The sequence below is a fragment of the Panthera uncia genome, assembly GCF_023721935.1.
Source record: "Panthera uncia isolate 11264 chromosome B2 unlocalized genomic scaffold, Puncia_PCG_1.0 HiC_scaffold_24, whole genome shotgun sequence".
Lineage (NCBI taxonomy): Eukaryota > Metazoa > Chordata > Mammalia > Carnivora > Felidae > Panthera > Panthera uncia.
Window position 1 is genome coordinate 23,211,855 of NW_026057580.1, and position 144,179 is coordinate 23,356,033.

A 144,179-nucleotide genomic window follows, 5' to 3' on the forward strand; every position below is an offset into this window, starting at 1 on the left:
CACACTACCGCAGTAGAACTGAGTAGTTCCAACAGAAACTTAAAACCTAAATTATTTATTATCACATCTTTTACAGAAAAATTGTATCGATCCTGATTTAAAATACACACTATTTCGTGTTCTGAGGTTAATGAGTTTAATCGTCATTAAATAAAATGCAAAACCATTTCCAACCATCCATCTTCCATTATATATTCCATAGTTGCACTGTATTTTACTCTACTTAACCCGAGTTAATGTTATTTAATTCTCTTCATTTTTAAAACCATGATTATTAGGCATTATTATTTATTTTAGCCTACCCCCATCTTCTTGCTCATCATTATTGTATATATTTTGGGGTTAACTGTTTTTCTCCCTAAGGTAAAATCTTTAGCAGTGGTTTTGCTATTGATGATAAATTGTCTCTCCATTTTACTTGCCTAAGAATTATTTTGCCCTAATGTTTGATATAGTTTTGCTGGGTATAGAATTCCGAATGATGGTTATTTTTCCTTAGCAATCTGAGGATAGTAATTACCTGTTGACCGACTTCCAAGTTGAGAAGGCGCTCTGATAAAGAGGTCGGCTGTTGACCCAAAAATTGTCTCCAATTTTCTGGAATACTGATTAAATAGATGTTAGAACTCCCTTTGATCTTCATATACTTTAAGTTCTTTTAAATTTCTTGTTGCATGTATTTTTCCTTTCCCGAAGTTCATTTAAAAATTTTGTACTCCCGTTTTTATTCTCTCTTCTTTAAGGCATGTAAAATTATTGGGGCTCCTGGGTGGCTCAGTTGGTTAAGCCTCCAACTCTTGGTTTCAGCTCAGGTCATGACCTCAGGGTTTGTAAGTTCAAGCCCCACTTTGGACTCTGTGCTGACAGCTGCAGAGACTGCTTAGGATTCTCTGTCTCCCTCTCTCTTTGCCCCTCCCTCCACTCATTATCTCTCTCTCTCTCTCTCTCAAAATAAATAAATAAACATTTAAAATAAATGAATAAAATATATAAAAATATGCCTATTCATATGTGTGCGTGTATGTGTGGGTATATGTGAATTATTGAAGAAAGTATAAAGATGCATAATCTAAGATACCTCATTGGCCTTGTGGCTCAAGGTAGAGAATTATTTTCCTAGTTTGGGCTTTTTCTAGAAGCATCCGTGGGAAAATAAACACAGTCCAGCTTTTTAAGTATGTCCTGTTATATTTCACCGTCTAGTAGTAGCCACAATGAACTGGGGAACAAATACTGCTCACCTCAATAAGCTATCAACTTAGGTTCTGGTTCCAAACTGGCTGGGTCTGGGGGCTCTTTACACAGTCTTTTGTCTCTCATCCTTCTACATATAAGTTCTAGTTTGAAGCTGTAGTGCTTCTACCCATTCTCTCCATTGTGTACCTATATTGACATCTCAGGAATGATTGGAGGTTAGCTGCCTCTGCAAAGTTGAAACTGAGACGCAAAGGTTTTAAGGTGCATGCTTTAAAACTTCTGAAATGTCAGGGCACCTGGATGGTTCAGTCGGTTAAGCGTCTGACTTCAGCTCAGGTCACGATCTTGCAGTACGTGAGTTCGAGCACCGCGTCGGGCTCTGGGCTGATGGCTCAGAGCCTGGAGCCTGCTTCCGATTCTGTGTCTCCCTCTCTCTCTGCCCCTCCCCTGTTTATGCTCTGTCTCTCTCTGTCTCAAAAATAAATGTTAAAAAAAATTAAAAAAAAAAACTTCTGAAATGTATTTGTTATTTTTAAAGGCTACATCTGATCCAGGTTCTTCTTTGAAATCCCCATGTTTCAAACACGCTTTCACAAATGTTACGACAGATGTTGAGGCAGTTTTGCAGACCCTTTGCTCTTTTTAAATTGCTAACTTGGACAAAGTGTCACTTTTCTGCCTAAATAGGAATAAATACTGGCATTGATTGTTACTTTACCTACCTTCTTCTCAATTATGATCTTAACCAGTACACATAAAGTACAGATGCATGGATGTATAGTTATCAACATATATGTTTTATCAGCAAAGGCATTTTCACTTCTAACTTTAAACAAAGTTCCAGGCAAATAAAATAAAATAATAAAATAAAATAAAATATGCAAAAGAGAACCCATAGAAAAGCAGGTAATCCGAAATGGAAATTGGATGATAGATTGAGCATTTGACTGAGTAGTTATGAGATGGTGACTTGTGTTTGGGAATGATGATTTCTTCTGCCTTGCATGGAACTGCATCATAAACATTATTCATTGTAAATTTCTTGGGAGATGATATTTGCCAAACTGTATAGTAGCCAGTAGACTCTGGCTTAGATTCGATGATGGTGATATAGGGATTATAAAATGACAGTTCTTGAGAAAAAAAATAATTTTGGATATTCTTTACTGCATTTTTCTTATTTCTTTAGTTCGATGTAGACGATTTATTTTTGTCTTAATTTTAAAGAACTGGAATGTTTGTGATTTATGCCCTTCTCCTTTCAAAAAGAATTAGGGCCACTTTACAAAGCAAAATGCATATAAAGCAGGAAATTTAAAAAACAAACACAAAAAGCCAATACCTAAAGAACTAAAAAGACTTGAATTATTTGGATTCTATTAAAATAGGCCAAATTATTCTGGTTTCTGACAGCAGCTTAAGTATTACCAAAGTAATACTACAAATTTACTATAATAGTTCTTTGAGAATAATGTAACTGAACATATGTGCATATATGTACATATATTCATATATCTAATTTGAAAAAGTGGGAAAATACTGATGCTAATGATCTACTTTCTTAAATGAAAAAGAACCAGTGGGGTATTTTTCCATCCCTATCATTTTTTGCTATTTTCAAAATCTCTTTGTTATTGGAGCCGATTAAGAAGATATTTAATTCATGGATTGTTACTTTATCCATTTAACAGTGAATTATTTATTAAAAACACAAAAGTTAGTTTTGGCAATTAAAAACAGCATAAAGAGTCAAGTAACCCACGAACATTTTATATCTGATAGTCTTCTAGTCTCAATTCATAACACACTTACATTTTTGTATCCCTCTTAAATACAGCACAGCAGAAACTAGCGTCACACATTTAATAGATTTTAAAATATAGAAATATATTTAAACAGCACATTTAGAGAATAATATAATAGACTTCCGTTTCTTATTCTTACAATGGCACACTATTTATTTTAAAATATATTACTTAATGTACCCCCCCAATATAGTTATTATCAAATTTTCTTTAAGATAAACTGTATTTTAAAACAACATTGCAATATACCTGAATTACAAATGAACTTATAACATTTTGGAAGCTATTTCTGATATAAGTTTGATCTGAAAGGTCCAAAACATGATTAGAAAGTGGTGCTTTATGAATATTTTAGATGAACTGTAAATAAGCCTAACCATGGAGCCACCAGGAAGAGCAAGTAATCCATCTAAATGTCATCCTTCCCAAAGTAACTGTGTGTTAAAGAGAAGCCTTAGAAGGCAAAGAAAGAAAATAAATTAATTTCAGAGGGAAGAATACACATGCACATACACACAACAGAACCTTCCCGTTTGGAATTATTTGCTCTTGGAGGAAGGTTTACAAAATCCCCTTACAAAATAAGGTTTTCATTGAGCTCATTCTCAAAGATATGAAAAATGGATTTCAGCTGTTCTTTCGAAATGGCAATTCTGTCAAAGCCATTCTGGGGTTTTTGGTAATTTCCTTCAGTTTAGTTTCAGTGCTTTCACCTAAATAAAATCCCTTGCATCACATCAATCAGCAAACTCAGTTTGAAAGGAGAGCTAAAGAAACTGGCTCTGTCGGCATCTTTGCTCCGGTATGTTTTATGTATGCAGTGACTCTTGTCTGTGGGGAGGGAAGCGGAGCGCATGTAAACGTTTCTTTATTTTGGACTGTTTTTAAATCTGGGAAAAAAAAATCTGCAGAAGTCGTGTTCTAGATAATAGGCAGACGTGATTTATTTGAGGTAAGAAGGTTGTACTACGATTTTTTAGTGTTAACTTGGAAAGTTACGGACATAGGCTCAAGCCTGCCTCCACAGAGTTCCTGAAACTTTGAGTGCTTTGCAAAATCTCCAGTCCACAAGCCAGGAAGGAACATACTCCTCCAGTTACACCAATTCGGTTAAAGAAAACAGTTACAACAAATTGTGTGTCATCTTTCGTCTTCTGTGTTCTGCCTACTGCTTATTTATTCAAATCCAGTTCAAGATTTCACTTTATCTAATGAAGCAGAAACTCTAAAAGAAAACTTGTGTTTATCCAAGCATTTTTGTTTGGGTTGTTCATCTTTTTTTTTGGGTTTTAGTTTTATTTCTAAATAAATATCCTATCACAGTTTTCACTGGCACAACATAACTGAATGCGTTCAATTTCCCTCACTGATGACAAAGGAGTCCTGTCTGATTTCAGATAATCATATAAAGATTGTATTAGAAAAAGAGTGTTGAAATGGAATTGAATTGGACTTAGCATATCCCATTGAATGTCAAACTAGGCTATCTACATTTAATAGACCTATAAAATAGATTTTATTGATAAGGCATCCACAAAGGAGATATATACCATTAAATAAATAAAAGTGACTATATACATGATATCGTACATAGGAACAGAGATGAAAAGAGTCAGACTAATTTTATGAAATTCCCTTTTTGTCTGAAAGCATACTTTTTATTTTAGTCATAAACCTTAACACAGATCTTTTTCTTATTACCATTCTTATTTAATATTAATGACAGCCGCATGAGCGCACTACCATATTTCTGTATTTTTTCAAAATGACATTGGAGCTGTCATCAAAGTACAGCACAGAGATGGCATTTAATTTGGTTGGAGCACAACAAGGCTTTGGCACATGGTCAGGAAACATCAGATGAACCTGGGAAAGAAAAACATGTTTTGTTTTTTTTTAAGAAATAAGACATTTTGTCCACAGCTTTCAAATAATATTCCTATTTTGTCACTCACAGTCAGGTACACCCTTAACCTATCACTCTTCTCCTATTTATGCTCAATGGCTGGGGTGGGGGTTGGAAACTGGTAGTGAAGGATGTATTTTTAAGCATTAACACCTAGAACCAACTCACCAGTTCTAATTATGTGTTGGGGCCTTGAAAAATATTCTACCAAGTAAGGAAAACTCCTTCTATGGAATATTCAGTGGAAATTTTCCTGGGGGAAAGAACATGGCAACCTGCACTGAGTTGCTTTTGGTTAAAACGACAACTTCTATAGACTTCATGAGAAGTACAGAAGTTATAAATGCAAATCAGTGAAGTGACACCACGAGATTTGAATCTCAGAAAGATTTGAATCTAAGAATTATTTTTTAAAGGACAATTAAGCAATAAATCACTAAAGTTATGCCAACTCTTAATTTTCCACAGTTAAAGGAAGCATAAAAATCACAGCAAAATATATTCCAGGTACAATCCAAAACTTGTTTTAAAGCAATGATTTCAACTCTTCTCTATAGAATTTTTTCTTACTGGATTGGCTTTGACTTTCTTTCTCTCCTAGCCAAGCGCCAAAAAAGCAGGCCAAGCTAAATCAGAAGCAAAGAGCCTAGATATTTTACAAATTGAATATCCCTCTCCCCCAAAAGCCTAAAAGGTAGCTGTATACTGAAAGTGAAATGCTTAAGTAAAGGGTTTACTCTCATTTCCATCAGACTGGCAGTCTGCCGATGATTTGCAATAATTGAGCAAGGAGCCAGAACATGGTTTCCCCTTTCCCACCCACCTACCCTGGCCCTTTCCCCAAAGGGGTTTATGGGAAGTCCCACTGATGAGTCCTGAGGGATCCACAAAAAGCAAATACAGACTCTTAGAGTTTTGGCTGCACAGTGTCCTGGCTGAAATGATAGAGGAGCCCTGCATGTGGATAGAAACAGCAGGAAAAATGAGGTGATCTGACATGAACTTGAAATTTCCTAAGACCTCACAAAACTAAAAGTTGGATAGTTTCTACAAATTTCAGATGCAGCTTTTGTCCCTCATCAGCTTTATCTTCCATAACCCACACATACATGATTGATAACCCCTTGTTTCAATGGCCTTGGCAGCTTCACGAAGCAATCATTCTCAAAAAATGGATTGTTCTTGAATAGTTTCTCAAACATATTAGTCACAAATATGCTTGCCTTTAACAACAAACATGCCTGTCTTCTTGTTTCATGTCCTACACAGAACAAACGTAGAGTGCACAATGCCAGGAAAAAAAAAAATCAAACTTCCCATGTATGCTTCAAGTTTTGCAATGACTTATGTCCCATATCCCAGGACAGTGATACACAGCAGGGTCTTGTTCCAAGTCCATGTCAGATTTTGTTTAAATGTTTATTTTTTGACACTGCCTTCCAGACTACAGCCCTAAAAGCTGACAGTATGTGCTTGTATATTTATAAGAGAAAAAAATGAAAAGAAAAAATGAGAGAAAGGGAGAGTTTTTGACAGAGTTTTTCAATAATTAAGCAATTCTTAGCCTGAGGGAAACTTTGATATATTAGATGCATATCTCATGAAGCAGAAGTCTGCTGAGTCATTGAGATGACAGCATAAAGAAGCAAAGAATTTTCTGAAAAAGTGTCATTTCTCTATAAGCTAATAGTGACTGTTGCTCTGACCCTACAAAAAGCCAGTGATCATGGCTACTCTTCCAAGGCTTGAAACAGTAGCATTTCTCTCTAAGTAATTGGCTTTTGGGTTATGGTGAAGTCTCACAGGCAAGGATAGATGGCTAGAGTTCACATAGTCTTTTTACTGGAGGAGGTTTGAATACAACTTGAAGACCTGCCCATTCCCCAGAAATGATCTCCTGTATCAAGAAGTGCTTCTATTTATAAAAAGCAAAGATGAAAGCATAACAAATCTTAAAATTCTCACAGGAATTTACTCTATACTTTGCATATGGCACAGAAGTAGACAATCTCATTAGTCAAGCATAAAAAGAATATTTTAAATGACAGCCTTTCAAAATATACATTTGTTTTATCTCTGGCTTTTTGTTTTGTTTTGTTTGTTTGTTTTTACTCTAAATTATTTCCAAAGTTTTTGACAATATCCATGCTCTAGTTGCCACAGATGTGTGTCTTTGGTGTCTAACTATTCTCTAGTACCTATGATGTCAGTGAAGAGAATAGAAAATACCAAGTCATTCAAGGATTAATCTGTCAATTTAGATATACCCTTTCTTATTCAGAAGAAAACTGGGATAGTCTTCCCATTAGATTTAAATTTTAAATTAATTCTGAAACAATCTTCTGAAGAGTCAACTCACAAATTCTAACAGTTATGTTTCTTATTGGCCACAAACAAGACTCACCCACAAAGATTTTTTTTTTCTTATAGCTACTGCTCACCTACCGCCATCCACCAAATAACCACTCTGTCACTAAATCTTAAATCTCAAATACTTTGTTTTCTTCCTTCTATACTGATGACATACAGTTTAAAGGTTCGTATTAACCTAAACATTAATTTGTAATTATATCAGTCTATTGCACCTTCTAGAAGCCTTTCACTTAGTCTTCCAGACTGCCCCCTGCCAAATCAGTAAGTCATACACCATAAGGCAGGTATGTCAGAGTCTCAAGAGGTTTCTCGAGCTCATTAGATATAGTAGAATCATTTAGACAGCATGAAACCAACACTTAACTATTGTTTTCACAAAAATAAGCCCAGGTTATTGGAGATTAAATCACTGCTAAATTCCTGAGTGAGGAAGGGAAGAAAAGAAGATTAAATCCACCTTAAAGATTATTTAAAACAAACAAACAAAAAAAAAAAAAAACCTAGTATCAAGAAATAGAAACGAGTCTTCTACTTACATTCTATTCGAAGAACTTTCATAATATGAAAATATGTTGTGGAACATTCTTAAATAATTAGAGTAAAAGAGCTCAGATGAAATTCAGTAAGGCTATTATTCAATGTTTTTGCAATGATTACTAATGAATTGCTAGGTTAGAAATGGCCCTTGGGAACCTGTGTGGTTAGTCATATTGCATAGTGAAGAAATCAGTGCAGAGTGACTACTTCATGTGGTTACTTCAATTTTCCTAGCTGAATCCTTCCTCATTCTGGAATCAGGATTATTCTTTAAACAAGCCCAAATGTCCTGACTATATCCACAATTGTTAGTTTGGCTCTAAAAAATACCAAAGGAGTTTTAAAAGAAAAAATCATACATTTATAGCTATAAATGGATGCTTCCCTTTAAAATAACTTTTATATGATGCTTGCATCATAAACCACTTTCAATTCTACAAAAACAAAGCATACCAGAGTCTGAACGATGGCATGGTTGGTGGCATTCATGTGGGCATTGAGTGGAAAAGAACATTCTCCATCACAATAAAATGCAGCATATCCTTCTGGTGCTATAATCCAGTCCTAAAATACACACACACACACACACACATAAACAGAAGACAAAACAAAACAAAACAAAGGAGGAGGAGGAGGAGAAAAGAAATCACCAAAATAAAAATAAAGTAATTCTTGAAGAATACCCATATTTAGTTTAGATAGGTTTCTCTTCTTCATCCAACAATTATTCTAACATGACAGCCTCCCTCAAGCCATTAATTTATTTTTAGGTTCAAGTTTACAACACAAGTATAAATATTTTCACAAGAAATTGCCCTCTGTAATTTTTCCCAAGAGGTTGCTATGTAGGATATTCATAGTATGTATTAATTCATGTATTCATGAATAAAACCATAATCATTAAACAGCATTGTAAATATTGTTTAAACAGGAAATGATGAACTTTGGAAAGTTCAAGTGAACCAGAAAGGAAAAGAAGAATAAACTTAATTGAGATAATTCCCATTACTTCTTAATAATTCATTCCTGGTTTTAGAAGTCTGACAACCTCCTAAAGCTTTAATATTTGTTCCTTTTTCTGTTTTTCTTTCCATTCATGTGTTAACTTTATAGTCTCCTTAGAAGAAATAATTTGGAGCAAATTCTTGAGAAAGGCACATGAAATTTTTTAGGAAGCCAAAAAATTGGCATGTGGAATGGTTGTCCTGATTTTTTTTTTCCCCAAGAAGTAAAACTTGGTCCAAATATAAACTTACTGAATGAATCATGTTGAAGGTTTATCATAAAATTTTTAAATGCTTACATTTTATTATTACTTTTCAATGAGATAACTCAAATTCTGCAAATCCATTATAATCGGATAATATAATCTAAAAACTTCAATTTAAACTATCAATACATAAAGCCATTAAAAACTATTTTGGTTGGGGCACCTCGGTGTCTCAGTCAGTTAAGCATCCAACTTTGGCTTAGGTCAAAGCCATGGTTTGTGGGTTTGAGCCCCGTTGGGCTCTGTGCTGACAGCTCAGAGCCTGAAGCCTGCTTTGGATTCTGTGTCTCCCTCTCTCTCTCTGCCCCTTCCCCACTAGTACTCTGTCTTTCTCTCAAAAATAAATTTAAAAAAAAAATTATAAAAATTAAAAAAAAAAACTATTTTGGTTAAATTCTCTTCCTCACCCTCTTTGTGAAGCATTTGTAAAAGACAGCAATAAGATTTTTTAAGTTCAAGAAAAATGTTTTTTTTTCTGTAGATCTACTTATTAATAACATTATAGACAAGGATTCTGTTTCCTAGCTCTTGAGTTTGAGACCATAAGGGGGCAAATGCTGTTACTCAAGTAAATCTGAAAAATTGGTATAAAATTAAAACTTTGGGATATGTAAACAACAGCACCTGTTTTTCCACTTTCTTTTTTTTAATTTTTTTTAACGTTTATTTATTTTTTTTTGAGACAGAGAGAGACAGAGCATGAACAGGGGAGGGGCAGAGAGAGAGGGAGACACAGAATCTGAAACAGGCTCCAGGCTCTGAGCTGTCAGCACAGAGCCTGATACGGGGGCTCGAACTCACGGACCGTGAGATCATGACCTGAGCTGAAGTCGGACGCTTAACCGACCAAACCACCCAGGCGTCCCTGTTTTTCCACTTTCTAAGTATCATAGGATTATGTTTCTTCTTCAGCGTAGTTGTTTTTTTACTGTAAACCCTAATAATGATGTTTCAATGGCAAAAGGATAAGGGAGAAATAAAAATGTTGTGGGTAACTTATATACTGAATAGTCATATCAAATATAATTGGTTAATATATTGGAAATATTACTAACAAAGATTATGAATAACTCTGGATTTATAATAAAATGGGAAAGAAGCACCCTAGTTAACTGACCATTCTTACCTGCCATCCCAGATCCCGGAAACTCACATAGAGTTCATGCTTCTTACAGGCTTGTTTTTGTTCACTTGTATTATAATCTGAAGGTAAAAATCAGATTTTAAAGACAAGGCAGCTTATCAGGTATCATAATGTTTCTTTTGTGAGATCACTGATAAAATTAAAAAGAAGCTGTATTTAAAGTTGTAAACTAGGAGTTTGAATCGTAAACTAGGAGTTTGAAGCCAGAGCCACCTAATTAATTATGTGAACTTTAGGCAAATCGCTTGTCATGAGTTTCTTCTTCTGTAAAATGTAGAAGATACCATTTACCTTCTGAGGTTCTAACAAGAATTTAGTTAGACTCCCTGCTTTATGATGCACGGTCTGATGCCTGCTATTCATTGAGTACTAGCTGCTCAATGAATGCTCATTTATTATTTCACACTGTAGCGGTACTTCTTATATTTGTATACATTAAACACTCATACAATGTTTTTTTAACATCTTCCATGAGGTAGACACTGGGAAAGTACTAACTGGGATCTTACTGAGTTGATTTTAATTCACTAAATTCAGAATACTCAAAGTTGAGCTTTTGATGTTCTCCCAAAACCTGTCCAATCTGTAAACCCCTCCATTTTTGACTGATGGCAGCTTCCCCCCAAAAAAGAGAGAAAGTGTCAAAATATACTCTGCTTTTTCCTCTTGCTCTTACATCCGGCCTTCCAAGAAACCCTACACATGCTACCTTCGAAATGGTCCAAAATCCACCTACTCTTACCACCTCCATGACTAGTCCTGGTTCAAGCCACGTCAGCTTTCGCCTGAATTACTGCAATATTCCCATTCCTAATTCCCTTTGCTTCTGTTCTTGCTCTTCTACAACAAAGCAGTCAAGTAGACCTTCTAACAAGTAAATCAAATTCTATCACTCCCCAGCAAAAAGTCCCACTCTGGTCTCCCCATATCACTAAGTGAAATATCTTTACAGTGGTTTACAAAGTCCTGTATGATTTGACCCCATCATCTCTCTCACTCATTTCCTATTAAACTTCTCCTTTACTCCATTCTGGCCATTATACCTCCTTGCTGTTTTCTACCCAGGTCAGCTTCCACCCATCTTAGGGGCCTTTATACTCACTCTTCCCTCTCTCTGAAATGCCTACCCCTTGGATTTGGATATATCCAAAAGTTATATATATCCAAAAGTTGAGGAAGCTATAGGCATTCCTCAACTTTTCACTTAAGCATCATCTTGTCCGTGAAGCCTTCACTAACTACCCTATTTAAGATCACAACTCCCACCATGATATTCCTGATATCCCTCACTTTGCTCTTATTTTTTTTTCCATTTCACTTACCATCTTTTAATATGCTATACCTTTTATTCATTTATTATGTACATTGTTTCTTGTCGGTTTCCTCCCACTAGAGTATAAGTTCCAGAGGGCCAAAATCTTGTTTGGTTCTGTTTGGTTCACTGATACATCCCACATTTCAGAAATAGTTTCTGACATATAGTAGGTACTCAATAAATATTTGAGGAATATATAAATGAATTCCTCAACGTGTTCCACAAATAACTTGAAGAAAAGGAAATATATTATTTCCTTTATATATTTTAGAATATAATTCGCAAAACTCACAATCTTTTATAATTACTTAAAAGAATTAAGAACTTTTTAAAAAAGAATTAAGGTTAAATAGAGAGCCTCCATATTGTATCCAGACTAAAGCAAAACATCAAAGAAACACAGAACTTTATAGAAACTCTATGTTGCCTTCCTTAGAGCTTACTCACACTTTATACATATAACATTCAAAAAACCAACCCATTTTTTTATTATTTACAATATGACATATGAAAGAGGAAAAAATGTAGGGTAAGGGAGCCAGCAAAATAACTTATTTTCAAAGAAGACAGCTAATTCTTTCTTTTAGGAACAATTGCTACATTCACTCTGACAGTCTTCTCTGTTAAATCAGTGTAGTTGTTTACTACACAGAGTAGTCTGTCTTAAGATGTCACCCTCCAGTTTAATTATTCTCAACCTCTAATGAAAATGTAGACATTTCAAAGATCCATGGAGTCTATCTTAGCAGGTCTTGCCATCCACTTTTCACAGTTACTTCATGTAGTTATTTATTTAATTTCTGCCTAGAGGGGCGCCTGGGTGGCTCAGGCTGTTAAGCATCCTACTCTTGGTTTTGGCTCAGGTCATGATCTCACAGTTTGGTGAGTTTGAGCCCTGCATCTGGCTCTGCACTGGCAGCATGGTGGCTGCTTGGGATTCTCTCTCTCTCTCTCTCTCTCTCTCTCTCTCTCTCTCTGTCTATCTCTCTCTCTCTCTTTCTTTGTCCCTCCCCTGTTCGCACTTGTCTCTGTCTCTCTCAAAATAAATAAATATACTTTAAAAAATTAAAAAAGAATTTTTAAAAATCTCTGCCTAGAAAACAAAATAATGATTAAATATTGAACTCAGGCTTTTTTACTTCTAGATCAGAGTTATCCTTGCTGTGCAATTAGCTTTATTAAAACAAATTAAATATGTAGACAATGACAGAAAACGGAGAAAAGAGAATGTATTTGAAATACAGCACTCTTATTCTTTTGGCAAAGAATATTCTTTGGGCCATACTGAATACAGCACTCTTATTCTTTGGGCAAATTCTTCTTGGGGCAGAATAAGAATTGCACAGGGAATCAATTTTGCCCAGGACAAAATTGGACAAGCATGCTGTAACAGTAAATACAAGAACATGAAATGGAATAGTTGCCTGTGTAATTTTTAGGGGAAAGAAATAATTGATTCTGGTGTTATTTTGATTCTATAAATTTTTGAAATTCAGAAGAAAATAAAAGTCAGCAATGCAGTAGACCAGGGGTCAGAAAACCTTTTCTTTAAAAAGATAGTAAATATTTTAGTCTATGGGGTCTACCATTACAATGAGTGAACCTTGCCACTACAGCATGAAAGCAGCCATATACTAATGTAAATGGATAGATATGGCTATATTCCAATAAAACTTTACTTTTGGAGGCTAAAATTTGAACTTCATATGATTTCTACAGGAAACAAAATTTTATCCTTCTTTTGAGTCTTTTTCAAACATTTAAAAATGTAAAACCTATTCTTAGAAATTGGGTCATACAAAAAGAGGCCATGAGTCCTTACTTCGCCAACCCCTGCATTAGACAATAACAGGAATATTATTCATTCATCCTTGTCTTAATTAAAACCATCAAATATGAATAAAGACATTGTAGCCAATAACACATACAAGTATATATGAAAAGCCATAAACTACATATATGGTTACATGAATTCCATGTTTATAAAAAGAGAAAGTAAAATTTAAAAGTCAAATAGATCTGTTCCATCTATGCAACTTTTCATGAAGGCTAAGTGATGTATATAATGTAACATCACATAAAGGTAACGAGCAATGAAATTTATAACAGAATCTGGTTCCAAGAGTCTGATTTCATAAAGCATTAGGACCATATGTTTATTCTGTCAGAAATAAAAATTAATGGATGAGTGAGGTGAATGTGGTACCAAAACCAGCAAAGCCTACAATTAGGTTTACTATAAATGGTTGGCAGAATAAACTAAAGGAGGAAGGGCAAGGAAATTAAATTTATATCTTTAAAAATTATTGATTGACAGCTCTTTGAAAATTATAATGAAAGGGACATAATGCCACTGTAGAGTAACCTGCTGAAAAATGAAGAATTCTGCCAGAAATTATTAAAATGTTCTGTTGCCACAACCACACTAGAAAAGTATGCTAACATTCCTCAACCACAATGGAGGTGTTACAAATGCATCATTTCTTTGTTTTGTCTCATAACCGTAATAATATTGAGAAACCAGTGCCAATATTGCAAATATTGCTAAATACTTTATGCAAATTTCTTTATGATCAGTTTCTGCAAACAGTGCAAGTTTAATCTTTTCTTTTAAGGAGTTATTTTGTCTTAGAAAAAAATTGTGAAAAAAAATATGGAGGTTAAAAGTAGCAAAAATCAATAATCCTGAACTCTACATAGGACTTCAATGGTCTGTCTACTAGTCTCTGAAAAACAAACATTCAAGTAAATAGACATGGGTTAGTTTAGCTATGAAGTAGGCCAGAAAAATTAAATCCAGACAACTCCATATACCAATATGGGTTTTCTTTCTTTCTTTCTTTCTTTCTTTCTTTCTTTGAAATCTAGTATGAGCTTCTTCAGTGGGTGAAATATAGACATATCTATAAAAGAAAAGAAAAAAAATACCCAAAACACAATTTAACACTCAAGCATGTCAAAAGCTTAAATAAGTCAAATATGATGAGAAACTATGCTTCAAGGTAAAAGAGGTGTTAGCATTCTCATGCTCAGGGCCCAACAGAAAAAAGAAAATCAGCACCTAAGCAGCAGGGTTTTCACTAATTTATAGAAAATGGAAATGACAAGTGAATGAAGGTCTAAGAGGTAAAGAAGCAGGAATAATACTAAAATAGACTGATAATGTAAATCTTGATATGGCACTGGGGGGTACAGAAATTCATGATAAACTCCAAACACATAACAATCCCTTTCAAAGATAAGGGATTTTCAAAATGCTACCGCCATTCTATCTTAAATCACCATCTTCTATAGCCAATGAATCTCTCTCTTGAATTTATGCACAATCCGCTAGGAACTACTGTTATTGATTTGTGTAGCAGTAACTGTGTTCTTCTACGTACAAATGTCTGACACAGAACAGATTACAACAAAATAATAACTATCTGCTGTGTTTGTTGAATTCTGGTTAGCAAGGCATCTATGTGGGTGATCCAACTAATATCTTCAACTTTGAACTTACTGATGTAAAAACTGTCCACAAACCTGAGTTTCCATCTCCCCACCAGGCATCTCTAAATAAAAGCTTCCTAAATGCCTCCTACTCACTATTTTTACTTCTAACCTTACATTCTTAAGATGCTACCCTTCAGATCACTACTTTGGTTAACAAGATCACTGTCACCTAGTGGCCCAAGTGAGAACGTTTAGTAAGTTTCTTGATTTTCTTTCTTTCTTCTTCATGTCCTACACTACATTAGTCCACAAAGCCCATTGACTGACCCATTTCTAGTCTAGATAACCTTTTGGAAACCCCGTGCTCTCTTGGTTACCTCACACTTCCTCAACGTCCTCTTCCAGTAACTTTGACCTAGGATAACAGTTCATCCCTGCTTTCCTCCTCCATCTCTCACCATAGTCTTCTGTCTCTTTTACGGAATTGCTTTTTGTCCTTGCTCATATTTAAAGTACTGATGCTCCCACAGGAAGCTCTATTTTTTTTTCTTTTACTTTATTTTCTGTGTCACTGTCAAGTCCTAAGCTTCATCTAACAATCTGGGCTCATATCCATATCATTTTCCTATACCTTCCACTTATTCTTGACACTCTCATCTCCCAAACCCTGTCTCACCACCCGCTGCTGGCCCCATCCCACATGTTTTGGTTTCCACTTCCCCTTTCTCCAATCTATAATCTTTGCTACTTGGAGTGTTGGACTAGCCTCCTAGTCATTATCTGGGCTTTCGATTTCCTCCCTTGGCATCCCATCCTTCACTCTGATGCCAAGTTTAACTTTTTAAAATGCATATCTGATTATGGTACTCCTTTTTCCAATTTCCAGATGAAGACACCATAGTTCCTAACTATCACATACCCTACTCTTTATAATTTGGTTCCTGCATACTTTTCTAGTTTTTCTCACACCTCTCACACAAAGCAACTTGCATGCCCAGATATTTAACATGGATTCATGGCTCTGTAACTGCACATCCATCTGAAATGGCTTCACCTCCCTTTCCATTTCTGGAAAATGTCTATTATTTCTCATATAAATCCCTCATGAAGTCTTTTGAGCCATACTTGGTATTGCTTAGGTGCTCTCTCCTTCCTACTATTACACTACCTCACATCTACTCTAATAGAATTGACCTCCTAATAATTACTAACTCTCATGTCTTTCCTATTGTCTGTGGGAGTGGTTTTTAAGAAGCAAATTCCTTAGTTATCCATCTTTTATCAGCATATAGTTAATACTGTGCTTATTGCACAATGGGTGCTTATTTACTTAAAAAAAATTTAATGTTTATTTATTTTTGAGAGAGAGAGTGTGAGTAGAGGAGAGGCAGGGAGAGGGGGACAGAGGATGCAAGACAGGCTCTGTGCTGACAGCAGAGAACCCAAAGTGGGGCTCAAACTCACGAACTCACGGACCATGAGATCATGACCTGAGCCCAAGTCAGACTGAGCCACCCAGGTGCCCCAATGGGTACTTATTTAATATTGAATACATTTATTTTACAATAAATCATGCCCAAATGTATTCTATGGATTCTTTCTAGACAGAGAATTGGCAACAGACACAATCCATTAATGTCTATTGATGAGTTTATTTTATATAATTAATTGCTCAGATAGACTGGCCAAATTAGTGAAGGCCTCTAAAATCCTTCTTGTGGGGCGCCTAGGTGGCTTGGTCGGTTAAGCGTCCGACTTCGGCTCAGGTCATGATCTCACGGTCTGTGAGTTCGAGCCCCGCGTCGGGCTCTGTGCTGACAGCTCCGAGCCTGGAGCCTGTTTCAGATTCTGTGTCTCCCTCTCTCTCTGCCCCTCCCCTGTTCACGCTCTGTCTCTCTCTGTCTCAAAAACAAATAAACATTAAAAAAAAACCCATAAAATCCTTCTTGCTTCTGAAGTCTCAAAGGCCAAGAAACTCCAATAAGCAGGAATATTGGTACTTTTTAGGGAGAGAGCTTCTAGTTTTCTCTGATGTAAGAGTCTGAACTCTTTATGCACCAGTTCTGAAACACCAAACCGTATGACTCATTAAGAATTAACAGTGATAATGGCTTATACCAAATAAGCCATGTACCAATGTTCTCAGTTTTTTATTAATATTAATTCATTTAATTCATTTAATTAATTAGTTCATTGAATTAATTTAATTCTCATCTGAGGGGGCAAATACTATTAACATTCTCACTTTACAGATGAAGAAACAGAGATAGGGAGAGGTGACATCTTGTCCAAGATTTTGCAAATAGTAAATGGTGGACTCAGGATTAAATGACAAAATCCTAAATGGATAACAGATAAATAAATGTACAGATAGATAATATATGCACAAAAATAATTGTTTCTTTAGGAGGGATTTCCAAAATTTTGCATGATTCAGGGCACAAATAACAGTTTTTAGTGTTAATTATTAAATAAATCAAGTGAATTAGAAACATTCTCACAGGTGCAGCCTTGTAGGGTTTCCACTGCAACCGTGATCTTGAGAGCCCCAATTTGGAAACAACCAAAATGCTGTTTAAGAGTGGCATGACTAAATCAACCCTGATACACACACTGTTGACTATATTGCAACAGTTAAAAAGAATGAGGTCACTCTATTTGAAAGATGGCTGAGACATATTGTTTTTTAAAAAATCCATAAAACTAACTCTATGACATTCTGGAAAAGCCAAAACTTTGAGGACAAGAAGGAGACTGGTGGTTTCTAAGGGGAGAGAGAGATGAATAGCCAAAGGAAAGGGGATTTTGAGGACAACAAAGTACTCTGTATGATATCATAATGATGGATACATGTCGTTATATATTTGTCCAAACCCACAGAAGGTACAACACCAGGAGTTAACCCTGATATAAAGTATGAACTTTGAAAAATTATAGATTCTTCCTTGTGATTCATCCTTGGTAAGAAAGGCACCATTTAATGAGTAACGTTGATAATGGGGGAGGCTAAGCATGTCTGGAACAGCGGTATGTGGGAAATCTTTGTACCTTCCTCTCAATTTTGTTGTGAACCTAAAACTGCTCTAAAATAGTCCTGAAAACTACATAAGATATATCATTTATGTAATTTATGTAAAAATATATTCTCCACAAGAGATGTATATAATGAGGAAAAGATTTGCAAATACATGTACAAAGAAGTACAAATACCATGTTGATATGTGTATCAGAGTAACCTATTTCAAAAGTACTTAGGGGATCGAGAGAGAATTTTAGTTTTGCTTATTATTTGCTTATTTTTATGTAATGAAAATATGTGTTAATTACATGATATAAAACCTTTTGGGGAAATAATTGTAATTAATTGTTCTTTCTGGTTTTGATTAACATCAGTCTGTCCAAGAGGCATGACTTTATATTGTATGTATTAGGCAAAAGATAGTGACTATCAGAGTTGAAAATACATACAAAATGTTTCCATTCCAATGACTCTTTGAACTAGTTGGCCTAAGAAATCACCAAGATCTTAGGCAGAGCCACTAATGACTAGATTCACCTTCAACTACACTGAGTATCCAGCACACAATAAGCAGACTTTTCAAGATCTGCAGTGAACCAGGACTTGCCATTTGTCTTATAGTTCTTCCAAATTCTTAATACTCTATTCTTTTCAGCACTGATATAGTCCTTAGAACAGCATCTTGTTCTCAGCAGATTCTTTACAATCTTATCAACCTAGTACATACAGCATTTTTAACCTAACTAATAAAATAGCTATTACTTCCAGTTCCTTCCTCCACATGTAAAATTCAAATAAACATCCATTGTGCTGCCTCATGGGGAGGCAATATCTCCCGCAATGTGTCTGCTCAAACTCCTTGCCAAAAATCTGAACAGAAACAAAGAGGGACAGGTTCTACAGAAAATCTGGGCACTGTGGCACTGTGTATACTCCCCTGAAAGAGGAATTTAGTTTTTCCATACAATGGACACATTAATTTACTTAACAATTCCTATTTCGTGCTAGACAATGTTCTAGGCTCTTCCATAGAGTGAGCCTACAGAACAAAGGGTTACTAAGAAGTTGGAAGGCAAGAATCTTTGAAATAGAAAAGAAATTGGGTAGAGAAAGTGAGAATGACCTGGGTTTTAATTCTCCTGCATTAACTGAGACTTTTGACATTTGGCAATATGCTTTGGAGAAGAACAAAATGCAATCAGGTAAACATCTAATACAACTCTCTTCCCCCATTGGCTTCTTTCTTAGCCATGTAGTCTTCAAACAGTAATTTATTGTAAAGGCTTAGTGCTATTACAGCATTTATTATTTATATTCGAATAATTTTAAAATTTCACTGGCATTTCAGGTCTCCTAAGTATCAAATTTTGTGTTTATATTAGCATTCCCTTTCCTTAAACCCCTGTCTGTTAGGCCAAATCCTATGAGACTTCTTCCCGTCTGCTTGATTACTACCTATTGAAAGGTTACGTCTCCTAGACACAAACCAGCTACTTTCTTTCTTATTATCAAAATATGAACATGCTCCAAAACATCTACCACATATTTCACAGAAATGGCTGCCAATGACAAACTTTTTAAAAAGAAAATATTGGTCTGTATTAGAATAATTTTGTACTCTAAACAGTGTTAGGAAACTGGTGAAAAGTTACATGATTTCTGCTCCATGTGTTTTATTCATCTCTAGTTATAGAAGTACATTTGTTACTTGTGGTCAGAAAGAGAAGATAAATAGAGTTCACCAACAGGGAAAAGAACTTTGATGATTTCAGTCTCTGGAACGCCTCTGCCACAGTCGTTACAAGCTCCAATAATAAGTATGCAACTTGCACTTTTCCCTTTGTGACTTCCTGAAAAATTATTCACTATTCTATCCATGGTTAACAAAACTTTTTCTTAATGCAGTCTGCTACATCAAATTAAAAACATTTCAACCAATTTCAGAACCATTCTACATGAAAAGAAAAATATACAACTTTGACAGGCTAGTATTTACAGGGAAGAAAAGGTCTTAGAAAGTTATTTTTCTCCATCTTTCATATGAAGCAATTATAATTTTTGCCAAACTAAATATCTTGTGAAGATCTTTATAAAATAGCTTTGTAACAAGGCACAAATATCATGTTTTACTTTCAAGTGAAAAATATGGCTAAACTTATTTGTTGGAAAATTATTTTAAAACATTGCTCTATATGTAGTATGTAGTTTAGTAAAATGTAATTTCATAAAGAAATCTATCCCCATTTCTGTTGCTGGATACATCAAATAGACTTCTTAGGAAGCTTCCAGTGAACTCCAGCTTAGTATGTTTGTGGAGCGTCCCGGGTGTAAGAAACTTAATAAAACGTATTATTTTGGTTTTATTTATAATCATTTCTTAACACACATATACATGTGAGTAACAAAAAAATGCAGTATGATTTGTCAGTTTCAAGTGATTGAGGGAAAAAAATGAAGATTTCAGGAATAATGGCAAATATTGTCTGAATGTCTTTTTGGAAGAGTAAAGCATCTAATTTGTTTGAATACCATATGCAGGGATCTTGTCTGTTTTGTTCACCAGCTCATCCATTGTGCCTGGCAAGTACACTCCATATGGTGGCCATTAACATAGAACACATACTTTTCAAATGAACAAACATATTGTACTCAGTTGGGATGTTCTAGGGTAAATTTTCCCCTTCAAACAGATTTATTTTTTATAGATAAAGAAAATTTCTTGGAATAAAATAGCCATCATTTCCATCTAAGAAAGGCTTACGAAAATCTGTTTGCAGCCTGGACTAAACAAGGTACTTACTGGTGTAAATAATATGATTCAATAACTTCAGATTTTGGCAGTTAACCATTCATTCCAAGCTACTGTACTTTTATCTTCCTTTTCTATCAATTAATAGATTAACTTGCAAGTACATTGGGATAATTGTGCATCTGTAATATTTTGTTATTAAATGTTATACGTATGTGTGTACGTACATACACATACTTAAAGCAGATTATCTAGACAATAGCGTCCAAGTAATTAGTGGAAATGGAAATATTATCTTAATTTCCATTTAATCTGTCCTGCTTTTATTGTCAGAAAAAAAAAATGTAAACTGCATGATTCACATGTATCGCTTCAAGCACTAAAGAAGTATTTTTCTGTTGAATCTACCTGGTTACCCATCCATATTTGAGAGGTTCTGGGAGATGTCAACTCAGCAAGTTGTGCAGTTCAGTTTTGGCTAGACTCTGTTGACGTAGCCATTTCATAATTTTATTACTGCCAGCTTGATTTTAATTTGAACTGAATCTTTCAACATACAAAGGCGAGTCGTACTTACTTTGAAATGCACAACTGAGTGATTCAGTGATGAAACATTCTGAGGATGTTCGAAACATTGCTGCATGATTTAATAGACCAAACAAAGGTATATCCAAAGGGTAAATTTATAGTGGCTACTTGATTTGCAACATATGACCCCATAACTCTCTGCACACAACTGCTGCTCTGGTTTTATCTTACCTCCAACACTGGACATTCTGGAGGAGTCCTGATGAGAGTTGGATTTATTGCGGTTTTGATTTTTCCGTTTGTTCGCCGCTCTCACAGATCGAAGAAGTACCTCACTTGCCTTGAAGAAGGCCACCATGAACGGTTGTTTTGACTGAGGCCCATGTCTTCCCACGAGACCAGCGGATTTTACATTGATACTTCGTCCTAGAATGGAACGCACAAGCACTTGGTTTATGAAAAGAGCTAAAGTTTACCTGCCGTGAATGAATTCTGAGGGTACTTTGAAAAAGTAACATTACTTTTTCAAACATGATCAGAATGTTTTCTTTGCAGGCCACAGATTTTTATAAACATTGAGCGTTTGCTGTTACAGACAATTATCCATGCTTGGTTTTCCATTTTGCTTCATTCTTCACCACAGAACACCCTCAGGCTGCCTTCACTAGCTGATCCTTCTCAGACCTGGAAGTCAGCAATATTTTATATGGAAAGGCTTGACTACCATCAGCCTGGAAATGTCCACATTAAGTAACAATTTCAAAAATATTAGCTACGGGCTCTTCTGCATTAAATGCCCTATAATTTTCCTCTAAGTGATAAAAGCCAAATGGCTGGCTGGGTGTTTCTACTTTCTCCAGCTTTTGCACGCCTTTCAAGTGTTAATTAGTGCTGATAGCCTTCCCCCTTCACCTCTGGCCTGTGCCCAGCAAACTTGACAAAGCTATAGCTCCACTAAAAGCTCTTCACAGGTCATTCTGCAAGTCCCTGCTGGGGATGGAGGTTTGCTTTAAATTCCAGCTCTTTCTCAACCTCAGAAGTATTTTGAAGTAATCATGGAAATGTCAGAGTCCTTCCCTTTCTGAGTTTTGACACACCTGGATGTTTCCTGAAAGGATTTCACAAGTTGTTAACGGAGCCTGGAGATTCTCAGAAAGGAGACAAGACTCCAGGTGAGTTTGGAGACTCACCTTTGTCTCTAAACCAGCCTGCATCCCAGACCCTTCTGAGGCTGTCAGTGTGGTTGTGTATCAGAGAATGATTGCAACCAGAGCCTGTACAGGAATGCATTAGAAGTCAAGGTGTCTTAGAGACTAGAAGTAGATGTTGATAAAGAACCTCTCCCATTGGGTAGTAATACTAATACTTACAGTACTGCCAAATGTATTTGGAACATTGGCAATATATGTGCCAGGCATTTTTCTAAGTGTTTTCCATATGATAATTAATTTGATTCTACAGATACTCTAGGAGTTAGGTGTTAACTATTTTCCCCTTTTGACAATTCACTTTTGTTCTGCTCTTCTAATTTAAAAAAATCACTGAAATTATATATATTTATATAAATATATGTAATTTATATATGATTATAAAGAAATATATATATAATTTTCAGATACATACATATATGTGTGTGTGTGTGTATATATATGTGTATATATATATGTATATGTATATATATATATATAATCTTCCAGTTCTAGTCTGATATCTAGTTCTATGAAAATCACCCAAGGAGGAATAACTATTTAACCTTAGGTTGTAAATTTAGTTGAGAATTGCTAAAAACTCATGCAAAGTTTCTACTCTAGATACAGAAGTTACCAATCTTTTAAGAGTAATATATATAATGTGGCTTGAAATATGTGCATGATTGACTCTGCCTCGCCCCCTGAGAGATGAGCATGTTTTCTTAAAATATTTATTCAGTAAAGACTGTGGAGTAACCTCAGTCCATTATAAGACCTGACCCACCTTAGAAGAAAGGGAAGGAAAACAAGTCCTTGAAACGGCATCAATGGCATTTTAGCAAATAAACTCTTGCTCTTAACAAAATTTATTTTGGCAGCATAAACACTTTTGTGTATACTTGTATTGTGCAGAGACCTTCTACCGTCAGAAAATGAGACTGTGTCATGTGAGGCTGTGCAGCTGTTGAGAGGGACACAGAGGTCCTTTAAATGTGGAGGTATTGGTTAAAAGGAGGGAAAAAAGAAGAGTGCGTGCTAATCCAAGCTGCATCCGTATCCTCATCAATTGTTCTACAACGTCTCAGGAAAACTCAGTTCCCACAGTTATGAAAATGGCTATCTGCCTCACAAACGCCACTAGGCTCAGTCCTACCAAAGAATTTACAAATAATCAAAGCAGCAAACCTTAAACAAATAAGCATATAGGTTCCTCTTTTTAAATGCAAACTTACAGTGGCTCTATGCCAGAGTCTATATTTCTTAGAAAAACTCTATCACTGGCATAAATGAAAGAGGCAGTTTGATTTGTGGTCAGAGCAGTTTCCATTCGACTTCCACTGTAACAAATGTATTAATTCAGCTCAGACTTCCTCCTTCTGGCAGCCCTTTTGCTGTAAAAAGAGAAATTAGAAGTTCCAGCCAAATACCATACCTTGAACTGACCCACTTCAATACATAAACACTTTTACAACATGTTTATTCAGGTGTAGCACTTGAAATTGGTTTAAGATGTTTCCAGTGACAGAGAGCTCAGCAAAAAAAAAAAAAAAAAGAAAGAAAGAAAGAAAGAACTGAGAAACTTAGCTGTTATGGAATAGAATAACTGGCAATCTGTTCTTCAAAATTTTTTTCTATCTTGCAGTACAACATAAAATGTATTTGTTGAGCTTTTATTTTGATTTTTTTAATGAAGTGTTAATTTAACAGGAACCAAATTTTTACTTGTATACATTGGTGACTGCAGAAATCATTTTTAATATATGATCTCTCTAATACTAAAATAGGTTGCCACAAGATGTTCACAAATGGAATAGAGTAAAATCTGTTTTCCATTCATTACAACACACACTGCCCCTTTTATAGTTAAATAAGCACTTAACACAAAGTTCCAAGTTTCCTTTGGTTTGCTAGAGAGTATCTTTTATTATCATTCTAAAGATTTTCAAAGTTTTAATTTTTATCTGTGCAGAAATAATACTGCCCTGAAGATTTACGTTCTGAAAACTGTAAAGATGTGTGTTGGTTACAAATATGGGTTTCTTGGCTTGACAAAGGTGGATATTGTGTGTGAAGAAAAGTAGTCTTCAAACCAATGTGAACTCCCTTTAAAATAACTTTTGATATTATTAAGTTTCCTTTTGGTTTCCTTTTTACTTCAGCAACGAGGTGACTATTAAGATTCCATAAGTTAATGCTTGTTCAGTTGCTCTGGGTCTTGAGCTACACCAATAGAACATTAACTATGTGATCACCCCTTCAGACACAATATACCTGTATTGATCATGTTGACTAAACCTTCTGAATGGCCGAACAGTTGTTTTCGCTAAAAGTGCTAATGGGACCCAGACTATATTGCATGTATTAAAAATAGTGAATCTTTTATAAAATGTATTCGAAAATGTTGAATTTTCTTTTTAAAAGTACAGCTTGTCTTATTTTTTTAATATTTTTTAAGTTTTATTTATTTATTTTGAGAGACACCCAAGACAGTGTGAGTGGGGGAGGGGCAGAGAGAGAGGAAGAGAGAGAATCTCAAGCAGGCTCTGCACTGTCAGTGCAGAGCCCAACGCGGAGCCTGAACTCATGAAACCATGAGATCATGACCTGAGCTGAAATTGAGAGTCGGACACTTAACCGACTGAGCCACCCAGGCGCCCCAGCATGTTTTAGAGATTGCAAATATATAAAGAAGGAAGCCTCCCTGGGGCGCCTGGGTGGCTCAGTCGGTTGGGCGTCCGACTTCGGCTCAGGTCACGATCTTGCGCTCCGTGAGTTCAAGCCCCGCATTCGGCTCTGGGCTGATGGCTCAGAGCCTGAAGCCTGCTTCCGAGTCTGTGTCTCCCTCTCTCTCTGCCCCTCCCCCGTTCATGCTCTGTCTCTCTCTGTCTCAAAAATAAGTAAATGTTAAAAAAAAATTCAAAAAAAAAAAAAAAAAAGAAGGAAGCCTCCCTAAAACATTTGATGTAGAAAAATTTTATGTAGGTGTGTATCATAGTGTTTTTATTTTTCAAAGGTGATCCTTATTTTTGATTTCTAGCTAAAATCAATAGATATATAAGGGTTAAGGATTGGATGGATATACAGTGAAAATGGAAATGGGCTTGGGTAGTGAAAAGAATATTAAATAAAAGAATGATAAGGACACCAGCTTGAGCCCAGCCTTCATCTCCTTGGGATTTAGGCATGCTCAGCCATAACAAGAACGTTGGTAGGTTTAATGCACTAGGCATGGAGCATAGAGCAGCCTCATGAGAAAGAATTCATCCTAAGAAAAAGGTGAACCCAGAAAGTATAAATTCAGGACAATGTCCCAGTGAGTATAGAGAAATGAAACAATTTGAGCAGCAAATACATGGGCATATTATTTCTCAGTTTCATCAACTACACAGTGAGTAAAGACGGGCTTCAGGTGATACCTTCTAAAGAAATGATTATTATTCTCACACAAAAATCTGAGAGGGAAATATGTGAGGCTGGAACTCTAACCTACTAAATTTTGCCATAACTGAAGCTGGAGATTTGAGACTTTCAGACCCGCTACTCTGACCCTTATGACTTTGTATAAGCACTGGGGTCAGGGGATTGTATTCACATGTGCCTAAGGGTACAACCATCCATTTCAAATTTACAGTCACTGAGAAGGTAGACTGGCAAACAAAAGATCTATCCCAGAGTTACTAGTGTTATATCTCAGGCCATTCTTTTCGGAAAATGTGACTTTCAAAATGTTTATTTCTTTAAAAAGAAGGTTATTAAAGGAGGCTCTGACATAAAACAGCTCTTCAGAGGCATGTTGATATTATAAGGATAAGTGGTTCCAAATTTGAGCATTTAGTTTCCCTCCAGAATACACAGTTTGAAAAACATTCATTTGAGGGTTTATCAGTCTAATGTTGATATCGCTCTAAGATGTTTGCATAAATTCCAGTTTGCTTTTTTTTTTTTTTCTCCTATAAACCCACGGTAATTGACTGCTTAACCCAAAACACCTGTGATGGAACTAGTGCCCAAATTACCTTTCCTTCATTTTGAAAAAGACTCTTGCAACATCCTTTATGAACTATTTCATAGAAGACAAATCATTCTATGCCATTCTATGTGCATTGTTTCTCATCCACATATCCTCTTGATCTGCCTTTATTTTCAATCTGTGATTAAATTTGATTCTGGTGCTCTTAAATTATAGTTTTTGTGACTCTAAATTATACTGGATTCTACCCTTTTTTTAGAAACAGATGATTTAAAATGTGCAGAATTCGCTACCGAGTATACAGACTAAATCCTTTTTATATCAGATTTTAAGGAATGTGGGGAAGAGAGAATTGTGTCTACTTAAATTCCATATACATTCTAACTCAAATTGACTTAAATTAAGCATATTGTATTCTAGCTATAAATTTCAACTCCATTATAATTTGATCAAATTTGCTTAGTTTCTAGTTGTATAGTAAACTCCCTCTTGCCAGTTATAAGCACATGGATTTGAAGTATCACAAACATAATTTTACATTCGTGCTCAGAACTTTCTTGTGTTTAAGATGGTTTACATTGCCTTGTAATCTTAAACAAAAACAAGGAAAAGTTGGGACTTGAAACTATTTCATGTTGCTGGAAACTCACAGTTAAGTGGTATCTGGAAAAATTTTTGGAGCTTTAGAATACAAGGTAGTAGGATCTTTGATTTGTTCTTCAAAGTAATTCTGGGGTCCTATTCGACGAGCTGGGCACTTCATGTAATGCCTTTGCTAGATCTTTCCATTCCCTTCTTCATACTGACATTTAAAAGAGTAAATTAAAAATAATCACTTTATTTTATATGAAATATTATATATGTGCAATTATATATTCATTATTAAAAAGTGTTAAAAACAAAAGAAGGGACAAATTTGATAATATATATGTGAATATATATATGTGAATAGGATAGGATTCTGTGGCTGATAATAAAAGAGAAATGACACACTGGAGGTATGAAATCCATGGAGGGCAATTGGGAACCAGATCCTGACACAGAACTAGGAGTTGAGAATTATCTGCGGACAAGAACTGAGTTTACCATTCCTGGTAACATAACCGTAGGAAAAACATCTGTTTTCCTCTATCTAGTGTGTGAAGGGTAAAGAAGATTAAAGAAAGAAGATATTTTTTAAAGAGTTGAATTTTTTTTTTTTTAATTTTTGCTGAAGGGACTGTAATGCCTCACAGTTTGAGAAAGTGGTGGAGATTAGAAAAAAAAGTGTTCAGAAACATTGGCATGATGAGTCAAGACGCATGTGAGGGGTAAGGGTGGGGGACACAAACATTCAGAACTGAAACTCAAGCGACTGCAGGAAGGAGGGCCTGGGGGAAGAAAGGCCGAGAACTGTAAAGGAGCAGAGAGGTTTGTGCCTAGTTGTGGAAGCTGTCCAGAACACTCAAGTGTTTTATTGCACCAAGGGTGGGACTGAGGTGATGGAAAACGATCGGTCTCCTTCCATAGGACATCATTCTGAAATGAGGAGGCTTACTGTCTCAAGCCTGACAAGCCCAACAAATGTTTTTTACTCAGGCCTTATTTTCAGCTTGTGAAAATATGAATGTCAAACTAGGAACTGCAGTTTACCTTCACATAAGCACTTATTTTTTAAGAGCTCTTCTCTTTATATATAGCGCCTTTCCCCTGAGACCCTACAAGCTTTACAGACATCATCTGTCACATGCTCCCCAAAGATTGGTTTGCAGTTGGTCTTACAATCCTCATTTATTTTAAGAAAGCAGAAACATTCTTTTCACAAAACCATGAGAAGAGTGGATTATTTTTAGCCCTGTTTCCAGTCTGATGTGACTTTTTAAAATAAAAAAGTCCACACTTCTTTCCTTTCAAATCATAGATTTAAATAAAACTATAACATAGCAGTGTTTCCACAGAAATCGACAAAAAGCCTTGAAACACTATTTCTGTGGGTTAAGAAATCAGTGAACAGAAATTTTAGAAATCAAACGTGTTTAGTTTGTTTGATAGCAGTGAAATTAAGTTAATTGCAGTGAAATTAAATTATTTTCACCCTTCATTTTATCTCTAGTAGGTGAAAGTGGCCTTTGAAATGAATATAATGCAGTTACTTGGGAAACTGATAAGTGTCTAAAGGAATCATTCATTTTTACCAGTTTATATGATATATTATTCAAAAGAATTGTTATCATACAGAAAAACATGGTTCATTAAATGTTTGATCTTTCCTTTCCGTTTGATAAGTAAAGCCATGAAAACATCACAAGCTACTTGCAGAATCTTTAAACAAGTCCATACCACCAAAATGAAAGAAATTTATTTTGACACCTAATAGAGAACGAAGAGAGTAAAAGGTATTTTCCAAAATATGCAATGAAGACCTGATACTGAGATACCTAAAATGTACACCATGTTAAGTATCTGTTTTTGGGAAAAAAAAAAAAAAAAGTTAAGACTTTTAGGGGTTAATTCTTTCCTTCACATATGAAGTTTGGATCACAAAACATTTTTTTTAGTGAAAAAAAGCAGAACTTTTCTTCACCCGTTTCTCATGTCTCTGGCTATGGAAAGAACGTGAACTGGCCTGCCTCACATAAAGGAGCAGTCGCACGATGAGATCTCGCACCACCATGAGGCCACGCGTGGTGTTCCCCAGAGCAAGTGCATCCTGCTGAGCTGTCTGCATGCAAAATAATAGCTGGGTTCCAAGAGCATTACCTTTTGGTTATCCTGGGTCAGCAGCATCTTCTGATTTCATAGCCTAAGTAGATCTTTCATATTTCCATTAGCTCCATTACTTTAGAGAGAAATTACGTGAATACTTCCTCATATAAATATGAGTACCCATAATAAATAATAAGCATGCTCTTCAAAAGGATCAAGAAAAGTGGGAATTGAGAAGGTTGGCTAAGTCAGTACTTCTGATGATAAAACAGTTGCCATCTATTGAAGGGAGGTACCTCACTAGATGTATATGCACCATATTTACACCTTGCAATCACACACGGGTTACACTTGAAAACTGAATAAAATAACAATCAGAGAAGGATAGGATCTTTCACTCAGCCCTGTCAATCCTAAAGTAGCATGCTATTCCTTTAAGTGTTCCCTTTTGTTGAGGATTGGTTAGGCCTGATGCTTTGTCTTGGGTCTCTGCTTTCCACCTTGCAAAGACTCCAGGAAAACCATCCATCTCAGATCTGTCAGTGACACACACGTAGTGTCTGGAAGAAGTGTTACAGCTGCTTGTTTTGTTAAGTTCAAGGTTGGACTTTCCTTAGTAAGCAGGAAAATAAGGATTCAACACTTCCCACCAGCCATGAAAGGGCAACTGGTTTCCCTAGTGTCTATGCCACTCAAATTGCAATGTGTCACACTACAGAGAAATGAGCATTCATTTCTAAGCAGCTGAGATATGTCATCCCCTTATCAAAGTATTTTCCCTCTACTTTCAATTTTAAATTCTGATCACCTCTTGCAACACAGCTATTGGCTCTGTTTGTCAGACACTTTTGCTTCTCTTTTGGTTTTCTTCTCTCCCACTTGAGCTTACACCAGGTGTGCCAGAGGTGAATTCTCAGTTGCACAGAATACAGTGGCTGCTCATGCCTTATATTCACTAAAGCTTCTCTTTTCTTCCCACTGTGTTCTCTGCTCACGATGCAAAATAAGCACTGCTGTTATTTTCACAATGTGTCTTTAAGAAATATGGATCTGCAATAGGTGAAGTTCACAAAGAGAAGAGTGGGAAACACGGAGTTAACTCTAGTGTATGATGAGAATAAGGAGAATCTCATATTGTTCATGGCTCTAAATCAATATTACCATGAAAATATTTACCCTCAGATCATTAGTTAAACCAGAATTAGAGTCTAGAATAGGGAATATAACGAACAACAATAACTGGCATATGTTCCTGACATTGGCATTTGTTTGGCAAGATTGGTGATCCATGGTTACTGTTCTGAATTAGGGAAAATCAAAAACAGAAATACAGATGTAGCCAAACACTTCCATATCCTTTTTCATTAAGGGAAGTCTAAAAAATGGTAAAACACATCTTTCACCAGATAATGAAGTAAGACTAACTCCTGTTTGTCTCTGCTTACTTTAAATCACTGATTTCAAAACTCTTTTTCACGTATGTTTTTGAGTTGTGATGATAAAATCTGGATAAGAAAATTATGTTTACCATGTGTCTCTCATTGAAATATCAACATACTATAAATTAAAACAAAGAAAATTGCCTTTAAAACCTAGTTTTAAAACATTGTATATATAATGGACATGGTAAAAGTAAATTCAAGTTCTTCCATTTATTACCGAATATATTCCATAATCAACATCTACTTATAAAGGAAAATTATTTCTCTCTACGAACCATTATACAAGATTAAATTAGGCTATGAGAGGCCCATTTCAGCCTACTGATCAGATACAAAATATAATGCAGACATTTTAAAAGAAATAAGAATCATGATTCTTCCTTTCTAACAGAACTAAAGGATCTATAAATTACATTCTGATCATTTTGTTCAAAGCACCAGGTTTTTAGAAAAGCAGTCATGGTTCACCCAACTAAGCTCTGCTTATAGGGAAACAAAACGAAACAAAACAAAACACAATCACAAATTTTAAAAAACGTGTTTAATTGCCAGAGGATTTATTTTTCAATTTTGGGGGGAAAATCACCCTAATGTGTTGATTCCAAAACACAATTCAGCTAGTCCAAGATCTCTTCAGGGTTAAAACAATACCAACTCGCCGTCAGCTTTGATGCTGGAAGGTGGGAAGGTGAGATGGGGGAAAGGATTGACTTCACACTGACTTTCTGTACAATAATTTTAGAATTTGGAAACTGCATGCTTGACTAGCCTCAGGGTAAGTTTGCTGCACTCTGACTTAAACTACAAACTTGAGCACCAGTTGCCATTTAAAAAGGGCAGTGAGGGAGGTAGATATGAGGATTCCATGATGAGGAACATGGATTACGGGAGAGAAAATGACAGGAGAGCCTATCAAAATACATTAGTGAGATATATACTGTACCAAGGAAAGGCATGTTCATTATTAAATTCAAAATAAAGAAATTAAATTTGGCTAAATTTAATTACATGTTGACGTGAATCACTACCTTTTCTACTTTTTGATTTATGAGTGTATCAAATTAACTATAATTGTGTAGGGGCTGAAAGAAATACTGAAGTAGTTAGATTTAGAAAACAAAAAAATATGGTTAAATTGCTGTTACTTTTTGTGGTAACAAGAGGTAGATCAAAATTCAATACCAGACAGAAAATATAAAAACTCAAAGGTAATTCCCAAAAGGTCCAACATAAAATTCAATTTTGTCCCATAAGAATCATTATTAATAACATTGTTTTATATGGAAATTATAAAATTACCTTTATTTTTTCAGTTTGGAATTTGTACAAAATTCATATAATTTGTGGGAATCATAGTATATAAGAGCTGGCTCTGAAAATAAATCATCATTAGATTCATGGGCAAAATTATTAAACTTTCTAAGACTGAGTTTCCTCATGTACGAAATAGGATAATAGTGAAGATAAAGTAGATATTCCATTTAAAGAGCTAGTAAAATGTCAGGCACTTAATAAGCTCTCAGTAAATGTTAGATTCCATTAGTTATTAATATTATTGCAACTGACCATCACAGCAAATACACAGTTTGAATATTTATTTAAGATGAACTAAAGATGTACCTAGGAAGTAAAACTTAGGTTAATCATAAAGAACTAAAAAATATGAAATATTAGCCTGGAAGAATAATTGACGTTGGCAAAAAAATATTGCCAAAATCAGGGTATAAAAAAGCATATCTTTATGTAGACAGAAGATAAATTTTGATAGAGTGAGCTTGAAAATACATGAAGTATAGTTTATGAAAACCATATATGACTAATAAGAGAATTAATAAAGTCTAGGGTTGAACAAAGTACAAATTTACCAGTGCTCCAATATTTATGTATAGTTACTCTAGCTATGAAAGACATATTGATGATTTTGCTCATTTTTATGCAGTGGGAAAATTGCAAAAATCTAAAGCACACAGAAAAGATTTATGTTCTCTGATGTGCTTTAAGACATTACACGAGTTCGAAAACCCATAGGTCACAGCCTACATGATTTTGGAAAATTAACAATACTTATTTTAAACCACAAGGGAAATCTATGTCGTACTTATTTTCAATAGACATTTTTACCATAAAGATACAGGAATTCTTCTCAATGGAAACTTTTCTGAATCATTCACATAAAGTGACCAATATAGTTTGTTTCTTCTAGCCATCTTTTATTTATTTTCTTAATTTATTTTTTAAATCTTTATTTATTTTTGAGAGACAGACAGAGTGCAAGTAGGAAGGAATGAGAGAGGGAGACACAGAATCTGAAGTAGGCTCCAGGTTCCCAGCTGTCAGCAAAGAGCCCGACACGGGCCTTGAACTCATGAACTGCGAGATCATGACCTGAGCTGAAGTTGGATGCCTAAATGACTCAGCCACCCAGGCCACCCCTCTTCTAGCCATCTTCTAAATACCTCTCCATGGTTTGATTCATACAAAGAATGATTTTTTAGAAACTAATACATTTCCATAGATTAATTTATGCTTTAATGTTTTTGAAATTCTATAGAAATAGGATGGAAACTGAAGCCACTTTAAAGAAAATGTTCTGGAAAAATTTAGATTAAGTTTTATGTTTTGTGATGATACTGAAAAAGTTTGTGTGGCCCTTAAAGTAAAAGAAACTATAACCTGTCTAAATGCTGTAATAAGAACTCTCTAAAAACCTTAGTAATTATAGATTATCAACTGTGAACTTATATCTGATTCCTCCCATGATTACTTGAGAATGTGTTTATGACCAAATATTTTCCCTCTACACACATGTGTGTGTGCACGCATGCACACATTCACCTACATGCACCTATCCCAAAAGAAAGTTCATGAGATGTCTAACATTTCTTTCCTCTCTTTACCAGTTTCTCCATCTCTGGTTTTTATACAATATCTTTAGTTTTGGTTTGAATGTAACTATTTAATACCAGGTTCCTTTAAGAGGGTACATTTCCACTAACTGCACCCTCTCTGAATATAATATTTATATATGTATAATGCTTAAAGTATAAATTTAAGCTCATAAATTACAATTACCTGATAACTTATGCAATGTAACAATCCTCAGAAAAAAAGTTCAAATAAATGGTGAATTCTTCCAGTCACATGTAGCTCATTCTCTCACCATTAACGTCCACTTATTAGGCACTTCTTTTTTCTTGTGCCTAAATCTGCTTCCCCCCTCCCCCCCCACCTCACATTAATTTAATTTCTGGACTGTGGGGTAAAAGTTCAATTTTATTTATTTATTTATTTATTTGAAGTCTGTTCTTCAACTATCTTCCTAATTTATTCTTAAATATTCATCTAAAAGTCAAGCAAGTATGCTCTAAATATCCTTAACATGAAATAGTACATAAAGAATGACTTCCTTTATATTAATCATAGGAGTATATGCTCCCTATTATTTTCAGAACATTTAGCAAGATATGTGATTCTTGCAGTTTCTTGGATATGCAGATTCTCTCATTTATTTATTTGAAACCAATTGTCATCATCATAAATTCAGCAAAAGGGAGCCATATGGTTTTATGAACAAAAATGACTTAATTACTTTATAAGATAAAGTTCAGATAAGGGAAGAGAATATTATCAATCTCAAATGTTTAAAAGATCCTCTGATAAGTAGACATAATTCAACTTTTTGAACTTAGATAAATAATGAGAAACTATAGTCAAAACAGCAGGACAAAAAGAAAAATATCACCCTTGATCTCTGAATTTCTTCTGCTACTTATTAGCACTATGTCAGCTGATATTCAGATTAACTGGCCACATAGATCATCTGACCCTTGACACAGATAAATAGTCATTTGACAACACAGGCGCTTAATTTGGAGATTTTTCCCCTGTGGTAAAAACGACTCTCTTAGGAATCCTTAGGATAACACAACAAACTTATTTAACCAAATACTTCCATTTAAAAATAGTAGATTCTAGGACATTAAATGGAAACAGATACACATTAAGAACTCTTCATCTATCTCACATCAACATGCTCACATTCAATAAAGTTTAAACGAATATCAACTTAGTAACTTACACGTCTGTTTAACATATAATGACACGAGGACTGTAGACACCAGGATATATTTTTCTAATTAGGAATAAATATTCTGTAATTCAAAAGATGCCAGTGAATTTTTTAAAAATCTGACTTTTTAACATAGCATATTTAAAAGATATAGCACGATACTGCAATTTTGAGGAAAATTTTTATCAGTATGTTGAATTACTCTTCACTGAGTAGGGAAAATTAGCAATTAACACAGACCTCATGGCTGTAGAAAAAAAATGAGTAATTCCACTCCCTATCATTAATGTAGATGGAGTAGCTGCTAATTCCCAGGAGTGAACAGCAACAAAAACCCACGAGTAGGAACCCTGGGTAATAAAAGTTCAAAAATACTCACTTTCAAGATAATAGTACTGATAACTAAAGTTGACTTTTTTTTTTAATTGGCACAATGTTGGTGAAAATAATAGAAGATTAAATTGTGTCTTTAGAAAAGCTCTGATATGTGTGACTTATAAAAATACAACAGAGAAAACCCTTGTGCACTAACAAGCAGAAAAAATGCTCCAATTTTACTCCTTTACTATGTCTGAGAAATAGACAGCTGCTGACCAGCATGGGTCAGATTATAAACTGAGGAGGAGGAACATTTACAATGGTTTGTTTCCTTCACTTTCAGGAAGGTCTTCTCTGATGTTCTTCCAATGAATTCATATGGTATCTTCCATTTTCTGATTATTTTATAGAAAATGGCATTTATAGAGTGGGAATTTTATGCAATGTGCTATAAATATCAGCATGACATGTTCAGAAAAACCCTTTAGCAAAGACCATCAATATTTCTTTAGCCACGTGTTCTTTGAACATTAAAATACTGCTTCTAATTCTACCTTCTTTGTAAGAAGACATCTTGATGCTAATAGGTTTATGAAGTCAAATACTAGTAATTTATACTGAGGCATTTTTGGTTTGGAAATTGTTTCTAATGGTAATATAGGCTAGCCTTTAATCAATTATCCCTATATGGGTAAGCCTATTAAGTGACAAAAACTTTTTTCCATTATATTCTTTTTTTAAATTTTTTTTAACATTTATTTATTATTGAGAGACAGAGACAGATCGTGAGCATGGGAGGGGCAGAGAGAGGGGAAACACGGAATTTGAAGCAGGCTCCAGGCTCTGAGCTGTCAGCACGGAGCCCGACGCGGGGCTCAACTCACAAACCAACAGATCATGACCTGAGCGGAAATCGGACGCTTTACGACTGAACCACCCAGGTGCCCCATTCATTATTTTCAATGAAGTAATTAGTTATCCCCAAAATATCTATGTTATGTTTTCTAAGAGTAAGATGATTGGGACTCAAGAATGCTACTATATCAGTACTAATAATTTTATAATCTCTGGTACCTATGAATAACCAATATAAGGAATCAATTAATCATGATGTATATCTCTGAGTGTTCATTTCTATTGGCTTCATACTCCAGATTGGAATATATTTAAAAGTTTCCTATCAATAATCACTTTATCAACCCAAGTTATTAGACATGAGCATAATAATGTAGCTACTTATACATTTGGCTGCCAACTCAAAGTTTAAGAACATTTATCAATAATCTCACCTTTTTCCAGTGGACTATCATTTGTGAATTTATCTAAAACTTCCTTAAATCATCAGTACAACCTCTATATTTAAAAAAAAAAATTGATCCTAAGTTAAATGAGTGTCACCTGGAGTAAGTGAAAAGTCTGTGTGCATTCTCTAGTCCTATTCAGCATAAAGACCTTTCATTCCTGTCTTACCATATGCCAGGTCCTTTCAACTGATACAGCCTCACACAGTCATTGTAAGTAATTAGCACGAATACTCATTCTATTAATGCTACGACTAAAACATGAACTACTTTGTCAGAGCCAAGATTTAAAAAAATTTTATGTTTATTTCTGAGAGAGAGAGAGTGAGGGAGAGAGAGAGGGAGATAGTGTAAGCAGGGGAGGGGCAGAGATAGAGGGAGACACAGAATCTAAAGCAGGCTCCAGGCTCTGAGCTGTCAGCACAGAGCCTGACATAGGGCTCAAACCCACAAATCATGAGATCATGACCGGAGCTGAAGTCGGACGCTTAACCGACTGAGCCACCCAGGTGCCCCAAACAGAGCTAAGATATGAATCTAGTTTTCCTAATAATTTCTTCTTAGAATTTATATTTCTAGAATGGAGTTATTTATTCTATTTATTTACCCTTCTTACGTCAATTAAGTATGAAAAAATTAAGTATATAAACTTTAAATTCTATGTCATCTGTAGTAATAACTATGTTTCTCTATCTTATATTTAAGCATCAATCATAATGGAATTTTATTTCATAGTTAATACCTCTGAAATTTGTTTTCTTGAATTGGCTACAAAATTCAGTGAAACGTTGAAATCTGTCTTTAAATCTGAATTTTTACCTTGATATGCTTGGAAATTATGCCACAACTTCATTTGAAGAAAAATGGATATTAGAGTCTTATTAAAAAAAGAACTTTATAATGTTTCTTGGACATTAAACAGTACTCTGACAAAACAACATTTTGATGACTTGAATACAAATGAATCAGAAACATACGGATTGAATTTTCTTTGACGTATAAGTGGGTTTGAATAGAAAGAAAAAAAAGCCATTGGCAAAATTCATTCTGAGTATTGCCAAACCTAAAATGTCTGAAAACATAGGATTTTTTAAAGACATTCTAATGAACCCAAAAATACTCTCTTTGTTTTTCCATCTCTATAAACCCAAGTTTGAGAAAAGGATTAATGTACTTGGAAGGTTTAAACTATATAAAGCATCAAACAGTGGGAAATTGTAGTGTTTGGGGGGAAACACTTAGTCTTTAAAGCTCGGTTAAGTTGCTATCTGTGTAATAAGCCCTGTATGTATATATGTGTAAAGAATAATGGTACCATAGGTTTATTAAAAATTTTAATAAAGACCTAATAATTCAGATGATTAATGTGTTTTTATAACTTGGTGAGCTAAAAATCTTACAATAAATTATAAGACAGACCTAAGCCTACTCATTTGCTGTTAATAAAGAGAGACTATCTTATCACAGAAATCTATTAACCACCATGAGAGAATGCTTGAGAACTTTGAAAGTGATTTTACACAAGTGGATCCATGTCTGGAATCTCTAGATTAGACCATTAAGAAGCAGCAGTGTTTCTTTTTTGTTTGCCTGCTCATATGTTTGCTTAATTTTGATGAAACAAATGTGTGGAGTTCAGGGAATTATTCTGTATGAAAAAAAAATCAATGGAATATTCTTAAAGTCTCCTGCCAAATCGATGGCAGTTCATTTGTCAAATTTCTAAAAAGAATATTTCATAAACTGACATATTTTTCACAGTTCCTCTGAGGAATCATAATGCTAGTTTTGATTTCAGCAGTCTTTTGACTTCCAAAATATATTTGGGCCTCTTTACCTTTTTTTCTCTTTTTGCAGGAGAAAGATAATCAAAATTTAATAATATACATCACTGGTTTTCTCCTCACTTTATGACTAAAACTGCTTTAACTACTGTACTGTGAGTTGGGTACAAAACTCTGCTCCTGTGTTACACCAGACTGACTTGGTTAATAATCACCCAAAAGTTATAGTTTGGAATGTCTTCTTAAGAGTAACATGTTCAGGGGCAGATGGTATATAAAAGTCTTTTAAATTACAAACTCATTCAGTGATCATTCAAGATACATTTTTAATACCTACCCACAAGCCTCATTGTACCAAGCACAGAGGGTACAACTGTGAAGGTGAAATATACATCCTATGACCTCATGAAACCAACATTCATACGATGGTGTTGCTGTGATTGATTAAAGCAGCAAGTCTGGTTCTTTTATGACGTGTGATCAAGCAACAAGAATATACTATACATAAGTGAGATTTCATTTTCCTTCCATGATTTGTCTCCAAATCACTTTCCTAATAGCATTTGCAGTCATATTTCATACATGATTGTTGTTCTGGCCAACTCTGAGCTATTGACTTTTTCCAGACTATTCCATGCAATTTGCCATTCTATTCATTTACTCACCTTGTTTCCTCATCTAGGAATGAATTCTCCCTTCGACCATTCCACATACACCCACAGTTCCCTCTCTTCTCATCTCCATTTCTTGAAATCTTATTGAACTGACCTGGCTTAAAAGTCACCTGAACCACTGTCCTTCTGGCTCTGACTTGTTTGGAATTAACTCTCTATCTTCCATTTTCCTGTAGTGTCTTGATTGTGCTACTATTTTTAGCATTTAGAATGCTTTATCCTTTCTAAAATTAGCTACGTATATCTGTCTCCCAAATTATATTGCCCTTTAACATATTGTCTTTCATGTATAGATACTCAATAAGTTTATGCCAAACAAATGAATAAGTGGGTAATCAACAAATCATTTGAAATCATCTGAGTACCATCCAATCATGACTGCCAATTACTTTTGCTGAGAAGTAAATGTTTTCAGAACCCATTACTGTAAATTAAAGATGGTTTGCTCTGTTTGAAGCAATGTCACAATATCACATTGAGCACATCAGCAGTAGTAATGAATGAAGCAATAATAAGCTGAAGCATCTGGTTATTCATATTTATAGAGAAATGTCACAAGTATATTCTCCATAAGGTCACAGTTAATAAAACTAAGGGACCAGGAGGGCCATTTGCTTTCTGAAGGCCAAATATGCTCTAGCTCTGGTTAAAATCTGTTTTAAGTATTGCTTAAAGGCACAAAGCCAGTTTGCCTAGCACATTTAACCATTTTCATATTTTAATATTGGACAGTATTACAGAGATAAAGAAAAGCAACGAAGGCTGTATATAACCTAAGTCTTAAATAAAGGACTTGGAAACCTTTGAAAAAAAATGAAATATTAATTTATTTTAGGCTCAAAACAATCTTCCCATATTATTAAATAATACAACATTAATTTAAAGTAAAATTACCCTAACATATAGGAGAAATAAATCAAGGAGTGGGAGGAAACTACAAAATATAAAGTAGTTCTTGGCGAGAAAAACATAAGTTGAAAGCAAGACAGAAGCCAAATTACATATAGTAAAGCAGAGAGAACCAATACAGAAGAAAGAGTGAGAAAAAAAAAGGGAAATTTCAGAATTTTCAAGTGGGGTGCGAATGGGTAGGGAATGAAAAAGAAAGAGGCTGATCATATTTCATAGATCTCTTGAATTGTTTAGTTAGACATTTCAAGCATCTCCCTAAGGAAAAGACTAGGAGAAGCACATACCACTAATTTAATTTTTCTTGTTTGGGCCACATACCAGGGAAGAAATGACTGCTCACCCCCACAGTGCTGATTTCCCAGTCACATTTCTGACCATAAATGTACAGTAGTTTGACAGTGTAAGAATTCTTGGAAGATTATTTAAATGCATACTTTCTCAGTCTACATTCATAATGCTTGAACTCTGCAAATCCTCAATGCTAATCGCAAAGCCATAATTGAAAAATAACCTATACTTCAAAATATTTGAATTGTTTTAAAAAATTTAATTCGGCGCTGTCATTAAAATCTATGAAAAGCCTAGATTTGGTGGGAAAATGCCTGAAACACTTCAATAACACTAAGAACTTCAATAACTCTATTACTAGATCAAGATCTGAGGATGAACTCGGTAATATATTTGGTTTGTATCTGTCAGTCTTATTTCATATACACAATCCTTGGGGAACCAGCATTGGTTATAGTATTCTTCAGCTATGAATCTGGTTATATAAGTAACACAATGTCACTGTGAAGTCCTAATGCTTATAGCGACGAACCCCTTTAAAAGAGACCCAAATCAGACCCAACTTTTACTTAACTGTATGTTTTGAGCAAGGCTGCAGTGTAATACAGCAAAGAGGAATGAGTAGGGCAGCCTCTAGGGTGAATGTGTCTACTGACTGATCCTGCAGAAAACTAAAACAGTAAAACTTAAATAAGGTACACCCTCTAATTAATCATCCTTTTATAAATTACCCTCCCTGGGCCTGGCCCTAACATTCACAGGGTGTGAGGCACAATGTAGCCCACTTGGTATATTTCTAAATATACCATTTTACGTCTAGCATCTAGCCAAGCGCATGCCATACAGTTGGTCAATGAATACTGGTGAGCATAAAAAAACTTCTGGAGCTTCTTCAAAATAAACCTTTCCTACCGATCCCCTCCCACCCCCAACTCCACAGATGACCCTGGAGGTGTTGTCTTTGACCAAATATTGGAATATGTTAAGACCAAACGATGTTATTTTCTGCAGTATTTCGTGCCTCTTTTCTCCCCTGTATTATCGGTAGCTCCTTTGCCTGTTTCCCTAGCACTATTATGTATATGTGTATGTCTTTGTTATTTTTAGTCAAGTTTTGAGATATTTTTTACATACAGTAGTGTTCATTTCAATGTACAGTTGTATAAATTCTTATAAACTATATAGTTGTGTAACTACCGTCATAATCAAGACATAGATCCATAGCATTTTGTATATAGCTTTCTTTTGGTGTTGTTATGGTAGTGCTATTTGTTTGCATACAGTTCTTCAAGACTAGATTAAAAACTCTTTCAGAGCCAGGACCGATACATAATTCTTCTTTACCCCTTATCCCCACCACAGAGGCTGAAAATAAATGTGTGTTGAGTAAATATGTTTATAAATCAATTAACTAATTGATGTTTTGCACTATCCTATGGCGGGTGCTACCTTGCACAACGTAGGTATAAAACATATCTTGGTTAAAGTGTGTACAAAGTCGTAACTCTCAGTGTGTCAAAACTAGCCCCATGAAAAATATTGAAATTCATTGCTTACCATCTCCTGTTTCTGCACAGAGCTGTAAACCCAAATTATTCTGTGGATTAATTACCCAATGATTGCTGGTCACAGTGATATCAAAGACAAGCCAACCCACATCTAAAGCTTGGGTCTTTCTTGTGTCTAACAGGAACAGATCTGCATCCCTAGGGAGAAAAAGAACAACAACAAAAAAAAGTTAAAAGTGTGAACGAAAATCATCATTTCCTATACTTAAGTGAAAACATTCCAAAAGCACTCTTTAAAATAACAAAACTTAAAAGAAATAACAAAAGATAATTAAAGCACAAGGGGAACAAGTGACTCAAGTGACGGGTAAATAAGACACAGAACCTTTTATTGTTGGGCCCCCAACCCAAATCTGGTGCAGATTAGTAATATCTGAAAGTAATTTCCATTTTCCTGCTCTTCACTTGCCTTTACAAACAGGCTTTGTGGTCTAGATTTGGTCTCTGATAATCAGTGTTCCCTGAAACCACTATCTGTACATAGCCATCATTGGCAAGTTCACACTAGCAAGGATTAAATTGAAAGGAAATGGAGATGAAAGTAGCTAGTCTAATTTGGGTGATGAATGTGGCTTGTTAAAAGAATGGAGCACAGGCAGGTGATGCAAGCATCTGTTTTAGGGACGTTTTTCTTTTTTATTCATTTTTTAGTATATGTTTTCCCATTTTTATAATATATTTTTATTTTGTTTACTTCATTCCATTTTTATTATGTAATTATTTTATGGGTACCAAAGGCCAAGAGAGGGTCTCAGACCACACTATTTGATTAAAAGTGAATTCAATGGATTGAGCAGCAGGTGCACCCTGACTTGCTTTAACATCCTCTGCATGCATAAGACCCCTGCGGTGATAATTACAAACTTGTTGTTTTAGAATGATCTCCACAGTGATTGACATTTATCAAGATTAATTTTAGCATTCAATTTCCAAATGCATGAATATTTGTTGAATTATAGTGAATTGCTTTATTTATTATTTCCTTACTAATGGCAGCCTCGGAGCTAAATGTTACAAATTTCCAACATGTAATCTTGACAATAGCTCTTTCATATTGATGAAATTGAAGGTCAGGTAGGTGAAGGGTAAAGCATTAGAACTTCTTCAAAGCAGAATAGAAATAGACTATTATGCACTTTTATGACCTTTTATACTGTGCTGATTCTGCTTAAGGACATTATTTGTATGAGGAAAGTCAAAACTATGTCATAATCAGCTATGTTAAATACTGTTCTACTGTATTTGCCATCTATCTGCATCACACAAGACACTTAGAAAATGGCTTAGAAAATGTAAAAAGCAAATTTTGAGTAAAACCAAATCATGTATATATTATTTCTTAAAAAATATTATAATTGAAAATTTATTTTTAACAGAAGTGAAGATTCTCAATGTTTTGGAAGTTACATCTTCATTTCTTTATTTCAACTTGATTTATTCCATCCTTTCATTAACCTAAAAAAGTTAAAATAAATGCATTATGATTATTTAAATCATCCATCTATACTACTCCGACTATACAACTCTCATCCTCCTTCACAATTTTATTTTTTTAATTTTTTAAAAATGTTTTATGTTTTTATTTTATTTTTGAGAGAGAAAGATACAGGGTGAATGGGGGAGGGGCAGAGAAAGAGGGAGACAGAATCTGAAGCAGGCTCCAGGCTCTGAGCTGTCGGGGTAGAGCCTGACATGGGGCTCAAACTCATGGACTGTGAGAACATGAGCTGAGCTGAAGTCAGATGCTCAACGGATTGAGCCACCCAGGCACCCCTCTCCTTCACAATTTTAATCATAATGTTTACCAAAGGAGGGTTCCAGACACCTTTTCATTTCCAAAATCGGACTCAGTGAGATATCAAAGACATATGACAAGCATATACTACAATACAGTGAAAATATACAATTAGTTCCCACTTGAATTTTAAGGACCCATTATATTCTTAGTGGGAAGGGATCAATCAAATTGTCCCTCTTCTTCCTAACTTGGAAAACTCACCAAGTAAACAGAATCCAAGAAAATACAAATTATCGTTAAATTCTTGAGATATTTGATAAGTGTCTTTGAGACTGTAATATTAGAATTAATTTAATCACATTATTAGCTCTTAAACAGAAGGAGTCGCCCTGCAGCTTGGGAAATACTTAAGCGCCACCCTGCTGTCAAAACTGCTTTCATTTGAAATACAGTATACATGTTCTACTAAACTCCACAAAGCTTGTAATGTCATCCCTTGGTATGATATAAACAGACACTTGAAAAACAAAACAAAAAAAAAACAAAGAGGTAAAATTTGTTTTAGTGGCAATCACCACTAATTAACAAAGGTCTTTAGGTAGTTACTCAGGTAATATTTTCTTTTATTTTTAAATTATGCTATTTTTCCAGAAAAAAAAAATTCCCAAATATCCATGCCCAAGTCCCCAAATTTTCAAGCATGACTGTGAGGAAAATGGTTTCAGTTTTAATGCACATATTTAGAAAACACACAAGCCAGAGGATTCAATCAAGCCTTAAATATACGAATTTCAGAGATGCAACTTGCAATTCATTAGAGGGTAAATTTAGGCAGATAGTATGGCTTGAAAAATCCATCCATTTCTAGTCACCTCCCCCCGAAGTTATGACATTTCCATTGCTTTCATAAGCTCCATGATTTCCTATTCATATTCAAAGCTATTTTATTTTTGACTGATAAATTGTATGTTTTAATTTCTCCTCAGTCCTTTTATAGAAACTCTTCTGCATTACCTATGGGCAACAGAATATGCTTTGGAAAAATCAAGTCTATTACTAATCAATGCAATGGTAACAATTCTGTAATTTTCACTGATGTAGTACCTTTCATAACAGTCTCTTAAAAATAAATCCCCACTCGTTCTATAGAAAATTAGATGTGATTTCTTTTGAAGTATAAAATTACTCCTCTAAAAAATGGAACTTACATCATTGGAAATACTAGAAATAATAACCATGTCCTATGAATAATATAAAATAAACTTGGAAAAGTTGCCTCATCTTGCTATTTTCACCTGATGTTTTTATAGAAATTCTCAAAATGTCTAATAAAAGATATTTGAAAATATTAATTCATTTAAAAGGAATATGGTAGAGATAAAATATATGTGTAAGAAAATATATTTATTTGTAGAAGAAATAAGTCCATAATAGAATTTTTGTATATCTTTTACAATTATAATAATGAAACCAAAAATAAAATCTTCATTCTAGCAAAGTCAATAAAGTCCATTTACATAGATGTATATAAGCAATTATTTCAGAATGCTAGTGTTAGTTCCTAAGGTTGCCATAACAAAGTACCATAAGGGCACCTGGGTGACTCAGTTGGTTAGGTATCTGACTCTTGATTTCAGTTCAGGTCATGATCTCACAATTCATGAGTTTGAGCTCCATCATGGCATTCTCTCTCTCTCTGCCTCTTCCTCGCTCATGCTCTCTCTCTCTCTCGCTCTCTCTCTCTCTCTCTCTCTCGTAAATTAAAAAAAAAAAAAAAACTTAAAAAGAAAGTACCATAGACTGGGTGGCTTAACAGAAATTTATAGTCTCACAGTTCTGGGGGCTGCAAGTCTAAATCAAGATGTCAGATGTCAGTGGGGTTCTTTTGAGGGCTGTGAGGGAAGGATCTGTTCCAGGCCTGACTCCTTGTGTTGTAGATGGCCATCTTTTTGTGTCTTCCCATCATCTTACCTCTGTGTATGTGGCTGTGTCCAAATTTCCTCTCTTTATAAGGCAACCCTAATTGGCTCATTTTAATTTATTTATCTCTTCAAAGACCCTATCTCTAAATAAGGTCACATTCTGAGGTGCTAGTAACTTAGACTTTGATGTACGAATTAGCGGAGAAAAGGGGGCACAATTGAGCCCATAACACTATTTTAAAGTATTTTGTAAGGCATAAATTATTCTGGGACTGAATCTTCTGTTTATTTATGCTATAGCAATTATCAACACTGAAATATTTTCAAAAACAAATATATGAAAGTAAATGTATATTGATTAAAATAATTGAAAATTGCTAAAATTTGTATTTTTTTCAGATAGAATTTGATTATTTGTCTAGACTATGATATAAATAAGCATAATAATTTCTTATACAGCTAAATGAAGTCATCATGCAATTGTTAAATACAGGTATATTTAACAGAAAAAGGATTTGCAACATGCATGCAGACCTCTTTAATAACTTTAATAAAGTTATTAAAAATAGTTACTCAAAGGTGAAAAATCATATGCACATATGTAGATACATTTATAGCTCCGTACAAACACATTGGAGCAGATTTTACTTTAATCATGACCAGGGGTTTAAACATGTCTAGTCATGGGAAATCGGTGAGCTGTAGATGTGGATTTACAAGGGTGCTTTTTATTTTATGAGAAAGGAAAGAGTTTTGCAAATGTGCCTCGGGAGTCTCAAAATACCAGGAGGGTAGGTAGTTCACTATAGACTGAGCAGCAGGGGCCAAAATTCAGCAAACTTTGAATTGTCATCATTCTTACAACTCATCTGAAAATTTAGATGGATGGAATGAGAAAACTGAGGCTATGTATTTCATTATATGACAACAGATGAAACTAAAGCTTAATTTTATCATTATGATATAACTATTAGTGTAATGTAATGAAAAAAAGGATTTAGGGATCAGACAGAGCTTAAACAATTAAGGGGTTCCTCAGCCTCAATTTCCACAATGTTTAAAATATAGTATGGTGACCCCTGCCTTAAAAGATTCTATAAAGACAGAAATGTAATATGATCTGAATATCTAAATGAGAAGCAAACTATATGTGGGTTTTTACATGCAGTGTCATAACACAGATGGCTCTAAATTGCTTAATTTTGACCTTTGAAGTCTGGGAAAGTATTACTTGGGGAGGCACATTAGCATCAAGTAACCTGAATCAATGTTATTTGTGGATGCTTAGAGATGTTAGGGATAGAATTGGTTACCACTAAAGCAGAAAGGAGGAAGAAGATAAAGGCAGGAGTAGAATGGGGTGGGGTGGGGATAGGGAGGAGATAAGGAGGCAGAGAAGGAGAAGACCTAAAGAAATTTAGTAATTCTTCCTGGGTGTGTTGTCTTGAAAATCCAATTATTGGCTGTCTTTGTTAAGTCACTCTCTTAAAAATCACATATATAGAAGCATAGAGTCAGAAGCTGCATTGTGGATATATCATTTATCCATGTAGAAAAGTCTACAAACAGGCTCCTGGGTGGCTCAGTCGGTTAAGTGGCGGACTTGGGCTCAGGTCATGATCTCGCGGTCCGTGAGTTCGAGCCCCGCGTCAGGCTCTGTGCTGACAGCTCAGAGCCTGGAGCCTGTTTCAGATTCTGTGTCGCCCTCTCTCTGACCCTCCCCCGTTCATACTCTGTCTCTCTCTGTCTCAAAAATAAATAAACGTTAAAAAAATTTTTAAAAAAAGAAGTCTAAAAACAAACAATAACAAAAAACGTGTAATACCGGTGCTTTTGATAACATAGTATTTCCAATGACAGCATCAAACACAGATTCAAAAAATGTTGTTTTTCAAACAACAGAGATGGACCTGCAGATGATGTGGTTTGTAATACTGTGATATATGACTCGAAATATGGCTACGGTGATAGATATGATGTCAAACATGCATGTAAAAAGTTTGAAAGTTTTCACACATATATTTTGAGAGTGAAACAAGGACTATTGCTATACTAAAGAATATTTTCTACAATATGACTAAAATATATGTGCATAATTATTTATGGTATTACTTAACTGCATTGATTATATATCTGTGTTTATAAACAAATACATTATATAAATATTCAGTTTCTCCCTCTAATATTTTGGATCTTTTACTTGGGTAAGGCAGTTATCATTTTTATAGGATCATATCATGATTATGTGTTCTCTTTATAATCAGGCATATAAGTACGCCCATATAAGTATCCAAACATGTGCATAGTAGCACACTATGCATGTAGTTTTAAATGTGTGAAATGTTAACTTAACTTCCTCTACTGTCTAAATAGTTGAATAATGAGAGTATTCTCATTATAAAACTAAAATAAAAATTATGACCAAGAATGCCTGATGTGAAATCAGCTAGTCTGGGATTCTACCTCTGAAGGTAACCAAAACATATCAAAGAGTACTGGAACTAAGTGAGATATAAATTACTTAGCTGAATTGTTATTTTATTGATGAGAAAGTTTAAAAAGCAATCAAATTAGTCCTATGATTACTCAGGCAGTTGGAGGACCAGATCCCAGGTTCATCCATACTTTATTTTCAGAACAATTTCTCATATATCATGGCAGTTCCCTTTAGTCCCAAACTATATTTTGACTGCTGTCCTACAGGAAGATCACTGGTTTTGAATTGGAATACTAAAAGGTTGAGCTAAGCCACCACCCTGAAACAAGATGGTAGAATTGGGGCCAAGGAGTGACCTGAGACATTTTGCAAATCTATTTACCCAGCCATTCATTTATTCATTCTTTCAATTTAACATTCATTGACTCCTAGTGTAGGTTTTATACAACATCAGTTTAACTCAACTGCAGCTATGCTATAAGGTTCTGGACCTGGGTTGGCCACAAAAGAAATTTGGTTAATATTTGGAAAGTAAAAGTGAGGCAGTAACCATATTTATGCTTGGAAGACTTTTGTATGATCAAGTGTTATTACAGCTTAGGCATACTGTTGAGATTTGCTGGTTCACCTTATTGGTGTGGGGCAGCTGCAGATCCCATTGAAATCTCCTTATTCAGTTCCTCTGAATCCAGCATCAGGCATCTGGACACATCTATGAGGAAAGATTTGGTAGCTAGGAAATAATCTGCATCATTAAAATTGAACCTTGAAGATAGGTTCCAATTTGGTTGTCCTCATGGTTACGAGACCAACCTCACAGGTTCTACTTTGCCCTTCTTTTTCCCAACTCACACCCATCTTTTCTTCTAGTCTTCCCTGAGGACCTCGGGCTCAGCACCAAATGCGGAGCAACAGCCTTACTTAGACTGTTTAACTATCTTCCACAATTGCATAAGGTCAAATCCCTACTCTAAATCCTTATAGCATCATTGTCCAGAGGGATTAGACAGCTACCTTGTGTTTGGTCAATTAGATTGAAGCACTTATATCACAGGACGGCAGTACTTGTCCTCACTGGAATAGGCATTCTGAATATAAATTTTCCTTCTCTGCCCATAAGGTTTCTGCCAAAATCACTACCCATGCACTTATAGAATGCCTTATTAACTGTCGTGGAATTTTAATGCTGCTTCTGGTCAAAAAGTTGATTTAACAGCAAATGAAGAGCAGAGTGGCTCATGTCATGGAATTCTCTTGTCTCACCATGTGTCCCATCACCTTGCAGCAGATGGCCTGGCAAGATGATGGAATGGCCTGTGTGAAGACTCAGTTGTGCCACCAGTTGGTCGTCAGTATCTTGTGCAAATGGACTAATATCCTCAGGAAGCTTTGTATGCTCTAAACCAGCAATCGATGTAAGACTATTTCTCTCATAGCCCTCTCTCCTGGCTCTAGAAATCAAGGGGTAGAAACAGGAGTGGCTCTTCTCCTCACTCTTCCTGATTCAGCTAGTGAAAATTTTGCTGCTTGGCACCAAAATGTTGGGCTCTGTTGGTCCAGAGCTTTTAGTTCCCAAGAGTGGAATGGTACCACTGGTAGCCTTAGCAGTGGTCCATTAAATTAGACATCGAGACAGCCTGGGGTCACTTTGGACTCCTCAAGCCAGTGAATCAACAAGTTAAGAAAGGGCTGCTTTAGTCTGTGGGTTGATTGATCCTAAATGTCAAGAGGAAACCACGTTGATGCTACCACAGTATGGAAAAGGAGAATGTCCGAAATATATGACATTACCTCTTAGTATTCCCATGTCCAGTGATAAAGGTCAATGGAAAACTACAGCTCAATGCAGGCATTACCGCTAATAGCCCAGACACTTCAAGAATGAATATTTCATTTACTTCACTAGGCAAGGAACAATGACCAGCAGTAGTGCTTAGGGAAAACAAAAGGGTAAAGATTACATAACAGAAGAAAGAAGTTATAAATACCTGCCTCAACCGTGTGACCAGTTGTAGAAGTGAAGGTTGTAATCGGTATGAGTATTACCTTCTTATTTTGATATTAATGTATTTGTACACATATTAACCAATTCTTTTTTTTTCCCTTCCCCCTCTGCCTACCATATAGTTTAGGTAGTTTTGATAGTAGCTAACCTTATATTTCATATTGAAGTGACAGGATATCAAAGGGGCAATATGACCCAGCTAGAAAAGGAATGAACAACATCCAAAGATGGATAAAAAAGCGAGAATGATTTTACTCTTGTATTTTTTGGAAAGTGTGGATGGTTATAAAATGTATGTTTGTGCCAATTCAACAAAGATGGACCGCTAGGGCTTCATACTTTGTCAAATCAGCTCAACTGAAACCCAGACTCGCAGAACTCTCTTCCCTGTTTGGTTCTGTGTTACAGTGAGCCATATAAGAAGTTTGTGCAGGAGTAGAAGCAAAGCAGCAGCCAAGTTTAGGCTTGGAAGTTTGGTAGAGTGCCAGACTCTCCTCCTGCTCATATGCATTGTCGCTGATCAGCTGGCTCACCTTGTTGTGGGGAACAGCTGGGCCTACAGCTCTTCAAGCTTCCCCTGGATCTCAGCAACATCAGTTTCTCCAAATCCTGACCCACAATTCCTCCTGCCAGATCACCCCCTTCACCTTCTGCACATCCTGAGCAAGAGGTATGTGGAGCTCACGGTGAAGTTCACCAGCTACTCCTGAAGGTCACCCACATCACTGGAGTTGGCATTTCTGAGAATTAGAATGGTTCCCCAATGTCTTTGGAGTTTGAGCTTATCCTCCCAGGTTTCAAGTTCTCATTCTCTCCTACTCCACATCCATTTCCCTTACCAGTTGCCTATACTACAGACTTCAGACTCATCACCAGATGCAGAAGCAACGGCCTCACCTAAACTCTTCAGCCAGGTCCCACAATTGCAGAAAGACAAATCACTGTAATAAGTCCCTTATTCCTTATCATTCATGTAGTTCTATTTCTCTTATCTGAGACTAACTGACACACTCCCTGGTATGCATTGAATGCATACGGTATGTTGAAGTCCTAATCCCTGGTACCCATAAATGTGATCTTATTTGAAAATAGTGTCTTTACAGTGTAATCAAGTTGAGATGAGGTCCTTACGGTGGGGCTAGTCCAGTATGGCTGCTCTCCTTATAAAAAGAGAAGAGACATAGATAGACACACACAGAAGGAAGATGAAGATGAAAGCAGAGATGGGAATTATGCTGACAAAGCCAAGGAACTTTGGGGGCTACCAGAAGCTGGAAGAAGGAGGAAGGGATCCTCTCTTAGAGGTTTTAGAAGAAATATGGACCTACCAATACCTTGATTTTGGACTTCCAGCCTCCAGAACAGAGAACAAATTTCTGTTGCATTAAGCCATCCAATTTTTTTGGTTGTTTCATGTGTTAAATAGGAGATTGTAGGCAGCATCAAAGAATGAAAATGTGTCCATAAGATTTGGTAACAAGGAGGCTGTTGGTAGATGATCAAGAGAGTGGAATTATGGGAATCAAATTGCAGGAGTTGAGGGGTGAATAAATATAAGAAAGTGAAGAAATTTAAAGGGAAGTTTTATATCAGTGAGTTTGGATAAAATGAGGAAAAGAGAAATAGCATGGAATTTGGGACAAAAGGAGCAAACAGAGTCAAGTAGAGGAATTTTTAGTTAATGCAAGAGAAGTGAGGGTATTGATAGGACCCATTTAAATTCACATTTAGAAGACAAAACAACTCGTACTATTTTTAACACAAGAAGAAATATGCATATACAACACTGAAAATCTTCCAAAATAGGCATGTGCTTGGTTATTTCTTTGTAACACTATCCTTGGTTTCACATGTAAAACTTGTTTATAAAAGAAATCACTTCTTAGCAAAGGGAATTGGGTAAACTAACACATATTGGATGAGTCCTTATATGGGACTCCCAGTCATCTTTTGCTGAAATCTGTTTTATCAGGATACTGTATCACAGACTTATAGCAAATACTTTCTTATTACTTAAGCAGAAGGAGTAGGACTCGTGGATACTCTGATGAACCTCATTATTATAAGCCTTCCTTTATAAAGCAAAGAATCATAGTTGTAGGTGGAGTTGTTATCTGCTTAATTTCAACAATGACTTGCTATACATAGCTTTGTTTAGTACTAGAAAAATAATTATTCCCTTCAAGTTACCTTTCTGAGCTTGTTTTTTCTTCTTTAAATAAAGATTAAAATATATACCTCTATAAATATATTGTAGGTATGAAAGGATACACAAATAAAAAAATGCTACGCAAATGACTACCATTGCTATTTTCTTAGCAAAACACATTTATTGCATGTATGTATGTATATAATAAGTTGTGTGCATTATGCTTGATAGAATAATTGGGATAAGAAGTGATTTATGCAATTTTTACTGTGAAAGTTCTTTAATAACCTATACTTACAAATTTGGGGTTTAGGTATTAATTCATTTAAATTTAGTAAAATTTTTGATGCATATAATCCATACTGAACCTTTATATCTGAATCAATTAGAAGAAAAAAAAATTCAGTGGAACATTTATCAAAAGAAGTAAAATTATTTGTATAATCCATAACAAGAAATATTGAGGCAGAAACATTCCCCAGATTGTTATAGTTTCAATATCTATTTCACGTGTGTATATATGTGTGTGTGTATATATATATATATATATATATATATATATATGTATATATATATATAGTTACCCAAGAGTATAACCATTCTATAATCTAACCAAGAAGCACTCAACCTGGTCAAGGAAAGCTTTCAGAAATTGTCTGGAAGAAACACAGATACATTTGGAAGAAAAGTTTCAGTACTTTACTTCCATAAGTCATGAACCTTACAGTCCACAGGACATCTCCAGTTTTTCCAAAATTTCTACTATTATAAGTATTTCACCTCCTTCCATTACCCTTTGCCTTTGGATAGCTTACCAAGTCAAACAAAAATGTAATGATGGCCACCCAAGGAGAAAGCATCATACATCTTCCTCTGGGTGTTTGACATAGATACCATAACACCACTTAAGGAGCCCACTGTCCAGCTCTGGTATGGAATACATGAACAAGGGACAGCAAATTAATAAATTATATTCTCTGGAGTTTATAATGTCAGAAGTTTCTCTCACAAGCAGCTGTAACTTAAGAGAGTTAGAATTTGTTAGCCGATTGATATTTTCAAGTGTTTTTTTTTACCAAAACAAATGTGAAATAATAAAATGCTATGAATCTCACAGGGCACCAATTTTCAGAATATCTGATGCAATGCTGTATTTACATTTCAAAAGTACAGACACAAACTGGTAAAATAGCAATATTAGATGAAATTGGATGACACACATGGCAAAAATGGGAAAAAAAAGTTGAATTCCCACCATGAAAGTTCAGTTTTCTCTCTGCAGAATTTTTTTTAATTGCCAAGATATTGTTAATGTTTAACAGGTTTCCTGGCATGACATCATCCCATATTTTTCCCCTGCAGAGAAATCCAAACATGTGCTACTGGATATATATATACAGAGGCCCCATCATTCAACAAGATATAAGGAAGTAAGACAATCAGAAAGATAGTCCCACCACATTTAATGCCCCCTCATCAATGAGCCATGTGTCCAAAGCACCATGCACCCCAAACTCTAAGACCTCTAAAAACTCTTCCTTGCTATGATTCTCAGGACCCAAAATAGGAAATTAGTCAAAGAAAATTGACTTGACAGCACTTTATTCCTGTGTTTAAATTTATAACTTAAATCTATAAAAAGAGCAGGATTTCTTTGGGTGCCTGGGTGGCTCAGTCAGTTAAACATCCGGCTTTGGCTCAGGTCGTAATCTTGCATTCATGGGTTCAAGAACTGCATCAGGCTCTGTGCTGACAGCTCAGTCTGGAGCCTGCTTCAGATTCTGTGTCTCCCTCTTTCTCTTACTCTCCCCCGTTCACGCTCTGCTCTCACTCTCTCAAAAATAAAGAAACTTTAAAAATAAATACATAAATACATAAATACATAAATAAATAAATAGAAGGACTTCTCAACCTCAGCATTATGGACATTTTGGATCAGATCATTCTTTATTGTGTGGAGGTGCTGTCCTGTCCATTGTAGAAGGTTTACCCTAGCATTTCCACCCACTAGATGCCAGGAGCACCCCATCTTCCCACCCTCACCAACTGTGACAGTCAAAAATGTCTCCAGAAATTGCTAAGTGTTTCCTGGGGGACCAAATCACCCAAGCTGAGAACCACTGAACTAGAACGCAAATCCCTGCACAGTGAAGAAATTTAAGCTATACTTGTGTACCTACGATCCTGTATACTTAGTAAAAGGTCATGAACCACCAAGTGTCCTCCTCTGCTATCCTGCTCTCAAGAGCCCATGAAATCTTCCCGAGTAGAAATTGTCAATGTACGTTCTGAAGTACCTCCACAGAAGAATCACAAATCTTAGAGTGGCAGGATCGGGAGATGATGTAAATATGAAGCTGACTGTGAACTGGAACGATGACAGCTTAACTAAATATATCCAAGTAGTGAAGGTGGCTAATGACATCGAGCAGGCTAGCTTCAGATGTTTTTGCAATGGAGTACAAAAATGTATATTCATAGCAGAACATTAGCAAAAGGTTGAATTATACATTATATATATATATATATAAACACACACATATATAGGTATATAGATATTAATTTTTTCACATACATATAGGCATATGTGTGTGTGTGTGTGTATACATGCGAAAAAATTAATTCAAGTAAAGCATTTAGTACAGTGCCAGACACATGGTGAGTGCCCATTAAATGGGTAAGTGCTGGCTGCTATTCTTAGTAGCAGTAATACAGGCCCTGATAGTTTTATTTGTATTATTTAATTTATACATTTAAACATTTTAACGTTTAGGAATATTTCTTCTAGGACATGTCCCCCTCCCTGTTTCCCTGTCTCTCTGTCCCTCTCTCTCTCTCTCTCTCTCTCTCTCTCTTTGTCTCTCTCTCTCCCTCCTTCCCTCTCAATTGCTCTCTCTTTATAGAAAATTCCTACTCATCTCCAAAGGCCCAGCTCAAGGGTGCACCCCTCTCAGTGGATTCCCCTAAGGTCCCTCACCTTCCCACATGAAGAATTAATTTCCCCTTCATTTGTGTTTCCACAACACTTAGTGCATACTTACATCATAGTGCTTAGCACATTGTATCATAGTTATTAAAGTCTGTGTGCGGCAGGCCCACCACAGCCCCTGGCCCTCGGGCTGTGGGCTTTTGGGATTTTATTTACTCGGCCTCCTGTCCCTTGTGCTAGCTACATGGTAGGAGCTCAGCAAAAGCATGCCGACCTCAGCTGAATTATCTGGAAAATTCAATCATGTGGAAACCTCATTTCCCAATAATGCCAGATATATGAGGTGTGACTGAAGAGCAATGCCTTCTATATAGAATTTGGGGCTGTCAGCCTTATATGAAAAGATTAAATCAGTGAAATGATGCAAAGTGTGTTAACTTTTTAACCAAGAAAAATAAAAATCTGGATAAATATCAGAACACTCTGTTAAATCGCACACATTTAAATACAAGTAGGAATAAATGGGGGAGGTGGGAGATGGTAGAACTAGAATATATCATTTTAAGACTTTTAAGTCTTGCTAAGATAAATAGCTGTGAAAGAGATGACATAATGGGGCATTAAAAATTTTTTGATTCATTAATGCTGTCAAAAAATTCACAGACTAGATAGTTAATAGATCAGACAATGTCTTGAGTAGAAAACATATCTATAAAACATCAATCTGAATTACTTCAAGAATCCCACCACAACACTCCTTGATAATACGTTAGGGAAAGTAAGCCTTATATATTTAACACAGTGCATTCAACAATGCATATACATATATAAATATACATATACATATATAATACATATACATATACACATATATGCATTGTTGAATGCACTGCATTAAATAACACAATCTGTACCAGCTTTTTAATTGTTTTTGAGTTTAATTCAAAACACTAAGTAGGAGTGCCTGGATGGCTCAGTTGAAAGAGCACACAACTCTTGATCTTGGGGTCGTAAGTTTGAGTCCAACGTTGGATATAGAGACTACGTAAAGAAATACACTTTTTTTAATTAATTAATTTATTTTGAGACAAAGAGAGAGCAGGGGAGGAGCAGAGAAAGAGAGAGAAGCAGCTCAGAGATGTCAGCACAGAGCCCAACAGACATGGGGCTTGATCTCACAAAAACATGGTATCATGACCGGAGCCAAAATCAAGAGTCCCACGCTTAACCACCTGAGCCACCTAGGCACCTCCTAATAAATAAAACTGAAAAAAAAATCTAGGTAAAACCTGTAAGTCTGAAGATAGAAGTTTTAAGAGGTGACCCCAGCTTTTAAATTGGCCAGAGGTACTGGTTTCTTTTCCTGTGCCCCAGCTTTTAAATTGGCCAGAGGTACTGGTTTCTTTTCCTGTGCCCATTTTGGTTCTTGATCTAGGAAATATATAAAACCATAGATAATCAACACTAAACAAAATATAATAACATTTGAGTTTCAAAAGTACTTTTTAAAATTGAAATTCTTTCTGTTTTAACTGTGATCACATGATTTGTAAATTATTTTTAATCTATTCTTCCTCACCTTCACAGAGTTAAAGTCAAAGCTCTCTGTTGCAGAAAAACTTTCCTTAGTATAGAGGAAAAAATATATCTATTTCTTTATCTCTCTCCATATTCTGTATGGGAAAAATGCCTTCCATGGCTTAATTAAAAATAAGAGCTACTTATTGTTAGATGCTGGTGTTTTGTTTAGTTTCATTTTGATTTGGTTTTTGCCGGTCTCAACCTGGAGAAGTTTGGGAAGGCTATTTTGTAGAGAAATGCGTAGCATAAAGTTGTTTCATTATTTTCTCTCCCTCTCAACTGGAATCATGTTTGTTTCTAATTATAAAAATAATGTTTGTTATAAAAAATTTCAAAAGTACACAAAAAGGTAAGAATTAAAATTTCAAGCCCACAAGTCTGCAATAAACACTTGGTGCTTCCCTCTGATCTGTTTTCCACATGAGTTTATTTTAAATTAGTATAATCATATATCATACTTTTAGTCAACTAATGTTATAATCTGAGAACCTTCCAGTGTTATCCAATATTTTTAAAACCCAATTTCTACTTGCTATATAAAGTATAGTATCTCTGTTTTTCAGAAAACAAAGTGTAACTTCTTACCTCCTGTTTAACAATGAACTGAAATATTCTCAATTTATGCAATTGCCAACACTAATACTGTAATAAACACTTATATGTGAATCTGTGTCCAATTTGTCTACATCTCTGATATTCCTGTAAAATAAATTCATAAATAAGTAATCTCCCATCTCCACCACTCTTCAGCAGTATTTTAAATAAGAGCTTTATTTATTTACCATTTGCTTTCAGAGACAGCTTCACTGGTGTTGCTAGCAAGTTGGGTGGTATTCATTTCATTATTAAATTTAAAAGCATACTAATTCCTTTTATATGAATCAAAGATCAGGTGATTTTTTCATGAAGTAAAGGCACCTGGCATCATATGACTTACTTGATCTTTACGTAAAAATAGGTGTCAGTAAATGGTAGCTATTATTATCATAATAACCACGTACTTTTGGTTAACCTATGTATGCCATCCTCTAAACCTAGTAAACTAGGTGCTCCTACTGAACTATATGAGTATATATTGACCAATGTATTTATAAAATATCAGCTATGGTCTTTGTACTGTGATAAGCACTAGTTCTTCCCAAATCATCTCAAATACTTTCATTGTTCTGAAATACTTATTATTACTTTTATTCTTTTCATATTTGTAAATGGAGACCCTAAGATATACAGCAATTTCCCCATAGGGAAATTCCAAACTCCATGCTGTTATTGCTATACATGACTATTTTCTGTGCTGGCTGAAATCCTACACAGACACCTGAAATATTCGAAGAATTACATGTACTGTTTGTATATCATCCATCCCTTAAATCTATTTCTTTGGAACAAAAAGAAGAGTGCAAAACGTGACTCCTGGATGTATAGACAAGAACCTAGGACTGCATCTTCTTACACTGTAGATTAATGAACACCAAGTAATGGGTGAATGCCAATTTCAAGGAAAAAGAAAGCACTTTGCCAGAGATTCTCTCACCTGATCAATAGAATATAAAATTTAAATGTAGGGTATACGTGTGGGAATTTGTATATTTTGGATATTGAAAAAGATAATTGGCAAAAATAAAACCCACAGAAAATAATAAGTATAGCATAAACTTACAGGATGATTCAGCAACAATATGTGATAGTAGATTTCAAGTGTGTGAACTTGATAGAATGAATATGGAATTGAATTTACTGAATTAAATTTTAATAAATGCTATTCAGTAAGTTGGATGCCAATCTATTCAATCTATGCCATCCTAGAGTTCAGAATATCAAATACAAATATTTGAGAATATCAAATACAAATACAAATATTTGAGAATTGATCAATATATACATGTATTTTAGAAATCACTTTTCAAAGATGTAGGGAAAATATCAAGGACATTAGGAAATCCTGTGTCTTAGATTTAAATACATGTTAAAAGAAGTAAAGACTTAGCCAACTTATACCCAAGACTACTGAAAAAGCATACAAATGTAGCTATAGAAACATTGATAGTAATATTTTTTAAATCATGTATAATTAGATAACAAACTTTCAAGATAAACAAATGTCCCATATTTAAAGAAATAGAAATTCTCAAAATTGTGAAGTCTGATAAAGTAAGCATCAACACCCATAAATATTCCCAGATGTGTTATTCATAAAAATCAGCATGGGTTCATCAGAAATGAATCTATAAACTATTATCGATAGTCTTTTCTATTATTCCTTTATTTTCATCACGTGTATTATGTCTTAAATTATACAGTTCACATACTTAGAGGTGAAAGAAAGCTAAATGGATGGCTGGTTCAATGGATAACATTCAAAAATATCCTGAGCAGACAGAACAATAGACCTAATTAAAGATTAGGACATCAAATTGTGATCATTGTAAAAGTCTGTATTTAGATTCACATAATCAATAAGTATATTCTAGAGGTAGAGATCTGGCATACCAGTGGTTCCTGTAAAAACCACTTGGGTGGCTATGAAATAACCAACTAAAAATTCTGTGTGCATAACTATTGTGAATGACAAAAAATAGAGACAATTCAAGCATTTTGAGATATGTTAATGGAGTATTATCCCAATCATGGACAATAGTAATTTGAAAACTAATTCATATCAAGCAAATTAGTGCTGAGGATAAAAAAAAAAGAAACTACTTAAGACACTATCCTTTCTTGGGGCGCCTGGGTGGCTCAGTCGGTTAAGCGTCCGACTTCAGCTCAGGTCACGATCTTGTGGTCCGCGAGTTCGACCCCTGCGTCGGGCTCTGGGCTTGCTTCTGATTCTGTGTCTGGAGCTTGCTTCTGATTCTGTGTCTCCCTCTCTCTCTGCCCCTCCCCCGTTCATGCTGTGTCTCTCTCTGTCTCAAAAATAAATAAACGTTAAAAAAAAAATTAAAAAAAAAAAAGACACTATCCTTTCTTTAAGGAGCTCACAATCCAAATGTGGGAACAAACATAGAAAAACAGAATTATAAATAAAATATTTGTTAGTTACAGAAATATAATTAAATAATACATGGAGTATTATCTTAAATTCTAATCACTTAATTTTAAGGCGCCATCATTATTTAGTACTAAAAAAATAATGTAGTATGCCAGGCTCTGTCTCTAACAACAACAACAAAAAACTTAGTATACTCATTTTTTTTTTAATTTTTAAAAAATATTTTAATGTTTATTATTTATTTTTGAGAGAGACAGAGTGTAAGCAGGGGAGCGGCAGAGAGAGAGGAGACACAGAATCCGAAGCAGCTCCAGGCTCCAAGCTGTCAGCACAGAGCGCAAATCAGGGCTCAAACTCACGAACCACGAGATCATGACCTGAGCTGTAGTCAGACACTTAACCGACTGAGCCACCCAGGCGCCCCTTAGTATACTCATTTTATAAATGAAACCACTGGATTGAGATTTAAATAAACAACCGAAAACCTACCCACAGACAAATAGCTAGTAAGTGTTAGAGTTAAGAAAGGAACACAAATCTTTCTGCCATGGAATTACTGCTCTCAAAATAAGATCAGCACTTAATCAAAGTATGTCCTGCTGAACCAGTGTTTCATGGGCATTAAGTATTATGCACTCAAAGGAAAAGATTCCATAATGAGATAATTTTGAAGAAGACTAGGTTTCCTTACTTATAAAGCCTTTCTAAGACTTTAATATATCATGTGCATTGTGAATCTACTAGAGAAAGGTCTAGCAGGTAGGATTTTCAAATGCATTTAACCTCAGAAGCTTTTTATTCTTTTTTCTCCGTTGAGTATTGTGAGGGACCAATGTCCCACTGAACATCCATTGGGAACTCTGGCACTCTCCAAAACCAAGAAAAATCTAAATGTCAGGGACTAGAAATTTTCAAGGAGAGGGAGGAGCCTTGGAGGGGACAAGATAGCTGTCTTTAAATATCTCATCAAAGAAAGACATACTATTTCACCAGAGGGATGATCTAGATCTAATAAATGGAAACAGATTTCACCTTAACATTTCACTGTTGCACTATATGCTAACTAACTTGGATGTAAATTTTAAGAAATAAAAAAATAAAATAAATAAATAAATAAATAATCAATGAGAGTTGGAAAAACTACATATGAGAGCTGTCCAACAAAAGTGGCTAATCACCCATGAAGGTTTTACCCAAGAGATTTCTTCACTGGATGAAAGGTCAGACAACTCTGCTAAGCTTTCTTTTCAACTCTTCTATTTGATGGTTCATTTGCAGCAATTATCAACTGAAGTTTCCATATATTTTGTATTTCAGACTATCTGTCCATTTTTTGCAACATTTTGAATTAACCATTTTGTAGACAGAAGAAATACAGGTTAATGGGCAGAATGTTGCAAATATAGTGCCTTACATCAAAATACACATAACAACACACATATAATTTACATCCATGCCAGTGAGAAATAAAGGGTCTCTTCTCCAACTTAAAAAAAAACAGCAAGTGATTTAAATCATTTCAATTATAAATTTTGTGTGTGCTGACTAAAACGAAAGTTTTCTCATTTACAAAAGGAGACAAGGGGACTGGAAAGCAAATATGGGGGAAGCATGGGACCATCTAGTGCACAGATTGGTGTTAGGAGGAAGGAGAAGCTGGGGAATGTGGAAGGCACTCTTCAGATCCATTACTCTTACTTTCAATGTGTCTACACCTGGCTTTGAATGTCATTACACCCAAAGAAAACATAATATGATAGATCACATGATTATCAATGGATTTAACTACAATTCATTTGCTAGCATAGTAAGTTAGACATAGAGTTGTTACCTATTAGTGTATTCCTTGATGATCTGATATATGCTAATCTTAATTGTTTCATTTTCAAATCGACTATTACTCTGGTCCTTGTATATCCGGAATTCAGCTGCTGTCACTGCTTCCCCATGAGGAATTTGAGTCAGATCAAACCTGAATTCTTTGTAATGCCTTCGCTGGTGAGAAAAATCCTTGTCTCTTTCAACTGGAAAAGAAAAAAAAAAGGGAAGGAAAAAAGTTAATCCTTTATAAAATATGGAAATTAATGGTAAATTCCCCTGCTTTGAAGATGAAAACAAGCAAGTAGGATATTATAAAACTGGGAAAACACTGGAACCGCAGGCTCATACATGTTTCCAGTTGAAGGAAATTCCACAAACCAACAACCTTTATTTCAAAAGCAATATAACCTCTGTGGTTTCATACAAATTCTTGGATCCTAACTAGAAAGGGTATCCAAAAATGTTTTTAAAAGCGAAGATTGTAAAATGATTACTACTATTTTATCAGGTACCAGAACACAGAGGGGTTCATACAGGAATTAGGGATATGTAATAGAAACCCCCAGGGTTCCAGGTGAAGTCAGTGATGAGATTTAGCACAGCGGAGGGAGGAAAATAGCAAGGAGGACTGAGAAATTGCAGGAGCATAAGAACTATGTTTATGACATTGCAAAGGTCAAGTAAATAAAGTAAATTCATGTTCACGAGAGGGATTATTTCTAAAATGCCTTCCCCAGAATTTTTTTTTCTCCTTTCAGCAAATGAAATGTCCTTCTTTTGTTTAAAAAAAAAAAAAAAAAAAAAAAAGCACTTTTATTACTTCTTATACATTGTTTGGTATAACCTCCTTATCCATGGGGCAGCATAAAGCCTTCCAAAGACTTCTGTCTGTTCTTACTCAAAATAGAGAGGAAAACATATTTTCCCCCTTCAGCAACCTTCCCACCAAGTGAAGTCAGAGAACTTTTCCTCTTGGGAACATTATGGAATGTTGAAGAATGCGGGTAGTAAGTGTGAGGCATATTATTATATAACTTGGCTTTGTAAAATAGTATATTATTTGATACTATAGCCACTGAACACCAAAAACCTTCGTAAGAAATTATCTATGCAAAGGACTCATTTTTAGTAATGCACTATCATGTGGTGGAGTTATGTTTCTCAGTATTGGTAGCTTGCTCAAAATCTCTCTGTTATCTAAGATAATGTATAGGTCAGGATCACAAAAATTACACTGCAAAGCACTGGGCACAAGGTGCCTCACAATTACAGCCTATAATAATACTTCTACATATTTCCAGTGATGTGTTCTATTGCTAAAATTTTGTTACAAGAAGATAAAAAATGGGTAAGTTGCGTAAATGAACTCCTAAGTTTCAAAAATTGCAGGAAGATAGGAAAATATCTTTAGGTGCATCATTGAAATCATGTCAACGCTGCTGTAATTATGTGAAACTTGGGGGTCCTAAACAAGAGGAAGGATTAAGATTAAGGAAAAGATAAGAGGGTCATGACCAACCAGGAATGAGGGTGGAGGCCATGGCTGCTAGAACTCTGAGTTCCAGGACCAGATGGGTTCCATGTCTAGAGGAAGCTCATGACAAAGGAATGCATGATTCCTGGACTTCATCCTTCGAAACAATCTTCAGTTTATTTTCCCCAGGAGTAGGAGGCCGTTTAGGAGGGCAGAGAGCTCATCTCCACCTCCACCTCCCAAACCTAAGCCATCAAAGAAAAATATAATCTACACCTGGCCCCGGGAAGCTTGACAAGAACAGTGTTCTGGCAGTCGGGCACATGCTGACACCATCTCAGCATGAAGTTTTGTTTTGTTTTGTTTTGTTTTTTTAGGTATCACTATCTTGGTCCTAAGAGAGGACTGCTCCCAGGAAGATCAGTAATCAGCTTCTCACTAAATAAGGAAGACAATCCCATTTTTAGGATGCTATTTTGGTCCATAATTTAAACTTCTCCGTCTAACCTTCTGCTGGCAATAGCTTAGACTGGTATGAACATATCTCCCTCTGTTCTGTTTGTCCATCCTCCTGACTCAGGTACGTGAGAGGGAATGCGTAAGGGTAGAAAATGCCTACAAACTGGATGTCTAATAACTGAAAGTGCCTTAAAACTTGCCATATTAAAACTTGCCGATTGGGCGCCTGGGTGGCTCAGCCCATTAACCAGCCAACTTTGGCTCAGGTCATGATCTCATGGTTTGTGAGTTTGAGCCCCACGTTGGGCTCTCTGCTGACAGCTCTGAGCCTGGAGCCTGCTTCGGATTCTGTGTGTCCTTCTCTCTCTGCTCCTACCCTGCTTGCTTTCTGTCTCTCTCGCTCTCTCTCAAAAGTAAACAATAAAATTAAAAAGAAAAAAAAAAAACTCGCCACAACTTTTGTTTACAAAGAACTAAATTTAATTCACTACAAACTTATTCTTTCCTGATCCTCATATTTGGGCACCGTTCTAAACATTTCATTCATATTAACATATTATACTTTGTAACAACCAATGAGGTATGTTCTATGATTATCTCTACTTTGAAGGTAAAAAAAAAACTGAGGAGGCAGAGAGAATAAAGACCAAAGAATATGAATTCAAGTAGTTGAGGCCACCAAGCTATGTTCTTATGCAGCTTCTGCTTGTAGATTATTACCGTGTCCTAATTTATTAAGTATTTATGCTTTACTAGAGATCTGAAATCTCATATTCACAAGTCCAAAATCCAAAAAGCTCTGAAAACTGAATGTTTAACTTCAAGTTAGTTTGGCAGGAGAACTGGAAATTAGCTGATTTGAGGCAATTTAAAGTCTCTATTTATCCCACTTTCTATAAATATTTACTGCTTTGCTACAGAAATGTTCATGTGTTTGACTAGGTTGCACTGTTCCAGACTCTGCTTGAGGACTTCCATATTTTATGATGTATAAACCAACCAGCTATTCAAAAACGTATTTTTCTATTCTTAAAGTCAATATTTAAAATTCTAAATAACAATCATCATGCAATTTTTCATTAACAACCATTTTTGTATTTGAAATTTAGACCAAAGAAATTATAGTCCTAGAAACAAGGCCTGAGACACAGGTTAGCATCCAATCTAAAGCACACACCTGCATAATGCAGGTAAGTATTGAATTCATATTATGTAAAGTCATCTACTGTTTTGGAATCCCCTGTGAGATGTTAGTATAATAAAGTGGAAAGCTAGAATTTCAGCTGTTAGTATAAAATTTCAGTTTTCTAATCCAGGCTATTTAACCTAACTCCTTAAGGAGGCAAATTTTCAAAGAGTTTAATAAAATTTTATATTAAATATACCACACAAAATAAAGTTGCAGTGCAGATTTGTCCAATAACTCAAATTCCTATATCCTATTGCTTTGAATTATAATTGCACTAGTAAATTCCATGGGACATGTTGGAGTGAATAATGGAATAAAACATATTTATATAGCTTTGCACTCCTAATGATGCTCACAAATATTCACAAGGTAAGCTCAGTTACCTCAAAGAGCAATCCTAGGGAGGTGTGAAATATTAATATCCCTAATTTAAGAATAAGAAATTGGGTGATGACAGCTAGGCGGTAACAGATGTCTGTCTTCTAAAGCTCATTATAAATCTTTGTTCAATGTCCATACCACCTACATAATGACATCCCACAGTTCTGTACTTAGAGACTAGTTCATAGCTAGTATATTTACACAATGTTTCTCAGCAATCAAGGATTTGATCAACAATAGTTAATTAGCATCTAACACAAAGAATGCTTGATCCAAAGAAATCTTTCAATAAATACTAAATGAAAGATTATATGAATGGATCAAAATCTGGCTCTGTTCACTAAGTATCATCCTGCTGCATTACCCGATGACAAAAGACATGATAATTTCTTTAACTCTCATTTGTTTGGCACATATCTGTCTAATCCTTACAACCTTACTTATGTTTGTAAGTTTCTATAACTTGCCCAAGAGCCCACAATATATAATTGGGAGAGAATAGATTTCATTCCACAGCCAAGATTTCAGTTCCTCATCCCTCAACAACACAACACTGTATTTATTTGTTTTTTTCTGGATGTGGTTTTGTTTGTTTTATCTCATTATTAGTCAGCAAAGTTGATCTTTCAATGCTCTCATTCTTCTCTGTGATGCTCCTACTTAAGAGGATGCCATACTTTCTGGAATCTGCTCATTCTTCTAGAACTCAGTGCCTCCAATATTTATCTGGGTAAATACTGTATTATATTCACTTATTTAATATTGATTCCATTTCTTATCTGAGGAGTTTTTACGACTAAACAAGTGATTGTATTCATAGCTTGAATTAATATTATATAACATCTATATTAATATGCAAGCTCATTCTTTTACTACAACCTTATTTTAAAATAATTGTAACTCACCAGCTGGATCCCTCCATACTCCAACTTTTTCTCCACCAGACCTACCAGCAGAATAACTTTCTCAAACAGGTTGAAAAAGAACATACAGTCACGTTTTATATCCCTTAAGTGTAAGCTTTTTGTAAGAGATGTCCTTGCCTTGTTCATATTTGATGATTTGAGTAAAAATTAAGCATTATTTCACCATATATTACAATGTGCTACAACCCACTGCAGTTATAAATGTCTTGGAAAGCTTAAAAGATAAGCAAGTAAACAAGAAAAAAATCACAAAAATATATACATCTTTTGTTTTTTATTCATATTGTGTTAAATATTTTGTCCTTTCAATATGCATTTTAATTTATATATTATATCAACTAAATACTATGAGTTTCCTTAATCACCTTTATTATCATTTCTAATAAAATCTGTATTACCAGATTAAAAGATGTAAGACTCCATAAAATCATAATTACATTCCTCTCTGGTAGTAGAAAAGACTCTCTTAATTACTAGACAAACAGAAAACAAATGGAAAAACAAAAAGGAAGACAAGAGGGTTAGCTCATCGAAAGAAGACCCAGATTTGTCAAAGGGGATAGAATGACACATGTTAAAACATACTGAGGTCAGGAGGTTGACCCTTTTCTCTAGTGAAGACCATTCCTTTTTCTCTTACCATAGATACCATTTCTCTCATGTGAAGTGAAAAAGAGAGTTTGGGAATAAACTTAAGTAGATTTAAAACACACCTCCTGTATCAATCAATTCACCTATGGGAATTGCATTTAAAAAGAGAACACAATGACCTGCCCAGACTGCTATGTTCATATCTGCTTATATATCTAACAAGGTTCATAGGCTGTATTTTCAGCCATATGTACATTACACTAATGCCACACTCTCTTTATGATACATGCTTGTTTTGAAGATTGTTAACTGTAAGCCGATGAATATCACCATAAAAGTGAAATAAGGCCATCAATATTGGACTGTTTATTTTTTTTTATTTTTTATTTTTATTTAAGATGATGGTTGCCAACAGTTCTGTCTACAAAAATTAAAGAGTTGCTGTACTGCATATATATATGTTATAGCATAATATATATATTATTATATGTTATATAATTATACATTATATATTATATATATTATATAATATGTTATGTATTATACATATATGTTATATATGTAATGCATATATATGTTATAACATATATAACATATATATATATGCACACTCAGAGAAAATAAACCATCAATAAGTCAGCAAAATTTAGAAGGTTTATCACACAAAATACAATCATAATGATGGTGAATAATCGCTTTCAGGAAGCAGGTTTTTGAATATTGCAAACATTTCCATCTATGCGAACTACCAAGAGCAACTGAAAGCTCACCAACACTGAGAGAACCAAAGAATCAATTTATTATTACCATTTGGTTTTAAAAAGTGGCAACATCAAAGCACACAAAAGGTAGAATATGAATCCAAAGAGTCACATTCTATAATTAATGGGCTGACAGTAAAAAGAAACAGACTGCCTTATATAAGCACCAAACTACATTCTCAATGCTCTAAATTGCTAACGTTTTGCAGATTAAGCTTCTTGTGTTTAAAGACAGCCACTGAAACCTTTTATTGCTAAGATACAACTGAACAGAAGTTAATGACTGATTGCAGTCTTTCTTTTTTCCAAACAGACACCTCTCTGAATGTCTTTATCATTAATAGAAATTGTATAGAAATGTCCCAATTAAAGATTTTTATGTCTACAACATCTGGAGAATATAATTAATTAACAGAGGATTGAAGTTTTATCTATTCTGTGATGTATCTGCAGTCTTAAGGAGATGCATTCATGGGCAACCAGCCTTAATCTCCCACACAAGGGCTATAACTTGGAAGACACAAATAGAATCAGTAGCTGCAAGACAAAGATAGCATTCTCCCAGGAGCCTAGCCAGCTGTTGAAAGAGTACAGATCATTGTTTGCTGCTGAGTGCAAAAAATCATTAAGAGATTACTCATAGAATTATTACTTATCTGTGCTGCATTTTAAAGTTAAAGGGGAAAAAAAACAAAGATAACATGTGACTACCAAGATATATCACTTCACAAGACATCCTTCACTGACTAGTCCATTGAGAAACATAAACTTGTCCTATAAAGGCCTATTCATTGATCAGTGAGTGCACATGTACATGTTCCTTTAAATGGATAACCATTCCGGAGAGTATGGTAAACTCCAGATGCCAGAAACCCTAAGAGCCTCTTGACACCCCAGTCATGTTTGACCTGAAGGAGAGAAAACTGTCCCCCTGAATGTGCTGTTTCAAAGAACAGTTTCAATGGACTTTCAAGTGTTCTGTAGTTAAAATACTCTTACTTGTACTCATAAATGCTTCATAAATAGTTTTATAAAGAAGGAAAAGAAAGGTGAGATGGTTAAATATTTTAAATATCTTAATGAAATGCCTAAACAAATTGATTCCTGAATCAATTTCAAATACATGCGATTTTGAAATTTACAAAATTTAATTAATGGCCCAATATGTAAATATTATTTTGCTTTACAAAATATAAATGACTTAGGAACAGAAAGAATTCAGTCTTGTATGAAGACAGCTTTAGAACACAATGAAGATGGTACCATGCTCTACTTGGCTTCAGATTGGATGAGCCCAGCATTCAGCCCTCGGTGGTTATTAGAATGCTATAATGATAACCCTTTACATATCAAGCATTGGCATGAAAACGGATATATTTAATAAAAATAAATAAACAATAACAATTAAGTAATTTCTGATTTCATAAAAGCAATATATATCAAATTTTTGGTCCTTCTCCTTTATTGGATGCAGTCCATCTCCTGGCTGTCAGATGGCTGCTTTTCTTTCTCATCTTCCACACATACTCATTTTGATTATCCTAAAACTAGCTACCGTGCTACTGCTCCATTTATTCAATCCCAAAATATTTATTGAATAACTATTCTAGGTCAAGCCCTAAAAGATACGGAGATATAAGAATAAAAGAGATATGAGCCCATGATAAGGAAGACAGACACAGAAAAGCGCAATTGTGATACAATTGTGTTGAGGCTTCCAGGGATAAGTGTAATATAAGGCAGAATAATGAAGGAAGGAACAACACATTGTATAGGAGGCTTCAGGAGGAGATCATTTTGAGCTTGGTCTTAAAGAAGTTTTGCCAGATAAAGGGTTCATATAGGGGCGCCTGGGTGGCGCAGTCGGTTAAGCGTCCGACTTCACCCAGGTCACGATCTCGCGGTCCGTGAGTTCGAGCCCCGCGTCAGGCTCTGGGCTGATGGCTCGGAGCCTGGAGCCTGTTTCCGATTCTATGTCTCCCTCTCTCTCTGACCCTCCCCCGTTCATACTCTGTCTCTCTCTGTCCCAAAAATAAAAAAATTAAAAAAAAAAAGGGTTCATATAGATGGAAAGAGATTTGGGAGCTTATAGCCAAAGAATGAACAATAAATAGTTTGTTGTCATTGCACAATATGGAATCTGAGCATAAGCAGTGCAATACGAGGAGTGGTAAGAATTTACTGGGAACAGATCAGTTTTTCACTATTCCCATTCTCAACGATGCATTCTGTATTCTAATAACCAAAGACAGGAAATTATTTTTTTGTAATCAATATCACAGGCAAGTGTATAGTCGACACTTTTGAAAGAAAGTTGGATGAATTAATGATTCCTCAATAATCCCCTTCCTTTCCTAACTTGATAGTTTTCCTCACTTTTTCCTCTAACTAAAATGCATTCCCTACTTTCAGAGCTCCAAATCCTACGTCTGCTTAAAATCTCCATTTCCAGTGCCACAAATACTACTTTGAAATGTTCTGTCCAAGTTAATTTTTCCTGCTGGAGACATTTTCAGTACCTGTGCACTTTTTCTGTACCTCCCTTTTGATAATGGGCACGACAGAATGCCATACTTAAGAGTGCTGGATTTGAAGTAAAAAAACAAACAAACTTGAATTCCATTTAATTTACTTAACTTACTAAAGAGTGTGGTATTAGGAAAGTTATTCAACATCGCTATGCCTTTATTTATCCATCTTTAAAATGGAGGTCGATAATAAAAGGCAGTGTGTTGTAAAGGTTAAATTATATTTGAGAGAGTCTTCGTGTAGGTGTCTGCAACACAGCAAATTCTCAGAAAGTGGTAGCTATCATATTAGTAACTTTCCACTTGCATTGTAATTATTACATCACCATGTAAGTACCCCAGGGGTGAGATACTTTAGAGAAATATGCATATTTTCTTTTTGTTCTGTTTGTTATCTTCATATTCCTGCACAAACCCCCAAACATGACTTTTTTCTATAGCAAATGGTCAATAAAAGTTTAATGATAGAAAACTGCTACCTGTCCTAAAACACAACCATTTTGATCATCAGAATGTCAGTATGTTTCCCTGGAATATAGGTATATTCATAAATGGAATAAATATTATTGGTTTTTTAATTTGTTCAGTAGTGTTAACAAAAAACTTCAGGCTAGAGCTAGATTTTTATAAGGGTGGATGGATAGAAAATAATTGTGTTTACTTGATACCTTGTTTAGATGTTTCACATCTATGAGGTAGAGAACACAGCTGCACATAATTTGATGTTCACATATTGCCCATTAGTCTAATCAAATTTGCTGGTTCTGACGCATCTCCTCTTTAAGGGAGTCTGACAGTCAGTTCTTTTTATCCCTGAGGATCAACAATGCATCCTAAACACAGAAAATATTTTGTTATGGTTTTTATTATAAGCTTTTTATACCAGAAATTATTAATGGGAACTTAAAACAAATGTTCATCTTTTGTGGGTTAGATATTATATTAAATTTCAAAAATTAGTTGATAGTTAAAACAGAAGATAATACCTGATTAATTCACTTATTGTAATGAAAAATGATTATTTAATAACAAGTGAATATATTTAGTATATTAATAACAGATTTCAATCACACTGTGTACAAATATTTGAGAAAAGTTTGTGTTTGCCTGTAAGAAGTCAACATAAAAGCCCAGCTGTCTGATAATCACCTTTTGGTAAATATTTAGTTCACATGTTTTCTTTACTAGAAAAATCTGTGGGTTTTATAGATTGTCTGGCAGCTAGAGGTCAACCATTCTAATCTCACCAGATTTCACTGAATGGCCTTGCAAATTCTTCTGTTCCATCAGTAAAATAAAACAGTCCATTTTTAACCACCTGAAGGTGATAGAGGTTACAGTAAGTGCATATACAGCAAAGAACCTTCCTTTACGTCTTGAATACAATGAAATGATAGTTTATCTAGAGTGAATACTTGTGGTTATCTGACAAAAACAGGTCAAAGGTTTTGTGAGTTTTCTTCTGAAATTGTTCGGTGCCTTCTCTAATGACTGATAATTGAAAACAGAGATGGGAACTATACAATGTGGTGGGTGACAGATAAGCAGTAGATTAATGCCAATACTTGGTTAGGAGACACTAAAAGGTCAGGAGTCACAGGAATTAGCTATTGTGCTACTGTGACAAGACAGACATCAAAAGTCTATTACCCCTTCAACAGCCCTTCCCCAAGCCTGAAATCTATTCTCACTTCCTTTGATTGTAATTAAGAGATAATTTTTATGTCATTATATATACAATGCCAAACTGAAGCCACTCGCCCTAAGTGTACCAAATAGTTAGAGTTTCAATATGTTTATTTACATAATGGATATCTTTTTCATAGCATACTTTTAATGTATTCAGTACTTATTTTGGAGAATTTTAGAAACATTTTATCCAGCAAAAAGTAATTATATTTAATGGGAAGAAAGAAAAGCTTGAATAAATTTGTTTGGAATTTCTCTGTGGAGGAAAAATGAAGGCTAAAACAGAGTTTGCATAGCGTGAAAGATATGAGAATTTTTTGTAGCTGAACATATAAATGTCTTTCTCAAATTAAGTACTTTAAATTCTAAATTGGTATGATACCTTTAATAGGGTTCACTCAAGTTCAATCTGTGGTTTGGTATGTCATTTTGAAACAAAAGCAAACTATAAATTGTTTCCGCCAATAGGGTTTCATCAGTGAAATTTGGTGCATTCAAAGAGGTCACGGAGAAATGTGGTTGTATTTAATGACATATAAAGTTATTAGAGACATAATTACCTGGTTTTATACATTTTTAAGAAGGATAGAATGATATATAAAAATATATCACATATAGGCTCTATAATTAATATAATGGTAGCTGATCTATTAGGCGAGGACCACAAGTGGCCATTGGTGCCCACGTTTATTTCCTACAAAGTGTTTATTTGCTGTCTGTCTCCCTGACTAGATTTTAAGCTTGACAACAGCAACACTTTAGCTTGGCTCATTTTTGTATAGTCACCTCCTAACTCAATCTCTGGTACACAGTGGGTATTCAACATACATGTGGAATGAACGAATACAGGAATATGCATCAGGTTCTGGTTCCTTTTTTTTTTTTTTTTTTTTTTTTGGATGGTTGGTTGGTTGGTTGTTTCAGGAGGGAGAATATACAGGTCCTGTTAATCCAACTTAGCCAAAAGCAAAACCCCTCAGCCACTTATTCTTAAATGAGCCCTGCCCATATTACAAAACAGTATTGTTCCTAATGATATATTCCTTTTTTCCTTTCTTCTCTGAAAGGAATTCAAATAAATAATGATAACTTAGACAGAATCTTAATGTCATATATTTATTTTCAGTTTCCACTAGCTACTTTAAAACTTAAAAATATATGCTAGACTATTAGAATCTCTATGATCCTTAAATAGTATATTACTCTTGGAGAAGGAGGGGAAGATCATAGAAAAATTAAATTGCATTGCTCTTATTTTATGGTTATTAATAAAATTGTATTTAAAATAATTAGAAGAATGAATCATGTGTCGTAGAAGGTAATATTTATGCAGTTTTTGATATAACGGTGAGTTATATGAATCTATACATTGTATTAAAAGATGTTTTCTATAATTGGAGACCTACTTCAGAACATGTGTTAGATCTAATAAAAGATGTAACAGGTGCCAAAATCAATAAAGAAATCATACGATCTTCCCACATTTATTGAATGAGACCACACTGTAATTAGAGTCAAGGGATCCTTAGCGGTCTCAGATCACAGAGCATTCATATGAAGAATCTCATATTTTGGTTGATCTGGTTTCACACTCCTGGGCTTTTCCTTTGTATTGGGATTTCAGGTCAACCACAAAACTCAGAGCAAAATTCATCACTGAGCAGCATGTGGTTTTGAGTTCAAACTATACAAATCCTGCAAGTTTCTTAAGATGCACACCTGGAATAAACAATAAGTCTTCTGAGATCCAAGTCAGACTATCTCATTTTAGATTCAAATTTAACAACTTCCTGAGTCTCCAATCCAATTGTATATTAATTATCAGATGGCCTATTTTCTAATATTTTTGTTGCTAAAACATTGACATGTTCTTCATATTACTTAATAATCCATCCAACTAACCCATATGCACTTTTACATAAAGGACCAAATTCAGCAACAGGAAAAGCTAAGGGTCAACCTTATTTAAACCACATATTAAATGTGGCTCAGTGTGTTAAGAGTCTGACTCTTTATTTAGGATCAGGGCGTGATCTCACAATCCTGAGATCAAGCCCTGCATCAGGCTCTGCTTGGGGCATGGAGCCTGCTTAAGATTGCCTCTCTCCCTTTCCCTTTGCCTCTCTCTCTCTCTCTCTCTCTCTCTCAAAAAAGAAAAAAAAAACACATATTACTAAAAATGTGTGAGGGTTAAAATAAGGATCCTTGAGTATTAGAAGTTTAAGGAGATGGATTCTTAGATTGTTCTCCACATCTGTGCTGTTCAGTGATTGCTTTTCCCCACTGAGCCACAGTTTGGAAGTTTTCGGAGAGGGGAAATGGTGGCATCAACAGACACAATGAGAGTGGGATAGGATACTAGAAACACAGGAACTAGACAAACTTATGCATAATGACAGCTGAGTTCCCAGGCCTCTTCTGCCATTTGATTCCCAGAATGTTTGACAGCCAGGCTTGTGCCCTTCAGAAAAGAGAATGAAAGAGTCCTCTCATTGAAATCTGACCATTCCAGAAGTAGGAATAAGTCGCCATAAAATGGCAAAGCAAGAGTATCTTGAAGAGAAAATTATACTAACAATTTCTACCCATATGCATAAAGCTTCTAATCAGCTTTTTTAAGAGTTTATTTTTTAGGGGCGCCTGGGTGGCTCAGTCAATTAAGCATCTGGCTTTGGCTCCAGTTTGTGAGTTCAAGCCCCACATCAGGCTCTGCTGACAGCTCAGAGCCTATAGCCTGCTTTGGATTCTGTGTCTCCCTCTCTCTGCCCCCCTCTGCTCATGCTCTGCCTCTCTCTGTCTCTCACAAATAAATAAATGTTTAAAAATATTTTAAGGGTTTGTTTTTTTAATTAAAAAAAATGTAGAGAGAAAGAGAGTGCAAGCAGAGGAGAGGGGCAAAAGGAGAGAGAGAGAGAGAGAGAGAGAGAGAGAGAGAGAATCTTAAGGAGGCTCCACACAGTGTGGAGGGTGATGTGGGGCTCAATCCCATGACCCTGGGATCATAACCTGAGCCAAAATCAAGAGTCTGATGCTCACAACCAGTTGAGCCACCTAGGCACTCCCCTAATCAACTTTTTAATCTTTCACTGTTACCTAAGAGCAGAGAAACAAAAAGATCACTAGATATCTGAGAAAATTCTCTACCTGCAAATATAGAGACAAAGTAGCTCTTTAAAATAGGAACTTGAAGGAACTTAAAAATAAAGCAAACCACTAAAATCCTGCCATAATATCATTTGAGAACTAAGAGAAGGTATTACATTCATGAAACAAGAAGAAGATGCTATATAAAACAACAACAACAACACATTCATTGCTAAACATCTCTTGGAAATAAAGCGAAAATCCATCTGAGTTTGAAATATTAAGTTGAAAAATTCTTCATAAAGGAGAGAAATTAATCAAAGTCAAAGGAGCGGAAAACAGAAGAGAAGGACTGAACAAAAAAAAAAAAAAAAAAAGGAAAGAACACAAAGGATTAATCCAGAATTGGTCCTAATAATCATGATTCCATAAGGAGAGATGTGGGCGGGGGAAGAAAATCATCAAAGAAATATTTCACTTCACTGACCGAAAGTATAACAGTGTCAAGGTTGAAAATATCTGCTTTGTGGACAAAGATTATCCAAGCTTCCAGAGACAAAATACAAATCACATACACAGGGATCAGGAATCAAAATGGACACAGACTGCTCAAAAACAACACTGCAATCTAGAAGACCAAGGGACAAATACTTTCAAAATCATGATGAAAAATTATTTCTACCCTAGAACTCCATACTCAACTAAATTATACATCAACTATGAAGGTAAAACAAGGATACTTTGAGACATGGGATATATAAAAAATCAGATTCCCAAAAGCATTTTTTAGGAATTTCTGACACAAGTTGCTCCACCAAAACGAGGAAAGAAGCCAGAAAGAAAATGAAAGCATGGGCTACAGGGAAAGGAAGTTTAACACAAAGGAAACAAAGATAATTCCCAGAATTATTTTGGAGGGAGGTCTCAGGATAACAGCTGTACTCCAGGCACAAGGCGAACAGTCCATCTTGGGTGTGACTGAACAGAAAGACATGCGATGGCTAGCATCACAAAGATGGCGTTCCCCATTCATACCACTCTTTGAACTTGACAAAGTCTAGGTGAGCTCAAACCAGACTTGTATCTCTCAGTAGCTTTCCTGACATATATTTATAGAGTTCCTGCTCTCTCCTCAAAGTCCCACTGCCTGGGTCCTCTGAGAATAGTCACTTTCTCCCACAGAATTTTTTTTTTTTTTTAATTTATTCCTCAGCGCTGTATGTTGACCATTGTAAGCCTAGAAACTGAGAATAAAGGAAAAGCTTGCACCTTCTCACTGTGTTTCAGTTGACCTAGCCTTGCCACATTCCCATCGCCCCAAATTCCCAGGGCAATACCTCCCCAGAAAGAGGCCTTTAAAAACTGTCAAGCAGGGGCAGCTGGGTAGGTCAGTTCATTAAGCACCCAGCTCTTGATATAGGTTTAGGTCATAATCTTGTGGTTTGTGGAATAGAGCCCCACTTCAAACTCTGTTCTGAAAGGGCAGAGCCTGCTTGGGCTTCTCTCTCTTTCTGCCCCTCTCCCACTCACTCCCTGTTTCTCTGTCTCTCAAAATAAATAAATAAACTTAAAAAAAGCTGTCAAGTAAATTAAACCACAGTTATATCCAGAACCTATGTTTAGCTCATCTGGAAACATTCACCTAAACACTTAAATATCCAGCTTTGCGCTTCCTATTACTTTTAATAGTAATTGGCTTTATATTTACTTATATGTGAAATATATCTGATAACATGTAAAATATGCAATTGAGAGAACAACATATCCAGGTACATGTATATCATAATCCATGGAGCACAGTTTCAAATCAATATCTGCCCCCTTCGATGACTGTTAGGAAATATTCCAATAAGCTACTAAATTTTTTTTTTTTACCTTTTACTATTCTATGCCTCAGTGTTTACACTAATTCCAAAAATCTACTGTTTCTCACTTTTCCTGTGGACGTCTTTCCTTTACAAATAAACCACAGAGTGGTTTGATATATTTAACACTAGGGAGCATTTTCAGTAATCCCATCGGCACTGATTACAGTACGGGATGTTTAGAGTCTGCAAAATGCAAGTGTTATTCACACCTAAGTACACCACAATCTGCTCTTGCATAGAAACGAAAAATACATTTAAAGTTCTGTTTTATTTTCTCACCCCTTGATGTGTGATCACAGGGGCAAACAAGGCATAACCCTGAAAGCTTACAAACGTCCCTGAGCAGTCTCCTCTACACTGCTCTTAACACAGAGTGACAATAAAAGCTATCTCATAGCTAAGATATGTTTCACGTATGTCCACTTATAACTAGCTTTCTTTTTCTCTTTTGAAAGAAACATACTAAAGCTGAAAATGGTGATGAGAATAGTGATTAAACAGGAGAGAGCTGACAGTGATAATGAACACATAGAACAGCAACTTTAAGCAAAGTCTGTGGCATTCATTGTATTAATGATGGTGTAGAAATTAGAAGCTATAGTGTCACGTTTCTTCTTTTTTTATTAAATATTTTTAACGTTTATTCATTAAACGTTTAACGTTTATAACGTTATATTTTCTGAGAGACAGAGCATGAGTGGGGGAGAGGCAGAGAGAGAGGGAGACACAGAATCTGAAGCAGGCTCCAGGCTCTGAGCTGTCAGCACGGAGCCCAACGCGGGGCTCAAACCCACGGACCACGAGATCCTGACCTGAGCCGAAGTCGAATGCTTAACCGACTAAGTCACCGAGGTGCCCCATGTCACTTTTCTTCTTACTCAACAGAGGATATTCTATATTCAGTCATAAAATCCTAATGAGTTTATGAAGCTTCAATAGATTTTTGTTTGTTTTTTAAAGTTTATTGATTTATTTTGAGAGAGACTAAGGCAGTGCCAGCAGGGTAGGGACAGAGAGAGGGAGAGAGAGAAAATCCCAAGCAGGCTCCACTCTGTCAGCACAGAGCCTGGTGCGGGGGTCCAACACACAAACCACGAGCTCATGACCTGAGCTGAAACCAAGAGTCGGACACTTAACCAACTGAGCCACCCAGGTGCCCCAGCCTTGATAGACATTTAATAGTTTTATAATGTTTGGAGAATCAATAATAATAATGACTATATATATATATATATATATATATATATATACACCTTTTATGAGGCATTATGCTAAGTGCACATAGTCTTATTTAACACAATACATATTTTGTGAAAGAAGAGAAATTCAGCCAGCATTTACTGCATGTTTATTACCCAGCCACCACTTGAGGTAGAGAAGACCAGGGAACAGAAGGGAGGCTAGGGCGGTATGGAACAAAAAGTTATCTTCCTGCAGACAACTGGTTAATTGCTCCCTGAGGTGGTTTAATTCTAGAAAAAATAAAGATCATGGAAAGTAACATGAAATTACCATTAATTAAATTAGAGCATTTTTTCTATCTATGATTAATGTCTTGCTTGTTGAAATAAGAAATTGTCTGTTCTCTTAAAGCCACTTTAGATTAGATTTCAAAAACAGGCACTTCGTTTCCTCTCTTCTTGAATCCTGCCCTTTATTCACTCCTAGTTATATTGTGAGAAAATTAAATGAAAGTAAATATTATTAAGGGTACCTACATTAGCTTGATAAGTAAAATGACATACTCAGGTGTTTAACAGTATTCACCTCTTGTCTCTGACATAGAGGGCTGTCTTTATTTTTTTAAGATTCTAAATTTTCTCATAGGAAAATTTGCACTCAACTGGCCCATGTACATTTTTTTCAGATCTATACTCCATTCATAGGGATTATGGCTACAAAAATTCAATCAACTCTCATTTTGTTGAACCTTTGCATGCGGCTGATACTATACTATATGTTATGGGGAATACAACTCTCCAAAAAAAGTGCAATTCATAGTTTATATGCTCTCATTGATATATTTTAAAAAATAAATAAAAGAACACATTGAAGTTGACAGCACAGATGCGATTTCAGAAACAGACTCTATCTGTACTCAGAATATAACAAACAGACGGTACAAAACTCTAGATGCAGTTAGTTTGAAAAACCTTTTGTGAATAGAAGTCCTATTTAGTATTTTGACACAACTCCATTTCCAGCAGAACATTTACATTATACTTGATATACCACCTAAAAAATAACTGAATGAGAACAAAGACCCTGTCCCCAAATCCACACCCCTCCTCCAAATTCCCAGTAGTGAAAAGAGAAGACAATTCAAGATTTCTTCAAAACCTTACAAAATCAATTATCATGGATGGGACGAAACTCCCTAACCAAGCAGGGATCATCTTTTGTATTTAAAATGCACATGTATAGGAAAATATTGACTTGGTTAAGCAATGCTGTTTTACCCTTTGCACAACATTCTATATTGCAAATAAATTCAACTTGCAAATCAAATTCCCTTCATATTCAGTGGCACCTATTTGGCACAAGGTAGTCAGCTTGAAATTGTGAAGAGGGGAACAGAATATACATTATAGAAATGATTTTTGTGCTTAAGACTAAACTACATTGTTCAGGGCTCAGGATTATATAGTTCTGTTTTTCCATCTCTCTGTCTGAGGCTTGGATTCTGTCCAACTTCCAGTAACCCATTTTTCCTTTCTAGAATGCCAACTATAGTCTTCATTGTGTTCAAGAGGAAAGGCAACAGATAGAGCAGATTTGCAACACTTGAAAAACACTTCAGTGGCAAGGGACTAAGAAAGGAATTTTCTGTCAGAAACTATTTGGGGGAAAGTGTTACAAACAGTTTTCAATTTAAATTTAAAACCAAAGTGAGAGACGAATTTAAAGTTAAAGAGCACTTGTTTAGAACAAAAGAATAGTCATGTAATCTATACTACTGTTGGTATGTTTTCAATATGTGTTTCGATGTAACACAATTAAATACTTAATTTGTTCTTTCTTTCTTAAATATTGAGTAGAATCATAAGACCATTTCATTATCTATTAAGTTGTAGGACACATGGCTCAAATTCAAAACAAAAAACAATACGTGTGTGAACTTGATCAGGATTCTAAAAACACTCATAAAATAGCAGAGGGGGAGCACCTGGGTGGTTCAGTCGGTTGGGAGTTCAACTTTGGCTGAGGTCATGACTTCATGGTTCTTGAGTTTGAGCCCCCATCGGGCTCTGTACTGACAGCTCAGAGCCTGGAGCCTGCTTTGGGTTCTGTGTCTCCCTCTCTCTCTGCCCCTCCCCTGCTTGTGCTCTGTCTCTCCCAAAAATAAATAAACGTTAAAAAAATATTTTAGGGGCGCCTGGGTGGCTCAGTCCGTTGAGCGTCCCACTTAGGCTCAGGTCATGATCTCCCGGTTTGTGAATTCGCATTCCCCACCTGGTAGGGTTGGGCTCTGTGCTGACAGCTCAGAGCCTGGAGCCTGCTTCTGATTCTGCATCTCCTTCACTCTCTGCCCCTCCCCCACTTGTGCTCTGTCTCCCTGTCTCTCAAAAGTAAATAAATGTAAAATAAATAAATAAATATTTTTAAACAATTTTTTTTAACGTTTATTTATTTTTGAGACAGGGAGAGACAGCATGAACGGGGGAGGGTCAGAGAGAGAGGGAGACACAGAATTTGAAACAGGCTCCAGGCTCTGAGCTGTCAGCACAGAGCCCGACGCGGGGCTTGAACTCATGGACTGTGAGATCATGACCTGAGCCGAAGTGGGCCACTTAACCGACTGAGCCACCCAGGCGCCCCAATAAATAAATATTTTTAAAAATAGCAGAGGAAAAGCAATTACTAAATAAGTTGGTGTTTATTGAGCTTTTAAAGTTTTCCATACAATGAATTAAGGCCTATAAATGAATTTTTAAATTCAATACTATATAAAGTCCATTACTAAAATTCAAAATCATCTTGAAAGTGATTGCTACTGAATTTTTGCAACACAATTATTAGCGTTAATGAGTAAACGTTAACCAAATCCTGGTGCATGTACACATATAGAATTATTTCGCAAAGAATCGAGAGCCTATTTCAAAAACAAAAGCAAAAACCTTCCCCCATTACTCTAAAGGGACTTAGATCAACACAAGAGTTTCATTGTCCAGCGTAAAATCTAACTTGCTAACTCTTGGTGAACCTAGTTATGTGATGAATCAGTAGTAAGAAGATTTTTTGGCTACTGACTTTGCAGATCTGTTCCCAGTTGCTGAGCTCTAGGTTGTAGGGACCTTAAATCCCCTCCACACACATACACCTGAGTAGGTATCACCGGGAGACTTCACAGATTGTCTAGTTTTTCCTCTCATCCCCAGATTGGTGCGCAACAAACACAGTTCAGAGGGTGCTTACAATTCTGGACTCACCTGGCTGTACTTTTATAATTTTTTGGTCCAGTGTGAAACATCAGTGTTAGGAAGTTCATAGATCTATCTTTAATACCTACTCACACAACAGTTTAAAAACATTTCTTACATTGAACTTGGGGGATATAAAAATTCAAATCAGAAGAACTATTGTGGAAGACTAAATCTAATTAATTATGAACAAAGTTCTTCACATTTCTAAGGTGTAATTCTGTCCAATGTGCTTTTTTAGGCATTGAAAGTATGGGATGAACTCCTGAAAATTATATGTGTTAAAAGAATCCTTTGCTAACTTACAAAATATAACTAATTTAGATAGATGATGTATGGATAGATAGATATTTAATTTGAGCAAAATCATTCTAGTCTTTTTAAATTGTCTCATTAAATGTTACTTGAAAAACTTCTGTGGATGTTCTCCAGATCTGGACTGTCTCCAAGTTATTTCTGTCTTAAAAGAATATATTTTCTGTCCTATTATTTTCCTGGTGGAACATCTACAAAAATCACATATTTGCTGTTACACCTCTGTCAAACTTTGTGAGTTATGAGTGCGCACATATTCCTCATCCCTTTTCCTTCTAATTGCATTTTGGAATTTCACACAACTCAAAATAAGCTTTAACAAATAGGTATATAGAAACCACAGAAAGGGCAACTATTAGAGTCCTATTATACTGAACTATTTTGAAAAACAAAATGCACCAGTAGATAAAGGGTTAGGAAATTGTTCTCTAAAAGTAGATCTTATTAATATCATGGTATTTATGGGAATGAAACTTGACTAAGTTTCCCAATATAATCTGTTCACTAGAGATACTTTAACAATTATTACTCCATTTGATTTTTAACCTTATTTTCTAAGTCAGACTGTTTTAAATATTTTCTAAAATAATATGGAAAATATTAAACTGTTGAGAGAACTATATCTGTTTTCATACTTGATCACTGATACACATTCAATTTTCTGTCTACTCTAACTCCTAGATGACTTTTAGGACACACTGAGTATCACACACTGTGTAAGGGGTTCCTTCATTTTTTTTAATTTCTTGTGGCAGTTTTCTAAGTATCTTTATAACACTTCATATTCATCTGAAATGTTGGCAGGGGCCAAGAAAAGGAGAAAAAACTAAGAATGATATTGAGTAAAGTGTGCTAGTATTTCAGCAAAGTCAAAATCCAGGAAAATGAAAACCTACTAGAGGCCAGTATAGGCCATCCACACCCCAAAAATGCTACCCCCCTTCCTTCTCCTCCCTCCCTCCCTCTCTTCCATTCTCTCTCTCCCACTCACTCTCTTTCTCTCTCTCTCTCTCACACACACACACACAAATACCCACACAATGCATAAAGTATGCTCTGGCATACTTTGCCTATAATAAAGGATTTTGTAATTAGAAGGTTGTTTTCACATTGGTGTAAAAAAAACGTAGAGTTAATTGCCTAAATTCATATATTTAAGGTTTTTTTTTAATGGAAGTTTTTCTTAAATGAGATAAAGTTGATATACAGTGAGATGCACAGCTTAGGTCCACAGTTGTGCTATCTGATGAATTCGGATAAGTGAATACACTTATATAGCCAACATTCCAATCAAGGTAGAAGTTACTCACTTCAGACAGTTCCCCCATGTCCCTTTCCAGTCAATCTCAACCATCATAGATAACTATTTCTATTTTTATCATAAAATCTTAGTTTTGCTTATTCTTGAATTTCTGGCTTCTTTAATTAACAAATTGTTTTGGAGATCCATTTGTGCCTTGTACCTATTCATGTTTTGTATCTGTTCATTCTCTAAGTATGCTATTATTTAATTTTGTGAATATATCATAACATGCCTAAAATAGATAAGTCTATTTATTGACAGATATTGGGCCATTTCAAATTCAAAGATATTACGAATAAAATTCATATATATATATATATATATATATATATATATATATGGGCCTTACATGCATTTTTAATTTTCTGAAAAACTGCCAGAAAGTATTCCAAACTGGTGGTACCATTTTTCACTCCCATTAGAAATTCATGAGCATTCTAGTTGCTCTACATCTTTACCCAACATCCGGTGCAATCTTTTAAAATTTTGCTGCTTTAGTCAATGATTTTTATGACTTACCTTTCCTTAATAGCAAATGATATTAAATACTCTTGCATATTTTTTGCCACTTATATACATTGTCACCAATGTTTCTTATATATTTATAAACATGTTCATGTTTCTTGCCATTCATTCTTTGTGAAGTGCCTTTTCAGTTTTCTTGTCAGTATAGTATTGTATTATTTAGTTTATTGTTAATTGTTTGTATGAATATAATATTCATTTTAAATTTTTTTTTTCAACGTTTTTTATTTATTTTTGGGACAGAGAGAGACAGAGCATGAACAGGGGAGGGGCAGAGAGAGAGGGAGACACAGAATCGGAAACAGGCTCCAGGCTCCGAGCCATCAGCCCAGAGCCTGACGCGGGGCTGAACTCACAGACCGCAAGATCGTGACCTGGCTGAAGTCGGACGCTTAACCGACTGCGCCACCCAGGTGCCCCTATAATATTCATTTTAGACGCAAGCCCTTGGCTGGATGTGTATATTGATAACGTTTTCTCTGGGGGTATGACTTTACTTTTCATCTTATTAATGGCGAATTATGAACAGAAGTTTTTCATTTTGATGAAGATCAATTTGTCTATTTATCTAGACACGAAGATAAAAGGAAGGAGAGAGCGTTAGAAGTTACTAAGTTCTTTCAGGGTCATGAAGATATTGTCCTATTTTTGTGTAAAAGCATTATAATTTTTTCATTTAATTATATGATCCATCTCATTGGTATGTGTATAGTGTGAGGTAGGGGTTGAGGTTAATGTTTTCAGTACATTTATCCAGTTGTTTCAGTAACATTTCTTGAGAAGACTTTCTTTTTCCATTGAATTTCCTTTCTTCCTTAGCACTTTTGTCAAAAATGCTTTGAATGTAATTCTGTGGATTTGTTTCCACACTCTCTACACTGTTCCATTGCTCTATTTACCTGTTCTTACTCTAATGTCACATTGTCTTGATCATTGTAACATTATACTAAGTCCTGAAATTAGATAGTACAAGACTTCCATCTTTGCTCTTCTTTTTTCCAAGATTAGTTTGATGATTTCAGGTATTTTTCATTTCTATACAATTTTAAAGTCAGTTTGTCAATTTAGATATTTTTTTAAGATTTTTGGTGTTTCAACCTTCATACCATTAAATGTATAAATCAAGTTTGGGAAAATTATCATCTTAACAGTTTTGAGCTGTCCAATTTGTAAATTCAATGCATCCCTACATTTGTTTAAATCTCTTTATTGCTGCTATGTTTTATCAAGGTCTTATATATGTTTTATAAAATTTATTTTTAATGTCATAATAAACAATGTTTTAAAATTTTATTTCCCAAACATTCGATGACAGGATATAAAATTACACTTATTATTTTATATTCACCTTATATGCTGTGACTTCGCAAAATCCACTAATTTTTCTTAGCGTTGTGCAGATTTTTTAAAGGATATTGTACATGCATGTGCTGTCTGCAAATAAAGAGTGTTTTAGTTCTCCTTTTTAAAGCTTTGTATCTCTTATTTCTTCTGACTTATTTTACTGGATAAGAACTACAATACAATGTTGAATAGACATAATAAACCTAGATATTCTTACCGTATTCTTTTTTTTTCGAGATTTTATTTTTTTTAATTTTTAAAAAAATTTTATCTTTATTTTTGAGACAGAAAGAAACAAAGCATGAGCAGGGGAGAGGCAGAGAGAGAGGGAGACACAGAATCTGAAACAGGCTCCAGGCTCTGAGCAGTCAGAACAGAGCCCGACATGGGGCTCAAACTCATCAACTGCGAGATCGCGACCTGAGCTGAAGTCGACTGAGCCACCCAGGCACCCCAAGATTTTATTTTTAAGTAACTGCTACACCCAATGTGGGGCTCAAACCCACAACTTAAAGATTAAGAGTCACACACTTTACCAACTGAGCCAACCAGTTATTCTTTATCTTAGAGTGAAACCACTCAAAATTTCAACTTCTGGTATAATAGTAACTGCAGATTTTACATCAATGTCCTTTGCAATACTGATAACATTTGCCTGACCTTGAAGATTTTCTTCTAGAATTTATGAGAATGCAGACTGCCTTGCTTTGAAATATCCCCACTTTCATTCATTTGAACACATCATTATTTTAGCCATGATTATGAATAATATATTTTATAGAGTTTTAAAAGACAATTACATTTCTCATGAATCCTTTTAATGTTGTCAGCCTTCATAATTATAAAATTCTGATGTTTTTAGAGTAGATCAGTTTTAGTTCATCTTTAGTTCTAGGGTATGAGCCCTATCCATGGTATCCTCACTCCTGAGGTCTGACTTCTCTGGGGTTCTAGCCGTAAGTCCAAGACAGCAATTTCTGTACATTCTGGGTGGGCTTATATTGTATGGGTTGGTCTCCTGCATGTCCCATGACTTGGCCACTGGCTTGACAGTCATCCCTGTAGCCACTGCTGTCTGTTAGAGAGCCTCAATCTGCACATGCAGAGCCCAACCCTTGACTAAGTTCATGAGGGCAGTCCAGTGCCTCCACATAGCTTCTTCATCTGTAGTACCTTTCCCTGAAAATGTCAACTGCCTCAGGAGCCCAGATTCTAAACAACTACCTCCTCAGCTCAATGGCTGCTGCTCTCCACTTAGGTTCTATTTTCTTGTATACGGCCCCTAAAAATGCCTCCACACAGAAAACTTGAGCAAATATGCATCTCACCTCTTCAGTACTCATTCCACTAAAGATTATAAGTCTCCACTGCCTGCTATTCAATGCCTAGAAAAATTGCCTCATATATTTTTCCCCAGATTTATAGGTTATTTTGCTTGGTTTTATTCTATTTTTTAACATTGCACATTCAAGTCTAAGACCATTAGTCTGTCATAGTCAGAAGAAAAAATATTATTTATGTATTTTTTGTTCAGCCACAAGAATATATATCATCTAATTTTTGCTAGGAGACTGAAGAGAAACTAACTGCTTGCTTGCACCAGAGAGAGTCTCCTAAGAATAGACATCTTTAAATCTGTTTTCTGACTATTGATACTGATCCTTATGAAACATTTAAAACCTAAAATAAAATAAAATAAAATAAAATGAAAATAAAGTAACACTTGTCCAAATTTTCTCTTGTTCATAGGCTTATCAAATAAAAACATGTAATTTGCATGGCCACATTCTACCATGCAAACACACTTTATTTTCTAAGTATACTCACTTAGGATAGATTATTTTTAGCCTTACTGATAAATGATGAGCTTTTAAAGCAGACTGACTGTTTCATTAGATTGCTTGAGACAGGTATAAAATTTAAACACAGTTTCCTTTAAGTATTTAAGTATTTTATATACTATATAAATGAATACATTTCTGAAGTCAAGAAATATAACCAACGGGGCACCTGGGTGGCCAAGTCCATTAGGTGTCGGAGTTCTGCTCAGGTCATGATCTCATGGTTTGTGAGTTCCAGCCCAGTGTTGGGCTATGTGCTGACAGCTCAGAGCCTAGAGCCTGCTTCAGATTCTCTCTCTCTCTCTCTCTCTCTCTCTCTCTCTCTCTGTCTCTCTCTCTCACTCTCTGCCACTCCCCCACTAGCACGTGCATGCTCTATCTCTCTTAAAAATAAATAAACATTGGGGTGCCTGGGTGGCTCAGTCGGTTAAGCATCCCACTTCAGCTCAGGTCGTGATCTCACCGTCTGTGAGTTCGAGCCCCACATCAGGCTCTGTGCTGAGAGCTCAGAGCCTGGAGCCTGTTTCAGATTCTGTGTCTCCCTCTCTCTGGCCCTTCCCTGCTCATGCCCTGTCTCTGTCTCTCAAAAATGAATAAACGTTAAAAAAAATTAAATAAACAAACAAACAAACAAACATTTAAAAAACATTAGGGGGCATCTGGGTGGCTCAGCCGGTTAGGTGTCTGACTTTGCCTCAGGTCATGATCTCTGGAGTCATGGGTTCCAGCCCCATGTCGGACTCTGTGCTGACAGCTCAGAGCCTAGAGCCTGCTTCAGATTCAGTCTCCCTCTCTCTGCCCCTCCCCCATTCATCTCTGTTTGCCTCTCTCTCAAAAATAAATAAACATTAAAATTTTTTTTAATTAAGAATAAAGAAATATAGCCAACTAAAACTTAAGTGACATCTCTATTTTAATATTTGGAGCAAAAACTTCAAAAACTTGCATAACCATTTTGCATAAGCAAAAACTGTCTTAACTATTTGATAATGTTCAATGTAATGCTTTTTTTTTTTTTTTCAAATTCCGTTACATTTTTTTGTGTGTCCGATACCCTAACAAAAAGGTCCTTGGATTTCACATTGAATATGCTGTCTTTATCTCTTTGGCTCTTCTGCAAGCACAATCATTTACAAATAGTGAAGGCTAAATAAACTGTGTGTATGTTAGATATAAGAATCTGTAATAAGTCAAGCTACTACCTAAAGGTAATATGAGCATACTATTGTTTTTCAGGTTTTATTATTTCAACTTTAATAACTGAAAAACTAAAATAAATATTAGACTAGTTTCTACTTCGGTGGAACTTTTTTCTTGTAATAACAACAAAAATTAGGTACTAGTTTTGAAGTGAAGCTTTATATAATGATTTCATTTAATAAAATGGATGAGCTATTACTCACACTGTATAGCAGTCTGATATTCAGGAAGAAAAAAAGTGACTAATCTGGAACAGCAGAAATGATTTATCTGGCATACTATCGCATCGAATGCAGTACCTGGCACTTGGTATTCACTTAATAAATGGATGTTGAATGAATTAACCAGGCTTTCCAGTACTGCCTGAGCCAAGATTCTAATGCAGGTTTGCTTGACTCCAGAATTGGTACTGTTAATATCCTGCCCTGAATAATACTCTTCACATCCTGCAAAGAAACTTGAATTCTCTAGATAATATTAAAGTTCAGATTATGGCACTTTTGTTTAACTACAAAGGAATCGTCCTTAAATTTTAAATAAGTATCAGTTCCCAGATTTCTCATGAAGTCAAACTTGACCATAAATAGCTCCCTTCACATCTCTACCAACATATACACAGAGAGAAAGGGACTGAGGGAGAAACCTACATACCAATCAGTTTTGATGCTACAGGATGAGTTGCTTTTATTTTAATGAAGTTTCCACCCACCCTTTGGATAAAGCATCATATTATTTATCTGAACACGGCAGGAGCCCAAGAGTTGATTGTTCTGTTCTCTCTGTTAAGCCATTTCCCCCAGAAAGATTTTGTAGTCAGAAGAGGAAAAGCAGGCAGAATTTGGAGATGATCCACTGATAATTTATCAATTCTTTTAACTATGCTGCTGTCATCATGCTTCATTAATCAAATTTTGATTTGGATAATTGAATAAAAACATTGTCAGGTTCTCTTTCCTGTAATATCAATCTGAGGACAGCAAGGCCTTTTTTCAATTAAAAATAAAATCTATCAGCAGGGGGAAGATGTAATATCGTGAAGTTATACCATTTTATAGCTATAACAGATTATGCATATTTGTGACCTCATTTTTTAGTGTTGTGTATTTAAACCAGAAGTAATTTCCTTTTTATAATTGACTTTTTCCTTGAAAGTTATTTTATGAGATCTACACATTAACAGGTAACATTATTTTTCCCAAACTTCAGACTCCAAACTAACTCACGGCAGATTGCTATAATTCAATGTGTATTCGATAAGTAGAATAGCAATGCTATTATTAACAATTTTACAAACTACATACTCTACTGAAACTTTGTCTTCATGCCCTTGAAATTCTAGTCAATGTACAGTTTAACTCTTGCTATAAGTAATTCTGAAATTCTACAGAAAAACACAATTTCATACCACATGAAATATACAAGACATAAAACTTAGTAAGATAAAAGTAATAATGCTGCTTAACACATACCAAAATATTTTCTAAAATATTTAGATGTTTAGCTAAAAGTGTATACTTTGAAATGTTGATTTTGACATGTTAAATTCATTTTAAGTGCATTTCAAAAACAAAAAAATGACACCTTGTGTATATCATATAGCTTCAGTTTAATTCACCATGTACATGACTGTCAGTTGTATTTATTATTTCCTATCCACACGAAAAACCATAAACAAACACTATTCTTCAAGTTATTTAAAACATACTAAAGTTTGAAATCCCCTAGAGGACATTCACCAAATTTTATGGCTAATATCTTTACACTACACATGCACATAATAGGAAACAGAGCTGTCATATTTACTTCAATGGATATTTATAATGAGATTTATATTTTGCCAAGAAACTTGAGTTTCACAACAAATCAGATATGCTAAGACAATAAAAAATTAACGTGGAAATTTATGAATTATTCCAAGTTATGATTTTACCATACAAATTACTTGACATCTGCAAGTAACTAAATCACTCTATAGAAAATTCACCTAACAGATAAAATGGGTCTGTAGAGCAACTCTTGAAACAAAACTAGGGTCTGGAAGCTTTGATATAATGATATAATCAGAAGGTGGCAAGATTTCCATGGAATGTGTGAATATGCAACACTTCATCTACTATAAATATGAGTGTCTCCTACTGGCTTTAAGATTTTTTTTTATTTACTAGGCAGATCTATTGGTAATAATAACAGTGTACTTTAAAATTCCTTAAATAGCCAATATATTTACCTGGATTAAAATATGAGGTTGAACTATCACAAACCACAGCAAGAATACTTTCAGAGAAACACAGGGAATCAAGAACTGATTTTCTCTTATTCAGAGAAAGAAGCATGGTGCTTCTGTCCCTCCCTGACTTGGGAGATAAGTTATGAACCCTTTGTGCTCAGTTTATCAAATTTTCCCATGTCAGTCTTCTTGGAAAACATATATTGTACCACTAGGCCGCTATTTTAATTCCTCATGCCCATACTTTTATGGAACAAAGTATTTGGGAAGAAAGACACCTAATATAATTCTGTCTCTTCCCCAAGCCCACCCCTCACCCCCAGTGTTCTAGGGTACTGAAAATCTCAGAGCAAGCAATCCTGTCCCTAGACAGAGTTTGAGAAATTTACAGAGCTTAGACATTTCGCAGAAAGAGCAACCCCAGAGTTTCCCATAGGGAAGAATTTTCTCAGGCCCCACATTGCCTTTGAATGGCCACCAAACTAAACCTCCATAAATATAAACTGGTCATTCTTTAGAACATAATAATACTAAAAGTTTTTATAAGAATTTACACGAAAATACCAGTAATTCAACAAAAATTCAATGTAGAGAGGGAAGCTTATGTGGAATAAAGGTGCTGACCTGAAATTATCCAAGTATTTACCTGATACTCTATACTGTAGCCAATGTATGATTTAAATGTGATATATCCCTAGTATATAAAATGGGAAAGGCAATACCAGTAGTGACTGGATAAGTTTAATTTTGTTAATATTTGACAGAATTTGGCTAAAGACACATGGTAATTGTTTGCGATGGTCCTCATTATATTATTAGAGAAAAATTAGTAAAGATGGCAACCTGAAAGGCTCATTGTGATAGCATAATTATACTCCTACTTAATACTTATCTTAACACGAATCTACATGCTCATTTCCTCCTGAATGCTCTCTAATTTCAGTGTGTTCCTTAAAAACATTTCTTCTGACATTACTTAAATATCTTAAATTTCAGTATTTTCATTTCTAGTAGGTTTAGGCATTGATTTTATGGTCTACTGAAGTAAGACCCAAGTCGTTATATATTTAAATACACAATAGTTAAGAATAAATTCTTTTTCTTCTATCCCTCCTTTATATTACATGTAAGCATTAGCTGATATTATTATAATCATGCATAGGTAGATTATGTATTTTGGTAATTGTCACTTCAGGAAAGTAAATATTTGAAGTTAAAAGATAGTTTGAAGACGAATTGCCTTCCCAAAGCAAGGAGAGGAAAAGTAACCACCAGGGGCTAACTATGGACTGGATCTGTCCCAAGCATTGCATACCTACAGTTCCAATTTCTCATACAGTGGGAATTGCAGTTCCTATTTTATAGATGTGGAATAGGAGGTCCCAAGAGATTTACCTGTCCAAGTTTGCACAACAAGAAAGTCCAGGAACCGGGATTCAGTCAATGCATCCTAAAATGCACCCAAGTCCCCATACTCATCTTGACCAGGCCCAGGATCAATGTTCCTGACTGCCCAGGCAAACCCAATACTTCATTTCATGCAAAATATTTTGTAATGCATTGTTTCCTGTCTTGAAATAAAACTCTTAGATGATATATCCTGCCTACCTTCAGAGCCTCCAAAACATCAACATGAAGTCAATATTATAAAGTAAGTTATCTGTACAGGAGAAAGAGTCAGGAGTTGATATCACCAGGAACACAATAGCCTCGAATAGAGGTCACTGCCATCAGCCACAGTGTTTATCAAAATGGAAGATGGAGCTTCTTAAAATCCCAGGCAGAAATAACTAAGTACAACCATCCTTTGATATAAAAAAGGACAAACATTGAGGCTCCTGGGTGATTCACTTGGTTGGGCATCTGACTCTTGATTCCAGCTCAGGTCATGATCTCACGTTTTGTGGGATGGAGCCCCATGTTGGGGGGAGATTCTCTCTCTCTCTCTCCCTCCCTCTCTCTCTCAAAATAAATAAACTTAAAAAAAGAAAAATATTAATGGAGAAAACAATCTATGTGTTTTCTATTTTTCTGTTGAGTGGGTTTAGAATCTAGATTTTGTTTTTTCGCCTGCAAGCCATGTCCAGTAGAGGATTAGAAATTTGTGTAAGAAGCAGAAAATTCTTCACTGCACGAAATGTTTATTGAGTGTCTCACACTCCACTTACAAAATATCAGCAATATGTCTTAATATCGTGAAAGTAAAGGCTGAGCTCCAAAATCTGAAAAGGACTCCTAGGGCAAATCACATCACTCCTACAGTTTTCATATTCCCAGTGAAGAGTGCTTTTAATTATACTCCAGTTAAGGTTTTTTAATAAGGATAAATGATTCTAACATATCCAGTTTGACTCTTAAGCCATTATTTCTAAGACAACTTTCTAAAGACTCCTATTTTCTTTCTTAGTCAAAACTGCTAGCATAGCCTAAGTTACACTGAGGCATCCCTGTGTAAGGCAAAAGTTTCTGCTTTCAACCAAAAGCTTCTTTGTGTATATTTCTATAACATTGCTTGTAAAACGTTCTGTTTGTTGTTCTGTTTCCCGGAAGACCACCCTAATGTATGAATAAATATCCTGCAAAAATTCAGCTGACTCCTGGTTTCTGGTTGACCAACTGCTGTCACTTTGGTATAATCATTCAAAGGCCAAAAGAATGTGAATTTGTAAACAGAGAAAGCCCTGCATCCCAGTCACCACATTTTATCCTCTGTCTTTGTCATTTAGAAATAACACACCAACTTTAGCTGATTGGCACACTACTCATACTTCAATATAGTCATACATGTATTTAATATATACACACATGCATTTACACACATATTCATAACCGTAGCTACCAGATGATGGATGGCATCACAATGAGAAGACAGTCCTTGTTTATCCCATTTCCTGCTATAACCCCAGGGTTGCAAACAGTGCCTGGTATGTAGCTGGAGCTTAATAAATATTTTGCTGATGACTGAGGAGCTGGGACCTTATGCTGTGGTCTGTGGGTGACCACAGAAAGCCTGTTGCAGGGGGATAATATCATTTTCTAGCTTTCAACTTCATTTTCTATAAGACCTCTAGTGTCTGTCAGCCCTAAAATGTTATGATTCTGAATATGAGCCACACATCGAGCGGGACAAAAGACGCTGCAGGGGTCATTTTTCTCTTCTCTTTGGTTAGGAAAGAAAGCAGAGATAAACCTGTTCTCAAAGTTCATCTAGTCTGCACACGATCCCCTCTAGATCTTCACTAAGAAATTAAGCAGATGCTACTTGAGTGCCTTTCATCACAGGGAAGGAACACTACCTTGAGAGTCTACTTAATCTCTGCAAAATTGGGACTGTTACAAAATACTCCCTCATCTTGAGCTCAAGTGTGATTACCAGTAATTCAGGGCTATTCCATATTATGTCTAGCCATACTTCTATGCAAGCTCAATTCAAATATATGATAATAATTATTAGCCACACTGCATTTTTCCCTTCTCTAGGCTAAATGGTCATCATTTGTTCCTTCAATAAATATTTACTGTGAGCCTACTACGTGCCAAAACTACAGTTTTGGGGAGTGGGTGTACAGCAATGAACAAACTTGACAAATTCCTGTCCTTAAGGAGTTCATAGTCTAGTGATGAAAACCATGATAACAATGACTAAGAAGTGATGGATGGATAAACGACATCAGATGGTATAAGTACCACATTATGGATGCATACATGCCTACATTCACATCAGCAGAAGAGGAAAGAATAATATGGATACTATCTTGGATAAGATGGTTGAGGAAGGACTCTCTGAGGAAGTGGAAATTTAGAAAAGTGAGAGTAAGTCACATACATACATACATACATACATAGGAGAAGAACATTTAGGCAGTGTAGGTGACAGGTGCAAAGGCCCTGAGGCAGGATGTTGGCAGGTGTTGGCTTGTTTGATGACAAGCAAATGAGCCAACCAGAGTCAACTGAACTGCAGGAAGAGTTAGAAAAAACTGTAGGAGAGCTAGCCAGAAACTGAATTACTTGGAAACTTGTAGGGCAGAATAAGGAGTTCAGATATAATTCTGTGTGATGGAAAGCTTATAGATTTCCTTCCAAGTGTTCCTGAACTAATTAAATGGTTTAGAACACCCTCACAACCTATATTCACCTCACATGAACCTACTGAATTTTCTCTGCATGTCTTTTAAATCATAGGGGCTAGGAATAATGAAAACAATCCCACATTTATCTGACCAATGATAAGAATAGGACTATTTCTACTTTACTTTTGATCATCTATTAATAAAGTCTAAATTTGCATTGCATTCCGGTGGGCCTATCAGATTGATTCCTCCTGAATTTAGGGTCAAAGAACATTTTGGAGCCTTTCACAGTATACATGGCAATTGTCAAAATCTGCTGGTGCTGTTTTTCTTGTTTTTTTTTTATCTAGAGCAAAACTTCAAGTTTGTCTCTAATATATCATCTATTTTGGATGACCTGGACTCTAATCCCAGCTGCCTTTAACTGGTGGTACAACTTTGACTAAACTTTTGTATATTTTATTTAATTAAACTGTAAAATGGGGACTATAATAGTATTTATCGTAAATATTTTTGTTGAAGATTACACAAGATAATAGATATAAATTGCTTAGAATGGGCCTGGTGAATAGCAAGCCATATATAAAAGTTAACTATTTTTACTTTACATGAAAAAATATATATACATATATATTTATATATACACACACACATACACGTGTATATACATTCATACATACATATATCCACTTATAAATTATATATATGCATTATTGACTTTATATAAGCATATCCAACATTCTTCCTCATAACTCCCTAAGCAGGAGTGCTGGATCCCAATTATACATGCAAACTCCTATATCCTCACACTACTCAAGCCGTTACTCCATCCCACAGATATCTGCAGTCCCAAATTCTATCCAATGTCAACCTTATCCAATATGAGCCTTATTCTGTGCACATGTTTTCTACCACCCCTTCTCCGTCTGCTCTCAGTGATCATGCTCTTTTCCAACAAAAGCTCTCTTGCAAAAATGTTTATTTTTTGACAGCAGCACTGCTATAAAAACTATTTGTTATCATAAATTCATCCATTATTTATTTATTCATCATCTACTAAATGTATATCTGGAGGCTGTCTGATATGGTGGTTAACAGAATAAGTTCCACCTTCATCTTCTTAACTTACTAGTTGTGTGACTTTGCCCATTTATTTAGCCTCTCCAAGCCCCAATTTCCTCATCTGCAAATGGGACATAATAAACAGGACTCACCTCACAGGGTGTAGAGTGGTTGAAATGATGAAATGAATGTACAGCATCCAGCATTTGGTGGATGCAAAGCAGGTATATAGTAATAGGTGGTCATTTCCAAAGTTATTGTTTTAATCTAACAGATTATAAACTCCTTAAGGAGGTTTTGTGTCCCATAGTTTTATATATATCATAGAGTGCATAGTGACATGCACTGTCAGTGTTGTGGTTTGCTGCATCTTTGACTGTTTTAATAGAATAAGGACAAGGAAAGCTGTTTATAATTTTCTTCTCTTAATTTTCCTTTCCCCATTCCAAGCACAAGATACGTCTTTGTGCTATCTTTTCTTTCGGAGGCTGATTAAGTTCTATGATAGAAAGCAGAGGTGGCCTGTAGGCAACCTCCCTTCCTGGCTTTTTTTATGCCTATAACTTAATGTCATTGAGGGGATTATGCTGAGTATTTCAGAGATGGAGAGAGAGGCTAACCCTTTTGAGGGAAAAGAGGTGGGGGCAGCAAGGCAGAACAGAAAGATTTCCCAAGACCATGCAGGGGGTCCAAAGCCAGTTCTTTCTTGGAAGTAAGGGGTGGTAATACTTCTGGAAGGGGTATGGAAAGCAGTTTCCAACCCCAAGGAATATTATTGGAACATTTCTCAAGAGGGGTATGTGTAGCAGAGTCACCAAACTTTAAAGGAATCTGTGGGCTTTGAAAATAGAGAGTACTTCTTGGGGCGCCTGGGTGGCGCAGTCGGTTAAGCGTCCGACTTCAGCCGGGTCACGATCTCACGGTCCGTGAGTTGGAGCCCCGCGTCAGGCTCTGGGCTGATGGCTCGGAGCCTGGAGCCTGTTTCCGATTCTGTGTCTCCCTCTCTCTCTGCCCCTCCCCCGTTCATGCTCTTTCTCTCTCTGTCTCAAAAAAAAAAAAAAAAAAAAAAAAAAAAAAAAAATAGAGAGTACTTCTTATTTTTCTTAACAAATCTTCATATCATGATTTAAAACACGTGCATGTATAATTTTGAGAAAAAGTAAAAAACAACTTAAAAGGATCAACTATTACAAAAACTACTTATTAATTTTAAACACTAGTCATGGCTGTAGTGTTCTTTATCTGACAAATGTCATAAGAAGCATCTGATAAGAATTATACCTGTTTCCTCTGGTAAATCTCAGGAAATAGGCCTTAAAAAGTATGAAAACTCTTTTTTTTTTTAAGTTTGGGCTATATCAGATTTTAAGAAGTATATTTCATTGCAAAAATATCTTGAGTTCATGAACCAATAAGAGAGTTGATGATTCTATTAATTTTCCAGTAAATTCAGAAAAAAAAAGGCCTTCACCCAGATTTTCATAACTCCCATTGCCAAAAGAAAAAATTAAGGATAATTTCTTTTATTTTGCCATGCATTTCTTAATAAGAAAATTTGGAAAATTGTTCTGTTTGTATATCTATCTACCCTCACTATATTTAAATTGATCCAATTCAGGAATCATGTTATATACAAATCTTGTTTTGTACATAATAATTGCTCAATAAGAAAAATGGAAGGCAGGCAGAAAATTCTGGAATTTATATGAAATATAGAAAGTAAAGAAATTTTGATGTAGGTATTTTAATAACATATGTCTAATGATAAAAATACATATTAATTATATATGATTTTGAAAAATAGCAGCACATATAAAGAAAAAAATTAGTAAATCACTATAAATTTAACTCCCAGAGATTAAGCTCTCTTGGGAGGAGGTTGTTTCCTTTCTTCTCAGGAATTCTGTGATAGATTTTCAAAACATCCGCATAAGTAGTTGCATATTCCTTAACAGTGGTTTGATCCATATCTCTATTAAACTCCCTGCTTTTATTTATTAGAGTCCTGTGCTTATGCTAATTTATGTAAGCTCACTATACATTTAATTTGTAATATTTATATTTTGTGTTTGTCACAAATTTTTTATCCAACTGATATTGATCTTCAAATTCTATTCTCCTTTTCTTATGTGGGAAAAATGCTCATTTGTGATATAGTGAAAACCAGCTATCTTTTTTCCAAGATTTTTTCCATTTCCATTAATAGTAGAACTTTTTCCCCTAATGAATCCTTCAAAATAAATGTTCACCTGAACTGCATGATGACTACAGTTAACAATACTATATTGTATATTTAAAAGTTGCTATAATTATAGATCATAAAAATTCTCATCACACACGAAAAAATGTGTAACTACACGTGGTGACAGAGGTTAACTAAATGTATTACGGTAATCATTTCACAATGTATACATATATGAAAATCATGCTGTGCAACTATAACTAATACAATGTCATCTGTCAAAATATATCTTAAGTAACTAATAAACATTGACTCTTTTTACTTCTAAATAGGCATTTATTATATATTAAATTTTTATTCATGGTAGTGTTTCTTTTTTTTAATGTTTATTTATTTATTGTCATATGTAAGTGATGAAACACTGAGTTCTTCTCCTCAAACCAATACTACACTATATGTAAACTAACTGAATTTAAATAAATACATTTTAAAAATAAGTAAATAAAGGTTGTACATGTTCTTGCTAAGGGTTCCAATTAAACTTTTTATGTCTTTCAGTTAGTGCTTGATTTTACTTTTCTACTGTCACTGGGGTGTAATTTTTTCATCAGAGTTTTTAACTGGTTGTTTATGTTCAAGAAATCTGTGTTTTTTTAGTTTTAGGATTATGTATGCTCATTTAGCCAAACCGATCTATTTTAGTACCTTTCCAGTTGATTCCAAAATAAACGATAATGTTAACTATGTGTAGTTAGACTTGTTGCATTTCTCAGAACTTTCAGACCTATTAATTATTTTTTTTATTTTAATGTTTATTTTATTTTTGAGAGAGATACAGTGCACAAGTGGGGAAGGGGCAGAGAAAGAGAGAGGAGACACAGAATTTGAAGTAGGCTCTGAGCTGTCAGCAAAGAGCCCAATGCGGGCTCCAACTCACAAACCATGAAATCATGACCTGAGCCAAAGTTTGCACTCAAACCGACTGGGCCACCCAGGCACCCCCTAGACCTGTTAAATATTAATGGTGATACTGTTGTTTTGTTGTTTAGTTTGTTTTGTTTTGTTTTTCATAGACAGGTTTTAATGTTAAAATATTTGCTATCAATTTGTGAAAGATTTCACCATGTGACTAAAATATCTCTACATACCTAGTTTTCTCTCTCCAACAGAATCAAGAATTGAATTTCATTGTACTCCATTAACTTTCTGTTAAGATCATTGGTGTCCCAAGAGTAGGCAGTTTGAGCAATCAACACCAAAGCCAGGAACAAAGGGATTCATTAAAGACAATAATGCAACCAACTATGTTACTCTGCTTTTTATTATCACCAGACCTCAGCAATTCTAAACAGTGCCAGTGATAAAATATTCCTCAAAGAAATAATTTTGTGTTGATCAAAGTTCAAAAAACTGCTATTGTTACTGTTGTATTTTCATCATACATATGTAAGCTTCAAATTAGCACTTTTTATTATTTATCCTTTAATAAACACTGTATCATTTGCAAGTTAATATAGAGAACTGTTGGTTATATAGTCAACCTCGATGCACATGGGTAAGAACTTGTTTGCTTATATTTTTCCTCTATAATCACTGTGCTTTCATTATTTATACCTAATCTGTTTAAATGCAGAAATATGTAGTGTCACATGACTTGGCCACAAAAATAGCATCCAGAGCAAGCTCATACAATTCTGAACCATTATCAACTTCAGAAGTTTTTACCAAATACAACAGAATTTCACTATGAATTTTCTGGTGAAGATATTTCAGCAGGAAATTTTCAAACATGACAACTTTTGAAAGCCACTAGAAGTAATCCAAGGTAACACCGATAGAGAGTATTGCAATTTCTAGAAAGGTGAAATGGTTTTTTTGTGGATCTCAAACAAATTTAACCATATGTTTAAGACTTTCCTTAACTATTTGCGTATCTGTTGCTGTAGGAAAAAGGAACTTGTCAAAGTTAAATTTATAAAAATTATTCATTGATCAAGTAAGAGTGAAAACAAATTAACAAAAATGGTGGTACTGTTGCTGAATCCAAATAAAGATAGTTTTTAACAAAATCATTGACAAATTTGCAGAAGACTTGAGAACAGAAACTCTAAGGTTATTTCTTACATCTTTGACCAATATGCTGACATTGGTATTTTTATTTCCATTTTTTTAAAAAATGCACTAATATAATTTATGAATGTTGATTTAGTACCTCTTTTCTTATATGTAATTTTAAATTATTTTATTGACATACATACATATGAACACGTGTATATATCTCATTCAATAAAATTTTACTGTATTTTTTGTGGTCTTATTTTACTGGATTCATTTCATGATTATTATAGAAAATAAAATCTGTCACATAGAGAATATTAAAATGATCTATTCTCAGTGTCTAGTATTATAGGTATGCCATCAATCAAGATAATATAATTTATTAAATTGACAGATTCCCTGATACCAAATCATCCTTTCATTTCCAGGATCAAATTCAAATGGTAAAGATAAATGATTATTTAAGCTTACACTTAATTTCATTTTGCAAGTATTTTAATTAAGACTTTGCTACAGGATTCTTAATTTTGATTTGCAAGCAATTTTAATTAAGATTTCTGCCATGTTATAAATGATCTCTTTTTCCTATTTTCTTAGCCAAGTTTACTAATTTGTTAAAAATTTCTACAGGGCCATGATCAAATTTTTAATAACTACCAATGTTGTTGACTTACTTATGCTTCTCATTCCTGAAGTACCTCACTGAGATTTTCAACTTATTAGCATAGAGTTAATGTAGTCTTCTATAAAGTGTTAAATTAATATTTATAATTATATATCATTTATCTTTTTATTATTTTTGTTCCCTTACTATTTTGATCATATTTGCCAGAAGTTTGCTGATTACTTGGTCCTTTGAATTAACATCTCTTAGCTATATTACTTCTACAGATTTTTTTCTCATTCAGTAGATTTTGTTTCTATTTCTATAGGTCATCTTCTAAGATCTATTATGTTGAATAGAATGCTTAATTTATTAATCTATATTTGTTATCTTTTTCTTTGAGTACACAAGCTCTAAAGGCATGAATTTATCACTGAGATTAGCTTTGGCAACCACTGTTAGGTTTTAGTAAATTTTCATGTATGGTATTTCCTAAATCTTATTCCTTAAACATTTAATTCCTCTCTTAATTTAGCCAAAAGATGTATTTTTTAAAGTTATATATTTTATGAATAATTGTAAATATGACATATGAAATGCCTACCTCTTTTTATTTTTTTTAAGTAAGCACTATACTCAACACAAGGCTTGCACTCAGGACCCTGAAATCAAGAGTCACATGCTATACACACTGAGCCAGCCAGGCATCCCTTGTAATTTACTTTTACACATGAAACAGGATATTAGGTCTTTTGGCAAATGCAGAGTTCTGTGGCCACCATGACAATTAGATACAGAATACTTCCATCACAGTCCTGCAGCTCCATAGTAGTCAATCCCTTGCCTATGTTTAATCCATGGCAAATACTCATCTGTTCTCCATCTCTTGAGTTTTGCTTTATCTAGAACTTCATAATAGGAAATCATACAATATGTAATCTTTTGGGTCTGATATTTCTCACTTAGCAAAATGTATTTTAGATTTATCTGTTTTAGCACATATCAACAGTTCTCTCCTTTTTATTGTTGAGAATTTCATTCAATGAAAGTACAGCTATTTGTTTAACCATTCAGCTATGGAAAGACATTTAATTCTTTCTACTTTTAGGTAATTATGAATAGAGCTTTTATAAACATATGTACAGGTTTTTGTGTGACATAAGATTTCATTGCTCTGGGGTAAATACCTAGAAGTGAGATTTCTGGATCACAATGGCAAGTATATGTGTAATATACATATATGAATATAAAATACAAATGCCATGATTTTTTTTAAACTGGCTGTATCATTTTGCATTCCTAACCAGCAATTTATGACAGCTCTACATCCTTGCCAGAATTGGTTGACTTTTTTTTTATTTTTTATTTTTATTTTTATTTTCCATTTTCCATCTTAGCCATTTCTGTGACATGTAACGGTATCTTATTGTGCTTTTAATTAGTATTTTCCTAATAACTGATAATGTTGAAAATGGTTTTGTTTCTTGGCTATCTATAACTTCTATAATTTTTTATTTGAGAGAAAGAGCATGCATTCATGAGCAGAGGAAGAGAGAGAGAATCTTAAGCAGCACAGAGCCTGACACGTGGGATCATGACCTGAGGCAAAATCAAGAGCCTGATGCTCAACTGACAAAGCCATGCAGTTGTGTCTGTAATATTTTAAAATTTATATATTATCTGATTAGTGTTTTTTCTAAAACATACCATAGAATCAAAAAAAAGATATGTATTTACACCATTTGACACGTGTCAATGTATTTCAAAGTGCAATTCTTGAGGTATGTCAATTAATTCAACTTCACTGATTACATTATTCAAGTACATTATTACTTTACATTTGTCTGTGTGCTTTACTATGCAGTTTTAAATGTGTGATAAGATTTCATACTACAATTTTGTTTCCACAGATTTTCACACATACTTTCAGAAATTGATGTTTTATACATTTTGATTTATTACTTGTATATAAAGAACAGTGCTAAAGCTTTCTTGAGTTTTAAATAGTTTATGATCATAGTCACTGGTTCTGTTCATGCCATTCATTTTTCCTTGAATTCTAGACTTGCTATTATAAAATTCTGACCCTTGCTTTCATCTACTTGTATAGCCCCGATACACTTCATTCCTTGCTTCAGAATTTATCTAATTATTTGAGTTGCTTTGGTTGAGTTCCTTCTGTAGTTAATACACAATCGTATCTAAATTTTCACTTTTGTTTCTTAAATATATTTTTTAAAACTACACTATGTTACAGTATTAAACTCAAAAAGTTTATTATATGTATGATAGAAAGCTTCTCAAAGCTAAGAGAGGTTGATAAAATGATGAACATGTAGAATGAAGAAACATGATTTAGAGACCAGATTTAGCCAAGACGAAAATGCAGGTATACCCTGGCACTCTTCCATAACCTCAGATGTAGCTATCAACCTGGAAGGTGCGAAAGAGGTCAAGGTGATGAAAGTGGGTTGTGAATATTCTACATGACTGTGATCATTTAAATAACTGCTGATGACAAAAAGTGATGCTGAAATATCTTGGGATTCCGTAAAGAAGGCTTAGACTCAAAACTCAGACTAGGATACTAAACTAGAAACAGTGTAATTTATGGCTAAATGTTGGCAATTGCTGATAGGTCAAAAAATAATATGTGTATTTACTTAGTACTCCTTCCCTCTGATCCCAAAATGTAACCAATGAGATACTTATGACACTCCTGCATTCCAAATGTTCTTAGGTCATAGGTATCTGCATGTTCTATAATTAAATTACAGATCATTTGGGCATAAGTTTATTTAGAGCAAATCCATTTGCTCAGCTGATTTTAATTCTAAGACTGTGTTTCCTCGAAGACTATGAATTCCCCATTCTTCTTAATTTCTATTTCAGTAATCTGCCACAGCATGGCTGTGAGCAATTCTTTCCAAAATGGAATGTGGGAGATATGTTTTACAAACTCTTAATTATCTGAAAATGTTTTTATGTGACTGCTATATGTAAATTACAAGTGGGGGAAAAGAAATCAGGCATAAAAATGGGGAAAAGGTGAATAATTCTTAAATATCTAATCCTAGGAGTAATTCCTAAGCATGAGCAACGATGAAATAGGACAAAAAAAAAAAAAAAAAGAGAGAGAGAGAGAGAACAAAAATAGCATAGAACTTCCCAAAGAGAAAACATAAATGGCTAATGGACATGTTAAAAAAAAAACTCAGAAGAAATACAAATTTTAAAAAATATAAGTTTTCAATTATTAAGAATATAAATGTCATATTTAATTTAGGTTTCGTCTGATAAAATAGCACTAACATTTACTTGTAGGTGCACATATAAAAGACACAAATTTACTAAAAAAAATTAGTAATATGTTCAGGAGATTTGAAAAATAATACCGTTTGTTCTAATAATTCACTTTGTAGGAACAGATCTTAAGGAAATGATCAGATATTGTTAGCAATGTTTACAAAACTTATAAAGATATACATTACAACAGAGTATATGATAGTAAAAAGTAGAAAAATTACATGCTCTATAATTAAAGAATGTTTATATAAATGGTAAATTATTCAGGTGAAATAATATTTGTCATTAAAAATGTGCTCATAAAAAATGTGCTCATAAAGAGCAAATGAACAAATGAGAAAAGTCATATACTAAAAATCAAGAATAATCTAAGGGCTCAGAAATAAACCCATGCTTATGTGGTCAATTAATCTATGACAAAGGTGGTAAGAATATACAATGTGGAAAAGACAGTCTGTTCAATAAGTGGCTCTGGGAGAACTGGACAGCTACTTGCAAAAGAATAAAACTGGACCTCTTTCTTATACCATACACAAAATTAAACTCAGAATGAATTAAAGACCTAAAAAGTGAGACCTAGGGGTGCCTGGGTAGCTCAGTCCATTAAGCGCCGGACTCTTGGTTTCTGCTCAGGTCATGATCTTGCAGTTCCTGAGATTGAGCCCTGCCTCAGGCTCTGTGTTAAGAGGACAGCCAGAGCCTGGTTGGGATTTTCCCTCCCCCTCTCCCTCATTCTCTGCCCTTCACCCACTCGTTCTCCCTCTTTCTCTCAAAATAAATAAACTTAAAAAACAAAAAAAAGAATCGTCAATCACCATATTGTGCACCTGAAACTAATATAACACTTTATATCAATAATACTTAAAGAGTAAAAAAAATAAAAATAAAAATAAAAACACATAAAAATTGAAGAACAAACTAAGGGTACAACACATTACATAAATATGTTCAACCTGATGTAAAAGGTATATTTTTAAAGTATAGAAGGAAATATATAAAAATATAAACAATATTTGGTTCTAGACAGTGGAATTAAAATGTCTTTCCAATTTCTTTTTAATTTGGATATAAAATGACCACAGTGTCAACAAATCATATGGTCGTAATGCTCTGTTTGCCATATTTCCAAAACGGCTTTTATAAAATAGTATTTCCACATGGAAGAGTGTTTCTCAGAGTGAGTTCCCTGTAACAGTAGGCAAATCATGGGGCTGTTAGGAGAGTTCCAGGGTCTAAGGCTCTGGTGAAACCATAAAACTATGTCCTCCTTGCAGAGAATCACAAAGCTAATCAGCATAAGAAAGATACTGAGAAGTCTCCTCTTGGAAAAAAATAAAACCTATTCAATTATGGTTTCTCAGCACGGCTCAAACTAATTTGACTATAAAATTTCAGATAACACCTCTTAAGATGTGGAAGTGCTTTCAATGAGATCCACATTAGGAAATATTGACAAAGAATTCTGATCGTGATTGAAGTGCCCAAGAGATTTAAATAATTATGAGTTACCATGTGTTTTAGTTATTATGTGTCAAGGAAGTTAGTTGAATGAAAGTTAAATTTTTGACCTATTCATAAGCGATAATTTTATCATATGTCTTTCTAAGTACATCTCAGCCTAAGTAATTAGAAATCAAATACTGCGATCACTTACACTCATTACATTACAATCAGGTTGTACCTAGATTGCGTAGGTGTGGTTAGGTAAAGGCAATTTAGAGAAAGTGAGAAAGAAAACAGAATTGTTAGAGTAGCAGATGACATCCTCAATGTTCGTCTTTATTCTGCAGCTGCCTCTTGGCTTGCTTTGCAAAGCAGAGATGAGTCTTCATTAGTTCACCTGGAAGTTGATATATTAACTATGAAACCTGCTTTTTACAGTTCCTCTTGAATTTCCTTGCCTGGTATTGAGAGCTGAGGGGAGCTGAAAATGAATTGTCCTCATAAGCTGTATCATTTTGTTCTGAGAAATGTTGTCAGCCCAAAAATATTTCCTCTTGGAAAAAAAAAAATTATCCCAAGGCCTTAGTCTTCACTTCATAATATACCGGAGGAGCAGAAAGAATAGACTTAGCTTTTGTGTGGTGAGTGGGAAATGAGTGAGCTGTGAGAAGGAAGCTGACTCCACACGTGTAACAGATAGGGTCATAGCTGCTACAGATCAAGAGATGTGCATTAGATGTGGAGAGTTCGATGTTGTATAGAACACAGAGATTTCAGCCATAACTAGTAGGATGAAGCACAGTCTAAGTGCCAGAGTTTCTATCTATAGCAAGAAGAATTTTCTAATTTGTAGGGCGTCCTATAGCCCAAGTTCCACTTTCATAGTCTTCTCAGGAGACTCTCTGGCCAGTCCAGGCTTGGGTCTGAAACAGTGGACCAAGGACACTCATACTAGTCTGCAGGACAGGTTGCTTAGGTGGCTTCAATACTGGTTAGCAGGTTGGCAGCTTTCCAGCATCTAAATGAGCCCACTATCAGTTTGCTTCAAGCCCCAACCCCAGCTTTTGAGAACTTTTACTGTTTGCAGTTTTGATATTCTGCCTCTCTTCTGTTTTGCTAATGTTGTTATTTTACCCCCGTTCATGCCAAGTCTATCTTTTGAAGTTGGGAATCAACACAGACCACCTTTCCTTCCCTCAGTTGGTTCCGTGGCACCAAGGTCAGTACCGTTGGTGCCTGCTAAGTGCTGCTTGCCCCTCTGCCTGTGAGTATTGTGAATATTTGCCTCCTTCAAGAGGCCACAGCACATCAGTTTAGAAGTTCTGTAGGAACCCAACTCCAGGGATAAGACTCTTGGTTAAACTCACTATTGAGTGCTTTTCTATAAAAATATAAAGCGTTACTGGGACACCTGGATGGCTCAGTTGGTTAAGCGTCCAACTTTGACTCAGGTCATGATCTCACGATTCATGGGTTTGAGCCGTGCATCAGGCTCTGTGCTGACAGCTCAGAGCCTGGATCCTGCTTCAGATTCTATCTCCCTCTCTCTCTGCCCCTCACCCACTCGCACTCTCTGTCTCTCTGTGTCTCTCTTTCTCTCTCTCAAGAATAAACATTAAAAATTTTTTAAATATAAAGCATTACTAATGAAGTGAAAATATTCCAAACCCAATGCACAAAATGTTGGGGAAATATAAAGAACTTTACAAAGAGCTGAAACAATGTCCCAATGGCAGCCTTCCCAATTACATTCACAAAGGTAACAAAGCAGAGCAGTGATAGCTTGGACTCTGAATTCAGTTCCTCCTCTTACAAGATGTAGGACTTTGGACTAGACTTAACATCGCTGGGTCTTACTTTCCTCATCTCTAAAGTAGGATCTTTTTGTGAGAATGAAATGAGTGAACACTTGAAATACTGTTAGTGCCCTGTCTTGTATTTCATTCACACCAGATACATGCTACCTGTGGAAGACAGTGAATTCCAAGTAGAGCAGAACTCATTGCACACCTTCAGTTCTATTATTATTTCACTTGGATAATCTGGCGGTTTGTTTGTATCAACTGATAGGTAAACACCAATAACTGTGTTGGAGTACCAGCAGACTTAGATCTGACTTTGCTGCAACATTTACTTCACAGTTACAGCAGACTGTTGGTAAAGAGTAACACAGTTATAAAACATTAGTCTGTTTTTTTTTCCTCCATAATCACTTCAAACTTGAAGTAATAATTGCCTAATGCCTAATATCCTGAGTAAATTGAAAGCAATGTATCAAAGAGGCCTTTATACCAATTCTTGGAACTCTCTACCAGTTTCTATATTAGAAAATGTGTCTCCCTTCACTCTTACTATGACTTGAATCCACATCATGTATAGTAACAGTTAAGTATACACAGAACACAACCTTGTTAGCACAACATTGAAGAAGTAAGGTAAGGTCAGGGATCAAGATTTAGACAAGATCAAACAACTTAATTTTGAAAAATTGTATGACATTTTACCCTTATATCCTCAGTACAACACAAATAAATAATGAGTGTTTAAGCCAAACTCATGCTCCAGGATACGCAGGAAGCATCCAGAGCTTTGCAATTCACCTTTAAAATCACTGGTGCCTCCATATTGATAAAGCCCTATAGCTACAAACACAGATTTCTGAAAGAGCCCCTATGCCTTGCTGAAGCTTGGTTCTACCTTTGTTCTATGCCTTTTGGACTAAAAGTCTTCTTAGGTTCTGCTTGCTGGTAACAGGCTTTTATCTATTTATTTTAAATTCATTTAGGGGTGCCTGGGTGGCTCAGTCGGTTGAGCATCCGACTTCAGCTCAGGTCATGATCTCGCAGCTCGTGAGTTCAAGCCCCGCGTCGGGCTCTGTGCTGACAGCTCAGAGTCTGGAGCCTGTTTCAGATTCTGTGTCCCCCTCTCTCTCTGTCCCAACCCACTCACATTCTGTCTCTGTCTCTCTCAAAAATAAAAATAAACATTAAAAAAAATTTAAATTCATTTAAAGGGATTAAGATTTGGAAAATATTTTCTCTATACACAGAAGGTTATTTAAATATACACCTGGCTATTTAAATAACAAGACATATTCTTTCAGATAAGGTTTGCTAGTGCTTTTCATTTTACTTGGTACTGGAATTTTTGTGTGGATTTTTTTCAAAGTATGTGATATTGAGCAAAAAAATCCTGGCATAAGAATCGGGGATTCTGGGCCTAGACCTTGTTCCTCTTGCCTCGTGATCTTGGCAGTAAAACAGGCACAGTCTTTCGCACAGTGCCTGGCCCAATAGTAGGTAATCAGCTTATATTTGTCAAATGGCTGAATGAATGACCTTTCAGAATTCAGGTTTCCAGAGATGTTATATACTGTGGAATCACATCTACTTCCTCAAGTGCCATACGCTGCAGCGATCCAGATAAAACTACGTATTGTACACAAAAATGCTTCCAAGGAGGAGAAACCATTATTGTTATTGTTATTAAAAGTTGCACTGTTTTTCTAGTTTTCAGAAGTGGGTTTCCAAGGTAACAAGTAGTAGCCAGACACATCACGGTTCCAGTACTGATTCTACCATTTACCAGTTGGGTGACCTCTGATGAAGTCTCAACTTTCACATCAACAAAATAGGACTAGAAAAATACTTATGCATATGACTGAGATGCAAATTAATTAACATAATGCATGCCAATCACTCAGTCCAGTTTCTGGCATAGTAATTATCTATTTATTGCTGTTTTTGTTGCTTTAATTACTACTGCTACAACTATACTATAACTTAAAACTATATATACGTAACAATGTCATATACTTTAAATGTATCACATACATACACACCAGAATGATAGCGGTTTGCTTAATTCCAATAAATTCTTCCTCAAAGTGAAAGGTAACAGTAGAATGGTAAATGTTTTGACATGGCAGTAGGGAAGAGAAAAATCTTACATGTTGATTTGAATAGGTCAATATATATAGTTAGAACCTTTATTTTAAGAACTTTACTCATCATAACTAAAAAGTTAACAAAGACCATCTTTCAGCAAGCTATCAAATAACAAAAAAATTCATATTTTTCCACTCAATGTATTATATAAAATATCAAAAGTCAATGTGATGACTTTATAATATGGATATTATAAACACGTATGCCTTTTGTTTGACTTTTCAGATCAAACTCATAAGTTTCCATCCTGCTTCAGAATATCACACAACACAATTCAAGAAAAGTAATAAAAAGAAGTGACTGTCGTCTGAAAAAAAATAAACAGCCCAAACAAATAGTTTAGGAATGTCAAAATACTTAAAGCTAAATGGTATTAAATAGAAATAAAATGATAATAATAATGCAAATAGTAATTCGTAGCGAACAGCTACAAATCAGAAAAACATACATTCAAACATGATTTGAGTTACATACAATACAAAAAGTTCCTGGATTAAGCAATTATTTGAACAGAGTGGCTTTTCTGTTTAGAGTTGAGGAGTTTATTCACCAAGATTTTCATCATAGATCAACTTTTTAAAACATTAAAACTAAAAAAAACAGGTTGACTTATGAAAATAAGCATTAAAACCCTTCAAGATTTTTCTCCCCTTCTTTCAAAGGGCCTTTTAGAGAGTGCCCATGTCTTCCCAACCAAATATTTTCTAATTGTTTATTATTACTTTGGCCTGCAATCAGCTTCCTCTTCCCCATAACAAACAAGGAAATCGAATAGGTAATATCTGGAACTAAAGTAAAACCATAGTTCATTCTAAGGATCTGGCCAAAGGTATCATGAAAAGCACTTTTCGGTAGCACATCACAGAAAATGTTGCCTCTGGGTCCTCAAAGGGAAACCCCACAGTTACCTTTTGGCTCTCTCAGGGACTCACCCTTTTTTTTTTTGTTCTTTTTTTTTTTTTTTTTCAAGACAACCTGATGAGGGAAGAATACAGTCTGTCAACAGTCAACTGAGAGACAGGGTCCCTGGGGCACCTGATGGCTCAGTCAGTTAAGGATCCAACTCCATGAGATCGAGTTCAGGTCTAATGATTCATGAGACCCAGCCCAAGTCAGGCTCCACATTGGCAGTGCAGAGCCTGCTTGGGATTCTCTCTCTCCCTCTCTCTCTACCCCTCCCCTGCTCATGCTTTGTCTCTCTTGGTCTCAAAAATAACTAAACATTAAACAATTTTTTTTTTTAAAGAACACCATAGACTCTAGTAGAAGTAGTTGTAGTAGGAGTGGGGACTGTTAATTGAGTACTTTTTTCATGTAGTCTTAAAGGTCTCCAACCTTACTTTATTATGTACAATTCTGTATTAGGATCTCCACTTGACAGATGAGGAAACAGTTTTAGTAAAATGAAATAGTTTGCTCAAGGACATGGAACTGTATGCAAAGATGGGTTTCAAACCGGTCTGACTCCAAAGACCCTACCTACATTTACACTATTCTGAGAGAGATCAAGAACTAAGCAATCCCTCTTCCCTCTGAGCAAAGAAAGCATCTACAAAACACTAACCATAAAGCCTATTTAATGGCTGACCTTCATTCTTCCTGACTAAATAAGTCCTCAATGCCTGCATCAAGATTATTTGTAGAGGAGCTTATACAATTTCCAAGCTGAACCCTCTCTTCCTCTGTTTTTGATAATTACAGACATAAAATCAGGTTAAAATTACCATCCTTAGCAGCTTTGAAGGGGAACATAGGCTATACTGGAAAGGAGTTGTCTACTCTGTGCTGGTCTGTGATTAAAGGGCAGGGGGATGGCTCTGGGCCTCCAGGCTCAGCAGTTGGTTATTTATGAGAGTGAAATAGCAGAAATACCTGCTCCTCCAGTAAATTTTGCCTCTGTGAGTCACAAGAACACTGCCAGATGAGAGTGAAGGTAGTAACTAAGAACAACAATCATCCCAATTTCCCTCATCCCAACATTATTGCTGCCTGAAACATTAACACGAAGGATATCGGGTGATTCCACTCAGAACTCACAATGCCTTCGCACACAGTCATGGGTCACCTCAGGAAGAATGACCAAGGATCGAGAACAAACAGATGGAAAGACTGAGAAAATATATCGCTCTTCATATTTGCTCGGCAATTGCTCTGCCTATTTGCATGTAGTCTAGTGCTCTCCGCACTAAGCTTTCTGATTGGCAACTGCAGTCCACTGTTCGTTTTGTGATCTAAAAGTGCTACTTCTCCTTGGACTTTTGATTTTTGTTTTTCATTCACTTTGCTCTGAAATCATCTTAATAGATCACATGAAATTACTGACCCATATACAATTTAAAAATTTTTTTCAGCATGCCATGCCCATTTTCCACCTCACCAACTTGTGGAGTTAATAACGTCCATGCTAAATCATGATTATCTCTTGCATTTTATAATAAATTAGTAGGATGAAGGTTAATGCATGTGTGTGTATATAGACACACACAGATATATATCTATATGTCTATATAGATATACAATTATCTTGCGTTGAAATTGATGTGATTCTGTAACTTATAGTAATGAAACACTTAATATTCATTTATCTATTTGTGCCAAATATCTTCAGTGTCTGCCTCGAGTTCCACTCTCCATATCTCTCAACTCTGCTCTCTGCACCAGGAGGCTGACTTTCATGAGCTCCACCAGTAGGCTCCACGGCCCTGTGGCTTTCAGTGAGGATCGGCCAAAGAAAACATGGCCGAGAAGTGTGGTCTGGGTATTTATTCCTGGGTCTCCCTCCCTGCTGAGTCTTTAGGGGTTGGCTACATGGCATCTCTCACAAAGGCTACAGTTCCTGTCAGGATCCCGTCCCCCTAAAGTTCTCCTCTGAGTTTTCTGGTAACTGTTTCTGCTCCCTGCCCAGAAGTAGTGAAGGAAGGCTCCCTCGCTGTTCCAGGTGCCGCATTTATCCCGTTTTGCCAGAAATCTCTGCCCACAACTCAATAAATATTACAACATTAGGTAAACTCTCCTAGATGATTCAGTTTGCTCATGCTGGCTCTTTTTTTTTTTTTTTTTTTTTTCTTGGACCCTGATACACCCTGGGGATAAAAAGGGATGAATAGGACACGATTCCTGCTGTCACAACGTGTAATCTTCTCTGGCATGTGACCTGTGCAGTTGCACAGACTCCCCACTCGGAAGGACCTCCTACTTGAGCTTATACTCTGCTTCCCCTATGTTGGAATTCTTGATCATTTTGGAACACTGAGGCCCCACACTTTTATTTTGCAGTGGGCTCCACAAGCTGTTTAGCTACTCCTGCAGATGTAGTGCAGACACTGGATACAAATGCAACTCTAGTAACAGTAAGAGCTATTTCCTGAGGTCTCACTATGTTCCAAATGCTATTCTTAACATTATATGCCTATTACCTCATTTAATCCTCTCCACACACAATGAGGAAGGTGGCATTATTATTGGTACTTTTTAGATAAGGAACTAGAGGCACAGAGAGAATTTAAGTAACTTGCCCAAGGTCACAGTGCTACAAAGTATGGAATATGGGATTCTAATCCAGGTATTCTGGCTTCTTCTATGCTATTCTGCTCCTGTGATGGAAACACAGAAAGGGATATAATCAGGTTTAGTCTGTAATTAAACCTTAAAGGCATGTGTCCAGTAATATGCCACGGACTTAAGACTCTAGCAATAACTATGTCTCCTACATAGGAAGGCTAATCACAAAGTTACCATAGGGACAGAAAAACTATGCCTCACAAATAAAATTGAATTTCTCATATCATACAACATAAGAATAGCTGAAGGGGCTTATAAATGTTAATAAATCTTTTGGTTTTGACAGGTCTCTTGGTTCTGAATAAAATCGAAATGAGATCTACACCTGGTTATCTTGACTTTCTCAAACTATATTCTTTATTCCCTAACACCTCCGGGATAGCCGATAAACAACAAGAACAATAAAAATTGTTATTTACTTCCAGAAAGAAGTTAAATAAACACAATATCTAAGGGATAATTTAATTAGATTCCTTTATTTCTACAATACAGAGTTGTTTCTTCTAATGCAAGCACCAATACTCTACTGCTTATCAAAAATAAATAAAAAAAATAATAAAGGCCACATCCTTATGAAGACAGGGGTCTTCACTGTCTTAGAACTTATAAAATAGCACATATCCCAGTTTAGTTTCTATACCAATCCCATTACATAAAATCACACATCTTGGTTTTTAAGTTTTATGTGATGTTTACATAACTCACTGCCTTCCTCTCTTTGGTTATGGAGCGTTGTTATTTTCCTTTCTCCCCCAAACCTCTAAAGATCCTTCTTGCTAATCAGAAATGTCTCTTCCTTCATTTGAAGCATTGCACACTTTAATAGATTTTGTTTCTACTTTCTTGGGTGATAATTTTATGCCCTCGTTTAGACAAGACTCACGCAAATCAGGGGTTACTACTTGATTACGTGGATTCTCAGATTCTCGTAAATATCTCTGAGAAAGGCAGGTAAATACCCCGAGTATTATTTTTATCTTCTGTCATCACTTTAAGATCGGCAACTGGATCTTACACATCCCAATCGGACATCAAAATCACAACAGACTCCCTTTTCCCCCCAAATAAATGAGCCAGTTGTCAGGGCTGACTAGTGCATTTTAAAGGATATCTCAGCCAAGGGTATTATTTTAAGAGATGAGCAAATGGGGAAACCCCACAGCCCAGCCAATAAAATATGAAGTGAAGGTGCAAAGAAGCACTCATAAATACGACTTCGAACAAGGGATTCATTGTTTGCCTCCAACCCTTTCAGTGGCTCCTCTGATCTCAGCCCCTCTCTGTGCGTCAGGGAAGCCCCTTCCTTTAACCTGTGGTTTTTTCAAGCTGAGCCACTGCATTATTTATGACTGTAAATGTGAGTAGCCTGTCTGTACGCTCCTTGTACACACACACACACAGCCCCCCTCCCTTTTCCCCACTTCGGTATTTTAGTGTGGAAAGATGAAAGGGTTTCCCCCTGGAGCCGATGTGGTTGGGGATGTTGAGTTAGCTGCTGTGTCAGTATGAGGTAGACTGAGGATTTCCCAACACATCCTCCACCTGCACGACCCAAAGACCAGCCTCTAGTGACTCATTTCATTCATTCTCTTTCTTTTAAGGGCTTGTTAAAAAATTACTGTATTTCTTTCTCTGTTTCATCCTCATTATTCTCTCCTCTTGATCTTTTTATCCTCCCTCATCCTCTTTCTCAATTAAAAAAAAAAAAGGAAATAATCTCTTCACAGATGGGACACGAGTGTTAAAAATAATGTAAGCTAAGGAGTTTTATAAACTAACAGAGAATTACATTTTCTATCAGTGTTATTTTTGTTCATTTTTTTTACTTTCCTTTAAATGTCCCCTTTTAAATTTTAATTATGCTATAAAGTAGGGAAGGCAAAAACAATTAAATTCTGTCAATGGGATCCTCCAGGAGAGGTGAGGAGGCAAAGAAGAATAGGGTGGTGAAGAAACAATTACAGGGGATGGCCACAGCCAGAGAAGTCCCGATGCCCTGGGGAGCTTTTCTCCTGATGAGTTGAGGCCTCAGTTGGCACATCATAACCTTTTCCTTCTCAACACCAGAGAAACAGGAGACTGTCCCTAAATGATCAAGCTGTAACTAATTGATTTTCAGCTAATCTAAGCCTCCAGCTATGAAGAAACAAGGACCAAAGGCAGACCTCGGGAAGGGGTGGGGGCGTAGGGAGAGGGGTGCCAAGAAAGCCTGGAGGTAGAGAGACCAGAGAACTAAAGAGCAAACAGGAAAGGCCAAATAATGTGAGGGGAGGGGGTGAAGAGAGAGGGAGGCAATACTGAAAAAATGGAAGAATAAAAGGGGGAGCTGGAGGTGGTGGGTGAGTCCTTCCCAAGCCCTTTGGGTTCATGTATCATACCATCTCATTTCCAGCTGTTACTTCTTATTCACCTTTTAAATTGGGCTATTTGTGAAGGACCATTAAGATGAGAAAAAGCTGTTAATTAAACCATATGATTACACCTATCTCTTCGGCCAGGCCCATCATTTGACAATGAACAAGAATCCCTTGGGTCACATTTATGGATGCCAAAGGTTGTTGAAGAATAGAGCAAGGAGATTTCCACCCTCAGCAACTTCTTTTCTCTTCAAAAGTTAAAGGTGTTCAAGAATTACTGTTTTACCCGTTGTTAGTATCTGTTATTCCAGGTATAACCCATGAATATGTACTATAATGGTTTTAGATCATCTTTCTTCCTTTCCCATCACCCCCCCCCAAAAAAAATCTTGTGTTTATGGGTATGTTTATGTTACACAAGTGTTAATAACCTTGTTGGAGAGACTACATAGATAGGCATCTTTAGGTAGATCTGTGCATAAATTCCTGTCCACTGGGCACTTGAGTCAGCCAAAAGCAACAATAAATATCAATGATGTCTTTCAAACCTGTCAACCGAGAACATAAGCATTTTTTCTTCCAGTAATAGGTCCGTTTAATGATTTGGGGAAGTAAAGGGAGAAGGGTTTAATTTAAAGTTCTAAAAGTATTTTTTTTTTCTGCATCGTATCATAACATGCTAAATATGTTATAAAATTTAAAAAAATCAAGTATCATATTTATGTGCTTTCATGCTTTTGAATTAATATATGTTCTTGAAATATACCTAAAGTTTTTGACTCCAATCCAACCAATGAGAAATCATTAAAAAACTCCAAATTCTTCTTTATCGGAGAAATACACATAGACAGGGAATAATACAGAAGTAAATTTCCCTTGTTTATTGCTTTTTGTAATTTCCTTCAAAACATCTACAATAAGACATCATTTTAATTGTACCCTTGCCAAATTTCCAAATAAAATTGCATTCTAAATTTAAAGATCTTAGAAATACACTATATGTTTATCTTAATGTAAACAGAAGATATAATTAAAAATTATAAGCAAGTTACCTAACCTTCCCTTTTATTGGCATAGATATCTGATATATAAACTATCCTTAACATTTTTGAAAGAGAGATGGTTAAAAAAGAAAAGTTTTATCGAAAAGATATTTTTGTTCTTAACAAAATAACATGGTGTTGACTAAGTAAAGATCCCTGTGATAGTCACCAGTTTCAGGGACAAAGCAGAAGAGTAAACCTATAAAATCTGGACAGTAGGAGACTGACAAAAGTTGGCCTAAAAATAGTGAATCCAATACAGTGAGAAGTTTCTCTTCACACAGCAATTAATATTTATCTCTTCAAAGTGAGCAAATCACTAAAACAACATAAGGGTCAAAATAATGTGTTTGTGTTCCTATTTACATGTTTACATTGACCTTAAGGCAATTTTTTCACATTTTATTTTTATCTTTTAGGAAGTTGTAATCTAGTTTTCACTTAGGAACAAACAAATTTAATCTTATCTGAAATTTTAAAAAATGGTTCGTTGGTTAAATATGATACAGAGTTTAAATACATTTTAATTGTTCTTGAGCAAAACTAATGTTAGAAAAAATGTCTTCCTGAATGACAAGATAATTGTAGAAAATCCATTATTTGACTTGAAAATGACACACAAGCATTAATAAAGAGAATACTGCTACATCCTTTTAATGTAATTCACCTTATTATGGGGACTGTCAACAGATTCTTTTCACATATTTAAACATCCAAGTGACTTCCTCAATACAAATCCCTTGCCTATTGCTAATTTAGTAATTTGCCTTTAGCCCCCACTATACACATATCTTTTAAGACAAATAAATAAATAAATAAATAGATAAATAAAATCCCCCTAAGTCTTCTAAGAACATGATAAAAGTGGCAGATACTATTTGTTAATGAATGTTACATTAAGAACCACTGAAATTCTTAATGCAGTTAATCATGATATTACACTTTTACCTCTTCTAAGTATGCTTTGAGCTATTTTAGTATGGAAGGAATACAGAAGTTAAAGCGTTTTACTAAGCAGTGATTGGTTATAAGCTTTGGATATGTTAGAAAGCATGGTCTAAGGAAAATAAAATTATGGTTCTATTTTCCTCAGAGACTACGAAGAAATACTCAGTATCAGAATCAATTTGTCAGTAATTTCACGTGAGACATTTAGTTTGGAATTATTAAATAAAAAAAACCAATATGGTTTATGATTGAAGATAAATCACTACTCAGCAGTTGAAGCATGATAAAAATAAATATTTCCTGAAGGTTTTATCTGATATTATTCCTCCAGAGTAAAATGAATAATTGTGTTTCACGATATAGTTAGCAAGCTGCTTTGTTGTTATATCCAAACAATACAACCAAAATTTCATTGATTTAAAAAATGTAAGTATTCTTTAATGATAAAATGGTCCAAGAAGTCACGAATACAACTGTTTATTATTGTTTTGGTTTTCTTATTCTGTGTAAATGTATAAAAAGTAATGGCACATTCATTCCAAAATCATGCTTAGTTCTTTTCTAAAATATATTTATTTTGTGAGTGATCAAAATATTTGATTGCAATAAAATATATTTTAGAACAGATTCATGACTGAGCTATTGTTTTTTAAAGTACATAACACATTCCTCCCTGTCAGATTTTACGTGACCCGAACTAATTTTTTCAATGATTTTATTTTATGAATATGTAAATCATGCTGATTGAAATTTTTCTATTAAAATATTAAAACTCCTTTAAATTATTGACTAATGCTTTAGAAATTGCAACAAAGTAAAATATACCATGAGCCACAGTGCATTTACCACTTATACTAGGAAAAAGCAATCAAACTAATTTAGAATTAAGCCATATTTAATGGCTTGAAAGTTCCTAACGAAACCTGTTAATTATATGTAGAATAAAAGGCCTCCAGGACACCTGATTAGGGCAACCAATGATGACTTACTAAAACTTCATAATGAGAGCTTTGTCTCTAGTAACATGAAACATGATTTATTAAGCACCTTATCCTTCATGGTAGAATTGCTAAGAGCAAATGAGCAGAGCATTTTAAGCAACATGTATTATAAAAACATTCATGTATTTAAATTTGTTGCTATCTGACTTTCAAAGACTATTTTCTTTGAGATATATGAGGAAGGTTTTAATTAAGTATAACAAAACATGTCAATTTTATGTCAAAGCAGACTGCAGTTTTCAAAGTTTTGAAAGTTTTTACATTAAAATGGTTCTAATTTTATCAAGTTGATTCAATTTGTTCATGAAATTGTATCTTTAAAAATAAATATATCCTATGATATTTTGAATGTCTGAAGATAGTAAATTTTCATCTTCAGACTCGAGTAAAACATTTTTTTTAATTAAAGCCCATTTAAAATCACTTTGAAGTGTTAACTCTTTAATATTTTTGAGACATAAAATATTGGACACTAATTTACCATTTGATATGGTCAATATTTAAAAACTACCATGAAAGTACCAGCATTGGGAAAAATATAATTTAAAAAAGTATTCTCTAGTAATGTTGCTAATTAAAGAATTTTTCAATTCATTTTTCATCTTAAAGGAAAATTTTGCATAGGTAAAGACCACATAGCATGTTTTATATTTCTCTTGCTTCTGGAAATAATCAAATGGGAAGGATATCGTTTCATCATTAAGAAGTTAAGAAATGTTAGTTTGAAGCTTCTTTTCCAAAATATTTTTCATAGCATTTCAGAATCTCTCCCTGAAAATCTTTGATAGTAATCTTTTACAATAGTATTTGATCTTAGTTAATTGCATGTTAATATTTTCACAGTAGTTATCTCCCCCAAATGAGAGTTTTTAGGTGGCATACCTATGTATATTTATATGTTTGCTAAATTGCTAACAAAAAAATGTTTTAGAGTGTCACTCTTACTTTTCAGTCTGTAAATGCTTGTTTCTTTTTTATTTGTATTAATACCTTTGTGCCCATAGCATAGCTATCCTCATAAATTTTCCTTTTTTGTAGACTACTGCCTGTTTATTCATACATTAAAGCAAGGTTGAAATTTTAACAAGAGCTAAAAAGACCCAAGTCTGCCCAACCATAAGTGTTTAATTTTAGTTTTTCATATTTAAAAATCATGTATATATAATATATACACGTACATACGTGTGTGTGTGTGTGTGTGTGTATGATTTTGTTGCCTAAAGCAAAATCTTACATTGCTTCAGTGAGAGAAAGGAAACAGAAGCTGGAGGAGAGTTATAGAAAATGACTCTATATAAACATGACCACCTACCAGGCAGCTACTTTACTATTAGTAAAACTTCCACTTTGTAATAGCAGAGTTTAACAAATAAAAGAACAACATACCTAAATTGACAAAGCTCATGACCATGTCAGCATCATTCAGAAAGTTGGTATCATGTAGGCTGGCTAGAGGAGGGCTCTGGGTGGTCAGAGGAGTCGTTCGAGATAACTGTATGCGACGAGGGTACCCATTGGGAGAAGCTGGGTATCCTTTTCTTGCCCCTCTGGCCTCTCCTGCCAAGGATGCCCTCACTGAGTATTCCGATTCTTCAGGATTTTCTTCATTGGCCATAGCATTGTATAGGTCCAGCATAAAGAGAGGTGCAGAGGAAGCTTGTTTTCCAGGTGAAAATGGTCTGGGTCTATGAGGCAAACCCAAGATAGAGAGAATTTCCCTCTGTATTTCCCGTCTTTCGTGGTTCCGTAGTCTTCTATAAATAAAACTGGAGTGGACATGATTGTCTCCCAAACCTCCTTTTGCATAACCCACTAGAACCCAGCAGCTCCAGAGGAAACCCACAATACTCCTAAGTAGAAATACAGTCAGATGCATTTTTGTCCAAAAGCAAAAGTTGATATTTTTAGTCCTTCTTGTCCTCTTAAAAAAAAAAATGTAAAAGTTCCTAGGAGGTACGCTTTCCCAGTAGCTGAAAAAACAAATTTACCTATTCTTCATGACAGTGACATTTCTGAACATAACATCCTCACGGATTTTCCTGTCCTATTTTAAATATTTTGGAATATGTCAAGAGTAGTTATCTCTAAGAAAGCTGAAACTTGGATTTCTAATTATCCACAGTTGTTAAGAGTTTTTGCTGCATTGATGTAGCAGAAGACGGCTATTATTATTTGATCAGATGACCTATGCATTCCTATATAAATTTATGATAATCAGGCCTTTGGTATTTGGATTAACGCAAGTTGATCTTCTGATAAACTGTAGTTCCCAAAGTTATCTTCACTTGCTCTTGAGTTCTTCTCAACCCTTGAGCTCTTTCCAAGACAAATCCTGATTTCTGAATCACAGATCTATGCTGATCTGCACCTTGGTGTTGGAATATAGATTTGTCCGGCAGCTTGGTGATAACTTTAACATCTTTTGTGTCGTCTTAGTGTAAAGTAACACTCAAGGTTGTACTATTCAAGTAAATGTGTTTCCCTGAATTTACTTGAAAACCTTCCTGTAAGTCCATTCAATCCCTTTCTCCTTCTAACTGTTAATTCCACCTCCAGCAGGCACAAATATACCAGCCCTCTTCAAGGGAGATCTAAAGAGTAATGTAAGCACAACCCTGCTGGGAAAGAAGAGGCTTCTCATTGTAATTTGAAACTGGTAAAGCAAAAAGAACTTAACCCTTTTGCTACCAGAAAAGCCTTCATTTTCACAATTTTATAGCCACGCATCTAACATAGCACAGTGATATGTGGGGCATTTAAGTTCTGGGGGTGGTGGGGGGGAGCAAGTTTTCAAGCAGCAGGCTAAAATTTTTTGCCACCAATTTTATATAGTACTCTCTTAGATCTCTCTTTTCATAGTACACGTTTAATACACTTCTATATTAAGTCTCAGGTTGTGGCTAAATTAGCATACATCTCAGTTATATATTTGAGGTTATTTCTAGCCTTAATGAGTTATTGAAGTTTATGTCTTAAAAAATAAAAGGAAGAGTTGTAAATTGAGGTTATTTTGTTGTTTCTTAATGACAGCCAGATCTTTTTAGAATAAAATACGGTAGAGAATTAATCACCAGTAAATATATTCTAGCTCCCAAAGCAGTAGTTATAGTAATTCAATAATGGTGGGGAGATAGCCCAGCTCTAATGATTTTAAATACAAAAATTTTAAACAGAAAAATATATTTATATTTCTCTTATTAAGTCAGTTACAGTTGACATACAAAGACCCTAGAATACAGTGTCATGATTCTTTTAAGTCATTTCAGTTGAAATGTAAACACACAAATTAGGTTTTTCCCATAAGTTATACTCAGTACTTTGGTTTGTTTTAACCCATGCAAATAAACACAAGTCAAATATTCTTTATGACTACATGCAGATTGAAATTTGCGTTTTCAAAATTTGATGGGCATAATGGGGAAAGTGCACACCTTTCTAAAATACCATACTTAATCCAAGGAAATGAGCAAAGTATGTGTTTATCCTTAATGTTTAATGCCTTTAAAATTTGGAAGTCTACAATGTTTTTGTGCAGCTATAATTTTCCTTACAAGCTCTCACTTAACCTTAGGGCTCACAGTACTTTCATTGTCTGGGATATTATTCTGATACCAGTGTAGATTTATCGAGCAAATTCTAGAACTATTATGAAATTTTAATGTTTTTCTTTTACTCTACCTAGAGGCGCCTGGTTTCTTATTTAATTTCTTTTTAAATATTTCCTCAGAGTGTCTAAAGCATAGTCATATTTTTCACAAGTCTTCAGTTTATTGGTGAAGGCAAGATACTGAAAGGACTTGCAGAATTTTATTGTATGCCTCATTTTTCTCACACAAACTCACTGCCCTGAACTTGATAATTCTGTTTAATATTTGCCCTACTGAACTTTCTTTATTGACAGTCATGTAGGATGTACACACAGTAGCAGACCCAAGTACTGACATATGAGGAACACCTCTATAAAAGACACATCATATAAACAGGTTATAAGTCAGTGAAAGAATACTGTTTCAATAAAAAATGGATTAAACCACTCAAATTCTTGAAATTGTTTATTTCATATCCAAACCAAAGGAAGAATGTTTTGGTCATTGCTGTGGATTCAAATCAAGCACTTTGAGACCAAAAAACAAAACAAAACAAAAACAAACAAAAAAAAACCAAAAAATCTTTTTCTCTTCATTTATAAAACCGATCCCAGATAAAGTCTACTATAGTTGTCTACATTTTAAAATAAATTATCAAGTTCTGGATATGCTTCATGTCTCTAGAGTACAGCATAAAGTTATAAGTAAAAATTGGCCACACTAGAGGAAGAACAACTTTTATTATCTTCCACACGTGCTGACTTTTTTTCCTTAAGATACAAGTGAAAAATAAAAATGAGTCTAGGTGTCACTAGTCTCAAAAACTCATTTTCTCAAAGCGTGATTTATAATCTCAATCAGTGTCATTGTAATTTAACTGCTTAACCAGGCATGTAGCCTACCTGTACATTGGAAATCAGTTGCCAATATTTCTGGACAGAATTTTTAGTATCTACCCTCCCCCACCTTCCCTTCCAACTCAGACTAGATTTGGCAAACATTCATTTTTCAAAAGGATCAACATGTGCAATGAGAGGGAAAAAAATAAAGAAGCAAAAAACTTGCCAGGAATAAAGGGGAAATGCTAACCACCAAATGAAAAGTCAGATTCATTTTCAATTAAATGCATTTTACTACATCATTTGGATTCCCAGGTAGATTTCTATTTATTTACATGAGAGCAATTGGAAAGATAAAGTATCTGCAACTGCAAAGTATAAACATTTTAAATTTCAGAGCATGTATTTAAGAGTTGTATAAGTCTTTGAACATACTGAATAAATATATGCTGAGAAGCAGTTGGGACTGGAGAAAGACCAGGGCATCACAAGAGTTGTCCTAAAGATAATTACATTTCAAGAAGAGGAGCCTTCATAAAAACCTACCTCTCATAATATAATATTTGTCTGAGGTATATACTAATGGAAGTGACCTTCTGGTCGGGTACAGATACAGTTGAATCCAGATAAGAAGTATTTCTTCACTGCCATTCTTTCTGTTCATTTTCTCTTTCCTTCATGAAAATTTGATGCATTTCATCTGTGAATATGTAAACCAACTACATCCAGTAGACAGACTTTCAAAAGAAACTCGCTCAAAAGAAAGCTAAAGTATTTGTAAATCTGTTTTGTCTGGAAGGGTCTTTCACTTCTGTTTCACTTCTGTTTTTGTTGTTGTCTTCTCCTTGAAACAAAAATTCCTAAGTGAAAGGTATGACTGCAGTGAAAGACACCTTAATATACATGATATCTGCATTCTTAAATTATCTCTCAAGTTTGGAAAATATTCCAAAATAATTTTAATGTGATTCTAAAATTCTTTAGAAGCTATCAACTGGAGGGAGTCAGGGGAAAGGTTGGAAAGGAGATCACTGAGGAGATTGGAAAGGCTGGCAGCAATGGGAGAATTCGGGGAAAACATAGCCTTCTGGAATCTTCTTGGTGATTACATGCACAAGTACCGAACAGAGCAGCATCTGTAATATTAAATTGCCTTCAACTCACTCTTTTTGAGCCCAAAACATAGCACATATACAAGAATATGGCACACTTAGCAGTGGTCCAAAGGAAGGCTGAGTGGTGCTATCCCACCACCATCTGCCTTAGATTTGTCTGCAGTACCTGAAAGGGGTCGCAAACATGACAGCCTACACTTTTCCCTCTATCTAATTAATATTTGTTAAGGAAAACTTGGAAATTAATAATTAAATACGGTCACCAAAAATTTTTAATGTCTGTTATTATTTTTAATGAATGGTGACATTAGTGAATATTTTTAAGTTAAGACAGAATTTTTCAATATGCTTTGCATTATTACACATTCCTAAGATAGTTTTATATCATTTCATGAGAGAAGGTTTTCTAATAGTTACATAGGGAGAATAAGCCAACATTTAATCATTACGAATCAAACACTATTAATGAAATACCTAAGGACTATATCTGACAAATAGACTCCAATGAACTGCCTTGAGAACAATTGGTCAAATTATGAATTAACATTATATTTTAATAATATGTCATAATATTATGACATAATATTTTAAATAGGTGGGTATGCTATGCAGTTAACCATGTAAGAATATCTTCATTAGTAAAGCAATTTATAATGTCAAAACTCATTTGCAATAGCCCACCGTTTGGAATTATTTATTCCTTCAGCAAATACTTATTAAATGCCTACTAAGTGCTATATACTTTAGGTACAACAAAAACTTCAAACAAGTTTCTTGTCCCCACAGAGTTTATAATCATATACTATCATTTCAATTGATCTAAGGGCATCAAATTATTCAAATATGGTTATTAATTGAGATATTTCTACTTCTTGAGAAATGAGCTAGAATGTAAGCTGCATAATATTAGGAGCTTATTTTATTTTGTTCATCACTGTCAAACCGTACATATTAGCAGCTCAATTAATACTGGTCACACAATCTATTTTTTAACAATGATGAACAATATTCCAGAGGATTTGTTTGTTTGTTTGGTTTTGTTTATTTGTTTGTTTTTAAGGCAGTACTCTCTGGAAGCATAGGGCTAAGGATTCATTAGGCATACTAGTTGACCAATCACTTTATCTCTTAGTGATTAGGCTCTTCATTTCATGAAGTAGTTACTACTTTCATGAAGAAATTTGCTTATTATATGCCTCATCCCAGATGTAAATTGAAGTACAAACTTCTGTCAATACTAGATAATCATAATGACTTAGAAGGAAAAGCATCACGCAATGAATTACATTAGTAATTGCAAAATACCTTGGTCTATCATTACAGGGAGAGCTGGTTAGGTTACTGCCTATTCAATTAATGTGGTCCTTGACCCAAAAGAGCAACTTTTGTCCCTGTCAATTAATACCTCATTCTTTTGAGTTGCAATGGCTTACTTGTTTCGTCCTTTTAGGTGCTGTTTTATGGCCTATAGTACAATGCAAGAGACCTTGACAGAGACCACTCTCTGTTTAACAAACACTAGTAATTAACGCTACCCATGCCAAGGCTCATTTTGGTATATATGGAGTTGAGACACCCAGTAGACACTGGGATGAGTTGAGACCTGAAAATGCCTGGACCATGGGAAAAGGCACTTGATAGAACAAGTTAGAGAGTACCAAAATAAAGGTTTTTAAATTCATACTTTCTATAGTTTACACTTTACAGAGAGAAGACTTTACCAACATATGGACAAATTCAAAATCTATAGGACAGTGACAGTTCAAGAAAGGGCACAGCTGCCAATTTACCCCAATAATTACCATGAAGAGCAAATTAACCTCAGTGGAAAATAAATCTATAAATGGCACTAGTCATGTTATATTCAAATAAGACAATTTAAGGAAAGTTTTCAATTATCTAGTGCAAAATAAATAAATATATACACACATGATAAAATTTAAAATTACCTAATGCAAAACTATCTTGATAGCATGCTTCCTATTATCTATAGTATTTTAATTAAATGGCCCTACTTTCACATAACGTCTTTTTCCCCCCAGGAAACAGACAGTATTTCATAGATCCTCATCAAAAGGTTTAGGATAAATTTAGAGCCTAATAAATTAACCCCAACTATATCACAAAAATTGTCCATTAACAACAGAAAAAATGTGTATGCATATGTCACCCAAAACCCATTAATATTCTGAAATATGAGAGGATGTAAACTCTTTTTTCCTAAGACATAACATGCTGAAGAAATATAATAATGAGGATGATAGACAATAGTTACCAATATTCAAAATATAAACGTAAGATTCCTCTAACACAAAGTTTCTCAAATCAAGTTGAACATTTCAATCACAAATGGGGAGCAGGGAGGATTTTTAAGAAATGCTAATGGCTGGGCCACACCAAAAACTAATTAAATCATAATTTTTGAGGGACCCAGGCATCAGTATTTTTTTTAGTACTGATTAATATGTAGCCAAAGTTAAGAACCCGTAACAAATAGTCTTGGAAATATCAAAACCATTACATACATAATAAGGCTATGTTTCGGTGTCATAATAGAGTTTCCAAATTAGAACAAGACCTTTGATTTTTCCTTGATTGCTGCTAAGATTCCATGGTATATAATAAATTCCTTAAATAAATACACAATATTTGCATCCAGAAAAAACATTTTCACCCATTACACACTGAATACAGCTTATTCAGCACCTACTACAATAATAAAAACACCATCCCTGCTGTTCCCAAATTTAGAGGTCACTTGTTTCTAGAACAATCTCCTTAGATATTTTATATTTGAACATCAAGCTAAAAATTCAATTTCTAATACACAAAATGCTGTCGTATCACAGAATGAATAAGAATATGTTCCTCAAGGTGACATCTCACTTCTATGCAGCTCTTTCTTGGGTTATACTAGAATGTGAACAAGGTTTTCCCCCCTACATAAGTCTTTAAATTCAATTAAAACAGTCATCAGAACTCACATAACAGGTGTCCTTCATGCCTATGCTGGATATGTTCAGTTCTGAAATTTTCCTACTTTCTTGGGTTTTCAGAGTGGTGTGTGTGTGCGCGCACACACATGCACACACGTGCACATTTGTGGGTGCCTCCTATGTCCATGTGTATCTCTGAAGTTCCCTCTTGCACGGGATCTCCTTTCCATCTTTATTCCCCAGTTACTTTCTATTTTTAAAAGCTATTGATTTTCTCTTCTTAAACTTTGCATTCTCTTGACATCTTTGTTCCTCCATTTTACAATAAATTCTATCTGTGTCTCCAGTTTTAAAAGCCTATCCTCCTAGTTCTCTTATCTAGAACCCTCTTTCAAGTGTGTAACTGGTTTTTGTTTGTTTGTTTGTTTATCTCTCCCCTTTCACCACCTCTCTCTTTCTTCAGGGGAATCCTACCTCCCTACTCCTAATCTCCAGTTCTTTCTCCCTCCTTCTGGAACAGTTAAATCTTCTATCACTGCAGGTTTACCAGCAAGGCAATGATAGCATCAGACTGCAGTATAATAATACTTTTCCCATCTGATAAATGAATTGCTACTGTAGAAATGGAAGCAAATATTGTAGCTTATCAATCCAAATCTCAATCAGTGTTTTCAGATACACATATGAATCCTTTGGAAACATTCACGACTTTTTAATATTTGTAGCCAACAAGTAACAATATAATAACTAAATTTTAATGAGATATGTAGCCTTATATTGAAAGTAAGAGAAAATAACCTAGCCTACAACTGAAATTATATCCGGATGCCAGCTCATACCTAGCATAATGGATAATTACCTTGAGTCCAAAGATGAACATTTTATTCTCATTCCTTTTATATTCTGAATATGAAATACAGTTCTCTAAATAGGAGGCTCTAATCCCCCAATATGCAATACCACTCAATACTGTCTTCTAAAATGTCTTTTAAGACTTCTGCTAGAAAATTCTCTAGAAAGTGGATATGATGCTTATCAATTGCATGTTATCTTCCAACCATTTTTAAGTAAATAAAGTTAAACCAAATAGTCTACAATTTCTAATGTAATCCAGGAATTCTTCATATGTAGATGTTGTACTCATTTACATATATTTTCAAACATGCTTCTTAAATCAGTGAGAAAGACCCATTGGACAAAGACCAATCTGATAATGTCCCTTAAACAGAGTGGTACAAATGTCAACATTCACAACTGATCAGGTTTTCAAGCACTCTGTAGGTGGTAAAAGTTATTTCCATGGAATTCTGGAACAGTTCAGTTATTCTGAGATTTTACTGTTCTAAATCTACAGATGTTAATGGGTGCTTGGTTCTAAAACTATAAGACCAAAAATACACTGGTGTGATTCCTCAACCAAACATAAGTATTGACTCTTCTATATATGCTGAATCAGAATTTTTTGCATAAAATAAATAAAGTCATGGCGCAGCAGCTTAGACTCATTGCCTTATAATATGTATACTATTTTCTTTGCAAGTGTCCTCATGTTATTTGGATGCTTAAATCTTCCAGTAAGTATTCACTACACTTTATCACTTAACTTGTACTCAGAGAATGTCAACCAGGTAACTAGATTTATATCTTGGTTTTGCCACTTACTGTCTGAATGACCTTGGAGAGGTCACTTTGGAATCATACAACTAGGGAGCAATAGTAAAGAGTCATGTTTCTGAATCTAAGTTCCTTCATCTGTGAAATGGGGGAAAAATACCTCACCATGGGGTTGTGGAATCCATTAAAATGAGACACTATATGAGAAACTGCTTCATAAAAAATCAGTGTGTTTCATAACTTATTATCATAAGCTCATGGCACAGTAGAACTTAGATTCCTGTAAGTTTCTCCATTGGTTGGTCCACACTGATAAACTGAGACTCAGTGTTTGTATTCCTGTTTAATCCCTTGATGGAAAGAAAAACATGTAAAACTTATGAAAAGATTATTCCTCAAAAGATGGTTGTTATGTCTGCAGACAGTTAGACAAAACCAGGGATTCAATGCTGTTATCTTTATGCACAATCTCCTAACATCTTGAAGGACATAAAGCATTTCTCTCCCTAGAGATATCCCCTCCTTATTTTATCAGTCTGTCTCAAATCTGTTTTTATGGTATCCCATTGCAGTGGCAGAAAAATAAGCTTGATTAACTAACTGTTCCTCCATTGTACAAGGGAGAAGATTTTAAATGCACATCTACCCTGAGGTTTTCCTCTAGTGTTAAGAAGGTAGTCCACATCTGAACTTGGTGAGTGAAAAGAGAGGAAGAATTAGCTCAAATAAGCAACATATGACCAAAGGCTAGGAAAAAGGATGGTCCAAAGCATATAGTCCAAGCCTATCAAGATGTGGTCCACAATGAAGACATTCACTCTTGACAATTTAGAGCATCGGGTTTTGCATCAGCGTGGTTTCAAGTAGCAGGTCTGGTTCTGCCTACTTTGTTATGTGAGAAAGGACTCTCAACACTTCCACTCAGTCTCCTCATCTTAAAAAAGTGGTATATTATTAATATGTATTCTAGAATATTGTTATGATTCTTAAATGGCACAGTTCTTTCGTAAGTGCAAAGTAATCATTATGACAGCACTTGGAAGATTTATTATTCAGATTGCTGTCATTGAGAGCTGTACTGGACAATTTTTATACCTTTTCAGAGAGACCACCCAAAGGATTTAGCATGCAGGTACACATTTAGAATAAGTAAAGATATTTTAGTGGCAGTGGTGGTAGTATGCAGTATTTTCCATACAAATTTTCCCATGGAATCATTTATGTAAGTAGATAATTGCTGTTTTGCAAAACACATCCTAGGGCTGGTCTTCAACTTGCACATTTTGGGAAATAATTAATCTATATATTATAACTGGAAAGGCAAGATAAAACAGTGACAAAGAGCCTATACTCAGGAGTCAGAATGAATGTAAATCCTGGCTTGACTATTTCATAGCTATGTAGCCATGTTCTACCTCAGTTTTCCGATCTTGAAAGTGGGGACAATAACAGTTCTAACACACAGGGTTTTATGAGATTAAATGAGTTAACAAATGTAAAAATATTTAGCACAGGGCCTGGCACATAATAAATGTCAGGTACCATTAGATTTCATTACTTAGTGACCAATTCCTAGAGGATTGGACTTTCTTTTTATATATCATTCTATCCCCATGCCTAATGTAATGTTTGGCAGATAGATGCCCAATAGAATGAATGCTCATTCATTTGTTTAAAACATATTTACTAATGGGGCGCCTGAGTGGCTCAGTTGGTTAAGCGTTCGACTTCAGCTCGGGTCATGATCTCAAGGTTCCTGCATTCGATCCCCTCATTGGCTCTGTGCTGACAGCTCAGAGCCTGAAGCCTGCTTCAGATTCTGTGTCTCCCTCTCCGTGTCCCTCGCCCACTCATACTCTGTTTCTCTTTCTCTCAAAAATAAATAAAAATTAAAAAAATTTAAACATATTTACTAAGTATTTACCTGTAGATAAGTAACACTCACTGTTAAGCAAAATTTAGTAAGTATTCACATTCCTTATTACTTTACCAATATAGTATTAAACTCTAAGAAATGTAGTCATGATTGTGACTGGTACATATAAACTGTTATCACATTGATAACACAACTCAACAAACTACATGCTGCGATTTAATATACAAAAGGTCAGAATGTTTATCTCCTAAATGACGTTTTCTTAGGCCAATGTGACCTATAACAACATGAGCCAAGTGCACCAGATGAACTATAACAAATATGAATCTAGAAATGTGTGCTTTGAACAGTAGTTTTCTTGAACTAGAAAGATATAGTTTCACTTTTTCAAGTTATATAGATGCCATGAGATTATTATGGAGAAGTAAACAACCATCATAGGAGTCTAAGATCTAAAAATCAGTTCATCAATCTTTCTCTTCTTCTCACTGACCAACTGGAGACAGTTTTACTATCATTTGCCTTCTCTCAATTGGAAGGCACGGGAGTGGAAGAAAGATGAATTTAAAGAACAAGTCAAACTTGTTCTATCTCAGACATTCTTCTTAGGTTAGGTGGTAAAGGGGCTTTAAAGGGATGAATAAATCCCTTTAAAAAGACTTTGAACACTGTCACAAATAGCTGGAAAATGAGTTTTTATTCATTTTGATAACATCAGTCATAAAAATGAATTTTGTTTCACCAACTAAAAATAGCTATCCTTCAAACACATAAAGGCTTCCTTTCTAAGTTGTTTTAAAACTTAAAGTGCCATGAATGGTTCACTAATTTGTATTTAGTATCATCTGCCAAATATAGCCAACTCTAACTTTTATATGTCATAGGTAGACAGAGATAAAATCCCCACGTCCAAAAATGTAACCATAATAAATGGAAGAGTTTACTTTTTCCCACATTTATGAGAATAAAAAAGAAAGCCTTTTGGTGTTCAGGCCGAACTCAAAACAAAATCGCTCAAATTCTGTTTTATAATTTCGATGCCAATCTCTAACTAATGAAGTAACAATCCACAGCACTGTTGCAAAGCTAAAAAAAAAAAAAAAAAAATGGGGCTTTATACAAACACTGACAGGCTCTGACCATCAGTGGCACTAGAAGGCGCCACCATAATTGCAGTCTCCTCAAAACATAACTTATTTCAGGCTAAGCAGGCGAGCCAATATTTTGTATTTTAATTAAGAAACCTGGACTTTGTTTATAATAATTGACTGTTAGGTCAGTTCTTGCCAGGATAGGCTTGTAAAAGAGAATTTTTGCCTCAAGTAAGCTTTCGTTTAAGATTTTGGAACAGATTTAAAATTTGGAATTGAAATCTTTTTCAGTCATTTATTTTAGCATTCATTGTAATATTAATAGTTTAAGAATACATTTGTGGAGATTTCTAACATGCTCATCAATGGCCGTAAATACTGATTTGCTCCCTGAAGAAAACTTTTAGTCACACTGATGAAAATATGTTGTCTGCTATGAACACAAAAACCAAATTGTTTCCCTCATTAACAACTTAGACCTGGAAAAAAGAAATCAATGCTTGCATAGTGTTACAGGATGCATCAGTCAGTAGTCAAGACAGAATAGAACACCAAAGAGATAATCTAGTAACAGATAAATTATCTGAGATGTAAAGCACCCATATACTACTTTTGAAAATGTCTATTTGGGGGCTATTCAAATGAAAGCATTCTATACAATGAATCCTTTAAGGTTCCTATTGTCAAATTTTTTTTCTTTTCAATCATAATTATTTTTTGGCACATGTGGTAATAGCAATATTACTTAATATTGTTTTAAAAGCAAATTAGAGGCAGAATACATGTGTAAATTATACCTCTCACAAATGAGGTTCCAAAGGAAACCAAATGGAACACTGCCACCTTTTGGTTATATAATTTGTAAAGTTGCAAAAGTTTACTGTACAGTGTTTCAATGAAAATATTTAGACATACTTGCAGCTTTTAGAAATAACAATCCTATTTCTGTTAACATATGAAAGTTTCCATCTTTAAATTTTTGTTTCTCAGTTGTAGTCCTTTAAGTATTTCAGTTTTTATTTTGCAAGTTTATCCCCCAACTCTTGAACTTTAGTACCTGGAAACAATTCTTCCTGTTTATTTTGCAAAGAAGGGCAAGTAATGACCTCATAATGAAAAACACAAAGAGACTTTTATATCCTAGGGCTCTGTTGTGAACATTTCTATTACTTCTCTTTATACCATACCACACCACCACCCTAAATAACAGGATTTTTCAATGATACACTCAAATTCCCCAAAGCACTAATTGCATTTCTTTAGCTAGAAGGATTTATGCCTTCTCACCCCATAAGTGTTTTATGTATATAGTTTTAAATTATAGGGTAAAAAAATGATACAGTAGGTGCCTAGACACATATAGGGAGTAATTGGTGGGTGAGAAGAAATGAAAGGCTATACATAGACATAGATTTCATTTAGGGCAAGATCTGAAGTTATGATGTCTAAGTATAAGGACAAAACAAAATAAGGAAAATTAAGAATGGGAGAATAGACAGCCTTATAAATAAGGTAAATAAAGGATAAATAATAATAAATAAGGTAAATAAAAATAAATATAAATATTTACCATATATATATATATATATATATATATGTATATGAATGTAAAGAAAAGAAAGATAAAATCTTAGGTGCCAGCAACAAAGAAGAAATGTAAAAGCACGAATTTATAAAGTGACACAGTAGATGTTCAAGAAGTTATCAGGCTCAGGTAAAGCCTCATTTCTAGGAACTTCAGATTAAATGGCCATTTGGGATATGAACATGACCTTGGGACTTATGTGAGATTATATGTAGTACCTGAGATCCCTATTAAAAACAAGGAGAATGAAAGAATGATTCCTGAGTGGCAGAGGAATGGAATAGGATCACTACACCTGGGGAAGTCTGTATATCTCATTTAGCCTGAGAGTCTAAGTGGAAAAAAATAAAATTCTCCTTTAAAGATGAAAACTACAGACTTCATGGTAATATGCCCTCTTTCAGGATGGTAGCAAAATCCTCAAGTCAAGAAATTAAAAACTAGTCCTAAACCAATTGAACAAACATGACTACCTGTTGTCCCTTCAACAACCTATGGTCCACAGAATTCCAACAGGGAGTAAAATCCTTATTTAAGAGAAGTTCAAAATCAAAAATTACAAACCACATAAAGAAATGATCTAACAGAAGCAGGAGTCATCAAATAAATAGTGGGTGGTATAATACATTCAAAAAACTGGAGGCAATAAAACCATCTGAAGTAGGACTATTTTAAAAACTATGCTTAAAATAGTTACAGACAATAGAAACCATAATTAAAAAAAAAAAAAAAACACCAGGACATTGAAACAAAAAGGAAGATATGAAAAACAAACAGAAATTTTAAAAATGTAATTATTGGCTTTTAAAAAATCAATGAATGATTTAAACAACAAACTGGGGGTGACTGGGTGGCTCAGTTGGTTAAGCAGCTGACTTCGGCTAAGGTCATGATCTCTCAAGTTATGGGTTTGAGCCCCGCATCAGGCTCTGTGTTGACAGTTCAGGACCTGGAGCCTGCTTCAGATTCTGTGTCTCACTCTCTCTCTGCCCCTCCCCCACTCCTGCTCTGTCTCTCTCTCTCTCTCTCTCTCTCTCTCTCTCTTTCTCTCTCTCTCAAAATTAAATAAACATTAAAAAAAATAAGCAACCAGCTGGACATAGCTGAAAGAAAAATTAATAAACTAGAAGATTTAGAAAGTTTATGCATATGCACTACGAAAAATAAAGAGGAAAATATTTGAAAATGAAGTATTAGATATCTCTGCAAAACATCGTGGCAGGTTTCTCTTCAACAAATTTAGGTTTTTTGCCTCAGTGTAATAGTTATAAACCAATTTCAAGACCAACTACACTAGTATCCCCCACCATTGGACTCTCAAAAATTGCTTGAAATAATCATAGAAAAACTTTTCTGCGAGAATTGCCAAATAGTAAGCATGGATTTCAAATTATTGAAGTTAAGAATTTTCACACATTTTACAATGCAGAAATTTGAATTGCTCATGAAAATTCTAGCTTTCGCTTTACATACTCTTGCCATGATAGGCAGCCTCAGAAATCACTTCCTGGTGTTCATGCCTTAGAATAATCACCACCCTAATTGTGGATTGAACTTATGGACTTGCTTCTAATGAGTAAAATACAGAAGTAATGGGACTTTCTTCCAATGTTAGGTTAAAAAAAGATTGTAGTCTCTACCTCAGATGCTCTGTCTTTCCCACTCTCTGGCTCTCTCTTTCAAATCATCAGCCATCCGCTGTGAGGACATTCAGACAGCCTATGAGGTGAGAAATTGAGGCCTACTAGCCACCAGGTGAGTGAACTTAGAAGCAGATCTTCTGAGGCCTATCCACAGCCACATGAATGATCTTGGAAGCAAAATCTCTGGCCCCATCCATCCCCATCAAACCCATCAGATGATACCACAAATACCAACAGCTTAACTTCAGCTTCATGAAAGATCTTGAGCCATGGGCATCTACTTATTCTGGGGTCACATTCTTGACCCAGAAAGTATAAAGTATTATAAAATAAGAAATGTTTATTGGCTTAAGCTTCTTAGTTTGGAAGGTATGATGTAGTGATGGATTATTTCTTTTTAAGAATTTTTATTTGAATATAGTTAGGCATTGATTTTATGTAGTAGTTAATATATTAAATACTTCAGTTAATGCATTAATACATTAGTTACATGCATACAATGTCATGTTAGTTTCAGGGTGTACAACATAGTGATTCAACTTCTTTCTATGTTATGTTATGCTTACCACAAGTGTAGCTACCATCCGTCTCCATTTAATACAATTACAATACCACTGATTATATTCACTATGCTGTACCTTTTATTTCTGTAACTTATTCATTCTGTAACTCAAATCCTGTCCCTCTCACTCTCCTTCACCCATTTTTCCCATACCCCTTCCATCTGGCAACCATGAGTTTGTTCTCTATTTATAGGTCTGATTCTGCCTGTTTATTCGTTTGATTTTTTTTTTTTTTTTAGATTCCACATACCAGTGAAATCATATATTTGTTTCTTAGTTTGACTTATTTCACTTAGCATAATAAGCCCGAGGTCCATCCATGTTGTCATAAGTGATACGATCTCAACCTTATTTATGGCTATGTAATACTCCAGTTTATATGTGTGTGCATGTGTGTGTGTGTGTGTGTGTGTGTATGTATACACACATATACATACATACCACATTTCCTTATCCATTCATCTATCAATGGCCATTTATGTTGCTTCCACATCTAGGCTATTGTAAATAATGCTACCATAACATAGAGATCCACGTATCTTTTTGAATTCATGTTTTCATTTTCTTTGAGTAAATACACAGTAGTAGAATCTATTGGACCATATATTATTCCTATTTTTACTTTTTGAGCAAGCTCCATATTGTTTTCCACAGTGGCTATACCAATTTACATTCCCAGCAACAGTGTACGGGGTTCCATATTTTTCACTTCCTCACCAACACCTGTTATTTCTTGTGTTTTTCATTTTAGCCATCCCAATAGGTATAAGGTGACATCTCATTGTGGTTGATTTTCTTTGATGATGAGTGATGTTGAGCATCTGTTCATGTTTCTTTGGCCATCTCTAAGTCTTCTTTGGAAAAATACCTATTTAGATCCTCTGCCCATTTTTTAATCAGATTGTTTTTTTGATGTTGAGTTGTTTATTTGTATATTCCAAGTATTAACCTCTTAGTGGGTTCATCATTTGCAAATATCTTCTCCCATTCAGTAGATTGCCTTTTTGTTTTGATGATTGTTTCTCTTGCTGTGCAAAAGCTTTTTATTTTGATGTAGTCCAATAGTTTATTTTGCTTTTGTTTCCCTTGCTTTAGCAGACATATCCAGAAAAAATGTTGTGATGATCAATGTCAGAGAAATTACTGCCTGTGTCCTCTTCTAGGATTTTTATTTCAGGTCTCAGATTTAGATCTTTAATACATTTTGAGTTTATTTTTGTGTATGGTATAAGAAAGTGGTCCAGTTTCACTCTTTTTTCATAAAGCTATCTAGTTTTCCCAAAACCATTTATTGAAGAAACGATCTTTTCCCCATTCTATATTCTTGCCTCCTTTGTCATAAATTGACCACAAAAGCGTAATTTTATTTCTGGGCTTTCTGTTCTGTTCCATGATCTATGTGCCTGTTTTTGTGCCAATATCATACTGTTTTGATTACTATGCCTTTGTAGTATATCTTGAAACCCGAAATTGTGGTACCTCCAGCTTTGTTTTTCTTTCTCAAGTTTTCTTTGGCCATTCAAGCCTTTTTGTGGTTCCATATTCATTTGAGTTGTATTTGTTCTAGTTCTCTGAAAAACGCTCTTGGTATTTTGATAGGATTGCATTTAATGTATAGTTTCTTACATGAGTAATATTCCCTTTAGTTTAGGAGAGTTATTAGCATCAATATCTCAACATTTACAATGGAAAGTTAAATAATATCACTTGATAGTCCAATTTCTAAAGAATATGGATCTGCCATCAATCAACTTTAGATATCAACATTTTTTTCCAGTTGAGGCAATTTATTTGCACATATGTATCATATCCCTAGAAAGAATCCCAGAATTTTCTTTCCTGTGTGTTTTGTCTTGCTTCTCCATGGTCCAGCTGAGATTGTTAGTACAATGAAACCAAACTGGCAGAATGAGGGCAGATTACTCTGCAATTTTTCTAGATCTTTCAGTTATACATCAAATCTGGGCTGATCACCATGGAATATACATCATCAACAGTAAACTCTAGGGTAAACTATGGACTCTGAGTGATTAAGATGTGTCAATGTAGGTTCATCAATTTTAACAAATGTTCCACTCTAGTGGGGGATGTTAATAGCAGGGAAGTCTATGCATGTGTGGGGGTAGAAGGTATATGGGAAATCTCTGTACTTCCCTCTTATTTTTACTGTGGACCTAAACCTGCTCTAAAAAATAATAATAAAGTCTTTAAAGAAAAGAATCAATCACATAAAAGAATGCTGGTAGAAAAATAATTTCTCATGGTTTCTAAGTTTTGTTACCTGTGTGATATCAATTACTTCATCAAAGTTCATTCCTGGAAACTTCACTTCTTCTTCATCTACCTTCATAAATTCTGAATTCTAAGAAAACATTTTTGAAAAGATTTTGTTGTGTTTAATATCTTTTTAATTAATATATAATTTATCATATTTCTACCCATAACATAAGCTTGTCATTTCATGGCTCTATTTTTTAATTTTAATATCCTGTTTAGAATTGATTTCATTAAATAAATGAAATTCAAGTTTAAAAAAAAATCTGGGCTGATCATTCCACGCTTGTTTAACTTGCCCATGAGGTTCACAACAATTTTCCCAGCTCTGTGATCTTCAATGATTTCAAATTCGCCAATATAACCATGCTTCATCAACACGGTTAGAAACTGGACCATGACTTTGGAGCATGGCCTAATTAATAAGAACCTGGCATTTGACTCTCTTTTTGGCATTGTTCATGCTCTTGAGAGCATCTTCCAGGCCATTCATGCACACCATTATGGTGACACAGAAAGATGGTGGAAAGAGCTAGAGATATCAACAGTTTTTACTCATCAAAGAAATTAGTTATCAAAATCCATTTTCTAAGTTTTCAAAATTGCCAAAAAACAAAATTTAGAAAAGGTAATCTAATGGGGGCTCCTGGATGGCACATTTAGTTAAGCATCTGACTCGATTTTGGCTCAGGTCGTGATTTCACAGTCCTGAAATCAAGCCCCACAACAGGCTCCATGTTAGGCATAGAACGTGCTTAAGATTTTCTCTCTTCCTCTCCCTCTGCCCCTCTCCTGTTCTCTTTCTCTCCCTCTCTCTCTCCTTCTCTCTCTCAAAAAAAAAAAAAATCTAATGGACATGCCATCCATACATTCCTTGAGACAACTTGATCAAAGAATATAGTATAATGTAAGCTCAGAATGTTAACTTAAAATTGCTATAACGCTGATGTTGAAAACACTGTCTATCTCTAAGTATGTCCCTATTCAAAACATTGCGTGACATTTTTATTTTAAAATTTAGTACCAGGGAAACATGTTTCTTCTATAATTGCATTCATTCATGTATACAATAAAGAGTTTATTTAGTGTCTTACCATAAGTGAAGCCTTTAGGTTGGTACTGGGAATACATTGCTAGAAAAAAAAGTATCTGCTCTCACAGAAGTAGCTGTCTAAGAAACAAGCCAGCAATAAACACTGATCACAAGGAAAAAGATCTTGAAAGTGGAAATTTTAACCAACCCCTTAAAATGGCAAATATCAGACATCAACAAGAAGTGCTAAGCAAACATAAGAATTTTCAAAGGAGGTTTATAAAAACCAGCTAAACACCCAGTAAGTTCTTCACCTTAGGAGTAGAGGAGGATCAAAAGTAGAAAAAAAAAAAAAAAACTGCTGGTACGTTGTGAATTCCTTCTCCTTTTCAGGGGAAAGAATTGGGGAGGGTGTCTGCCTCCAACATCAAACTTAATTACAAGGATTTCATTCAGACACCTCAGAGAACATGGTCATGTATGTCTTAGAGTTGGGATTTACAGTGGCTGGTGTTCTACTTTGACCTAAAAAATGTAAAGGCGAGAAACCAATGGCTAACTGCTCTGATGATGGGGCAAAGGGAGGTGGCTGAGTTGAGATAGGCCTGTATTCCCAGCATCTGATGAAGCCACAGATATTTTGGGGAGTTTTCATAGGCCAGATCTGGGCCACAAATGGAGGAGAGTCTGTAATGCTGAGCTGTGTTAGAGCCTAGCCCAGAAAGGCTATGTAAGGAGTGACCTGGTTACAGTCAATACAACTTAAAATCACCCCAGGCTTCTTAGAGCCTACAAAAGAAAGAAACCACAAATGAAAGCATCACCTACATCAGATAGTACGTAAGAGGCCCCTGGTGATGGGGCGTAGCAACAGGCCTAAATCATCCACATAAATACTTTATAAAAGAAAAGGGTCACTGTTGAACATCTGTAGGCCCAGAGAACAGGAAACAAGGACAGGAAAAGTTCCAATCTGCTGCTTTTATTTCCCTGCATTAGTTCCCCAAGGCTGCCATAACAGATTACCACAAACTGGCTGGTTTATAACAACACACACAACACAGCGCTGAATGCTCCAGGTCTGAAATCAAGATGTCAGCCAGGCCATTGCTCTCTCTAAAGTCTTGGAGGGGTGGGGAGGGGGGGTGGGCAGGGATCCTTCTCTGTCGCTTCCAACTTTTCCTTATTGTCAGTAATCCTTGGTTTATCAATGTATCCCTCTAATATCTCCCTCCTTCACAGGGTTTTCTCCCTTGTGCGTGTCTCTCTCTTCTTCTTATAAGGACATCAGTCATATTAGATTTGGGGACCACCCTAATCCAGTATGACCTCATTACAACCAACTATATCTATAAGGACCCTATTTTCAAATAAAGAGGCATTCTGAGGCTCTGAGTGGACATGAATTTTTGAGGACACTACTGAACCACATATGCTCCCCTATAAGTGATCAGAAAAGGTAGCTGGTGGTGCAGGAGGTGAGCAGTTAATGAGAAGAAAAAATTCTGATCATTTCACCTTCAACCTCTCCCCCAACTCTTGCTCACTTTTCTTGCTTAATTCTACATTTTCATGTTATGCTACCCTCTGTCTTTCAGTCACGTTCATTCTCTCAGTTCCTCAAACTTGCCACATTCTCTCCTGCCACAGGGATGATCCTTCTACTGGGAATACTCTCTTGAATATGCACTGAAATTATGTCCACTGTCCATACCTTCAGAATTCACATGAAACATCACGTTCTCAGGACCCAGACTTTAGTTATCAGTCTTGTACCAGTCCATGGCAAGGCTTTATGACAAAATGAACAAAAAATTAGCTATGGTAATGATGATACCACAATAAAGATAGATCAGTAAATTGATGGAGAGACAGATGTGTATGCATGTGTACGTAAATTTAAGCACAGGAATTAATATAATTGCAAAGTGTGCTTTCTTGAGAAAGACTATTTTTTTTATTCTGAGATTTTGCCTTTCTCGCTTTTTTTATATTAAAATATACCTTATGTTAAAACATTATAGTGTTAGCAGATGGCAAGACTTCTTTATTGTCCTGAATTGTCAAAAATACATAAAAAATTTTAAGCTGACAACATCATGTAAGTAAAATTTTAAATTTTATTGGCTTATGAAACTAAAAGTCTAGGAATCACACAGAATCTAATGGTAAGGCACCTATTCAGGCCACAAGGGGAGAAAAACATGGAAAAACCCTCATTATACTAAAAGTACTCTCCTTTCACTTCTATTGCCTGTTATCCCATGTGTTTTACTCTGTCACCCTCACAGCTACTAAACCTATTATTTCTATATTCACCTTTGATCCCTCTACCATATTTCTCAATCCATTCACTCAGTATTGCCTTACTCGGCATAGTCCAAATGATGACTCACTTCAGAACCATCCTTCATCAAGTCTCTGAATTCCTCATCTCCCTAAATTTCTAACATTCCCATCTCACAAATCTACTTCTTTGAAGCCTACCAAGTGAACATTTTCTCTGCTTCTGTTCACAGAGTCATGCTGTATCAGTCAGGCCTTCATCACCACACCACAAGTCATTTATTACTATTACCACATTGTAGATAGTAATATTTTTACAGTGGCTTCTCCAGGCTAGCCTAGTAAACTCAACTTCCCATCCCGATTCAACAACCTTCTTCAGCCCATGTGGTAATTTATTGAGAACGTTTAACAACTGTGAAATTAATTCCCTTTCTATCTTCAAATGATTCTGTAACACCAGATATTTTCTTTTCCTTCTCTGTGTCATGCAAAAAGTTGCCTGGAACCTTTCCAATCTCCTACACGTGGAATAATTCCATACCAGCCTACTTTGCCTGAGGTTATCCTCGACCACCAACTTCATTTTTAATGTTTTCTACCATCCAACATTGGTCTCAGTATAATACAAACTTTTGTTTCCACCTTCCAGTCCCTCAAATTATCAATCTCTCTCTCAGATGAACTTCCACCATTTGATCATTATCCATTTTGTAGACTACTAATATTAATATTTTGTTCCCACCACTTAGCTGAAACTGTTTTCTTACATGCCAACTCTGAAATCCTGTTTATACTATAAAATGTATTTTCTCCATTCTTGATTTTTCTGATATATTCTAATAGCATTTGACATTATATTGCAATATTTAACAATGTCAACCCATTATTTCACCCTGACACTATTTCATCTGTTGAGTCATATGCCACTGACTCTCCTCCTCTTTGTATATTTAGAAAAGCTTCTGATGGGTCTTTTTCACTATCTCTTCATCTTCTACTGCCCCACTAAGTATATGTAGACATACATGTACATGCAGTTATTTATAATTTGTATAATATATGTACAAACTTTTGCAATTTGTCCACTTTTAGTTTCATTTTTCCCAAACAGATAATGTCTATTTCTTATGGCTTAACGAATACCATCCTGCAGATTATTACCAAACTAACATTCTTAGTTCTGACTTATTTCTTACTTCAAGACCCACATTTCTAGTTGCCCACTGAGTACTTAAAACTGAATAAGTCAATGGCCCCTTGGTCTCAGTATGTGCAAAATGAAATTTATTTGTTCTCCTTCAAACCCAGAGTCCTTTTTTATTCCATAAAGAGTCACTATCTGTTAAGTTTTCTGCACTCTGATGCCATAGAAGCCTTGAGGAATACCAAGATATAAAATACAGTTTTCTACCCTTAGCAATAACAATTCCTACCCTTAGGTCTAGTGGAGAAGATAGAAATATACGATTTATTGGATTTTGATAGAGCTAAGCCCAGATTGTTGTGGGTGTCTGTCGCAGACTTAAAGTGATCCCAGAAGAATTTCTAAGAGGATCGTCTCCAAGTTGCCATGTTCTGAACAAAATGCAAATTACTAAAAGAGCTCCTGTTCATTTTTTTTTTTTTTGAGATTGTTTAGCAATAGTGTTCAAGCTTATATGTACAAAACTATAACCTCTAGAACTGTGGACCCCACAAAGTGCCTGGACCCCAACTGAAGATTCTGATTTAACAGAGTCAGAGTGGAGCTAAAAACAGTTTATTTTTCCAAACTTCTCCACTTTAAACCTTCATACTCACTGGGTGTTGTATGGAAACCAATTTGACAGTAAATTTCATATATTAAAAAAGAAAAAAAAAAAGAAAAAAAAAAAGAATCTTATTCATTGCTCCCTTATTGGAAAGAACCAGGATCGACTACAGAAAGGAAGAGTTCTTCAAAACATGGGAAAGCAATTCCTGAACATTAAAAACTGAAAGAATACCATGGGCTACTCTCATACGCTCATTTCTTAGAAAAAGCCCTCCACGACTTCCAAGACCACCTGGTATCCTTGAAAGTAGAGATTTTTTGCTTTTTCACTGTGAGGACTTCAGAGCTAGATGATGCTACATACATTGTTAGCTATTCAGTAAATGTTTATGAATTAATTAATTAGCTAATGAGAACCAATGAACACTGGCTGAGAAATATTCTAGGAAGATGTAAGAGCAAATATAAATTCTTTGAGGTCAGAAAAAGCATGTATATTCAAGGATAGGATGCAAAGATGGTTGTAGACAGGGATAAGGCCCAAGAGGTAAGCATGATTCAGATTTGTAAAGGGTATTGGATCTCATGTTATACTTTTGAGACTTTATCCTAAAAGTTATGGGGAGCCTCTGAAGAAAATGTTAACAAGTATTGTGTAATTGAACAAATTTAAGTCATAATGATAAGCCATAAACTCAGGTGGGAAAAAAATAATAATAATAAATTTAACATTTATTTTTGATAATTCACTGTAGTCTCAATTTTTAATCTCTATTATCATACTTTACTAAATATTATGGAAACACGGTTATTTCTTATTTAAATGCTTTCTATTCAAAACTTTCCTTCCTTCTACTCTCATTTCTGCAGGGGATATTTAATTCTATGTCATGAAAGGAAGGCATCTCATTTCTGGCCTTTTGCTTCTATCCATACTACCATCTACAGAAATGCAGAGTCAGGTAGGTTCCCAGGGTTTTAAATGGGTTAACTGGATGGATGATATTATCATTCACCAAGAAAAAAAGTAGAGGAATATGAGCAGGTCTGTGGAAGGATCAGAGTGGAGAATGCTATCTTTGCAGAGCCTGGGAGACAATCAAGAGATTAACTCAAGCAGGCAGAAAGGCATCTGGGATTTGGAGCTCAGAAGAAAGGGCTGAGCTACAGATGGTGATGTGGATTTAGGATTTATCAACAGAATTCCTGGCAAATATAGGTGCTCAATAAATTCTTATCTAAAAAACATTAGAAATGATGAGTGAAACCGTAGGAATTCATGTGTGGACTAATAAGATATGATGGCTGAAAATAGAAGGTTAGAAACATCAAGGTTTATGAAACAGGTTGAGGAAGCATAGCTCTTTAAAGAGCCACATATGTAGAAAAAGAAACAAAGAGATAGTGGTGTCACAGAACCCAAGATACCAGAGAGTTCAAAAGCATGGATTAATTACCATTCTCAAATAGCTCAGCGAGGTCAAGTAAGATAAGGAATAGAAATTGCCTGTTGTATTAAGCCAGAGATTGATCTTCAAAGACCTTTACCTAAAAAATTTTGGTGGGGTGGCCTTGATGGAAAACAGATTTCAAAGTGTATGGAAAATGAAATAGTAAGTGAGGACGACTATTTCACACACACAAAAAAATCTTAAGTGTAAAAGAAGGGGAGAGATAGGTTTGCTACTGAAGGAAAAGTTACTGTAAAAGAAAGCTGGAGAGTTGGTTGCATTTAGAATTGCAAAACATATTTTTTTTCTCTTGTCAGTCAACATGTTAGTCTCAGATCTCTGGTTTTAATCTCTTCCTTCTCTACATCACCTATAGCAATGTCATTTGCTACATTCTGTCAATTCCTTCTGGGAAACACTTCTCACATTGCTTATTTCATTCCCCCTACTAACACTCTTCTAAAGTGTAATACCTTCTTAACCTTCCTTAAGTCACCTCACACAACAATTTTACATTATCTTACCAAAGTACTGCTTTCATCACATCATGCATCTTCACATTTTTTCCATACTTCCCTATTGCCTATCACATAAGACAGACACTACTTTTACTTATGGAGAAAAAACAAAAAAGCACTCAAAATTCCCACTCGGCTCATGGAATTAAACTTCATTTGTACCACACTCTACCATTTGTCATGCCATTCCCTCTGTCTAAAGATAATATCCTCCCCACTTTTCCAAATTCCACTCACCATCTAAGATTCAGTCCAGACATCATCTCAACAATGATATTTGCCTTTGATCTCCTCAAGTGGAAGAGATCCTTCTTTCCCAGACTGTCTGAGAGTCTTGAATTCCAACAGCTCCTATCACACTTTTCACACACCGTATGTACTAAAGCTATTGGTGTGTTTAACTCTTCCTGTGAGAGAGTAAGCAGCTTGAAGATAGAGAACATGCCTTGTGTATCTCTCAGCCCTCACTGAGCCTTCCTTATATAGTACATGTCCAATAATACAATAAGTACATGAATCTATTTGTCAGCAATAGGAGTACAAGAAGAGTCAAGAAAAAAAAAAGCAGTTGCAAAAAACTAATATAAAATTATTTTACTATCTATTCAGGAACTGAGACATTCAAATGCCTCTATCATCATCATTATCATCATCATCATTTTGGAATTTCACAGATCATATGTACAGAGCCCTCTTAATTAGGACTGTAAAAATCAGTTTTAAAAAAATGAATTCAATATACACAAATAAGAATGATACTAACAGTAGAGTCTCCAGCATACATTAAGAGCACTGTGGATCTGCATACTGTAAAGAGATCCTATGTCTTCTGGGCAGTGTTAGGGACCTATAGAAAGCGTCCTTGCTTATGATCCTGAGAAATGTAGAAGCAAATGAGAAGATTAAGAACAATGGTCCCATGGAAAGTTTTAAACTAAGAAATAATTTCACTCTGATTCAGCAAGTAAGTTTGGAGTGTATTTCATGTGCAAAATACTTGCATTTACATAGTGCGGAATAGAATGATGGCAAGATACAAGACCTCTTCAAGAATTGTATAGCCTAATGAGAGAGACAGAAAGTTATTAACAGCAGGATATTATTTTGCTCAAGCCTCAAAGGCCCAGCACACACTTAAGATGGTCATGGCAATCACCAGGGATGACAGTCATGGCCCCAATGCAGCTCCCAACTGGCTGCAATCTGAGGCAGCCATAGTGGCACCGCCTCAGCCTCTACAGACAGGAACCA

General features: G+C 35.1%; 1 protein-coding gene across 2 annotated transcripts; it reads right to left on the reverse strand.

The window, feature by feature from the left end:
* Positions 1-2,785: 2,785 nt before the first annotated feature.
* On the reverse strand, positions 2,786-119,355 carry BMP5 (bone morphogenetic protein 5). 2 transcript variants are annotated; one of them, XM_049653850.1, is made up of 7 exons: positions 118,148-119,355; positions 61,061-61,253; positions 41,469-41,617; positions 21,510-21,704; positions 10,215-10,291; positions 8,272-8,382; positions 2,800-4,868 (listed from the first exon to the last, which is right to left on the reverse strand). In XM_049653850.1, exons 1-7 carry the CDS (start codon positions 118,635-118,637, stop codon positions 4,719-4,721), a joined length of 1,365 nt encoding a protein of 454 aa, XP_049509807.1. In that variant the 5' UTR covers positions 118,638-119,355; the 3' UTR covers positions 2,800-4,718. The 2 variants fall into 2 exon arrangements, with proteins under 2 accessions (XP_049509808.1, XP_049509807.1); XM_049653851.1 differs by lacking the exon at positions 8,272-8,382 and having other exon boundaries at positions 2,786-4,868.
* Between the last annotated feature and the right edge of the window lie 24,824 nt (positions 119,356-144,179).

Bases quoted from the DNA above. Each gene is read 5' to 3' on its own strand.
- BMP5 (XM_049653850.1), bottom strand. From the start codon at position 118,637: ATGCATCTGACTGTATTTCTACTTAGGAGTATTGTGGGTTTCCTCTGG. The intron at 21,705-41,468 runs GTAAGCAATGAA...GTTCCATTCTAG, and splicing joins CTGTGCAGAAACAGGAGATG to GACGAAGTATCAATGTAAAA. The intron at 10,292-21,509 runs GTAAGATAAAAC...TTTTACCTTCAG, and splicing joins CAGAATGTCCAGTGTTGGAG to ATTATAATACAAGTGAACAA.